Raw genomic sequence first — 144,179 nt, 5'->3', positions numbered from 1 at the left:
CGGGGTCGTATTAGGCCAATGTGTGCCTTGGATCCAGTATATATAGAGCAGAGTTGTGTGTCTTGCTCGGTGTTAGTGCATGACTGATCAGCGACCTAACCTTGGTTTTTAAAATTAAAAATGAATATCCAATTCTAATAATTGCTTAACAAGAAACTTGATTCTTCTGAATCATTTTATTTGATCATTGCTTATCCTCAGTTATTGTTATATAACTTGCCGAGTTAGTTAGCTCACTTTAGCGATCCTTTTTATGTTCTTTTCCAGTTAAGAAGGAAACTGTTGGTAGCGAGGATCCCCAGGCCAGTGTTCGAGCTAGGATTCCAAGTTGAGCGATGGAACGAGCTATCAGGAGCTTTATGCTTTAGTTTTGAATTTTGCAAGTTTGTAAGAATGTTTTATTATCAGTTGTAAGGTAAACTAGTTGGGATTTAGTATGATATAATCCGTAGTTGAGTAGTGTAGGGTCATTGCATATATTATTTCATATACATGTTGTATTGTTTGTGTGTGTTGTGAACCACAAATCTCTGACCCGGATTTGGAGGTTGTCACATGTTCGATTGGGTTTTGTTTATTCTTCATCTTAATATAGTTCTAAAGTATTATTGGGTTTGGTTTTTTAATCTCATTTTTTTTCTTTTTTCAACAGGTTTGGAGGTTCATTAAGCTTTATTGAGCTTCAAAATTTTAGCATTCACATGATCTTTCTCAAATTTTCAATTAACATTAAACAAAGCATAGTAATTTCCTTGCTCTTGTTGGACAAAACACCATAACAGTATTAGGACTACAACTCTTTTTTAATTTTTTGAGCAAGTTATGTTTTTGCTTTGTCCATATCCTATAATCAGTTAAATTATGTATGTCATATATTTTTTTTATGGCTATTCCTATTTTTGTATTAGTTCTTTCAAATTTTAACTTTCATAAAAAAATCCAGAGCATGATTTGGTTTTTGTCCTCTAGTTGACTTGCTTCACCAATTGCTGTGTTTAGTGCCTAATGTAATGTATTCTGAAAATGGAAAGAATTTGTCATCCATATGGAAATTGAGACCCTTTTCTTTAAAAATTATCAATTATATATAATGGTCTCAATAAGTTTTGTCTTTCAACCTTAAGTCATCGTTTTGACAAATTGAGCAAATACCAGGTCCGGATGCTACATCATCACTTACTCTGCCAAGCTCTCAACATGATCCTTTTGAGAAAATATTTCATCTCGAAGGACAATTATTAAAGGATATTACAGCAGAAATGGTGTCTATTAAGTGTGACTTATGGATTTTATGTTACATATTTTTCTCAACGGTGCATCAAAATATGGTGGGACATATGGGTCAGGATTTGCTGTATCGTCAGGATATGACCGATGTCATGATATGATGTCTGATCAAGATATGAAATCCAATCAGTATCTACTGATTGATACAATCCAATCTATTGAGGAGAGTTTAATTTATCGGTTCTTGATTTATAGGATCTTAGATGTTGATTTATATTTGAATGGAAACTAGATAAATATCTTTATAACATATCTTGTAATTGATAGAGAAAATGTGTGATTTAAAAGTAAAGAATATGTTATTATATTGGATTATATTTCAAACATGTATCATTGTAACCTAGCAACTCTCAAATATATCAGAATTTCTTCAGAGAGTTTGTAACCGTTTTATATTAGATCATTACAACTGTTTCATATTTATATTCTAATTTCGATTTGCTTATAAAATTGTATTCAACCCTCTAATACTTGTCTGAAAAGATCACACATGTCAGGAAATAGGTATGAAAGCATAACGACCCCATTATTGTAGAAGGTAGACTATCCAACATGGAAGGTTAAGATGCAAATGTATCTTGAAGCCATTGATGCTGATTATCTAAATATAATAAATGATAGACCACCTCTTCCAATAAAGCTAATTTCTATGACTACTACAACTCCTGAGCACTCACTACTAGAAATAGTGCATGCAACATCGGTACGTAATGCACCCGATGTCAAATGAGTTTTTAACATCGATTTTTCTTTAAGCGACGTTGAAGTATAATATTGACACTGGTTTTGTATAACAACTGTTGTCTATGTTTAATTTAGAAAAATGTCAAATTATCATTTTTCATTTTAACATCAGTTTTTTATACTAACCGTTGTCTAAGACTAATTTTAAAAAAATTCCAAATAACTTGTCATTTTTCATGTTTAGTTCCCTCGTTTAAGTAGACAAATATATTCCCCATATAAAATTTCATTTCCCCTCATTATTATATTTCAAAATTCCCTCTTTTTCCCTAATTTCTCCTTTCCCTCACAGATCTAACCCGCGACACCATCTCTCTCCTATGTTCTCTTTACTTTCTCTATTTTCTCCATATCCTCTTGTTCTTTATTCTCTCTCCCCTCTCTCAATGTCATCATGTCCATCTCCTTTATTTTTCATAATATCCCTATCCCTTGTCTCTCAGTCTATTTCAAACCCGAGTTTACACCCTTTAATCAACTTACTCTCCATCTTACACCTTTAAATAAGAAAACCTAATCGAGCATTAATCGAGATTTAAAATGCACAAATCGAGCTTGAAATTGCACAAATCGATCCTGAAATCCTTTAAAGTAGCTCATTTGGTTCAATTAGTGTGAAGCATGTAAATTTTGAATTTATTTTCAAATTATTATTTTAATTTTATATTTAGATTTTTAAATTAGATTTTGTTCGATTTCGTTCCTGTGAGCTATATCCGCTTTTAATTTGTACTCCCTCCGTCTCTCCCATTTATTTACATTTGGGTTATGCACGGAGGTTAAAAAAAATAATAAAGTAGTGGAGGAAAGTTAAAAAAGTGAGTAAAGTAGTGGGACCAATTAATATCATATGTATAAGTGGGTATTATAGTAAGTCTCAATTGTAACATGCTTCTTTTTAAAATTGATGTCGCCTTGTACTTCATCTTGAATCTTTCTTAATGCTTTATGGGGCTCTGACGTATTATGTGGCTCCAACTGTGTACTTAGTTAAATAAGGTCCCTTTTATTGTTGTGGTAAATAGGACCAAGGCTGGTCTAGAAAAGATAGATCTCTAGCTTGAACCATTTTGAGAACTTAAGGATATTACGTAATCTAATTAAATAAGTGAATATTTTCAATTTAATTAAATTTATAAATATTTCTTAATGTTATTTTAAGTATTCAATAGATAAAAATTAATTATTATTCTGAGAATTGTATATGTTATAAAATTTTAAATAATATATCTCGATAAATTAATAAATTATTAATATATCGATAAATTAATAAATTATTAATTTATCGATATATTAATATTTTGATTAATTAATAATATTTCATGGTCCAAAGGTCTTAATTTATCGAGGTTTTACTGTATATTATAAAAACTTTACTATTTTTGGAAAATTTTGAAATGTAAAAAAGGAAAGTGTAAACAAATGAGAGGGACAAATGGAGTATTATTTCTGCTAATTTTGATGATTATAATTGATTTCAATCGAACTCTTCATCTGGGTTTATGTAATATGTTGTGTATATACGAACACTTGCTCCGGTTTTTGTCAGTTGTGTTTGATTTATATTTGTGTTTTATGGATGTGTTTGTGGTAAGTTTTTGATTTTTAATTGATTTAAATTCTAGTAGTACATGTTTGAATGGGAATTCTGTAGTTCACGATATTTTCGGCTCGGCTTTATAGAGCCAGGTCAAATGTTTGTCGTGCGGGAAGGAATCAAATAAGGTAGATGAGATTATGGATATTAGCCTTGATGTTATGATTTCTGCTTCTCTTAAACAAGCATTGCATAAGTTTCTTCAAGCTGAGGTTTTGTATAGTAACAATAAATACAAATGCCATAAGTCTCATCCCCCAGTTTAATTAATTTTATGATGATTGTAAGAAATTAGTTTCAACAAAGAAGCAAATGTCTATTTTACAACCTCTTAATGTCCTTGTGATTCAACTTAAGTTAGCGTGCATCATTACCTACATGTGTTTATATATATTACTCACTACAACAAAATAGGCCAATTACGACGGCCAACTTACAACGGAAAAAAATGCGCGCCTAACTTATGACGAAAAAAAGAAAAACGTCGTAATTATTTATGACGAAACACAAAATCGTCGTAAGTTTAGTATTTTATTAATAAAATTACGCACGGCGCGATTAAACAAAAATGAAAATTATTTAAAGGTTGCGACGATTTAAATATTTCATCGTAAGTTAATTATTTTTATTAAAATTTTAACTTGAAATTGAAAAAAAAAATATTTAATCAAAATTTACAACTAAATATGTGCGATGGAAAAATCGGATCGTCAAATTTACGACGGAAATTAAAATTCGTCGTAAGTTATCAAAGAGGGAAATTTCATTTTTTCCTCAAATTTTTGGCGGGAAAAATATTGAACATCCAATTTACGATGGAAATTAAAATTCGTCGTAAGTTATTAAAGTGGGAAATTTAACTTTTTCCCCAAAATTTTGGAGGTAAGTTTAACTTTTCTCAAATTTTTTGTAGATAATAATTTATGACAAGTTCAGTCATAAATTAGCACATAATTTTTTATAATTTCAATTTTTAAGAAATATTATTTAATGATCTAACCATATTAATATCAACATTTATTTGTGTGGGTGACATTTCAAGAATTTCAGTAAAAAATTAAATATTTTGATAAAATAATTTAATATGAAACATTGATTATATCACTAATATATATATAATAATCCATACGGTTGGATCGTTCAAAAATATTTTTAAAATAATCGTAACACCAATTTAGGAATAAACACTAATTAACAATATTAGTCCAACTGCTGCTTCATTGGTTGGCAAATCTGATAAAATGATTTTGACATTTAATTTTTGTAATATCACTAATATATATCAATTGAAATCCATATAGTTGTATCGTTCAAAAATATTTTTAAAATAATTGAAACACCAATTTAGAATTAAACACTAGTTAGCTATACTAGTCAAACTGATGATTGACTGTTAAAATGACAAACCAAATAAAATTATTTTGATATGAAAATTTGGTTATATCACTAATATATATATGTTTTGACATCCGTATGGTTGGATCGTTCAAAAATATTTTTAAAATAATCGAAACATCAATTCAGGACTAAACACTACTTACATGCATGTAGTAGTCAAACTAATCTTTGACTGTTAAAATGTCAAACCAGGTAAAATTATTTTGATATGAAATTTTGGTTATATCACTAATTTATATATCTATTTACATCCATACGGTTGGATCATTGAAAAATATTTTTAAAATAATCGGAACACTAATTTAGGATTAAACATCAGTTAGCTGTACATGTCAAACTGATGCTTGATTGTTAAAAAGGCCAACCAACTAAAATTATTTTGATATGAAATTTTTATTATGTCACTATTATATATATCTATTGACATCCATATGGTTTGATCGTTCAAAAATATTTTTAAAATAATCGAAACTTCAACTCAGGAGTAAACACTAGTTAACAGTACTAGTCAAACTGATGTTTGACTATTAAAATGGCAAACCAGATAAAAATATTTTGATATTAAATTTTGGTTATATCACTAATATATATCTATTTACATCCATATGGTTGGATCGTTGAAAAATATTTTTAAAATAATGGAAACACCAATTCAGGATTAAACATTAGTTAGTTGTACTAGTCAACCTGATACTTGTGTGTTAAAATGGCAAACCAAATAAATTTATATTGATATGAAATTTTGAATATATCACTGATATATATATATATATCTACTGACATCCTTACGGTTGGATTGTTGAAAAATATTTTTAAAATAATTGAAACACCAATTCCGGATTAACCACTAGTTAGTTGTACTAGTCAAACTGATGCTTGACTGTTAAAATAACAAATCAAATAAAATTATTTTAATATCAAAATTTGGTTATATCACTAATATATATATCTATTGACATCCGTACGGCTGGATCGTTGAAAAATATTTTTAAAATAATTAAAATATCAATTCAGGATTAAACACTAGTTAGATGTACCAGTTAAACTGATACTTGACTGTTAAAATGGCAAACCAAATTAAATTATTTTGATTTTAAATTTTGGTTGTATCACTAATATATATCTATTCAAGACCATACGGTTGGATCGTTGATATATATTTTTAAAATAATCAAAACACCAATTCAGGATTAAACACTAGTTAGCTGTACTAGTCAAAGTTATGCTTGACTGTTAAAATTTCAAACCTACTAAAATTATTTTGATATGAAATTATGGTCATATCACTAATATATATATATATCTATTGATATCCATATGGTTGGATCATTGAAAAATATTTTTAAAATAATCAAAACACCAATTCAGGATTAAACATTAGTTAACTGTACTAGTTAAACTCATGCTTGATTGTTAAAATGGTAAATCGAATAAAATTATTTTGATATAAAATTTTGGTTATATCACTAATATATATATCTATTGAAATCCATACGGTTGGATCGGTATTTTTACGTTAATCGAAACACCAATTGAGGATTAAACACTAGTTAGTTGTACATGTCAAACTCATGTTTGACTGTTAAAATGACAAACCAAATAAAATCATTTTAATATGAAATTTTTGTTATATCACTAATAGATATATCTATTTACATCCATATAATTGGATCGTTAACAAATATTTTTAAAATATTCGAAACACCAATTCAGGATTAAACACTATTTAATTGTACTAGTCAAACCCAGTATACAATGGTGCCAGAAATTAAAAGATCCTCATCAAGATCAGCTCTTAGAGGTCCAGGCCAACGATAGCTTTGACAATTCTTTCCCTTGCCAAAAAAATGAGGATGTTTCAGTAGACTGCTGATGCAAATCTCAGTGTTCGAGACATGCATTAGGTTAGTTCTAGTATAAAATGTAAATTGTATATCATAGTAGCTTTTCAGTTTTACTCCCTACAAAGGTCAGGATGATGGGTTCAATGATTTCGAGTTGAGCCTTCCTAAGCTATTCTTTTTCCCGTGAACGTCGCACATGCACATATGCTTCTGTTATTTTTTCATTGGAAATCCATATGAGCTAGAGTTAGATATTAAATTTAGAAATTTCTGTTTGTTATATTATTAATGTGCGGCGACAAGTGCCCATAAAAAAACACAAAATCATTTGGATTATATATGTATACAGTTTGTTTTTTGGACAGTTATGCACTATTACCATATAAATACTTTGCCCATATAATATTCAGACTAAACTTCCATTTTTGTATGTTTAATGGTGTGAATTTTAAGGCTCAAGAGCCTAGTTAAAGTTTATTTGAGTATTATATCTGCAGCATAATGTTATTCCCTTATCAGATTTTTACTCCAATCAAAGCTTCAAGCCTGTTAAACCACAATAGTTACGTGCAATTATCTATAAATTAAATTGAGAATGGTGCTAGCTTTTATAATGGCAGCCTTAGCCTCTTGGTGATTAACAAGAACAGAGGGTATAGTCAATGCTACGTCGACCATGCAACTACTTTTTAAATTATCATGTTTTAATTTCTGGTTCTCATTGGAAGCATTTATTTTGGCAGATGGTGATGTATAGATGCATTATGGTGATGTACAGATGCTAGATGAAGCGGTTATTTTATTACAGTCAGTGATTGAAGATAAAAAGAATATTTCAGTACACTTTGTGGTATATATTCAATATGCATATCCATTCTTATATTGGTTAATTGGTTATCTTTTGTTTTTAATATCGTGGATGTATCTATATAATATGGCTTGTTACTTTTGATGTCATTTATAATAGTTGATTTTTACCTATTATTGAAGGAAATAATGGAAACTAATTAACTAAACATAGTCTTCAGTCGTTAGTCCATCTTTTGAAGAAATCTATCTATTTATAAAATTAGATGCTGAAGAAATCTATCTATTTATAAAATTAGATGTTGAAGAAATCTATCAAATAATTGAATTGGGGTTGCCGGAAAGTGCCCGGAATGCGGCTAGATATTTTTTTTAAAACCGGGAAATTCAAACTTACGACGGTTGTTCATCACATATTTCGTCGTAAATAGGTCCTAATTCCTAAAATACGACGTTTTTTCTGTCGTAAATTTATAAATTACGACGCATTTTTTGTCGTAAAATTACGTTTTATTTACATCTCCTCTAAATCTCATCTACATCTCCACTCTTGCAAACCCAGTAGACTAGAATTACAAATCAAGTTATAATCAGCAAATGAAGTACTTACTTCTTGAATTTCTTTCCTCCATACCTTTCAACTCACTCCTACATTCAAGTACATTTAACTTGTTTTTGAACATTTTTTAAGATGTTAACTCTTTGCAAGATGTTAACTCTTTGCAGCAAACCTCTTTGATAATCCTTGCATGCTACACAAAAGACCATCCAATCACCGAAAATAGCGATATTCACATAACAAAAAATGGATAACAACATTTGTAGTTTTTCATGCCGTTTTACCTAGTATTTAAGCTCCATATACACACTTCTGAGCCATTAATTTATTTTGGGAAGAAAATATATTTAACAAGCATGTCATATACATATATAATGTACATATGAATTTATATAGATGGGAGGGAAAAAGAGAGCAAGGGTCAACAAATTTTAAGACCATTTAACCCTCTCAATTTTTAAGACTAACAACACACTATAAGAAAAAAAGTTAATAGACATCACACATTTTATATCTATTGTTAATCCGGATGATGTTAAAAAATACAATAACATTATCTCGTGAAAATATGATATCTACCTATTTTTAAGATATCGCTTAATTTCTAATCGATGTATAAAATACTCTTTTAAAAAGATTGAACTAGCGTCTGTCCAAATATTTCCCCTTGCATAAATTGTTTACCCTATCATTGCCAAACTGTATTCCCCCTTTACCAAATTTTGTTCCCACCTTGAAACTCCTAACACATATAAAAATTAAATAAAACTAAAAACTAACGCCTCTCAATTCTCTCATTCACCGACTCTGTCAACTCTCCCTCTCTCAAGAACCCTAGATCTCCCCAACACACACACAACCACTCTGAATCTCTCGTTGATAAACACAAGTTTCACACTTCATAATTTTCACCATTCGTAATACACGAGTCTTAAGACTTGAAATCTTACAAGTCGATTTCTTGAAAACCAAAATGATTTGTTCGATTAATTGTTCAAATTAGTATGTTCAAAGCTCAAAACATCAAATTGGTAAGTGGGTATGTTTGCGTAAGATCAAATTGGTTTTATTGTTGTATTTTGGGGTTTTTTTTTAACTTAAAGCCCTAATTTTTTAATTCATTTTTTCTTACTTTTAGAATGTCACACAGAGAATCTATTTGGGTGACTGAGAGAAGTCTTCAATTATTTCAATTTTATATGTAATGACTAATTTTTTAATTTGTGTATCTTTATATACAGGACAAATTTTTTTTTTTTAGTTTTTCTTGTAATTAGAAATTTTTTAATTTGTTTCTTCTTTCTCTTTTCGAATTTTATATACAGGGAATTTACGCTGGTTTTAAGGTTTAGTAATCTTGAGTTTGGGTAAATTTTGATTTTAATTTTGGGATTTGTTTAAATTGTTTCTGAGGTTTTTGAATTTTTAGTTTTGTTATTAGATTTTTCTTAGTGATTTGTTAATTTTGTAGTCCACAGGTTGAACTAAACACAACACTGGAGTGTAATTCGTGAAAGAATTGTCAACCTGCTTGTGACAAAGGTTGGTTTAGAAGTTTTTAATTTGTTTGAGAGCTAAGACTTATTTCCTATAAGTTTAGTTGACAAATAACACTAAAATAACTTATACAATTTTATTTTGTGAAATATTTAGCATAACTGTGATATTCATCTAGTTATGTAGCTGAGTTTTATCGGATCCTATGCTGGTACCCAAAAAGATTTAGCTAAGTTTGCCATTAGAGACTTGAAATAAAGGAAACAAATGTGTTTACATGCCTAACTAGAGGATGTATTGTTGATTAAGCTATCTTTTATGAGGAAATTAGAAGTGTTTCAGATATGGAGCAATTTTGGAAAAATTTCACCTAAGAGAATGATGTATTAATAGAGAGAATTAGAGGATGTATTGTTGATTAAGCTCTTGTAGCAACCCCTAATCCAAAGGTAGATGACGCTTGCTCACAAATGTCATACTTGTTTAAGGGCAAAAAGAGTTTTATAGCAATATAACACATATTCACTCTCTGAAACCCTCAAAGAGGTATAGTTATTAATCTAAATAGTACAGGAACAGAAATAGGATAACCAGTGGACTTAACTCACTACAAAAAAATGCCTAAATACAACTGCCCAAAAACGGTTGTATTTAGTAAAACGGTTGTATTACGCCGGTTCAATACGTCCTGCTAAATACAACTGCATAAATACAATTGCATTCAGTCAAATTTAAATTTAAAAATCCCGCAATAATTTTGACTTTAATTTTTAATTTTTCGTTAAAATTTGAAAAACCCGCCAAAAATGCCAAATTCGACTATATATGCTTGTTTGTCAAATTCGACCACTTTTAGTGAAAAATTAAATTCTACTGTTTTCAGTAGATATTCAATTTTAACCATTTTTGGTGGATTATTATTTTCAACTGGTTTCGGTCGAATTTACATAACACAATCCCCAAAAAGAAATTCCTGTTTTGAACTACCTCTAAAGAGAAAGCCATTTCTTTTCGTTGACGCAACAGACATCATAAAATAATAGAGGAAAATATATAAAACCGACACTAGCTTCAAAATCATTAAACTGGTTAGTTATAGTTATGCCCAGCTAGTTTGGTCATCGATGTTTAGTACTAGAAAGTTTGATGACCATTGGTTACATACCCCATATAATTTAAAACAAGAGCTACACATAGCTTTACAAAAGAGGAGCAGAATTCTAAAACCCAAAAAGTCTTTCAGTTCATAAAAAGCTAAGTAGATATTACCAGGCTAATATGACAAAGCCTACTTCTTTAGCGGATAGTTTTGTGTATCGAGGTCTTCATCTTCATCTTCATTTCTGCCTGGTACCTCATCTCCATTATTTCCTCTATTGTTCACAACTCGCTTAACCATCACAATTTCCTCCATATATCAACTTATTAATAACTAAAATTTCACCATATTATCGACAATCGTGTCCATTGAACCTTTCGCTCGAGCTTTGTTTCCTACTTTCAATTTCAAGTTGTGCAAGTATTTTTCAATAAAATACATCCAACACCTATTAGCTGGCCCACCCAACTTATAATCAGTTGCTAAATGTAGTGGCAAATGCTCCATTAGATCAAATAAACCAGGAGTAAAGACGGTTTCAAGTTTGGACATTATCCTCACTATTTCTTTCTCCATTTTTTCTAAATCTGAGCTTGAGAGTTGGAGAGCATATATCTTGAAAGAAGTTGCAGAATTCAATGATAGGATCAGCTACATGCTTCAGAAGAAGGCCATGACTAACAATAAGCAACAATTTTTGCATGAAGACGTGACCATCATGTGATTTCATACCACGAATGCAATTTTTTCCCAATTGACACAACTAGATATGTTTGAGTCAAAACCATCTGGAAGTTTAAATGAGACACTCCACTTGAATAATTTATGAACTTGTTTCTTTGTAAGTTTATATGATGCATGTGGTTCGGTACCATCACTTCAAATCCATAACTCATGGTGTACACCTAATTCTTGATAATCTTTTCTTGACTTTGTGTTGTCTTTGGTCTTCTTAGCATCGCCAAAAATTATGTGAAAATATTATCAAAGACATTCTTTTCTGTGTGCATAATATAAATATTATGACGAAGGCTGAGTGTCTCCCAATATGGAAGCTCAAAAAATGGAGAAAAATGAGTCCAATTATGTTTCACCCCATAATATCTTGGTTTTTCCTCATGTGACTTTCCCGGAGGGGGAAACTGTGTTCGCTCAAACATCACCTTTGCACGACCCCCTGAATGTCGAGCACAAACTGATCGTCTCTCTACACTTCCAAATTTAGTATTCCTTCATAGGGGATCATCTATCTCTAAAAAATATCGAGTAGTGCCATAAAACTTATTTTCCCACCATATTTGAGTTGTTTACCTTTTACTTCTCCCATACAAACTGGACACGGTAACTTACCTTTGGTGGACCATCTGCTAAGCATGACATGTCCAGGAAAGTCACTAATAGTCCACAAAAGTGCCGCCTTCATGATAAAACTTGTACGTGAGAACATGTCATATGTTTCAACCCCGATATTCCACAACACTTTCAATTCATCAATTTATGGCCTAAGATAAACATGCCAGTCTTTTGTTGGATCTGTCGGTGTTGTGTATATGTTGTGTACTTGATGATTTCATGAACAAAATACCTTAGTAGATTTTACTTAGTGAAATAATGTAGCTCTCGACGGATAAGATTTATAGTCCCGATGAATGACTCATTATAGTCCCGACGGATGATGACTTATTATCCATCGAGTGAGTAGCTTATGTAACAATAAGTCTGTTGCACATTTCTGCATTCACCATTGTTTAGATTCCGTAAGTAGTATTCAAGTCATGTTGGCTTTAACTTGATATGTAGAATAGGTTGATTAATTGTACATAGATGATGTCTTGTTATTCTGCATAAATGAAATGAAGTTAAGTGCCAGTTTTCTACCCGACGGATAACCTACAATGTAGTCGACGGATGATCAAATAGACAACCTGACTGATGATCAATAACTCGACGGATGATCATGAACCCGACGGATAAAGAATTCAAATATCCGTTGACAGTGACAAAATAATCAGATGCGTCGAGTGGATACAAATGGAATGTGGTAGCCTATTCAACTGGGTTTTCGAGAACAAAGAAGCATTGCCATTTCCATGCTATTATGAAGATATTCAAAGATGCTGGAATAGAGTAATGAAGTAGCATTGTAAAAGACTAAATAGTTTTTGTTTTATTATCTTGTCTTATTACTTTGTAATCTTGGTGATATATAAACCAAGAAGTAGCAACTAAGACACTATCGATCTAAGCAAGAAAATAGAAAAACATTTGTAAGTAGGATTCTTAGTATTTCTCTGTAGTCTTAGAAGTTCAATTGTTGTAAGCAGCTGTGAGCATTTCTGCACACAGGGTTCTCTCGATATATAATATATATCTCTAGTGGAATCATTCAAATCCACAAGAAAATTTTTAAAGACTCTTGTTTTTAATTACTTGTGTTTTTATTCACTTAAGTTTTTATTTCGCATTGTGCTAATCAATACACTTATATTTATATTTGAGTTAGAACATTTTATTTTAAGAAAAAGCTTCAAGAATTCCAGTCAACCCCCCTTTTGTAATTCTTGTCATATTGTTAAGGGACTAACAATTGGTATTAGAGCAAGCTCTTAACTTACAAAGAGTTTAAAGATCAAAACAATACAGCAAGATGAACAAGAAGAATGTTGGAGTCAAGATCCCTTTTCTGGATAAAGATAATTACCATCATTGGAAGGTAAAGATGCATCTTCATTTGCTTTCTCAAGATGAGGCCTATGTTGACTGCATAGAAAGAGGCCCTTATGTTTCAATGAGAGCAGCAACAGGAAACAAGCCATCAGTCCCCAAGCCAAGGCATGAATGGTCTGATCTTTACATTGAACAAGTCAGGAGGGATAAAAAGGCCATGAACATCCTGTTTAATGGAGTTGATGGAGATATGTTTAACAACATTATCAACTGCAAAACTGCCAAGGATGTTTGGGATACAATACATATAATCTGTGATGGCACTGAGCAAGTTAGAGAAAATAAGATGCAGCTCTTGATTCAGCAATATGAGCATTTTCACAATGAAGAAAGTGAGTCTCTCACTGACATTTTTAGTAGGTTTCAAAAACTACTAAATGCTCTAAAGTTGCATGGAAGGGTCTATCAGACAAAAGACTCCAATATGAAATTCCTTAGATCTCTTCCAAAGGAATGGAAACTAATGACAGTCTCATTAAGAAACTCACAGGATTATAAGGAGTTTACTTTGGAGAGACTGTATGGCATCCTGAAAACCTATGAGCTTGAAATAGAGCAGGATGAAAGGATGGAGAGAGGAAAGAAGAAATAAGGATCTATTGCACTAGTTGCTGATTTGGAAAAGGAGAAGAAAATGAAGATGGAAGCTGTTGAATCAACTTCAAGGGTCTGTGAGAATAAGGGCAAGGGGCTTGCAGTAGAAAGTGAAGATTCTCTGAGCCAAGATGACATGGAAGACATTGATGAACACCTAACATTTCTTTCCGGGAGATTTTCCAAGCTCAATTTCAAGAAGAACTTTGGAGCAACCAAACCAAATAGAAACATGGTGGATAAATAAAAATTCAAATGTTTCAAATGTGGCCTGGCAGGGCACTTTGCCAGTGAGTGTAGGAAGTCAGATTCAATTAGGAAAAAGTTTGAGTCAGTGGATTATAAGCAAAAATACTTTGAGCTGCTTAACCAAAAGGAAAGGGTTTTCATAACACAAGAAAATGACTGGCCAATAGATGGTCTGGATGAAGATGAAGATGTCAGCTATGTCAATCTAGCCCTAATTGCCAAGTCCGATGAGACAGAAACAAGCTCTTCAAGTAATCAGGTAATTACAACAAACCTTGCACATTTATCTAAAGCTGAGTGTAATGATGCCATAAATGACATGTCTACAGAGTTATATTATTTGCGTATTACACTTAAGTCTCTTACTAAAGAAAATGCTAAAATCAAAGAAAACAATTTGTTTTCGAGTGAGAGAAATAATGTGCTTGAGTCTCAGTTTATTGATTTTGAAAAATTAAGAATTGAGTGTAAAATTGCCAAGGAGGAATTAACCGAGTCCTTGAAAATAGAGGAAATTTTAAAGAAGCAGCTCGAGCGTGAACAAGAGGTGATTAAAGCATGGAAAACATCCAGGGATGTCTATGCTCAAATCACCAAAGTTCAAGTAATTCAGTCCTTCTGTGATGCTGCTTGGAAAAAGAACAAAGAGAAACTAGAACCAAATTTGGTAGATGGAGTGCTTACAGATGTAGACTCGACGGATGATGAGGATCATCCGTCGGATAACAAAAATGGTTATCCGTCGAATGATGAAAATCCTCATCCGTCGGCTCTGAGCAAGCCTATCAGTAAATCCAAACTTGTTAAGCTGAATGAGAAGTATGAGTCTGGTTCCAAGAACTTTGTTTCAGGAGAATCGAGTTAGGTTAAGAAAGGGAAAAAGGCTAATGTTGGTCACATGACTGTCAAACAATTAAGTGACAGACTTGATAAGATTGAGGTAAAAACAGAGACTAAAAAGAAAAACAATAGGAATGGTAAAGTAGGGATTAACAAACACAATAACTACACACCTGATAAATATGCTCCTAGAAAAAGCTGTGTCAAGTGTGGTAGTGTAAATCATTTGTCTGTTAACTGTAAATCTGCCATGCCTACTTCCATGTCTGTGCAACCTTAATTTCCTAACATGAATGCCATGCCTCCCATGCCTATTAGTACTATGTCTACACAGAACATGAATGCACAGTTTGCTAATATGCCATTTGCACCTAATCCGTATTATGCTGCATATAGTATGCCACAAATGCCATTTAGGATGCCTTACTGGAATAACATGTTTATACATAACATGCCATTTCCTGTTAGTCATAATATGCATGATAATTCTGTTGCAATGAATTGTTTCAAAGACCCAACTCAAATGACTAAGGATGAATCTGAGATTTCTAAGTCAAATGAGATAAAGCCTAAGAAACAGAAAAAGAAAGCTAACAAGGTAGGACCCAAGGAAACTTGGGTACCAAAATTAACTTGATTTGATTTTGATGTGTGTAGGGAAATAGAAAGAATCTTTGGTACTTGGATAGTGGTTGTTCAAGACACATGACTGGTGATTCTACCCTGCTCACGGAGTTTAAGGAAAGAGCTGGCCCAAGTATTACCTTTGGAGATGACAGGAAGGGTTATACTGTGGGATATGGCTTGATTTTAAAGGACAATGTCATTATTGAGGAGGTTGCCTTAGTGGATGGTCTCAAATACAACTTGTTGAGTATCATCCAGCTTTGTGATAAAGGCAACTCAGTAACCTTCAACTCAGAAGCCTGTATTTTGACTAATAAAAGAAGCAACAAAGTGGTTCTCACCGGTGTGAGAAAAGGAAATGTGTACCTAGCTGATTTCAACTCATCTAATACAGAATCTGTAACTTCTCTTCTCAGTAAAGCAAGTCAAGATGAAAGTTGGTTATGGCACAAGAAGCTATCCCATTTAAACTTCAAGACCATGAATGAGCTAGTGAAGAAAGAACTAGTTAGAGGCATTCCTCTAGTGGAGTTTTCTAAGGATGGACTGTGTGATGCCTGCCAAAAAGGGAAGCAGATTAAAGCATCATTCAGAAAGAAACTTGATTCAACAATTGAAGAGCCTTTGCAACTACTTCACATGGATTTGTTTGGACCAGTCAATGTATTTTCCATCTCAAGGAAAAGATTTTGCCTATTAATTGTAGATGATTTCTCAAAGTTCTCTTGGACATATTTCCTAAAGTCTAAAGATGAGACTAGTGAAATCATCATCAATCACATAAGGCAAGTCAATAATCATCCTGATTTCAAGCTTAGAAGAATCAGGAGTGACAATGGAACTGAATTCAAGAATTCTGTCATGAGAGCATTTTGTGAGGAAAATGGGATTCTGCATGAGTTTTCAGCAGCAAGGACTCCACAAAAGAATGGAGTAGTAGAAAGGAAGAACAAATCACTTATTGAAGCTGCAAGGACAATGCTTGAAGAATCAAAACTGGCAACATATTTCTGGGCTGAAGCTGTAAATACTGCATGCTACACTCAAAATATTTCTCTGGTTAATCAAGCAAGATGCATGACTCCCTATCAATTGTTCAAGAACAAGAAGCCAACTCTAAATTTTCTTTATGTCTTTCGCTGCAAGTGCTATATTCTGAGAAATCAAACTGATCAAAATGGAAAGTTTGATGCTAAAACAGATGAAGGAATTTTTGTTGGATATGATGTTGGTAAAGCATATAGAGTCTACAATCTAAGAACCAACATTGTTGTGGAATCAATACATGTTATATTTGATGATAAAAAGATTGAAGGACTGAAAGATGGAGATTACCATGAGAGCCTCAAATTCGACAATATGGAGATGGTTAGTGATGACAGTGATGATGAAAGTGATCAAGAAACAGTGTCTAAGGATAATGCAGATAAATCTACTACCAATGAAGCACAAAACTCAACATCTGTCGAGTTGCACAATACTTCATCCCTCGGAAGGCAATCTACGTTATCCGTCGGGAGACAACCAGCTTCATCCGTTGATACTCAAAATTCACCATCCGTCGGGGTATCAAAAGGAGCAGAAAGTCAAGATAGATCACCTATAGAAAGTTCCCCTTTCTCAAATCAAAGATCCATAAACTCAGGGGGAGTTTCTAACAATCAAAACTCAATCACACATCAAGACAACAATGAAGTTTCTTCATCTAGAGCTAATCTATCTCAACAAAGGAAATGGACAAAGGATCACCCTTTTGAGCTTATCATTGGTGATGTTTCTTCTAGAGTTCAAACAAGAAGAGCAACTCCGGAAGAATGTCTATACAGCAGCTTTCTTTCCAAGGAAGAACCAAAGAAGGTAGAAGAAGCTTTGTTGGATCCTGATTGGATTTTAGCTATGCAGGAGGAGCTAAACCAATTTGAAAGGAATAATGTATGGAAGCTGGTGCCCAAGCCTAAAGGAAAGAATCCAATAGATACTAAATGGGTATTCAGAAACAAGATGGATGAAAATGGCATAGTAGTCAGGAACACAGCTAGATTGGTTGCTAAGGCCTATTGTCAACAAGAAGGAATAGATTTTGATGAAACATTTGCTCATGTTGCAAGACTTGAAGTAATCAGAATCTTCTTAGCCTATGCAGCCCATGCTAATTTCAAGGTCTATCAAATGGATGTCAAAAGTGCTTTCCTAAATGGAAATTTGGAGGAAGAAGTCTATGTTAGTCAACCTCCTGGCTTTGAAGATCCAAATTTTCCAGAACATGTCTATTATCTTTTGAAAGCTCTTTATGGACTAAAGCAAACACCTAGAGCTTGGTATGACACTTTATCAAAGTTCCTTTTGGAAAATCACTTCACAAGAGGTACTGTAGATAAAACTTTATTTTTCAGAAATGTTAATGGCTCTAGTATACTTGTTCAAATTTATGTAGATGATATTAGTTTTGGTTCTACAGATGAGAAACTTTGCAAAAAGTTTTCCAAATTGATGCAAAGTAAGTATGAAATGAGTATGATAAAAGAACTAACTTACTTTCTTGGCTTACAAGTTAAGCAAGTTAGTGATGGAATATTCATTAGTCAAACTAAATATATTTTTGATCTTTTAAAGAAGTTTGATCTAATGGATTGCACATCTGCAAAAACTCCTATGGCCACTACAACTAAGCTTGAATTAAACACTAATGAAAAGTCTGTGGATATTTCAAGTTATACAGGCATGGTTGGCTCACTTCTGTACTTAACAGCTAGTAGGCCATATATAATGTTTGCTACATGTTTATGTGCTAGATTTCAGGCTGATCCTAGAGAATCTCACTTAATAGCTATTAAGATAATTTTCAGATATCTCAAGGGAACACCAAATCTTGGCATTTGGTACCCTAGAGATTCTGGTTTTGATCTAACTGGTTATTCAGATGCAGATTATGTAGGTTGTAGAATTGATAGAAAAAGTACAACAGGAACCTGTCAATTTCTAGGAAACAAGCTTGTGTCCTGGTTCAGTAAAAAGCAAAATTCAGTTTCTACTTCTACAGCTGAAGCTGAATATATTGCTGCCGGTAGTTGCTGTGCACAGATCTTATGGATGAAAAATCAATTGCTAGACTATGGTTGGCAAGTTGAAAGGATTCCTATTTTCTGTGATAACACAAGTGCAATTGCCATCACTGAAAATCCAGTACAATATTCAAGGACAAAGCACATAGATATCAAGTACCACTTCATAAGGGAACATGTAATGAATGGTACTGTGGAACTACATTTTGTTTCAAGTGAGAAGCAACTTGCAGATATATTTACCAAGCCACTGGATGAATCCACCTTTTCAAGGTTGGTAAGTGAGTTAGGTATGCTTAATTACTCTTAAATCTATCTGAGTTAATTTGCAAGTTGAAATGCAACCAGAAACTTAATTGATTTTTCAGACTTGAATGAAATTTTGGCTAAGTCAAAATTTAAATCTCGACGGATGATCTTTATCCATCGAGTTTGATCATCCGTTGATATACTATTTGCTAATAAAAATTAATTATGTTTATGGATTATTTTATGTCTCGACGGGTAACAGTTTATCCTCATCTGTCGAATTGTCTTAATCTCAGCCGTTAATTCCCTGTACATTATCCATCGAGTATACTTACAGTTTGTAAGCATAACACGACGGATAATGGGTGGAATTTTTACAGTTTATTTTTTTAACGGCTATTTTAGGCAATTTTTATTGGTTACTTTATTTTACTTTATTATTTTTATCAGTTATTTTTGAGATAGTATAAAAGCTTATTTCATTGCAATTGCTTTTTTTATCATTCTCAACTCAACTGCTCTAATTTCATTCTCTCTCAAAGCACTTACTCTCCTTCTCTTCAAGCTCTTATTCTCTAACAATGGCACCTGTTGTAAAGATTATGTCTCAAACTGGGTTCATTTATGAGAAGAACAATTTCACCGCACTAGTGAATAAGGGTATTCAGCAATCTGGAGACTATCACAAGATGATGGACTTTGTGAAGAGTTGCAAGCTCAATTATGCCATGCTGGAATCACCCACAATCTTCTGTGAAGTTGTTGAAGAGATGTGGACCACTGCTACCTACAACTCTACAGATAAGACCATCACTCTAACCATTAAAGGTAAAGAATTCTGTATTAATAGTGATGTGATAATAGCATGTTTCAAAATTCCTGATAACAATGTGACTTTACCACACACTGACACTGATAATCAATATGCTTAATTCCATGTACTATGCACTTTCTACTTCTAAACTGGGTGATATTAGGAGAATGGGTCTTAGGAAAGAGTGGAGTTTCTTGTGTGATGTAGTTACAAAATTTTCTTAGGAAAGGTTAGTAATTTTGATTCAGTGAATATTTCCATGCTTAACATGCTCTACATGCTAGTTACAGATAAATTCTAAAATTTCAGTGACCTTGTCTTGTTTGAGTTAGGTTTTAAATTAGGAGAGTTAAATGAAAGAGGTAAGAATGTGTATTATGCTATATTTCTTATGTTATTAGCAAACCACCTCTGTGAAGAGATTGTGCTTGAAAACCCTAACAACAAACTAGATTGTTGAGTTCACAAGAGAAGGCTCATTGCAGATTTGAACATGGCCAATCATCACAAGGATGTGCCAATGTTCTACTTTCCTGTAATGCAAGCACCTCAGGTAAGTGAGGTAAATTCACCAATCCCTACAACTATTCCAACCTCCACAATTTCTTTGAGTTCAAGTGTAGCTATGGCAACTATGTCAATGACCAAACAGTTGCCTACCAAAGCTGCAAAACCTTCATTTATTTCAAAATCCAAATCAAAGAAAGCCCCCTCTGGTATCTCCCAAAAGATGCCAGTTGAAAAATCCACTAAAGTCAAAGAGGGGAGTGTGAAAGAGGGTAAGTTAGGTGAGGGAAGGGGTGAACATAAAAGAAACCCCAAGAATAAGGTTGGATAGTTGAGTGAATCCCAGCCTAGCCACACTGCAGTTTCCCAACAAACTGCAGTGCTTAAAAAGGACAAAAGCTCATTTCTAGCTCCATCCTCCCAAAAGGATGTAGCTATTGAATAAAGCTCTCAACCAAGAGCATAGGCCAAGAGGGTTTGGGACACAAGCTCACCCCAAACTTATACTAGAAAGAAGAAATCAAGAACCTTGGGGATGCACAGGGTACACACACTGTGCAAACTAGTGCTAAAGACACAGTCACTACACCTTCACAAATTCAGTTTGATGTGGCTCCAATAAATGTGGAGTCACAGCCAAAATCTCTAGTTATAGAAGCACCTCAAACACTAAACTCACCAACAAATTCTCTGGAAGTGGATATGATAAACACATCAATTCCTGATTCCCCTTCTTTAACTCTGTTGGGGAAGCCAAAATCTAGTGCAAGTGAGCATCATCTTTTAGATGATTTGTTGGATCACTTGCCAATTCTTTCAAGAACTGTTGTGTCATATGTGCCTAAAATATCTTCAATCAGCACAGAGTCAACAATAGTTTCTATTCCCAGCTCATTCATTTCTACTCTCTCGACGGATATTTCTCATCCGTCGAGTAGTTATTGTATCCCGACGGATAAGCCTAACAGCAGTTATCCGTCGGATAGTAAAACCGCTCACTCAATGGATATCACTCAATCGTCGAGTATCTCTGCACAACTTCAAACATCAATTATTTCAGTGCAGAAGATTTAGTGGTTGTACAATCACTCTAAGGATTGAGAGAGAAGAATATTTTGAGTGAGAGTCTGGGTTGCTCCCAGGAAAAAGGAGAGGAAATGAGTAAAAATCTGCAATCCATTTCTTCAGGATTGGCAAAAGAGAGTGAGAGGAGTCCCACCTTAGTAGGTGAAGGTGAGGGTGTGAGGGTGGGGAGCCAGGGTGAGACCCTGATGCAACAAAAGAGAGAAAATGAGAGAAATGCAGGTACTGGAGCAATAAGGATGGATGTCATTGCTAGTGAGTTAATGAATGTCCAGGATGCAGACAGGGAAGGACTATCTCAGCATCCTAAAGCTGTTATAGATTCCACTTCCCTTGATGCTGAGGCATTTACTCACCCTGTTCCAGCTTATCAACTTCTAGCTGAACAGGGCAATGACAATGCAGAAAGGATGCTGAATTTGGTACATACCACTCAGTCTATAATGAGAGCTAAGGATGCCATCACAACTTCGCCTTCTACAGCTGGTGATGTGGACTATGAGACTGGTGGTTCAACTGATTTCTTTGGAGATGAGAGTGTGGATAGTGAATATGAAGCAATGGATATAGGGGGAGAATTAGGCTCAAGTTCAAGGTCAGGTATGCCATCATGGGCATTCTCAAAGCACTGTGATGAGCATTACTTCATGACAACCCTGATCCAATTAATCAATCAGACAAATACTGCTCTTCAAACCACTACCAAAGCCAGCACCAAGAAGCTCCTTCAGGCACATCTAGCCTCCCTGCAACTTCAACAAATCCAGGGCTTCCAGCATGCTAGAGATGTGAATACTATGAAGAATGATATTGAGGAGATGAAAAGGGCTATTTCAGACATGATATACTCTAAACTTCCAGAAGCTACAATGCTTGACATCAAGAGGCAATTAAGGAAAAATTCTGATCTGTCAACCAAGATAGATGCCTTGGACACAAGAATGCCAGCCGTAGAAGCATCTTTAACTGCCATTCATCTCCATCAAGCCCAACAGACTGATCTACTTCAAAAACTGGTGGATGCTTAAACCCCCTCCTCTACTCAAATTGATGATAACAAAAAGGGGGAGAAAGGATCAAGTGAGGGGGAGAGGCTTCAGATTCAAATTAGTAAAGTAACTGTACCTTCAATTGCTATCTCAAAGCCATCAGTTACAGACTGTATAGATCTGATCAATGCAGCAGCAGCCAACTTAAGAGCAGCTGATAAGGAAAAGTTGACTCATTATAGTCCCGACGGATGATGACTTATTATCCATCGAGTGAGTAGCTTATGTAACAATAAGTCTGTAGCACATTTCTGCATTCACCATTGTTTAGATTCTGTAAGTAGTATTCAAGTCATGTTGACTTTAACTATATATGCAGAATAGGTTGATTAATTGTACATAGATGATGTCTTGTAATTCTATATAAATGAAATGAAGTCAAGTGCCAGTTTGCTACCCGACGGATAACCTACAATGTAGTCGACGGATGATCAAATAGACAACCCGACTGATGATCAATAACTCGACGGATGATCATAAAACCGACGGATAAAGAATTCAAATATCTGTTGACAGTGACAACACAGTCACATGCGTCGAGTGGATGCAAATGGAATGTGGTAGCCTATTCAAGTGGGTTTTCGAGAACAAAGAAGCATTGCCATTTCCATGCTATTATGAAGATATTCAAAGATGCTGGAATAGAGTAATGAAATAGCATTGTAATAGACTAGATAGTTTTTGTTTTATTATCTTGTCTTATTACTTTGTAATCTTGGTGATATATAAACCAAGAAGTAATAACTAAGACACTATCGATCTAAACAAAAAAACAGAGAAACATTTATAAGCAGGATTCTTAGCATTTCTATGTAGTCTTAGAAGTTCAATTGTTGTAAGCAGCTGTGAGCATTTTTGCACACAGGGTTCTCTCGATATATAATATATATCTCTGGTGGAATCATTCAAATCCACCAGAAAGTTTTTAAAGACTCTTGTTTTTAATTACTTGTGTTTTGATTCACTTAAGTTTTTATTCCGCATTGTGCTAATCAATACACTTATATTTATATTTGAGTTAGAACATTTTATTTCAAGAAAAAGCTTCAAGAATTCCATTCAACCCCCCTTCTGTAATTCTTGTCATATTGTTAAGGGACTAACAATCGGCCCGGGAATAAGAAGAGGCATGAACATATATGGAGCCTTTGTACACATAGAGGGAGAAAGGTTGTACACAAGAACTACCACATGCCATACCGTATACTTCTTCGTATGCTTGTCTAGAAAAGGGTCAAATCCATCTGTAGAGAGCCCGAGTATTACATTTCGAATCTCTTTTGAAAATCTTTAAAATCTCCGATCAAATTATTTCCATTTATCTTCATCCGATGGGTGACGTAATTCTTCCTCAATTGTAATTCTATCATGGTGCCATCTGATACATTTTACAGTAGTCTCGGCCCTGAATAGACGTCGTAATCTCATGGTAGTAGGAAAGTAACGCAATATTTTTTGTGGAATCTTCTATTTTTAGGATCTTTATGCTTCCAGTATCTGTCTCTATTGCATATATCACACTTTTTCTTGTCACTATGTTCCTTGTAAAATAACATACAATCATTCCCGCAAGCCTCAATTTTCTCATACTGCATAAGTAATCCTTTAATAAACTTTCGCATGGTGTAGTACTTTTGGGGAAATTTATGAATATCGGGCAAGACTAATCCAATAAGGTGAAGCAAGTCATGAAAGCCATTATAACTGCAATTATGCTTATTTTTCCACTCAAGTAACTTCATTGAGAACTTCAATATTGTAAAATTGACATTGCTTGGATAAATTGGTTTAGAAGCAGTATTTGATTAAAGGGAGAAGATATCTGGATGGTTGATTTAAAGGAAAGAAGTAGAACAATCTCACAACACCTCTCTTTATCTTTCCGCCATCCAATAATTTCACTACGCCATAGATTGCTTTAAGCAACCCCCAACTGTGTTGCTATAGAACCAAAAAAATGTTATTAAAGGTCCGAAAAGGACTAAGGCGATGTTGGCTCGTAGCTGGTTAGTATAGATATCTATAACAACTACTCTATTGCAATATACCATATTTTGTTACTATAGATCTCAATAGAAACCTGTTTTGGACTCTATAGTAACATACTTATTATGTTGCAAATGATCTTATAATTTATAAAATTGATTTTAAGAATATGGGGCCCACATGTGAATCAAATGAAAATATTATATTTGAAGATTTGAATTTTCCAACAAAATAAAAATTAAAAATCATCTTAAAAGTGCTATGCAAGTTGAAATATAAATGATCTTAAAAGTGCTATGCAAGTTGAAATATAAATGCTATGCAAGCTCAAATTTGTAGTAGTGATAGTTCTGAATGTCAATAATAGTACTAATCCTTCTACTCTACTAGTTTGCCCAGGGATATCATTTTTTGCTTAACTGCTACTTTGCCCAAGGTCTCCAGTGCGTATTAATTGTCAATCAAGGAAGTGAAGAATCAGAAAGATTTAAACTCATAACATGCAGTGAGCCATCTTTAGGGTCTCTTCCGTAAGAAATCCCTCTCCATGTACAAAAATTTGGATTTCTTACAGACCAGTCTTGGAGTACATTTTGGGGGTCATCTACAACTGATTGTCTCATTTCAAGAAGAACATATAAAGTACTAGTGTTTGATGATGAATTCTTGCAGACAACAGAGCTACAAACAATGAAAAGATACAGAACAAGAAACAATGGTTGAAGAAATAAGTGTTTTGACAATAATGTTGCTATGTTTGTTTGACAAAGTTTCAGCAAACTAAAGATGAAAGTGATGAAGGAAAATGAAGAAAACAGAAGGCCAGTGTTTGACTCATTAGACTGGTTATATTTTGCATGCAGAGGATTATGGAAAATATTTAGTTGTGTTGAGGAATGAAGACTGTGCATGTAACTATGTATTTTTGGGTACTTGATCTCAAGTATTAATGGTTTTTCTTGAAAAGGGTGATAATTTATGAGATGAGGGAGTAGAGAAAAAACCCTTGTCAGCAAATCTCCATTGCTATTTTTAATGAGCACCTAACTACTGTTTTATTGAAAAAATTGGAGAATATTAAAAAACTCAGAATGTAGAGTAAGTGTATGTTTATTTAAGTTTATATGGAGCAGGATAAAGATGTTGCTGTTTGATGACAGACAAAGGTCAACAAGAACATCAAAGAAAATAAAACAATGTTTCCCAAGTCAGAAGCTATAAACAAAGGTCCGAGTTCCTGAATGATGATTGTTGCAACATATTAAGCTATAAACAAAGTTCGGAGTCCTTGAACGATAATTATTGCAACATAACTTATCTCGTATTAGGAATTCAACTTACTCTTTTAAATTTCAAGTAAGTGTGCTTTGTTTTCAGCTAATGCACCAAGAGAAGCAAGCTTTTGTAATTGAAGCAGTTATGCAGAAGTCAACTCTGTCCCCAGTTCCCACGTACGCAATATACCAGAAAAGCTATAAACTAACTTGTCTACCCCCCCTACTATTTTTTACTTTAGATATCGCCATCTGTGATCATGCACAAGAATTGTTGATCATAGATTAATCTCAAAACATGCAATATGTATTCATTTCTTATCAACTGGATGATTAATATCTTGTAGTAGTACAAGTTTAGCTACCAAATCATCCTGTCCTCTTGCAAGTACTATATTTTAAGTAGTTGATTTTTGAAGCATTTTGTATTCCATTAAATTCCCTAATTGGTTTGCTTGCTTTTTGGCTTTGATACTCCAATTATAATCAAGTGTGCAATTAACCTCTTGTACTTGCCCTTATTTGTACATTGTTCGCAAAATGGATTTATTCAAACTTATATATATGTAAACTCAACTGAACAGAAATTTATAAATTTATACTAGTTGTCTAGCATAAATACGATGAGTCGATAACATATATGTTAAGCTACAGTGTATAGCGAATTTAAGGAGGCGCTCGGATGTAATGAGAATGGGAATGAGAATCCAGAATGAAAATGATGATTAATGGGAATGAGAATGATATGGAATGTCAAACGTTTTGATGTATTTAATTTATCCACCAGAAGGAAATGAAGTTCTTACTCAACACAATTAAATTGATAATCTAAACACTAAAACATGAGTTTAAGGTTTTGATTTTCATTAACCGTGAAACAAATTTCCACCAAGTTAAACTTCAGGTCTGACTGATTTTCAAATTTGAATAGAAAAAGCTGTAAATTCCTACTTATGACTTATATATTTCTATTAGTAAAAAATTTCTTAGACTCATATGAATAAGTAACACATGCCAGGCTAATAAGAAAGAAGTGAATATGTGTGGAGCAAAAATATTATGTTTCTACCTAAACCAAGCAAACAAATGGTTAAGCCATTTGTATAATTATTTCATCCTCCAACTCCATATGCCATCACAATACAACGTTAGCAGTTTGGAAACTCATTGCTCCCTGTTATCTCCTCAGCTAAGACATAAAAATGTAAAAATAAATTAATAAATGTAAAAATAAATTAATTGGCTATGTTAGAATTGAGTAATTCTTACTTTAGAAGTAAAGTGTCAAGGACTTGTTATTTTAGTGCAACATTCAATGATTAAGCACATCAATATCAGGTACCATTTCATAAGGGAACATGTAGAAACAGATACAGTGGGATGGGTCTTTGTTCCAACAGATCAGCAAGTAGTAGATATATTCACCAAGCCTCTCTGTGAAGCTACTTTCACAAGACTGGTGAATGAATTGGGAATGATATCAGGATAATTCTTAAACTCTGATAATTAAGATTGCTGATATTATTGAAACATGGTATCTTATTATTTGCCAGTACTTGTTAGATCTTGATTCTTGTGCTAAATGTTGATGCCATGATAACATGCAAATTATGCTAAATGATTTTGTGTGAAAACTGCATGTTGAACTACTGATCATGCTTACATGCTCTATTATTAGTTAAACTTGTTTTGATTAATAGGTACTATCAGTAGTTGATAAATTCTGATATGGGTCAACCTAGTTTTGACTGATAAGTCCTGATAGTCGTAATTAAAATACTGATAATGACCAAAACATGATTGATTGTTATACTTCATTGATTATTTTGAATTTATTCAGAATAAATGGTTAAGCAATATTTTTAATTATTCAGTGAGATAGTGGAATATCTTTTAATTGCTTAAATGGGTTAGCTATTGATGCGAGTATCTTGTAATACTTGAGTATTTACATTGGGAATAGGAATCTGAAGAGAGAGATTACTTTTTGTTTACCTAGATACGCGTAACCGTGTATTTGCATTATGGTTAATTATTACATGGTTAATCAAAATGTCTCTTCAGTTTCTAACTTTTCTTCTATAAATAAAACCCACCACTCTCAAAACTTCTCACTGACCTTTCACTTCAAACACTCATATTTCAAGTCTTCTTGAACACAACTTTTCAACTTCTCAAATGTTCATGGCTCAACATTTGTTTTATACTCGTACTATTGCTGGAAATTACTATACAGCTTTCAAGTTCGAAGAGGGTAATATCTATTATGACCCCTGGGGACATAGAGTTAAGATTAACAATCAAATCTTTAGTCCTCATGATATTCCATCATCAGTTTACGAGGAGTTGTCTAGTGATCAAAGAGTGGATCTCCAATTGTTTCAGTTGGAAATTACTCTTGAGGATGAACGCTTAGCCAATGAGGCTGAGCAGCAGAGACTTGAAGCTCTTGAGTTGCAAGAGAAAATTATCTCTCTTGCAAAGACTATCTCGGGGATTTATCACCGACGAGCCATGAAGAAGCAAGAAGCTTTGAAAAAGTTGAAGATGGGATAGTTTCTAGGAATAGTTTCTAACTTGTGTTAGGACTATTTTATGATTCTGCTTTGTATTCATCTTCTTTATATTTAATGAAATATTTTTATCTTCTTTGCTATCTATTTGACTAATTTCTTAATATCTTGTGTGTGCTTGAATGCTTTTTAACTGTTGATATCTAAATCAGTACTGCATGCTTAACTTCAGATGTTTTAATAGTGCATGTGAATAAACTAATCTCTGTTTAAGTTCATGTGATCACTTCAGTACAGATTAAGCACACTACAGGAGGTAACTGTTGTTAAAGAAAGAATTTATGAAAGATTTAATTCCGAGTTTACAAGAATTATAATCTTTGAGTGTTGTATTCTATCCAAATTCTTTGAAACTTTTTTTTTCTCATCAAGAAAGTTGTTCACCCTCATTTCTTAAGATTACACATCTTAAATCTTAAATTTTTTCTCACAATTGAAACACTTGAATTCTTTTCTCAAATGTTTCCAAAAAACAAGTGACATAATTCTTGAATTGTGCTCACCACTCAGAAATAACATTTAGTTGGTTAGAGACTACTTGATTAGCTAGATCTTAATGATACTAACGGAGACATAGAGGTTACATCAATTTTTACTGAAGACTCTGTGATAGCTTTCAATAAACACATTTAAGTGTTAGTTCTTTGCAAGAAGAACAAGGTTTGAGATCATAGTACATGACAGTAACCTGATAAAATCCTCTCCAATTTAAATGGAGGTTCTCAATATTGATGAACAACAACTGTCATAACCACAATATCAACTGTGAGCTTAATTGTGTATTCAAAAGGTATAAATACTGATATTACTTTATCAGCATTTATTCTAAATACTGATTCAGTCTTTTCAACATTTATTTTTCATAATATAAATCCTGTTGGTATGATTACTTCTAGACCTCATTTAAGGACTACCTCTAGTTGTATGACCACATATCATCCTTCTTTAGCCACCTCTTAATTCTGTAGGACAATCTTTCTGAGCCTTTTTCTGTGAGATGTGTGAAAAGATTGAGAGAAAAACAAAATTTAAGAGAGGCAAGATCCTTCATGAAAAAAAGGAGAGGTAGATGAGAAATATGATTTATTAATCCTTGTGAGGAAGCTCTGACTCTTAAAAGTTATGAGATGTGTGGTGTGAGGAGTAGTGAGACTACTTTAAAAGAATAAAGAGATTAAGTTTTAATTGCTATATGTTTACAGCTGCTCAGAGTACTAAAGAAACAGATGTTGAACAACAATCTGTTGAATCTCAAGAAAACTCTGATGTACCAAGGGCAATTAATCTCCATAAAAGTCTAAGTACTGATACTTTCTTGCAGTCCATACATTCTACTATTCCACCGCATGCGACAATCCCTGTTTTTATTGAAAAACAGTCCATTTACTCTACTTTACCATCACCTGAGATAATCCCTGTTGTTGCTGAAGATGTATTAGCACAACAGTCCATTCATAAAGTTTCATCCATTTTAGAATCACCACAGCATGTTACAGGAACTGAGGTTCTGGAAGTTAATCTTGAAGCATTAATTCATTTATCTACAATACTTGAAGATGTGGAGTTAACTGCTGAAGGTGTGGAAGCTTTTGAAACTACTGGATCACATACCGAACCAATTTCTAATTCTATTCTACATGCTGAAGCTGGTGATGAAGTTCAGCAATTAGTGCAAAATCCGGTTGCTATTGAAGAATCTAATGATGGTGAAGAAGCTAATGTTTCGAATGCTATTATAGATCCTGAGGATGATCTTTTCTTCTCTGAAGATATGCCTATGCATGTGAGACAACAGAAAATGAAAGAGTTAGATGCTACGAAAGAAACAGATTATTTTGATAATCTCTGGAATGCTCATTGGAAAGATAATACATATCCTATTTCCAGAACAAAAAGTTGCTGCACATCTGGAAATAACAGAACATAAGATTACAAATCCTGATATACTCAATCATTTGAAAGCATCAACTTTAGTTGTTAGATCCTTACACACAGCTCATGAAGCAACTACTACTCAAATCAATCAGATTAAAGAATCATTGATTGCTTCAAAGCACATCCTCTATTTCTCGGACTGCCAGTCGATATCATATCGACACAACCAACAACAATCAACACAATAATTTATATTTACGCGTATAAACACTCAAGAAATGAATAACACGGTCAAAAGTGACTTCTAAAACCACTTCTAAAAATTATGAAACAAATATATAAACACTAACATGCTATAATATACACAAGTACGCAGACGGAATTTCGAAATCGTTACCCAAAATAAATTCTGATCACCCCGAAGAGAATATATGATGTCCGGAAAATATCTCCAGAAAAATCCAAAATTAATAGCGATAGATATATACACGCTGAGATGCCATGTGGAGTAATCAACAACGTCAAACTCCTTTTCTATGCCCCGAAAATAAATTAAAACGGAAATATAACAGAAATATACCCCGCAAATTATCTCCTCAAAATCTTGCAAAATAAATACCTTGGTATAGGTATCGAAGCGCTGATCGTTTATATATATAATAATTGAAATTTGGACGAACGGTTTGTAAAATATGAATTTTTGAAAATTAAAAATATATCAATATACGAGAAAGAGGAGAGACAGAAAGAGGGAGAAGGAAGCTGGGGAGAAAGAAAAGGGAAAAGGGGGACGGGAGGATTTGACTGGGTAAAAAAAATATGGGGGGGGGTGGATGGCGGAGGCGGGTGGAGGGGGGGGGGGCAACAGGAGAGAGAGGCAGAGGAAATAGTGACATTTGAGGCGATGATATGGTTTTCTTTTCTTTTTTCTTTTCTTTTTTTTTTCTTTTCTCATGCATTGCCAGTTGCCACGCATCAATAAATTTTTAAGAATTAAACACATGTCCAATGACTTGACACATAAACCTGTGTGCCTTGATTCCGTCCCGCATCCGTAATTTAACAATATACTTTACGGATAAAAATAAATCAAAATAATTCAAAATTAATTTTAAAATTCCCAAAATAATCAAAAACTAATAAAATAAAAATTTCATAATTTTTAAAGCATTTTTGAATTGTGCAACATACCCGCATTTTACAATTAACGAATCGAGCTGCACTTGAAACAAATTCAGAAAATCACGAAAAGAGCCTTAAAATGTTACAAATATCCCGAAGTTTATAAAAACATAAATTTCGTAATTTTAAAATAAATTTTGAAACGCAATTTATACCCTCTTTTAACAATTAAACGATTTATCGCGCGGGTAAAATTAATCCCAAAAATTCCCAAAATAATTTTAAAATTCTCAGAATATTTCAAATTTCAATAAATAATATTACATACAACACATAACAGACAGAATATCCATCTAATCCCTAATATTATTAAACGAACTCAATTTACCGATATCAATAAAATGATCGGTTTTCAAATAAACTTTTGAAAATAATATATTTAAGCAAATATTTTTAGAAATTAACAAGGATCGGTATAACACTTAACAATTAGCACACATTACCATTTAATACACGAATTCGTCAAACAGGATTAAAATATCCACCATTTTATTTCTTCTAAATCATAAAAGCACACATATATATGCAAATAATAATTATAATAATTCTAAAAATACGGAATATTACAAGAACCGATAGATGAGTGCAATTGAAGTTAGAAATTAGTTGAGATAATGCAAGTATTTCTGAACCTTCTATGAAATGTTGCTAGTACCCTTAATATTTTTTGTTTTATATTGCAAGTGCTTTGAATTGCTTAGCGCTAAACCCTAACCATATCATTTGATACTTGAACTGTAAGCCTTATTTATTGTGAACCATTGATTGTTGAATTCCCAGATACAGAATCATACATTCACACCCTACACCAAACATTGAAACATAATTGTGGCGCCCTCTAAACCCGGGTCAGAAGTTTGGGGTCCACACACACACCTTAATTATAACCTGCTTATAACAATAATAAAGATAATAATAATATATGCAGTGACCCTACTTATCAACCACCACGGACCGCGACAGGTTAAAGTATGCACACAAGCCAACACACTAATATATTACAAACTGTTCAAATCCCAACTATTTCAAACTCACACTGAGTATCAAACATTATTACAACTTTTACAAACTTAAATTATCCCAAAAGAAGTCTACTAGTTCAGCTTCCTCAACCTGAACACCTAGCTCTCGCGCTGGACTGGGGATCCTCGCTACCAACTGGTTCCTTTTTAACTGGAAAGAATATAAACAACATCGCACAAATGAGCTAACTAGCTCAGCAAGTCAAAATAACAAAACTGAGAATAATGATCATCAGGCGACTATGATTATGATATCAAGTGAACATTGGATTATGATTTAGAATTGGATAATATACTTTTAATTTAAAAATCAAGGTTAGGCTGCTGATCAGTCACGCACTAACCCCGAGCAAGGCACACAACATTGCTCTAACTACTGGATCCAAGGCACACATTGGCCTAACTTGACCATTATATGGTCTGACCACGAATCTGGTCCACAATTTTATAAAAACAATCCAATTCTAACATAATAACAAAATATGCAATAATAAACAATAACCAGAATCATTAACCACAATGAGTGTTTAACAATGAAAGGGTTTCAATCTTTGTAAGGATCAATAAAGTAGTTTAAAAGCTTAAATGTTGGGTAATGAAAGAATTGGATAACAAAAGAATCAATATTTCAGGGTTTCAAAGATTTGGGCTCTCAAAGCATAGGATACAATGGTTGAATGTACAAGTAATTCAGTTCAATGTTTGGGATTTTGTTTGCATGTATTTATGGAATAGTACCGTATAATTGAGGTTCGAGTTTTGGTTTACAATGATCAATGGTTTAAAAAGAATATGGTTCATGGCTCAAGAACAATAACTGAAATCAGGGTTTCGGTTTCCGTGCTTCAAAGCACTTGCAATGTCAACAAGACTATCAAGAATTACAATATCTCGAGAAAGTTCAGAACACTTGCCTGGTATTAACTCACTACTCTGTACTCGCTTCCAATCACAATCGTCTTATTCCTCAACTATCTGTTTCCCTTTTCTACGCCTTGCCTCTTCTGCTCACATATTATAAGCATCTATCAATCATCAACTCATAAGATTCTATTCAACGCACACTTTTATCTACCCTTCGTTTTACCCAAATCAGATTAACGGATTGAAATCTACGCAATAACGAAGTAAACACCGCATATATAGACCGATAGTCAAACCACATGTCACGTATAACACATAATACATCACGTAATCAATGACATATCATTTATAAAGAAGTCTTAGGTCATAAATGTGCTTTCGGGTATTTAAAATAATTTTTAAAACATTTTTCGGAATTAAAACGGGGCGTTGGATCAATTTCAAGTTAATAAACAGGGTTCAGCTGGCCAATTCTGGCTCCGAAACAATTTTAGAATAATTATCGAGCCTTGAAAATAATTTAGAATAATATTTTAAAGCTCTAAACTATTTTTCAGAATTTTTTAAATCATTTTTAATAATTAAATCTAATTAAATAATTAATTAAAAATCAATTAATAATTAATTAAATCAATTAATCAATTAATTTTCGAATTAATTGACTAATTAATCAATTAAAAATTAACTGAAATTAATTAAATAATTAATTCAGATTTATTTGTGAATTAAAAATAATTTTCGGAATTAAAATAATAATTTTTAGAATTTTCAGAAATTAAAAACGAATTTTTATAATAAAAATAAATGGGAAATATGATTTTTAAACATTTTTAAAACAGGAATCCTATTTTTGCAAAGTCTGGAAACTACAGGGACCAAACTGCATCGTCCCCAAAACTTCAGGGACCAAACTGCAATTTTTACAGTCCAGTCGCCGGAAAACACAGGGGTGGCCGGAGAACACGATTCCGGCCTCCTCACCTTGCCACAAGCTCCAGATCACTTCTACACAACACCAGGAACACAACCATGCAATCAAAACAACCTAACAATCCCTGAGTTGGCCGGAATTTGGCCGTGAAATTTTCCAGTTTCCGGCGAACATCGGAAAAATTCAAAACACAACTCCCTTCTCTACAGACTTCGTTGGTTCATGAAACTTATACGACTGGATTGATAATTTCACAGAGAACACAATCCACTATATCACAACATCAATCTATCACAGAATAAGAAACCCCCAAATTTCAATTAAGAACATTCATACGGGTTATAAATCCTAATTTTAAAATTCGAAAATCAAACTCAAATTTGAACATGTTATTGAACTCCAAATCAGACGTATGACATATGAAAATCATCAGGAAAATAAGCTCTACAACATGCAATCATCAAATCATACAAACAATCATCCGAACAAAAATTCATATTTTTAATAAAATAAATTCGAAAATAATTAAATTTTTAGAAATTCAACCTTTGATTCTGCAGTGAAACCAAGCTTAGAATCTGATAGTACTCCTTGAGACCTTCAAATCGGTTACTCCAACTTTTCAAACGGATTTCACTAACGCCTTGAATTTGTGGTTTGATTCTCAGAAAGGTTTATGAATATATGATTTTTCTCTGTAAAATTATATATTTATCTGTCTGCAAACGATTTTGATACAAAATAAAATACGGTAAAAGGCTATTTATAATTACGGAAAATTAGTATCCCGTTGGATCATTCCGGATATAAAATGGTACGTTTATTTATAAAAACTGATCCAAACGGTATCGGTTTTCGGGATAATTATCCAAATCAGTACAACTTGTACTGCGGTCTTGGTCTCAGCACCCAGTTACACGTACTACGAAGTGATAATTGGGATAGTTTAATAAAAAGCTCCCGTTTATCGAAAATACGGGTTTTATTAATTTACTGAAACGAATATTGTATCGAAAATATTGTGCCGGGACCCGCGCAGGACAAACCGTAAGCCGGATCGAAAAAGTCGAAACATGGAAAATGCTCGGAATATTACAATTAGGTTAGGAAGGAGTTCTCGGTAGAGTTTCGGGTTCCAAAAACGTAAAAACGATTGACGTCGGTTGGTTCCCGTTTTTATAAAATTGATTTTAATTACCCGGAAAAAGATTTTAAAAATTTCATATGATTCTTATAAATCTATAAATCAACATAAAAATAATTAGGAAGATATAACAATTATCTATTTTTTTATTTTGGACATATAAAAATTAAAATACTCAATTAATATTATTTTTGAATATTTAAGTACATATATCACTTAACAATTAACTCACAGAATAGATACTGAACACACATATTAATTATTTAATAGTAGAAATAATTACACGTTATATCCCGGATATTACATCCTTCCCCCCTTAAAAGGATTCTGTCCTCAGAATCTCCTAAAAAACAAATGAGGGTACTTTTCTCTCATATCACTTTCTAACTCCCAGGTTGACTCTTCAACCTTTGGGTTTCTCCACAATACTCTTACTAACTTTATCACTTTATTTCTCAATATTTTCTCTCTTTCCTCTAAAATCTCTATTGGATTCTCTACATATGATAAATCTGCCTGAAGCTCTATTGGCTCATATTCTATTACATGCCTGGAGTCTGGATTATATTTCTTGAGCATCGATACATGAAAAACATTGTGAATGTGCTCCATGTGCGGAGGTAATGCCAATTCGTAAGCGACTTTGCCAACGCTCTTTAGGATCTCAAAAGGTCCGACATATCTTGGGCTTAGCTTCACTTTCTTCCCAAACCTCGTTAGTCCTTTCCACGGTGATACTTTCAATAATACCAAGCTCCCTTCTTCAAATTCCATGTCTTTCCTTGACTGGTCTGCATACCTCCTCTGACGATTTTGTGCGGCTATTAATCTTTTCTGGATAAGTTCAACAACTTCCTTTGTCTGCTGTACCAATTCAGGTCCGAGTATTTTGCATTCTCCTACTTCGTCCCAATATAATGGAGATCTACATTTGCGTCCATAAAGGGCTTCATAAGGTGGCATCCCAATGCTGGCGTGATAACTGTTGTTATAAGCAAATTCTACCAGGGGTAAATGCTCATCCCAACTTCCTTTGAAATCAATAGCACAAACACGTAGCATGTCCTCGATTGTCTGGATTGTTCTTTCACTTTGGCCGTCCGTCTGCGGGTGATAGACCGTACTCATATTCAATTTTGTTCCCAAACATTCTTGAAAACTCTTCCAAAATCTTGAATTAAACCTTGGATCTCGATCAGATACGATAGACACTGGAACTCCATGACGAACTACAATTTCTTTTAGGTACATATGGACTAACTTGTCGAGCGAAAATCTTTCATTTATAGGCAGAAAATGAGCTGACTTGGTAAGTCTATCCACTATAACCCAAATGGCATCATGATTAGCCCTTGTCCTTGGTAATCCAACTATGAAATCCATGGTAATATGTTCCCACTTCCATTCTGGAATCTCCAATGGCTGTAGCAATCCGCTTGGTCTCTGATGCTCCGCTTTAACTCTCTGACAGGTATAACATTTGCTAACCCATTCCGCAATTTCCCTCTTCATATTTGGCCACCAATAATTCTTCTTTAAATCTCTGTACATTTTGGTACTCCCTGGATGGATGGAATATCTTGAATTATGTGCCTCTTGTAAAATTTCATTCTTTAACTCCATCACTGGTGGAATACAAACTCTTGAAGAAAACCTAAGAATACCTTGATGATCTTGTTGCGTGCATAATTCCTCACCTACCAAACTATTTATATCTTGATCCATTACCTCTTTCTGGCATTTCTTTATTTTCTCCAATAACTCCGGTTGGAAAACCATACTGTATACTTTTGCTTCCTCAGGTTTGCAAATTCTAACCTCCAATTCTAATTTCTGAAATTCTTTATATATTTCTTCAGGTACAGATAACACATTTAACCTTTCCTTCCGACTTAACGCATCTGCTACAATGTTCGCCTTACCGGGATGATAATTAATCGAGCAATCATAATCCTTGATCAATTCTAACCATCTTCTTTGCCTCATATTAAGTTCCTTCTGGGTAAATATATATTTCAAACTTTTGTGATCCGTGAAAATCTCACACTTTTCTCCATACAAATAATGTCTCCAAATTTTCAAAGCAAAAACTATAGCTGCTAGCTCCAAGTCATGAGTAGGGTATTTCTGTTCGTGTGGTTTCAATTGTCTTGACGCATAAGCAATCACCTTGTCGTGCTGCATAAGAACACATCCTAGTCCCTTATGAGAAGCATCGCTATAAATTACGAAATTCCCTTGATCGTCTGGAAGTGACAAAACAGGTGCCGTGATTAATCTCTGCTTCAATTCTTGAAAAATTTCTTCGCACTTGTCGTTCCATATAAACTTTTCATTCTTTCTTGTAAGCTTTGTTAATGATGTGGCAATCCTTGAGAAATTCTGAACAAATCGACGATAATATCCCGCCAATCCTAGGAAACTTCTTACCTCAGTGGGTGTTCTCGGTCTCTCCCAATTCGTAATTGCTTCGATCTTTGCCGGGTCCACTTTGATCCCTTCATTACTGACTATGTGTCCTAAGAACTGAACTTCCTGTAGCCAAAACTCACACTTCGACAATTTAGCATATAACTTCTTCTTCCTTAAAATCTCCAAAGCCGTTCTCACATGTTCCGCATGATCCTCTTTTGTCTTGGAATAGATTAAAATATTGTCTATAAACACAATAACAAACTTATCCAAATACTCTTTGAAAATTCTATTCATCAGGTCCATAAACGCTGCTGGGGCGTTGGTCAATCCAAAAGACATCACTAGAAATTCATAATGTCCATACCTTGTTCTGAAAGCTGTCTTTGGTATATCTTCTGGCTTGATCTTTAATTGATGATATCCCGATCTTAAATCAATTTTGGAGAAATACTTGGCTCCTTTCAATTGGTCAAACAAATCAACGATTCTGGGTAACGGATATTTGTTCTTGATTGTCAGCTTATTGAGTTCCCTATAATCAATGCACAGTCTCATGCTTCCATCTTTCTTCTTGACAAATAATACCGGGGCTCCCCACGGGGATACGCTGGGTCTAATTACTCCTTTCTCTAACAATTCTTGCAATTGCCTTGCTAGCTCTTTCATCTCAACAGGCGCCATTCTGTACGGGGCTTTGGACACCGGTTCTGTTCCAGGTTCTAAGTCGATCGCAAATTCAATTTCTCTATCTGGAGGAAGTCCTGGTAATTCGTCGGGAAATACGTCTGGAAATTCATTCACTACTGGAATATCTTCAAGTTTTGCTGGCTCCTGACTCCTGTCGATTACATATGCTACGAAATGCTCACATCCTTGCCGTAATAACTTCTTGGCTTGAATCATTGTTAAGAACTTCTTTACTTGTTTCTGACCTTTGAACGTTACTATTCTTTCGTCTGGCGTTTTCACCATTACTTTCTTATTTCGACAATCTATCTGAGCATCATGCTTAGATAACCAATCCATCCCTAATATTACATCAAATTCTCCTAACTTAAATGGTATCAAATCTACACAAAACTTACTACCAGAAATCTCAACCTCACAATTTCCACAAACTTGGTTCACAGTTACACGTTCTTGATTTGCTAATTCCACAGTCATTATTTCATTTAAGCATTCAACTGGACAATTTAATTTACTAACGAAGTCTTGTGAAACAAATGATCGAGTTGCTCCCGAATCTATTAACACTTTGGCACATAAAGAATTCACATTAAGCGTACCTGCCACGACATCCGTATCCTGGATCGCATCCTTCACCGACATGTCAAAAACTCTAGCCCTTGGAGTCCCATTCACTGTTGGGGTAGATCCCATAATCCTCAATGCATTACTGACTGGGGCTGATGTTTTGCAATCCCTGGCCATATGTCCTGGCTTCCCACATTTAAAACATGTAAATCCAATGGCTGGAACCTTCACTGCTGGATTCTGGATAGGCTGATCCTTATTTGCTGGCTGATTTCGGCACTCCCTTGAATAGTGCCCTTTCTGGTTGCATTTGAAACATACCACATTCAACTTGTTACAAACTCCTCCATGCTTCTTTCCACAAACTTGACAATCTGGAAAAGTTAATCTCAACTGATTCGGCTGATTTACATTAGCTGGACGATTGCCCTATCCTCCGTCTCCTGCATTTTGTCTTCTGAAATTAAAATTTCTCCCTGGCTGGAACTTGCCCTTCTTGAAGTTTGGAAACTTCCCTGTTTGTGACTGACCCTCACTTCCCTCAACTTTCCTTTTCTTGCTTTCCTTATCTTTCTGGAACATCTCACTCTCTGTCTCTGCGATCATAGCCTTCTGTACTACTCCTGCATAAGTCTCCAATTCAAAAATAGCTACCTTCCCTCTGATCCATGGCTTCAAACCTTGCTGGAATCTCTTAGCTTTCTTTCTATCAGTATCAATATACGACGGTACATACCTTGACAATTCCTCAAACTTCCCCTCATAATCTGTTACCGACATATTCCCTTGCTTTAGCTCTAAAAACTTCAGCTCCATTTGATCCTGAACAAACTGAGGAAAATACTTTTCTAGAAACAATTCCTTGAACCTTTCCCAAGTAATAACATCCGTACCTTCCAATGTCTTCACCATCTCCCACCAATAGGTGGCTTCATTCTTCAGATAATAACTTGCAAACTCAACCTTCTGTTCCTCCTTCACTTTCACTAAGGCAAATGCCTTCTCTATTTCCTTTAACCAAACATTTGCTTCAATTGGCTCTAAGGAACCCTTGAATTCTGGTGGGTTTATTGCCTGAAAAGTTTTGAAGGTTACCTGGGGATTAGTCTGTCTTTGTTGTTGTTGTGCTAGGTGAACTGTTTGTTGAGCCAAGATTTGAAGAATCTGGGCTACTGCTGGGTCCATAGGTCATGGGTTCACATTCGGGTTTGTATCATCTTGATGGTTGTTGTTGTTGGTTTCTTCATTTCTGGTGTTGGTGCGGGTATTTCTTTTAGGAGGCATTTTCTGTAAAGAATCAATCAATTTATTTAGCTTTTGAATCAAATATTTGCATAAAAGAAAAGTTTTGTAAAACAGGAATATCTCTTTTTAAAAACAGTTGTAACTAAGTAAATTGCATGCTTCTTTACAGAATATAAACAGTTATGGAAAACAGGGTACATGGTATCACAGGGTATGACTGGTGCAATATAATAAATGATAGTGCTGGAAAGGAAAAAGGTACTGATATATATATAGATCAAAAGTTTTAGGGTAGTACAAGCGTAAAGACGCTTCAAAAGTAAAAGCAAAAAGGGTACAACAACCTACTCACTAGTCATCATAGCTAGTCTATAAATACAACTCAAAAGTCTACTGATACACACTACACACTACTGTACATACTCCATAACCATAACAACACTTCTTAGCATCTCCATCTCTTAATCTCTGACTCAGCTCCAAGGAAACTCTGGTCCTGCCAGCCTCTCAAAGTCCTCCATCACCTCAGTCGCCCAGCCCATCAGTGCATCAGGGCCTCTGCCAGGTAGTGTAGCTCCATGTAGCTTAGCCTCAAGAACCCTCCGCGTCACATGAATCTCCTCTCGAAGCTCCCTCACACCACGATCAACATCTGTAGTCCTGATGATATGCTGTAACTCTCTGATCTGGGCCAACAAGGAATCACGCTCCAACAGAAGAGCCTCATATCGATAATAAGGAACTGGGGGCAATGTGGACTGGAATGGGGCACTCGCTACTGAATGCCCAGTGGAATCTGAATCAGCTGGTGGGGGTCCTCTAACAGGTGGCCTCATGCCTGGAGGTGGAATAGCCTGCAGTGGTACGGGCTGCAACACCGGTGGAGGTAGAATAGCCAATGCTAGTGGAACAACAGGACGTGGATCCGAAAACGGCACTCCCACTGAAGGCTCTGAATGATCAGCTGATACAGGAATAAAAGAGTCGGCCATCTCTGCTATCTGAAATCATATCGTAATATAAGAATCTCGTTCCATAACGCAAACTATACTAATACCTGATATACCGAAGCACTCACTCTCTCAACGTTCTCTCATCCTATGCCTTACTTCTAATCTTAACCCTCTACCCATTCCCATTAACCTAGGCTTGTGTCAGTGACTTATAACCTGTAGCTCTGACACCAACCTGTGGCGCCCTCCAAACCCGGGTCAGAAGTTTGGGGTCCACACACACACCTTAATTATAACCTGCTTATAACAATAATAAAGATAATAATAATATATGCAGTGACCCTACTTATCAACCACCACGGACCACGACAGGTTAAAGTATGCACACAAGCCAACACACTAATATATTACAAACCGTTCAAATCCCAACTATTTCAAACTCACACTGAGTATCAAACATTATTACAACTTTTACAAACTTAAATTATCACAAAAGAAGTCTACTAGTTCAGCTTCCTCAACCTGAACCCCTAGCTCTCGCGCTGGACTGGGGATCCTCGCTACCAACTGGTTCCTTTTTAACTGGAAAGAATATAAACAACATCGCACAAATGAGCTAACTAGCTCAGCAAGTCAAAATAACAAAACTGAGAATAATGATCATCAGGCGACTATGATTATGATATCAAGTGAACATTGGATTATGATTTAGAATTGGATAATATACTTTTAATTTAAAAATCAAGGTTAGGCTGCTGATCAGTCACGCACTAACCCCGAGCAAGGCACACAGCATTGCTCTAACTACTGGATTCAAGGCACACATTGTCCTAACTTGACCATTATATGGTCTGACCACGAATCTGGTCCACAATTTTATAAAAACAATCCAATTCTAACATAATAACAAAATATGCAATAATAAACAATAACCAGAATCATTAACCACAATGAGTGTTTAACAATGAAAGGGTTTCAATCTTTGTAAGGATCAATAAAGTAGTTTAAAAGCTTAAATGCTGGGTAATGAAAGAATTGGATAACAAAAGAATCAATATTTCAGGGTTTCAAAGATTTGGGCTCTCAAAGCATAGGATACAATGGTTGAATGTACAAGTAATTCAGTTCAGTGTTTGGGATTTTGTTTGCATGTATTTATGGAATAGTACCGTATAATTGAGGTTCGAGTTTGGGTTTACAATGATCAATGGTTTAAAAAGAATATGGTTCATGGCTCAAGAACAATAACTGAAATCAGGGTTTCGGTTTCCGTGCTTCAAAGCACTTGCAATGTCAACAAGACTATAAAGAATTACAATATCTCGAGAAAGTTCAGAACACTAGCCTGGTATTAACTCACTACTCTGTACTCGCTTCCAATCACAATCGTCTTATTCCTCAACTATCTGTTTCCCTTTTCTACGCCTTGCCTCTTCTGCTCACATAACATAAGCATCTATCAATCATCAACTCACAAGATTCTATTCAACGCACACTTTTATCTACCCTTCGTTTTACCCAAATCCGATTAACGGATTGAAATCTACGCAATAACGAAGTAAACACCGCATATATATAGACCGATAGTCAAACCACATGTCATGTATAACACATAATACATCACGTAATCAATGACATATCATTTATAAAGAAGTCTTAGGTCATAAATGTGCTTTCGGGTTTTTAAAATAATTTTTAAAACATTTTTCGGAATTAAAATGGGTCGTTGGATCAATTTCAATTTAATAAACAGGGTTCGGCTGGCCAATTCTGGCTCCGAAACAATTTTAGAATAATTATCGAGCCTTGAAAATAATTTAGAATAATATTTTAAAGCTCTAAACTATTTTTCAGAATTTTTTTAAATCATTTTTAATAATTAAATCTAATTAAATAATTAATTAAAAATCAATTAATAATTAATTAAATAAATTAATCAATTAATTTTTGAATTAATTGACTAATTAATCAATTAAAAATTAACTGAAATTAATTAAATAATTAATTCAGATTTATTTGTGAATTAAAAATAATTTTCGGAATTAAAATAATAATTTTTAGAATTTTCAGAAATTAAAAACGAATTTTTATAATAAAAATAAATGGGAAATATGATTTTTAAACATTTTTAAAACAGGAATCCTATTTTTGCAAAGTCTGGAAACTACAGGGACCAAACTGCATCGTCCCCAAAACTTCAGGGACCAAACTGCAATTTTTACAGTCCAGTCGCCGGAAAACACAGGGGTGGCCGGAGAACACGATTCCGGCCTCCTCACCTTGCCACAAGCTCCAGATCACTTCTGCACAACACCAGGAACACAACCATGCAATCAAAACAACCTAACAATCCCTGAGTTGGCCGGAATTTGGCCGTGAAATTTTCCAGTTTCCGGCGAACATCGGAAAACTTCAAAACACAACTCCCTTCTCTACAGACTTCGTTGGTTCATGAAACTTATACGACTGGATTGATAATTTCACAGAGAACACAATCCACTATATCACAACATCAATCTATCACAGAATAAGAAACCCCCAAATTTCAATTAAGAACATTCATACGGGTTATAAACCCTAATTTTAAAATTCGAAAATCAAACTCAAATTTGAACATGTTATTGAACTCCAAATCAGACGTATGACATATGAAAATCATCAGGAAAATAAGCTCTACAACATGCAATCATCAAATCATACAAACAATCATCCGAACAAAAATTCATATTTTTAATAAAATAAATTCGAAAATAATTAAATTTTTAGAAATTCAACCTTTGATTCTGCAGTGAAACCAAGCTTAGAATCTGATAGTACTCCTTGAGACCTTCAAATCGGTTACTCCAACTTTTCAAACGGATTTCACTAACGCCTTGAATTTGTGGTTTGATTCTCAGAAAGGTTTATGAATATATGATTTTTCTCTGTAAAATTATATATTTATCTGTCTGCAAACGATTTTGATACAAAATAAAATACGGTAAAAGGCTATTTATAATTACGGAAAATTAGTATCCCGTTGGATCATTCCGGATATAAAATGGTACGTTTATTTATAAAAACTGATCCAAACGGTATCGGTTTTCGGGATAATTATCCAAATCAGTACAACTTGTACTGCGGTCTTGGTCTCAGCACCCAGTTACACGTACTACGAAGTGATAATTGGGATAGTTTAATAAAAAGCTCCCGTTTATCGAAAATACGGGTTTTATTAATTTACCGAAACGAATATTGTATCGAAAATATTGTGCCGGGACCCGCGCAGGACAAACCGTACGCCGGATCGAAAAAGTCGAAACATGGAAAATGCTCGGAATATTACAATTAGGTTAGGAAGGAGTTCTCGGTAGAGTTTCGGGTTCCAAAAACATAAAAACGATTGACGTCGGTTGGTTCCCGTTTTTATAAAATTGATTTTAATTACCCGGAAAAAGATTTTAAAAATTTCATATGATTCTTATAAATCTATAAATCAACATAAAAATAATTAGGAAGATATAACAATTATCTATTTTTTTTATTTTGGACATATAAAAATTAAAATACTCAATTAATATTATTTTTGAATATTTAAGTACATATATCACTTAACAATTAACTCACAGAATAGATACTGAACACACATATTAATTATTTAATAGTAGAAATAATTACACGTTATATCCCGGATATTACAATAATTGCTTGAACATACATAAACTTATACATTCTACCATACCTAGAAACATCAAAGAACTAAACCTTGTATAAACATTAAATTATTGTTCATCTATTACCCATTTCTTTTAAAGGATTGAAGCCAATCCTCATACATAACTTGATATACCTCTACGATATTCATAAATTGCATTATGCGTTGAGATAAATGTCTTATCAATGTTAATTATGATCTTGTTTTATTGCATTACATTGTTTATCATATTGAATTGTTATATAATTGGATGGTTTTCTAAATGTGGACCAGATTCATGGTCAGACCATATTCGTGGTCGTATTAAGCCAATATGTGCCTTGGATCCAGTATATATAGAGCAGAATTATGTGCCTTGCTCGGGGTTAGTGCGTGACTGATCAATAGCCTAACCTTCATTTTTAAAATTACAAATGAATATCCAATTCTAATAATTGCTTAACAAGAAACTTGATTCTTCTGAATCATTTTATTTGATCATTGCTTATCCTCAGTTATTGTTATATAATTTGCTGAGCTAGTTAGCTTACTCTTGCGATCATTTTTATGTTCTTTTTCCAGTTAAGAAGGATACTATTGGTAGGGAGGATCCCCAGACCAGTGTTCGAGCTAGGATTCCAGATTGAGTGATGGAACGAGCTAGCAGGAGCTTTATGCTTTAGTTTTGAGTTTTACAAGTTTGTAAGAATATTTTATTATCAGTTGTAAGGTAAACTAGTTGGGATTTGGTATGATGTAATATAAGTTAAGGTTGTGGCTTGTTTTATACTTTAACCTGTTGCGATTCGTGATTGAGTAGTGTAGGGTCATTGCATATATTATTTCATATACAGGTTGTATTATATGTGTGTGTGTGTTGTAAACCCCAAATCTCTGACCCAGATTTGGAGGGCGTCACAAGTTTGGTATGAGATCTACAAGTTATAAGTCAATAATAAAAGCCTAGATTGTCGGGTTTGGGTAGAGGGTTATGATTAGAGATAAGCGATACAAAGATAGGACATCGAGAGGTTGAGTGCGACTTTATAGTAGGTTTTGGTATGATTCTAATTGCGATTTGAAATTCTTATCTTGCACTGTTGATTTTCAGATAATAGCTATGGTATATCCTATTATCCAGGTACCATATGATCATTCAGAGCTTTCTATTCGTGGACAACCATCCCCACCCAGATCTGATCCATACCCTGTTCTTCCATCAGTGCTAGCTATATTACCCCCTGTAGTGACGGATGCACCTCTTCGAGCTATTTCACCACCCCTTGATGTGTGACCACCTATTCGAGGACCCCCACCTGCTAATTCTCGTTCTACCGAACATTCAGCTGTGAGTGCAGCTTTTCAGTTTACCCCACACCCTGTTCCATACCATCAGTTTGAGGCCAATCTTATGGAGCAACAGACCCTCTTGGGAAAGATTTGAGAGCTACAACATATTTTGAGTACCAGAGATATCGAGAAAGGTGGGAGGGAGCTCAGAGAGAGGATTCATGTCTTCTGGAGGGTAGCTTCTGCCAGGTTATATGGGGCTACTTGTGAGTATACCACCCCTGATTATCTTGTGGAGTGGGCCAGAGGGGTTTTGGAGGAGCTTGAGGAGCTTGAAGGACTAGGGTTTCCTTGGAGTTAGATGTCAGTGTTATTATGATAAATGTTATATGTATATTATTGGTGTAGTATGATATCAACAGACTTTTGCTTTGTATATATAGACTAGACTTGTTGACTAGTGGGTATGTCTGTTGTACTTTAGCTTTTATTGAATTATTTCACGCTTGTACTACCAACTTTGACATATATATATATTTATATATATATATATATCAGTATCTTTTCTCTTCCAACATTGTCATTTACAATACTGCACCTGTTTTATTTACAACACAACTTATAATCTCTTGTGATAACATATACCCTTTCCCTTGATTGTTTACACTCTATGAAGAAGAATGCAATTTACTTAGTTGAATAATTGAAAATGTTTTCAAAAATATATACTTCTATTTTATAAAAACATTTTGTAAAAAGGATTTGATTTAAAGACTAAATAAGTTGTTTGATTCTTTACAGAAGATGCCTCCTAGAAGAAACACCAGTTCTACCACCCAAAATGAAGAAACCAACAATAACAACAAAGACAACAATAACTAAAATGCAAATCAAAATCCCATAGACCCTATTGTGGCCCAAATTCTTTAGATCTTGACCCAAAAAATAGTTAACCTGACTCAACAACAACAGAGACAAGCCAATCCCCAGGTAAATTTTAAGACTTTCCAGGCGGTGAATCCACCAGAGTTCAAAGGTTCTTTAGATCCAAGTGAAGCAAGAGTTTTGTTGAAGGAGATGGATAAGTCATTTGCTTTAGTTAAGGTGAGAGAGGAATATAAAATGGAGTTTGCAAGTTACTACCTGAAGAATGAAGGCACCTATTGGTGGGAGACTGTTAAGACATTGAAAGGTACATATGTTATTACTTGGGATAGATTCAAAGAGTTGTAATAAACACAATATAATATGTTAAAGACGTGATCAGAAGGGACACTATTCAAGGAAGTGCCAGAATCAACCATCCAGAGAGAAAATAAATAGGGATCAACCTACCAGGAATGAAGCAGGCAAGGTTCCAGCAATTGGGTTTACATATTTTACGTATGGGAAACCAGGGCATATAGAGAAGGATTGTAAAACACCAGCCCTAGTTAGTAATGCGCTGAGAATCATTGGATCTACTCTGATAGTGAATGAGCCTCCAAGAGCTAGAGTCTATGATATGTCTGTGAAAGATGTTATTCAGGATACTTATGTGGTTGCAGGTACGCTTACTGTGAATCCCTTATGTGCTAAAGTATTAGTAGATTCAGAAGCAACTCGATAATTTATTTCTCAAGATTTTATTGATAAGTTGAATTTCTAAGGTGAATGGTTAAATGTGATTATGACTGTAGAACTAGTGAATCAAGAACGTGTTTCTCTTAACCAAGTTTGTACCAATTGCGAGATTGAGATTTCTGGCAATAAGTTTTATGCTGATTTGATACCATTTAAGTTAAGAGAATTTGACGTTATTCTAGGAATGGACTGGCTATCTAAGCGTGATTCTCAGATAGACTGTCATAATAAGAAGGTAATTCTGAAGATGTCGGATGAGAAAATTGTGACGTTTAGAGGTCAAAGGCAGGAAAAGAAGTTTTTGACGACGATTCAAGCTAAAAGGTTACTGAGACAAGGATGCGAACATTATATTGCTTATGTGGTAGATAGAAGTCAGGAGTCAACAAAACTCCAAGATATTCCAGTGGTCAATGAGTTTCTAGACGTGTTTCCAGACGAGTTACCAGAACTTCTTCCAGATAAAAAAATTGAGTTTGTAATCGACTTAGCACCTGGAAAGGAACCCGTACCTAAGGCCCCATACAGAATGGCGCCATTTGAAATGAAGGAACTAGTGAAGCAATTGCAAGAATTATTGGAAAAAGTAGTTATTAGATCTAATGTATCCCTATGGGGTGCACCTGTGTTATTTATTAAGAAAAAAAATTGGGAGCATGAGATTATGTATCAACTATCGGGAGCTCAACAAGCTTACTATCAAGAACAAGTATCCGTTACCTCTAATTGACGATTTGTTTGATCAGTTAAAAGGAGAAAAGTACTTTTCTAAGATTGATTTGAGATCCGGGTATCATCAATTGAAGATTAAACCTGAGGATGTACCATAAATAGCTTCCAAAACTAGGCATGGTCATTATAAATTCCTAGTAATGGCTTTTGGATTGACCAATGCACCAACAACATTTATGGATCTAATGAACAGAATTCTTAAGAAGTATTTGAATAAGTTTGTAATTGTGTTTATAGATGATATCTTGATTTACTCGAAGTCAACTGAAAACCATGGAGAACATTTAAGGATAGCTTTGGGAATTTTGCGAAGGGAGAAGTTGTATGCTAAGTTTTCAAAGTTTGAGTTTTGGTTACTGGAAGTTCAATTCATAGGACATATAGTCAGTAATGAAGGAATCAAAGTGGACCCAACAAAGATTGAAGCTGTTAAGAACTGGAGAGGAAAAAAACACCAACAAAAGTGAGAAGTTTCTTAGGATTTGCAGGATATTATCGAAGATTTGTTCAAGATTTCTTGAAGATTATAAAACCTCTGACGAAGCTTACCAGGAAGAACGAGAAGTTTATATGGAATGAGAAGTTTGAAGAAAGTTTGCAGGAGTTAAAGAAGAGATTGATCATAGCACCTATTTTGTCACTTTCAGACGATCAAGGAGAGTTTATAATTTATAGTAATGCTTCTCATAAGGGATAAAGTTGTGTTATGATGAAGCATGATAAAGTTATTGCATATGCGTCTAAAAAATTGAAACCTCATTAACAATAGTATCCTACTCATCACTTGGAATTGGCAACAATAGTATTCGCCTTGAAGATTTGGAGACATTATCTATATGGAGAAAAGTGTGAGATTTTTATGGACCATAAGAGTTTGAAATATATATTCACACAGAAGGAAATTAAAATGACACAACGAAGATGGATATAGTTGATTAAGGATTATGATTGCACAATTAACTATCACCCAAGAAAAGCAAATGTAGTGGCAGACGCGTTGAGTAGGAATGAGAGATAAGATTTGTTGACTGTATCAGATGAGATATATAAGGAATTTCAGAAGCTGGAATTATAAGTCAGAGTTTATAAACTATCAGAAGTGAAGATGTATATTATGACCTTTTAGTCAGAGTTGTTAAAGAAGATAAGGAAATGGCAAGAGGAGATAATGGATCAGGATGTCAACAATTTGGCAGGAGAATAGTTATGCACTCATAAAGATGATCAAGATATTCTACGATTTTCTTCCAGAATTTGGATTCCACCAGTGACAGAGTTAAAGAATGAAATTCTACAGGATGGCCGTAATTCTAAGTATTCGATTCACACAGGGAGTACCAAGATGTACATAGGTTTAAAGGAGGACTATTGATGGCCATATATGAAGAGAGAGATTGCAGAATGGGTTAGTAGATGTTATACATGTCATTGCAGAATGGGTTAGTGGATGTTATACATGTCAAAGAATTAAAGTAGAGCATCAAAGACCAAGTGGGTTATTACAACCATTAGAGATTTCATAGCGGAAATGAGAGCATATTGCTATGAATTTTATAGTCGGATTACCAAGAACTATTTAACATATATGTTAATATTTAGCTTTTTCTTTGTAAACATGCTAACGACTTTCTATAGATTAAATTTAATCGTTTTATTTTAAACATACACCGACTACTGTGTTTATATTGATTCATTAAATATAAATTATACAACACAAATAAGAGTATATATATTTTGCATAATGAGCTATATTGAAAACGTTGTGTAATTTGGTAATGACTTGTACGAAAATAATACACGTTCATAAACAATCAACTTGTATTTGATATACATTAGATATTGTATAACATTTACAAATAAGAAAACAACTAAGAACAGTATAATTGCATGATGTATAAAAAAATTCTAGAAAATGATTCGTGCCTAGCACGGGTTATTATGCTAGTTTTTATTTTATATCTCTTCTGCTTTGTCATAGAATATGATTTGAAACATTTTCCTTTCACTCTTGTATTTCACTATCAATATGTCTTTTTTTGTGTAATAATAATGAGATTTCTCAACTATGTTTTTAACTTCGGATTGGGAAAACAAAGGTGTTTTTCTCGGTAGATGGTTATAGATGCACGAAAAGCTAAAGTTCTAACTTATGTTGCAAGTTAATATAGACAAATCGAAACATTTCTCACCAGAAATCAGCTCAATTCTTCTTCTCTAACAGCCCCTCAAAGACATTCTAGAGATTGTAGCAGTGAGGGAGATGACCCAAGTAGGAAAATAGATTGTTTGTTGAAACTATATACAGATTGTTTACAAGTTTGGATGTTGTAATATTAAATGATTGAAATTTAAGTAATAGCTTATTTAGCATAGATTTTTGGGTCATGATTTAATTTATTGGTTGGATTTTTTTACATAGTTTCATATTTGGGTTGTATATACAAATTTGTAAATATTAATTAAATGAGTGAATTTAACATCACTTTGTTATTGTGAACTCATGTTTATAGATCATATATTTTAAGGGAACCGATGTCTATATGAATATGTAACAATGGTAACTATAAAAGAACCGATGTCGATAAAAGTCTATAACATCGATTACTATATTAGACAATGTTAAACAACAGTATTAGACATGTTCAGTTTAATAAAATCGATGTATTTAACATTATTTCACTTCTTCTTTTTTAAGCTAACCGATGTTATACGGGACATTCAACAACGGCTAATTAAAGGTAACCGATGTAAAAATATGCAATAAATATCGGCTAAAAATTGATGTTAAATATTAATGATATTTAACATCACACGCGAAGATATCAGTTCAATATTTTTTAACATGGGCTAAAAACCAATGTCTTATGCCATATTTCTATTAGTGACTATATAGTCAAGCCAAAATCAGAATGGTCCGATGAAGAGAAAGTTGCAGTTCCTATAGATGAAAATGTTGAGAATATTCTTCATAAAAGTTTTGAGAATTTTATGAGAAACAGAGTGATAGCCAAGAAAATTGCAAAGCAGATATGAGATTCCTTAGAAACTCAGTGCCAAGCAATCGATGCAATCAAGAAAAAACATAATAGCTATTCTTGTTCAAGAGTCTGAACACTTTGAGAAAAATCCTTATGGCCGCCTCACTGAGACATATGCCAAATTCCTAACATTGCTGAATAATCTATCACTTGTTGGAAAAAATATGACAAGGATGATTCCAATACTAAATTTCTCAGATAACTTCCTAAAGTATGTGGTGCACACACAACTATCATTAATAATTATTATAATCTTAATGATATTATTCTGAATGAAATGTATGGATTGCTAAAAACTCATGACATAGAAATTCAACAAAGAAAGAACATAAAAGGCAACAAGATGCAGTTAGTTGCATTGAGGACAAAGGCTAATAATTCAAAATCAAGAATGACTGAGAGTTCTAGGAAAAAGGGCACTGTTGGTGAGCCAGATACTGATAACTCATCAAATAATGATAATGAAAACTGATGACAATTCTGACATTGATGTTACTGATCAGGATGTCATATAGATAGCAGCTATGCTTGTTAAAGGTTTTAAAAGAACGAGATTCGGGAAATCACAAAAAAGATTATTTTAACAAGAAATTTTGTAAACGTGACAAAAGGAACTTCTAGAAGAAGGAAGACAAGTCAAAGGTGAGATATTACAACTACAATGAGATGGGTCACTTTTCTACTGAGTGTATAAACGGAAATGGCAAGGCACTCATCACTTCTAGCAAGAACTAGATGGACTCATTAGGATATGACAGTGAGGGAGAATGCTATGCACTTATGGATGACATTGAATATACTACCTGCATCTGAAATATCCGGCATGTACGTACAATTGCATACATCAAACTGCCAACTGCATTATTATAAAAGTACCCTCCATATTTTTTTTTTCAAGGGTCGTACTGAGAGATTGTTTATTTGAGAGCCTACTGTATGGAGCCAATGGATTCACCACTAGTTTAACACTTTACATCCCAAACCATTCAATAACTTGTTCAATATAACATTTCTGATGACTTAAGAGCACTCTCTGTTTTAATATCTCTCTTCTAATCTCCATACCAAAAACAATTCTTGGCACCTATTACTTTCATCAGGAACTCCACACTACCGTGAGATTTCAATATATCTTTATGCACCTTGCTTTTTGAAGCAATAAGCATTTCACTTGCATAAAAAAATATATAGATATAATCACATTCATGAAGTTTGATTATGAAATATTAGATGTTGGGCAACCCCGACTTTCGGCTTATGAATCAAAACATGCTAATAAGCATGTTCAGCTTTTTTTACCAAACTATCTGAGAACTTTGATAATGTGCGTAATGCCCATATAGGTGAAATGAAGAGCACCCGAACATCCACATAGATGAATAAGTCACCTAAGTTGGTTTGTAATTTTTAAGTTAAAAGTTGACTTATTAATTTTTATCCAAACATTTATATAGATAAAGAATCATTAGAGGGTTGATATAGATTTAAATTTAAAACTGAATTAAATTAATTTGTGGTTCAAATATTATTTCTTATTATGTATTTGTGACATGTATGGACCATACCAAACATATCAACCCTTCACAAACAACTAAGAACCACAACAAAGCCGACGAAAGAAAGCCTCCCAAGATAGAATAATGACATAAGGAAATCATGGTATGCCATAACAACTGATCAACTCTTATAACAATATACTTTTTCTATTTATTAATTTGAATAGTCAAATCTAGTTTTCTTTAAAGAATACTTGTATTATATATTATTTAAAGGAAGTCATTCTAATTGAGCAGGTTTGCCAGCCTTTTTTTATAACTTACTTAAAAAAGCCATTCTAATTAAAATATATCTATTTATGTTAATTAAAGGTTCATCTGAGCTTCTTATATTTCAAATTTTTTGGTATGCTTCCAAATAGTATTTAAATGGGACAAATTAGTAATATTGTTTCTAACGAGTCTAGTTATAGTAAAAATTTACCAACTCTCTGAATGCAAGTAAGATGAACCTAAGTTTACCTTCACTTAATGTAATGAAATAGCTATTTAGGACCAGAGTGATTAGTGACAATATATAACAAGTAACAAAAAAATTTAATCAAATAATTTATAAGGTCTTCAAGATAGTAAGCGAGTGATAGGTTTAACTTTTGTCATTTTGGATGCTTACACGATAAAAATGAAATTGTTACGAAGTAAAATACACAATCAATAGGTGAATATGTTGAGTTTAAAAGAGAAACCAATAAAAGAAGCCTTCGATTACCATGACCAAAGAAATCTTATAGATGTAGGTTTGGATTATTAAGCTCAAAGAAATAATTACTTGATGGAGCGATATATGTTTAAAAAGATCTGATGTATGACAAGGTATGACCAAGCCCAAAGAAATATAGATCAAACTTTATTATAAGCTTTATAGACACAACTCTAGAAGATTCTCAATTTATAATCGTTCAATATATAAGTTATTACAATAAATTATCTTATGAGATGAATAATAATCACTTCAAGAGTTACATATATCTTTTTCCTTTTTTAAACATTATTTTATTAAGATTTAATAGTAAGGTTAGTTGATCTAGCATCCACTAATTCAATTGAGAGTGTTTGTCTTTGTGTGTTTAGTTATATGTGTGCATGATTATTTGTACCCCAAATTTGTTATATAATTCAATTTTTATCTTAATATGATTATGATATATGTGACATATTGTGTTTATTAATATGTATATGATGATTCAGATCCCTAAATTTGTTTTGTAATTCAATTTTTATTTTGATGTGATGACAATATATGTAATAACTTGTAATTAAGATCCATATAGATCGATGTCCGATCGGACCATAATTGATTAATTTAATTATTTTGTGTTCAAATATGTTTCATTTTATATATATGTATTATGATTAATGGTTGTTTCGATAATTTCAGGTTTAAAGTAGGATGGCTTGCACCCTAAAGCTGGTATGTAGTAATTTGGGTTGTAGTAAGTTTTTGAAAGCTAATTTAGTTTGATGTGGTTCGACAATACTCTAATCCATGCTATAAGAAATAGAGTTTTTACCAACCATCAAATCGGTCATTATAAGACAAAGATCGATCGGTATTAACGAATAATAATGGAAGCATAATGGCCTTATTATTCCTGGCCGCTATTTACTTTTTGGTCAAATTTTACGTTAACTGACCCAGACTAGTGTCACGTGCGCATGCCACATGTCAGCGCCCATCTTACATGGCTTGGCCCACGACGTGACATGTCAGTATCACGTTGGGCAGATGTACTTGCACCTCAATTTAGCACGCGAACTCCGACATGGTATTTTGACCGCATTTCGGTCATTTTAAATTTGTTAGGACCGTCTGCCAATCGATATAGTTTGTCGGTATCAGGAGCGGCCGAATTGGTCATTATTAGTCCATAGTCATTATTGGGTTTGACCTAATAAACACCAATATATACCGGCTAGTAGGTAAGAATACAATTATTTTTTCTTATGAATGTGGTCGATATTTTATGTTTATAGTTTGCCTAGAAATTGTTACTTTTAGTCGTTATTAATGTGATTTTAATGTCTAATGTTTTTAAACTTAATGTATCTATTTTGACTTAGTTTTTTGCCCCATACTTACCGTTTAAGCAATATTTATAATATTGATATGTGAAATCTCACTAACTAGTCAATATTGATTGTTTAATGCAAATTGCATACATTGAAGATGATATATATTGACACTACAAGAAAAATGCAATCAGACAACGGTTGAAAGACAATGATTAAAAAAAATACTGTTGTCCTAAAAAATACAACAACGGTGAAATGATTTTGAAAAAAAACAGTTGTGTGAGCTTAAGGACAGACAATAGTTATCTATCAGTTCAAAACCTGTTGTGTTTGTTATGCCCTCCCATGGAATCAGACAACAGTGTGCAAACTAAAATGTTGTCTTAAGAAGTATATGAATAAGTTTGTAATTGTGTTTAAAGATGATATCTTGATTTACTCGAAGTCAACTGAAGACCATGGAGAACATTTAAGGATAGCTTTGGGAATTTTGCGAAGGGAGAAGTTGTATGCTAAGTTTTCAAAGTGTGAGTTTTGGTTACTGGAAGTTCAATTCCTAGGACATATAGTCAGTAATGAAGGAATCAAAGTGGACCCAACAAAGATTGAAGCTGTTAAGAACTGGAGAGGAAAAAAACACCAACAGAAGTGAGAGGTTTCTTAGGATTTGCAGGATATTATCGAAGATTTGTTCAAGATTTCTTGAATATTGTAACACCTCTGACGAAGCTTACCAGGAAGAACGAGAAGTTTATATGGAATGAGAAGTGTGAAGAAAGTTTTCAGGAGTTAAAGAAGAGATTAATCATAGCACCTGTTTTGTCACTTTCAGACGATCAAGGAGAGTTTTTAATTTATAGTAATGCTTCTCATAAGGGATAAAGTTGTGTTATGATGAAGCATGATAAAGTTATTGCATATGCGTCTAAAAAATTGAAACCTCATTAACAATAGTATCCTACTCATCACTTGGAATTGGCAGCAATAATATTCGCCTTGAAGATTTGGAGACATTATCTATATGGAGAAAAGTGTGAGATTTTTATGGACCATAAGAGTTTGAAATATATATTCACACAGAAGGAAATTAAAATGACACAACGAAGATGGATAGAGTTGATTAAGGATTATGATTTCACAATTAACTATCACCCAAGAAAAGCAAATGTAGTGGCAGACGCGTTGAGCAGGAATGAGAGATAAGATTTGTTGACTGTATCAGAGGAGATATATAAGGAATTTCAGAAGCTGAAATTAGAAGTCAGAGTTTATAAACTATCAGAAGTGAAGATGTATATTATGACCTTTTAGTCAGAGTTGTTAGAGAAGATAAGGAAATGCCAAGAGGAGATAATGGATCAGGATGTCAACAATTTGGCTGGAGAATAGTTATGCACTCATAAAGATGATCAAGGTATTCTACGATTTTCTTCCATAATTTGGATTCCACCAGTGACAGAGTTAAAGAATGAAATTCTACAGGATGCCCGCAATTCTAAGTATTCGATTCACACAGGGAGTACCAAGATGTACATAGGTTTAAAGGAGGACTATTGATGGCCAGATATGAAGAGAGAGATTGCAGAATGGGTTAGTAGATGTTATACATGTCATTGCAGAATGGGTTAGTGGATGTTATACATGTCAAAGAATTAAAGTAGAGCATCAAAGACAAAGTGGGTTATTATAACCATTAGAGATTCTATAGCGGAAATGAGAGCATATTGCTATGAATTTTATAGTCGGATTACCAAGAACAAAAGCAAACCACGACTTTTTTTGGGTTATAGTGGAAAGACTAACCAAGTCAGCTCATTTTCTGTCTATTAATGAAAGATTTTCATTGGACAAGTTAGTTCACATGTACTTGAAGAAAATAATAGTTCGTCAGGACTCCCTGTGTCTATTGTATCTGACCGAGATCCACGATTCAATTCAAGTTTCTGGAGAAGTTTTCAGGAATGTTTGGGAACCAAGTTGAACATGAGAACAACTTATCATCCCAGACTGATGGCCATAGTGAAAGAAAGATTCAAACTATTGAATATATATTACGTTTTTGTGCCATCGATTTTAAAGGAAATTCGGATGAGCATTTTCTTTTAGTAGAATTTGCTTACAATAACAGTTACTACACCAGTATCAGAAGGCCTCCCTATGAAGCTCTATATGGATGCAAATGTTGATCACCAGTATATTGGGATGAAGTTGGAGAATGTAAGATACTTGGACCGGACTTGGTACATTAAATGAAGGAAGTTATCAAAGTTATTTAGAAAAGGTTAATTACAGCACAAAATTGTCAAAGGAAATACGCGGATCAAGCTAGAAAAAACATGAAGTTTGCAGATGAAGAACTAGTATTGCTAAAGGTATCGCCATGGAAGGGATTGTCTAGATTTGGAAAGAAGGGAAAGTTGAGTCCTAGATAAGTTAGACCTTTTGAAATTTTGAAACGTATCAGAAAATTAGCATACGAACTGGCGTTACCCCCGTATATGGAGCATATTCATATCGTCTTTCGTGTGTCAATGCTTAAGAAGTATAATCCAGATTCTACGCATGTGATAGAGTATGAGCCGATAGAACTTCAGGTAGATTTGTCCTATGTTGAGAGTCCAATAGAGATTCAAGAAAGAAGAGAGAAAGTATTGAGAAATAAATTTATAAATTTAGTAAGAGTATTACGGAGAAATCCAAAGATTGAAGAATCAACTTGGGAGTTAGAAAGTGATATGTGTGAAAAGTACCCTCATTTGTTTACTTAGGAGATTCTAAGGATATAATCCTTTTAAGGGGGAATGATGTAAAATCCGGGATATATCGTGTAATTATTTTTGCCAATAAATAAATATTATATGATTATTATATGAATTTTGGTGAATTATGTGTTAATTGGTATTTGTGTTTGGTAGTTTATATGTGATAAAATTTGTGAATTTTATTTTTATATTCCCAGAATGAGGTAGAGATTATTTTGATATTTTTCTAGTAATTTACATATCATTTTATGATTTTATAATTTATTTATAGATTATTAATTATTTTAATTATTCGGTAACCGTCCAACTTCAACGGTTTTTACATTTTTGCTATCCGAAAGTTACGGGAAAACTCATTTCTAGCCTAATTTGATTATTCCGAGCATTTTCTGTGTTTTGACTTTTTCAATCCAGGGTAAAGATTTATCTGTACGATTTCCGGTATAAATTTTACGATATTATTTTCATTCTGGTAAACCGGTAAAATAGATATTTTCAATATACGGGATATTTTGATTAAAATACTATATTATCTTCTTGTGGTACGTGTAACCAAAAGCTCGAAACTCCAAAAATTTATTTAAAAGCCCGGTTTTGATGTTTATCCTAAAACCGATACAAATTTGGATCAGTTTTATAAATAGCCCTTACAATACTTTATTTTGTACATATAAACACAAATATACAATAAATTATACAATTATCCAGAGAAAATATTAATATTCATTGTGTTCTTCATAATTAATTGAGGATTCGAAGGCGTTATCGAAGTCCGTTCTTGGTGTATGAGTAACCAAAATGAAACTCTCGACGAGTAGATTCAAGTTTTATCAACCATATTACTGCATAATCATATGGTGATTTTCTATATTTTTAATTAAATTCGAATTTAATTGGATGAAATTAAGAATTCTTGATTTTTGATGTTGGTTATGTGTTTTGATGATTTCATGTTGAAGATATTTGAATTCTGGTCAATTTGATATATTTAATGACTGATTTTGAGCTTCATATCATAGAGAAATATGTGTTTGATTCTCAAATTAAGAAAATTAGGGTTTATGTTCTTTGAATGTTCTTAATTGAAAATTGGGGGTTTCTGTTCTAAGGGTTATTAGTAAAATTGATTTGTACTAGTGTGTAGATCGTATAAAAATGAATTGTTGATGTTGGTTTGAAGGCCAATGGGTTCTGGGATTGAGTCGCCGGAAAACCTCGAGTTCGCCGGTTTTTATGGTGATTTTCGCCGGATTTTGTATTGAGATTGTTGTTTGTGTTGATTGGTGCTGGGTTTGAGTTCCTAGGGTCAGGGGGAGTGTAATTTCAGGTCAAAAGTACAAATAAATGTAGAGGTTTTCAATCGCCGAAGTCTGGCAAGACCCACCGGAAATTGGGTAGTTCACTGGTTTTTTTGAGGACCTGGTTCTGCTCATGTTGACCAGTTGGGTTTATTTCCGACCCGAGTTTGATCTACTCAGCTTCTATTTCATTTTTATAAAACTGTTTTTGTGGTTTTCTTATTTAAAGGTAATTCAAAAATCTATTTTTAATTCCTAAAATTTATTTTTAATTCCAAAATTCATTTTAATTAATTATAAAGTTAGAAATAAATCTGAATTATTTAATTAATTAATTTTGATTAATATTTAATTATGTGATTGGTCAATTAATTTAAATATTATTTGATTAAATAATTTAATTATTTAATAATAATTTTTAATTGATTATTTATTTGAATTTAATTAATTTTTTAATTTAAAAATTCCAAAAAATAGTTTCGAGCTTTAAAATATTTTTCTAAAATATGTTCAATGCTCGACAATTATTTATAAATGATTTTAAAGCCATTTTCGGGTATTTGAACCTTGTTATTCATTTATAAAATGATTCTTTTACATATTTTAATCACGAAGAATGTTCAAAAATTCTTATTAGATGTTAGAAAAATCCTTTTTAACCCCGAACCTTCTTTGGAAAATTATTTTTATCAAATACCTTACGTGGTATGTGCTATGTGCTACCTGATTGGTATGTTATATGCTTATATGATCATTGTTTGACTATTTTAGTCATAACTTTCAATCCGTAAATCAGATTTGGGTGAAACAAAGGGTAGATAGAAGCTTGTGATATTTGTATGACGATTAGAATGGTATTAGATTGAGTATTGATAGATACTTGTGATGTCTGGAAGAGGAAACCAGGCATAGAAAAGGAAAGCAAGTGGTCAGTGAATGGAACCAATAGACGAGTGCAAGTGAAGTTGGAACTCAGTTGAGTTAAGGCAAGTATTCCTGAACCTTCTTATGATATGTTGCAAGTACCCTAAATTGTTCTTGTTTTATATTGCAAGTGCTTTGAATTGCTTAGCCCTAAACCCTAACCACATCATTTGATACTTGAACTGTAAGCCTTTTTAATGTGAACCATTGATTGTTGAATTCCCAAATACTGAACCACATCAATATGATACTACTTTACAAATACATTCACACCATACACCAGACACTGAAATAAAATTTGTTGAACATACATAAACTTATACATTCTACAATACCTAGTAACATCAGAGAACCAAACATTGTATAACCATTAAATGATTGTCCATCTATTACCTGATTCTTTTATAGGCTTGAAGCCATTCCTCATACATACCTTGATATACCTTTATGATACTCATAAATTGCATTATGGTTTGAGATAAATGTCCTATCATTGTTGATTATGATCTTGTTTTATTGAATTATATTGTTTATCATATTGAATTGTTATATAATTGGTTGGTTTTGTAAATATGAACCAGATTTATGGTCAGACCAGATTCGGGGTCGTATTAGGCCAATGTGTGCCTTGGATCCAGTATATATAGAGCAGAGTTGTGTCTCTTGCTCGGTGTTAGTGCATGACTGATCAGCGACCTAACCTTAGTTTTTAAAACTAAAAATGAATATCCAATTCTAATAATTGCTTAACAAGAAACTTGATTCTTCTGAATCATTTTATTTGATCATTGCTTATCCTCAGTTATTGTTATATAACTGTTCTTTTCCAGTTAAGAAGGAAACTGTTGGTAGCGAGGATCCCCAGGCCAGTGTTCGAGCTAGGATTCCAGGTTGAGCGATGGAACGAGCTATCAGGAGCTTTATGCTTTAGTTTTGAATTTTGCAAGTTTGTAAGAATGTTTTATTATCAGTTGTAAGGTAAACTAGTTGGGATTTAGTATGATATAATCCGTAGTTGAGTAGTGTAGGGTCATTGCATATATTATTTCATATACATGTTGTATTGTTTGTGTGTGTTGTGAACCACAAATCTCTGACCCGGATTTGGAGGTTGTCACATGTTCGATTGGGTTTTATTTATTCTTCATCTTAATATAGTTCTAAAGTATTATTGGGTTTGGTTTTTTAATCTCATTTTTTTTCTTTTTTCAACAGGTTTGGAGGTTCATTAAGCTTTATTGAGCTTCAACATTTTAGCATTCACTTGATCTATCTCAAATTTTCAATTAACATTAAACAAAGCATAGTAATTTCCTTGCTCTTGTTGGACAAAACACCATAACAATATTAGGACTACAACTCTTTTTTATTTTTTTGAGCAAGTTATGTTTTTGCTTTGTCCATATCCTATAATTAGTTAAATTATGTATGTCATATATTTTTTTATGGCTATTCCTATTTTTATATTAGTGCTTTCAAATTTTAACTTTCATAAAAAAATCCAGAGCATGATTTGGTTTTTGTCCTCTAGTTGACTTGCTTCACCAATTGCTGTGTTTAGTGCCTAATGTAATGTATTCTGAAAATGGAAAGAATTTGTCATCCATATGGAAATTGAGACCCTTTTCTTTAAAAATTATCAATTATATATAATGGTCTCAATAAGTTTTGTCTTTCAACCTTCAGTCATCGTTTTGACAAATTGAGCAAATACCAGGTCCGAATGCTACATCATCACTTACTCTGCCAAGCTCTCAACATGATCCTTTTGAGAAAATATTTCATCTCGAAGGACAATTATTAAAGGATATTACAGCAGAAATGGTGTCTATTAAGTGTGACTTATGGATTTTATGTTACATATTTTTCTCAACGGTGCATCAAAATATGGTGGGACATATGGGTCAGGATTTGCTGTATCGTCAGGATATGACCGATGTCATGATATGATGTCTGATCAAGATATGAAATCCAATCAGTATCTACTGATTGATACAATCCAATCTATTGAGGAGAGTTTAATTTATCGGTTCTTGATTTATAGGATCTTAGATGTTGATTTATATTTGAATGGAAACTAGATAAATATCTTTATAACATATCTTGTAATTGATAGAGAAAATGTGTGATTTAAAAATAAAGAATATGTTATTATATTGGATTATATTTCAAACATGTATCATTGTAACCTAGCAACTCTCAAATATATCAGAATTTCTTCAGAGAGTTTGTAACCGTTTTATATTAGATCATTACAACTGTTTCATATTTATATTCTAATTTCGATTTGCTTATAAAATTGTATTCAACCCTCTCATACTTGTCTGAAAAGATCACACATGTCAGGAAATAGGTATGAAAGCATAACGACCCCATTATTGTAGAAGGTAGACTATCCAACATGGAAGGTTAAGATGCAAATGTATCTTGAAGCCATTGATGCTGATTATCTAAATATAATCAATGATAGACCACCTCTTCCAATAAAGCTAATTTCTATGACTACTACAACTCCTGAGCACTCACTACTAGAAATAGTGCATGCAACATCGGTACATAATGCACCCGATGTCAAATGAGTTTTTAACATCGATTTTTCTTTAAGCGACGTTGAAGTATAATATTGACACTGGTTTTGTATAACAACTGTTGTCTATGTTTAATTTAGAAAAATGTCAAATTATCATTTTTCATTTTAACATCAGTTTTTTATACTAACCGTTGTCTAAGACTAATTTTAAAAAATTCCAAATAACTTGTCATTTTTCATGTTTAGTTCCCTCGTTTAAGTAGACAAATATATTCCCCCCATAAAATTTCATTTCCCCTCATTATTATATTTCAAAATTCCCTCTTTTTCCCTAATTTCTCCTTTCCCTCACAGATCTAACTCGCGACACCATCTCTCTCCTATGTTCTCTTTACTTTCTCTATTTTCTCCATATCCTCTTGTTCTTTGTTCTCTCTCCCCTCTCTCAATGTCATCATGTCCATCTCCTTTATTTTTCATAATATCCCTATCCCTTCTCTCTCAGCCTATTTCAAACCCGAGTTTACACCCTTTAATCAACTTACTCTCCATCTTACACCTTTAAATAAGAAAACCTAATCGAGCATTAATCGAGATTTAAAATGCACAAATCGAGCTTGAAATTGCACAAATCGATCCTGAAATCCTTTAAAGTAGCTCATTTGGTTCAATTAGTGTGAAGCATGTAAATTTTGAATTTATTTTCAAATTATTATTTTAATTTTATATTTAGATTTTTAAATTAGATTTTGTTCGATTTCGTTCCTGTGAGCTATATCCGCTTTTAATTTGTACTCCCTCCGTCTCTCCCATTTATTTACATTTGGGTTATGCACGGAGGTTAAAAAAAATAATAAAGTAGTGGAGGAAAGTTAAAAAAGTGAGTAAAGTAGTGGGACCAATTAATATTATATGTATAAGTGGGTATTATAGTAAGTCTCAATTGTAACATGCTTCTTTTTAAAATTGATGTCGCCTTGTACTTCATCTTGAATCTTTCTTAATGCTTTATGGGGCTCTGACGTATTATGTGGCTCCAACTGTGTACTTAGTTAAATAAGGTCCCTTTTATTGTTGTGGTAAATAGGACCAAGGCTGGTCTAGAAAAGATAGATCTCTAGCTTGAACCATTTTGAGAACTTAAGGATATTACTTAATCTAATTAAATAAGTGAATATTTTCAATTTACTTAAATTTATAAATATTTCTTAATGTTATTTTAAGTATTCAATAGATAAAAATTAATTATTATTCTGAGAATTGTATATGTTATAAAATTTTAAATAATATATCTCGATAAATTAATAAATTATTAATATATCGATAAATTAATAAATTATTAATTTATCGATATATTAATATTTTGATTAATTAATAATTTTTCATGGTCCAAAGGTCTTAATTTATCGAGGTTTTACTGTATATTATAAAAACTTTACTATTTTTGGAAAATTTTGAAATGTAAAAAAGGAAAGTGTAAACAAATGAGAGGGACAAATGGAGTATTATTTCTGCTAATTTTGATGATTATAATTGATTTCAATCGAACTCTTCATCTGGGTTTATGTAATATGTTGTGTATATGCGAACACTTGCTCTGGTTTTTGTCAGTTGTGTTTGATTTATATTTGTGTTTTATGGATGTGTTTGTGGTAAGTTTTTGATTTTTAATTGAATTATAACGTACATAGCAGGGTTTGGAAGAAAATTTGAATTCTAGTAGTACAGGTTTGAATGGGAATTCTGTAGTTCAGGATATTTTCGGCTGGGTTTTATAGAGCCAGGTCAAATGTTTGTCGTGCGGGAAGGAATCAAATAAGGTAGATGAGATTATGGATATTAGCCTTGATGTTATGATTTCTGCTTCTCTTAAACAAGCATTGCATAAGTTTCTTCAAGCTGAGGTTTTGTATAGTAACAATAAATACAAATGCCATAAGTCTCATCCCCCAGTTTAATTAATTTTATGATGATTGTACGAAATTAGTTTCAACAAAGAAGCAAATGTCTATTTTACAACCTCTTAATGTCCTTGTGATTCAACTTAAGTTAGCGTGCATCATTACCTACATGTGTTTATATATATTACTCACTACAACAAAATAGGCCAATTACGACGGCCAACTTACAACGGAAAAAAAATGCGCGCCCAACTTATGACGGAAAAAAGAAAAACGTCGTAATTATTTATGACGAAACACAAAACCGTCATAAGTTTAGTATTTTATTAATAAAATTACGCACGGCGCGATTAAACAAAAATGAAAATTATTTGAAGTTGCGACGATTTAAATATTTCGTCGTAAGTTAATTATTTTTATTAAAATTTTAACTTGAAATTGAAAAAAAAAATATTTAATCAAAATTTACAACAAAATATGTGCGATGGAAAAATCGGATCGTCAAATTTCCGACGGAAATTAAAATTCGTCGTAAGTTATCAAAGAGGGAAATTTCATTTTTTCCCTAAATTTTTGGCGGGAAAAATATTGAACATCCAATTTACGATGGAAATTAAAATTCGTCGTAAGTTATTAAAGTGGGAAATTTAACTTTTTCCCCAAAATTTTGGTGGTAAGTTTAACTTTTCTCAAATTTTTTGTAGATAATAATTTATGACAAGTTCAGTCATAAATTAGCACATGATTTTTTATAATTTCAATTTTTGAGAAATATTATTTCATGATCTAACCATATTAATATCAACATTTATTTGTGTGGGTGACATTTCAAGAATTTCAGTAAAAAATTAAATATTTTGATAAAATAATTTAATATGAAACATTAATTATATCACTAATATATATATAATAATCCATACAGTTGGATCGTTCAAAAATATTTTTAAAATAATCGTAACACCAATTTAGGAATAAACACTAATTAACAATATTAATCCAACTGCTGCTTCATTGGTCGGCAAATCTGATAAAATGATTTTGACATTTAATTTTTGTAATATCACTAATATATATCAATTGAAATCCATATAGTTGTATCGTTCAAAAATATTTTTAAAATAATTGAAACACCAATTTAGAATTAAACACTAGTTAGCTATACTAGTCAAACTGATGATTGACTGTTAAAATGACAAACCAAATAAAATTATTTTGATATGAAAATTTGGTTATATCACTAATATATATATGTTTTGACATCCGTATGGTTGGATCGTTCAAAAATATTTTTAAAATAATCGAAACATCAATTCAGGACTAAACACTACTTACATGTAGTAGTCAAACTAATCTTTGACTGTTAAAATGTCAAACCAAATAAAATTATTTTGATATGAAATTTTGGTTATATCACTAATTTATATATCTATTTACATCCATATGGTTGGATCATTGAAAAATATTTTTAAAATAATCGGAACACTAATTTAGGATTAAACATCAGTTAGCTGTACATGTCAAACTGATGCTTGATTGTTAAAAAGGCCAACCAAATAAAATTATTTTGATATGAAATTTTTATTATGTCACTACTATATATATCTATTGACATCCATATGGTTTGATCGTTCAAAAATATTTTTAAAATAATCAAAACTTCAACTCAGGAGTAAACACTAGTTAACAGTACTAGTCAAACTGATGTTTGACTATTAAAATGGCAAACCAGATAAAAATATTTTGATATTAAATTTTGGTTATATCACTAATATATATCTATTTACATCCATACGGTTGGATCGTTGAAAAATATTTTTAAAATAATGAAAACACCAATTCAGGATTAAACATTAGTTAGTTGTACTAGTCAACCTGATACTTGTGTGTTAAAATGGCAAACCAAATAAATTAATATTGATATGAAATTTTGAATATATCACTGATATATATATATCTAGTGACATCCTTACGGTTGGATCGTTGAAAAATATTTTTAAAATAATTGAAACACCAATTCAGGATTAACCACTAGTTAGTTGTACTAGTCAAACTGATGCTTGACTGTTAAAATAACAAATCAAATAAAATTATTTTAATATCAAAATTTGGTTATATCACTAATATATATATCTATTGACATCCGTACGGCTGGATCGTTGAAAAATATTTTTAAAATAATTAAAATATCAATTCAGGATTAAACACTAGTTAGATGTACTGGTTAAACTGATACTTGACTGTTAAAATGGCAAATCAAATTAAATTATTTTGATTTTAAATTTTGGTTGTATCACTAATATATATCTATTCAAGTCCATACGGTTGGATCGTTGATATATATTTTTAAAATAATCAAAACACCAATTCAGGATTAAACACTAGTTAGCTGTACTAGTCAAAGTTATGCTTGACTGTTAAAATTTCAAACCTACTAAAATTATATTGATATGAAATTATGGTCATATCACTGATATATATATATATATATATATATATATATATCTGTTGATATCCATATGGTTGGATCATTGAAAAATATTTTTAAAATAATCAAAACACCAATTCAGGATTAAACATTAGTTAACTGTACTAGTTAAACTCATGCTTGATTGTTAAAATGGTAAATCGAATAAAATTATTTTGATATAAAATTTTGGTTATATCACTAATATATATATCTATTGAAATCCATACGGTTGGATCGGTATTTTTAAGTTAATCAAAACACCAATTGAGGATTAAACACTAGTTAGTTGTACATGTCAAACTCATGCTTGACTGTTAAAATGACAAACCAAATAAAATCATTTTAATATGAAATTTTTGTTATATCACTAATAGATATATCTATTTACATCCATATAATTGGATCGTTAACAAATATTTTTAAAATATTCGAAACACCAATTCAGGATTAAACACTATTTAATTGTACTAGTCAAACTCATGCTTGACTGTTAAAATGGCAAACCGAGTAAAATTATTTTGATATAAAATTTTTGTTATATCACTAATATATATATATATCTATTGACACGAATCGGTGAATGTTTTTTTTAAAAATAATCGTAACATTAATTCAGGGTTAAACACTAGTTAATTGTACAAGTCAAACTCATGCTTGAGTTAAAATGACAAACCAAATAAAATTATTTTGATATGAAATTTTGGTTATATCACTAGTATATATATACATATGCAGTAGCTAATCGCATTTTGTCATCTTTCAAGATACCCAGTATACAATGGTGCCAGAAATTAAAAGATCCTCATCAAGATCAGCTCTTAGAGGTCTAGGCCAACGATAGCTTTGACAATTCTTTCCCTTGCCAAAAAAATGAGGATGTTTCAGTAGACTGCTGATGCAAATCTCAGTGTTCGAGACATGCATTAGGTTAGTTCTAGTATAAAATGTAAATTGTATATCATAGTAGCTTTTCAGTTTTACTCCCTACAAAGGTCAGGATGATGGGTTCAATGATTTCGAGTTGAGCCTTCCTAAGCTATTCTTTTTCCCGTGAACGTCGCACATGCACATATGCTTCTGTTATTTTTTCATTGGAAATCCATATGAGCTAGAGTTAGATATTAAATTTAGAAATTTCTGTTTGTTATAATATTAATGTGCGGCGACAAGTGCCCACAAAAAAACACAAAATCATTTGGATTATATATGTATACAGTTTGTTTTTTGGACAGTTATGCACTATTACCATATAAAAACTTTGCCCATATAATATTCAGACTAAACTTCCATTTTTGTATGTTTAATGGTGTAAATTTTAAGGCACAAGAGCCTAGTTAAAGTTTATTTGAGTATTATATCTGCATTATAATGTTATTCCCTTGTCAGATTTTTACTCCAATCAAAGCTTCAAGCCTGTTAAACCACAATAGTTATGTGCAATTATCTATAAATTAAATTGAGAATGGTGCTAGCTTTTACAATGGCAGCCTTAGCCTCTTGGTGATTAACAAGAACAGAGGGTATAGTCAATGCTACGTCGACCATGCAACTACTTTTTAAATTATCTTGTTTTAATTTCTGGTTCTCATTGGAAGCATTTATTTTGGCAGATTGTCGGTCTTTATCAGGCACTGAACGGTGTTCTGGATATCATGGCTAAGAAAGGCTTACCTATCCCTGTTTAAAGTCTAGCATCCGATTCAACTGTTTTTTTGAACTAGCAAACATACATACGATCAAATGGCTTCTTCAGTATTAATTTTGGTTGCTATTGTAGATATTAGTACTAGTATCCCATTACATCTTTTAGAATATAACGGCACTTTGGAATTTGCTTGCTTTTGTCTAATATGAATATGCTTATTGTCTTCTAACGTCTCAAATCCATCCATGCACAATAGATGCCACTAGAATACAAATTGTGTATATTCATTGTCAGCTGCTATGTTTGTATATTTTACCTGTTTTGGATTTTCCTCTTTACAGCCTGCTCTGCTTCCAGAAAGGACAGCAGAAGTAACATCATCCGTATATTCTGTTATGGGCCTTCTTTGCTTGGCTGAGTCTCAGGTGAAAGTCTGTTTTTTCATGTTTATTAGTTTGAAGGCTTAAACCTTTTTGATAGTTTTATTTACGGAGATAACAATAAACCAAAATTTTCTTTCAGGGTGTAATCATAAGGAAATCTGAGGAGAAAGGAAACACACAAAGTCTATTAACAAAGTTACATTATGGTGATGTACAGATGCTAGATGAAGGGATTATTTTATTACAGTCAGTGATTGAAGATAAAAAGAATATTTCAGTACACTTTGTGGTATATATTCAATATGCATATCCATTCTTATATTGGTTAATTGGTTATCTTTTGTTTTTAATATCGTGGCTGTATCTATATAATATGGCTTGTTACTTTTGATGTCATTTATAATAGTTGATTTTTACCTACTGTTGAAGGAAATAATGGAAACTAATTAACTAAACATAGTCTTCAGTCGTTAGTCCATCTTTTGAAGAAATCTATCTATTTATAAAATTAGATGCCGAAGAAATCTATCTATTTATAAAATTAGATGTTGAAGAAATCTATCAAATAATTGAATTGGGGTTGCCGGAAAGTGCCCGGAATGCGGCTAGATATTTTTTTTTAAAACCGGGAAATTCAAACTTACGACGGTTGTTCATCACATATTTCGTCGTAAATAGGTCCTAATTCCTAAAATACGACGTTTTTTCTGTCGTAAATTTATAAATTACGACGAATTTTTTGTCGTAAAATTACGTTTTATTTACATCTCCTCTAAATCTCATCTACATCTCCACTCTTGCAAACCGAGTAGACTAGAATTACAAATCAAGTTATAATCAGCAAATGAAGTACTGGCTTCTTGAATTTCTTTCCTCCATACCTTTCAACTCACTCCTACATTCAAGTACATTTAACTTGTTTTTGAACATTTTTAAAGATGTTAACTCTTTGCAGCAAACCTCTTTGATAATCCTTGCATGCTACACAAAAGACCATCCAATCACCGAAAATAGCGATATTCACATAACAAAAAATGGATAACAACATTTGTAGTTTTTCATGCCGTTTTACCTAGTATTTAAGCTCCATATACACACTTCTGTGCCATTAATTTATTTTGGGATGAAAATATATTTAACAAGCATGTCATAGACATATATAATGTACATATAAATTTATATAGATGGGAGGGAAGAAGAGAGCAAGGGTCAACAAATTTTAAGACCATTTAACCCTCTCAATTTTTAAGACTAACAACACACTATAAGAAAAAAAGTTAATAGACATCACACATTTTATATCTATTGTTAATGCCGCTGATGTTAAAAAATACAATAACATTATCTCGTGAAAATACAATAACTACCTATTTTTAAGATATCGCTTAATTTCTAATCGATGTATAAAATACTCTTTTAAAAAGATTGAACTAGCGTCTGTCCAAATATTTCCCCTTGCATAAATTGTTTACCCTATTATTGCCAAACTGTATTCCCCCTTTACCAAATTTTGTTCCCACCTTGAAACTCCTAACACATATAAAAATTAAATAAAACTAAAAACTAACGCCTCTCAATTCTCTCATTCACCGACTCTGTCAACTCTCCCTCTCTCAAGAACCCTAGATCTCCCCAACACACACACAACCACTCTGAATCTCTCGTTGATAAACACAAGTTTCACACTTCATAATTTTCACCGTTTGTAATACACGAGTCTTAATACTTGAAATCTTACAAGTCGATTTCTTGAAAACCAAAATGATTTGTTCGATTAATTGTTCAAATTAGTATGTTCAAAGCTCAAAACATCAAATTGGTAAGTGGGTATGTTTGCGTAAGATCAAATTGGTTTTATTGTTGTATTTTGGGGTTTTTTTTAACTTAAAGCCCTAATTTTTTAATTCATTTTTTCTTACTTTTAGAATGTCACACAGAGAATCTATTTGGGTGACTGAGAGAAGTCTTCAATTATTTCAATTTTATATGTAATGACTAATTTTTTAATTTGTGTATCTTTATATACAGGACAAAATTTTTTTTTTAGTTTTTCTTGTAATTAGAAATTTTTTAATTTGTTTCTTCTTTCTCTTTTCGAATTTTATATACAGGGAATTTACGCTGGTTTTAAGGTTTAGTAATCTTGAGTTTGGGTAAATTTTGATTTTAATTTTGGGATTTGTTTAAATTGTTGCTGAGGTTTTTGAATTTTTAGTTTTGTTATTAGATTTTTCTTAGTGATTTGTTAATTTTGTAGTCCACAGGTTGAACTAAACACAACACTGGAGTGTAATTCGTGAAAGAATTGTCAACCTGCTTGTGACAAAGGTTGGTTTAGAAGTTTCTAATTTGATTGAGAGCTAAGACTTATTTCCTATAAGTTTAGTTGACAGATAACACTAAAATAACTTATACAATTTTATTTTGTGAAATATTTAACATAACTGTGATATTCATCTAGTTATGTAGCTGAGTTTTGTCGGATCCTATGCTGGTACCCAGAAAGATTTAGCTAAGTTTGCCATTAGAGACTTGAAATAAAGGAAACAAACGTGTTTACATGCCTAACTAGAGGATGTATTGTTGATTAAGCTATCTTTTATGAGGAAATTAGAAGTGTTTCAGATATGGAGCAATTTTGGAAAAATTTCACCTAAGAGAATGATGTATTAATAGAGAGAATTAGAGGATGTATTGTTGATTAAGCTCTTGTAGCAACCCCTAATCCATAGGTAGATGACGCTTGCTCACAAATGTCATACTTGTTTAAGGGCAAAAAGAGTTTTATAGCAATATAACACATATTCACTCTGTGAAACCCTCAAAGAGGTATAGCTATTAATCTAAATAGTACAGGAACAGAAATAGGATAACCAGTGGACTTAACTCACTACAAAAAAAAGCCTAAATACAACTGCCCAAAAACGGTTGTATTTAGTAAAACGGTTGTATTAGGCCGGTTCAATACGTCCTGCTAAATACAACTGCATAAATACAACTGCATTCAGTCAAATTTAAATTTAAAAATCCCGCAATAATTTTGACTTTAATTTTTAATTTTTCTTTAAAATTTGAAAAACCCGCCAAAAATGCCAAATTCGACTATATATGCTTGTTTGTCAAATTCGACCACTTTTAGTCAAAAATTAAATTCTACTGTTTTCAGTAGATATTCAATTTTAACCATTTTTGGTGGATTATTATTTTCAACTGGTTTCGGTCGAATTTACATAACACAATCCCCAAAAAGAAATTCCTGTTTTGAACTACCTCTAAAGAGAAAGCCATTTCTTTTCGTTGACGCAACAGACATCATAAAATAATAGAGGAAAATATATAAAACCGACACTAGCTTCAAAATCATTAAACTGGTTAGTTATAGTTATGCCCAGCTAGTTTGGTCATCGATGTTTAGTACTAGAAAGTTTGATGACCATTGGTTACATACCCCATATAATTTAAAACAAGAGCTACACATAGCTTTACAAAAGAGGAGCAGAATTCTAAAACCCAAAAAGTCTTTCAGTTCATAAAAAGCTAAGTAGATATTACCAGGCTAATATGACAAAGCCTACTTCTTTAGCGGATAGTTTTGTATATCGAGGTCTTCATCTTCATCTTCATTTCTGCCTGGTACCTCATCTCCATTATTTCCTCTATTGTTCACAACTCGCTTAACCATCACAATTTCCTCCATATATCAACTTATTAATAACTAAAATTTCACCATATTATCGACAATCGTGTCCATTGAACCTTTCGCTCGAGCTTTGTTTCCTACTTTCAATTTCAAGTTGTGCAAGTATTTTTCAATAAAATACATCCAACGCCTATTAGCTGGCCCACCCAACTTATAATCAGTTGTTAAATGTAGTGGCAAATGCTCCATTAGATCAAATAAACCAGGAGTAAAGACGGTTTCAAGTTTGGACATTATCCTCACTATTTCTTTCTCCATTTTTTCTAAATCTGAGCTTGAGAGTTGGAGAGCATATATCTTGAAAGAAGTTGCAGAATTCAATGATAGGATCAGCTACATGCTTCAGATGAAGGTCATGACTAACAATAAGCAACAATTTTTGCATGAAGACGTGACCATCATGTGATTTCATACCACGAATGCAATTTTTTCCCAATTGACACAACTAGATATGTTTGAGTCATAACCATCTGGAAGTTTAAATGAGACACTCCACTTGAATAATTTATGAACTTGTTTCTTTGTAAGTTTATATGATGCATGTGGTTCGGTACCATCACTTCAAATCCACAACTCATGGTGTACACCTAATTCTTGACAATCTTTTCTTGACTTTGTGTTATCTTTGGTCTTCTTAGCATCGCCAAAAATTATGTGAAAATATTATCAAAGACATTCTTTTCTGTGTGCATAACATAAAATATTATGACGAAGGCTGAGTGTCTCCCAATATGGAATCTCAAAAAATGGAGAAAAATGAGTCCAATTATGTTTCACCCCATAATATCTTGGTTTTTCCTCATGTGACTTTCCCGGAGGGGGAAACTGTGTTCGCTCAAACATCACCTTTGCACGACCCCCTGAATGTCGAGCACAAACTGATCGTCTCTCTACACTTCCAAATTTAGTATTCCTTCATAGGGGATCATCTATCTCTAAAAAATATCGAGTAGTGCCATAAAACTTATTTTCCCACCATATTTGAGTTGTTTACCTTTTACTTCTCCCATACAAACTGGACACGGTAACTTACCTTTGGTGAACCATCTGCAAAGCATGACATGTCCAGGAAAGTCACTAATAGTCCACAAAAGTGCCGCCTTCATGATAAAACTTGTACGTGAGAACATGTCATATGTTTCAACCCCGATATTCCACAACACTTTTAATTCATCAATTTATGGCCTAAGATAAACATGCCAGTCTTTTGTTGGATCTGTCGGTGTTGTGTATATGTTGTGTACTTGATGATTTCATGAACAAAATACCTTAGTAGATTTTACTTAGTGAAATAATGTAGCTCTCGACGGATAAGATTTATAGTCCCGATGAATGACTCATTATAGTCCCGACGGATGATGACTTATTATCCATCGAGTGAGTAGCTTATGTAACAATAAGTCTGTTGCACATTTCTGCATTCACCATTGTTTAGATTCCGTAAGTAGTATTCAAGTCATGTTGGCTTTAACTTGATATGTAGAATAGGTTGATTAATTGTACATAGATGATGTCTTGTTATTCTGCATAAATGAAATGAAGTTAAGTGCCAGTTTTCTACCCGACGGATAACCTACAATGTAGTCGACGGATGATCAAATAGACAACCTGACTGATGATCAATAACTCGACGGATGATCATGAACCCGACGGATAAAGAATTCAAATATCCGTTGACAGTGACAAAACAATCAGATGCGTCGAGTGGATGCAAATGGAATGTGGTAGCCTATTCAACTGGGTTTTCGAGAACAAAGAAGCATTGCCATTTCCATGCTATTATGAAGATATTCAAAGATGCTGGAATAGAGTAATGAAGTAGCATTGTAAAAGACTAAATAGTTTTTGTTTTATTATCTTGTCTTATTACTTTGTAATCTTGGTGATATATAAACCAAGAAGTAGCAACTAAGACACTATCGATCTAAGCAAGAAAACAGAGAAACATTTGTAAGCAGGATTGCTAGTATTTCTCTGTAGTCTTAGAAGTTCAATTGTTGTAAGCAGCTGTGAGCATTTCTGCACACAGGGTTCTCTCGATATATAATATATATCTCTAGTGGAATCATTCAAATCCACAAGAAAATTTTTAAAGACTCTTGTTTTTAATTACTTGTGTTTTTATTCACTTAAGTTTTTATTTCGCATTGTGCTAATCAATACACTTATATTTATATTTGAGTTAGAACATTTTATTTTAAGAAAGAGCTTCAAGAATTCCAGTCAACCCCCCTTTTGTAATTCTTGTCATATTGTTAAGGGACTAACAATTGGTATTAGAGCAAGCTCTTAACTTACAAAGAGTTTAAAGATCAAAACAATACAGCAAGATGAACAAGAAGAATGTTGGAGTCAAGATCCCTTTTCTGGATAAAGATAATTACCATCATTGGAAGGTAAAGATGCATCTTCATTTGCTTTCTCAAGATGAGGCCTATGTTGACTGCATAGAAAGAGGCCCTTATGTTTCAATGAGAGCAGCAACAGGAAACAAGCCATCAGTCCCCAAGCCAAGGCATGAATGGTCTGATCTTTACATTGAACAAGTCAGGAGGGATAAAAAGGCCATGAACATCCTGTTTAATGGAGTTGATGGAGATATGTTTGACAACATTATCAACTGCAAAACTGCCAAGGATGTTTGGGATACAATACATATAATCTGTGATGGCACTGAGCAAGTTAGAGAAAATAAGATGCAGCTCTTGATTCAGCAATATGAGCATTTTCACAATGAAGAAAGTGAGTCTCTCACTGACATTTTTAGTAGGTTTCAAAAACTACTAAATGCTCTAAAGTTGCATGGAAGGGTCTATCAGACAAAAGACTCCAATATGAAATTCCTTAGATCTCTTCCAAAGGAATGGAAACTAATGACAGTCTCATTAAGAAACTCACAGGATTATAAGGAGTTTACTTTGGAGAGACTGTATGGCATCCTGAAAACCTATGAGCTTGAAATAGAGCAGGATGAAAGGATGGAGAGAGGAAAGAAGAAATAAGGATCTATTGCACTAGTTGCTGAGTTGGAAAAGGAGAAGAAAATGAAGATGGAAGCTGTTGAATCAACTTCAAGGGTCTGTGAGAACAAGGGCAAGGGGCTTGTAGTAGAAAGTGAAGATTCTCTGAGCCAAGATGACATGGAAGACATTGATGAACACCTAACATTTCTTTCCGGGAGATTTTCCAAGCTCAATTTCAAGAAGAACTTTGGAGCAGCCAAACCAAATAGAAACATGGTGGATAAATAAAAATTCAAATGTTTCAAATGTGGCCTGGCAGGGCACTTTTCCAGTGAGTGTAGGAAGTCAGATTCAATTAGGAAAAAGTTTGAGCCAGTGGATTATAAGCAAAAATACTTTGAGCTGCTTAACCAAAAGGAAAGGGTTTTCATAACACAAGAAAATGACTGGCCAATAGATGGTCTGGATGAAGATGAAGATGTCAGCTATGTCAATCTAGCCCTAATGGCCAAGTCCGATGAGACAGAAACAAGCTCTTCAAGTAATCAGGTAATTACAACAAACCTTGCACATTTATCTAAAGCTGAGTGTAATGATGCCATAAATGACATGTCTACAGAGTTATATCATTTGCGTATTACACTTAAGTCTCTTACTAAAGAAAATGCTAAAATCAAAGAAAACAATTTGTTTTTGAGTGAGAGAAATAATGTGCTTGAGTCTCAGTTTATTGATTTTGAAAAATTAAGAATTGAGTGTAAAATTGCCAAGGAGGAATTAACCGAGTCCTTGAAAATAGAGGAAATTTTAAAGAAGCAGCTCGAGCGTGAACAAGAGGTGATTAAAGCATGGAAAACATCCAGGGATGTCTATGTTCAAATCACCAAAGTTCAAGGAATTCAGTCCTTCTGTGATACTGCTTGGAAAAAGAACAAAGAGAAACTAGAACCAAATTTGGTAGATGGAGTGCTTACAGATGTAGACTCGACGGATGATGAGGATCATCCGTCGGATAACAAAAATGGTTATCCGTCGAATGATGAAAATCCTCATCCGTCGGCTATGAGCAAGCCTATCAGTAAATCCAAACTTGTTAAGCTGAATGAGAAGTATGAGTCTGGTTCCAAGAACTTTGTTTCAGGAGAATCGAGTTAGGTTAAGAAAGGGAAAAAGGTTAATGTTGGTCACATGACTGTCAAACAATTAAGTGACAGACTTGATAAGATTGAGGTAAAAACAGAGACTAAAAAGAAAAACAATAGGAATGGTAAAGTAGGGATTAACAAACACAATAACTACACACCTGATAAATATGCTCCTAGAAAAAGCTGTGTCAAGTGTGGTAGTGTAAATCATTTGTCTGTTAACTGTAAATCTGCCATGCCTACTTCCATATCTGTGCAACCTCAATTTCCTAACATGAATGCCATGCCTCCCATGCCTATTAGTACTATGTCTACACAGAACATGAATGCACAGTTTGCGAATATGCCATTTGCACCTAATCCGTATTATGCTGCATATAGTATGCCACAAATGCCATTTAGCATGCCTTACTGGAATAATATGTTTATACATAACATGCCATTTCCTGTTAGTCATAATATGCATGATAATTCTCTTGCAATGAATGGTTTCAAAGACCCAACTCAAATGACTAAGGATGAATTTGAGATTCCTAAGTCAAATGAGATAAAGCCTAAGAAACAGAAAAAGAAAGCTAACAAGGTAGGACCCAAGGAAACTTGGGTACCAAAATTAACTTGATTTGATTTTGATGTGTGTAGGGAAATAGAAAAAATCTTTGGTACTTGGATAGTGGTTGTTCAAGACACATGACTGGTGATTCTACCCTGCTCACAGAGTTTAAGGAAAGAGCTGGCCCAAGTATTACCTTTGGAGATGACAGGAAGGGTTATACTGTGGGATATGGCTTGATTTTAAAGGACAATGTCATTATTGAGGAGGTTGCCTTAGTGGATGGTCTCAAATACAACTTGTTGAGTATCATCCAGCTTTGTGATAAAGGCAACTCAGTAACCTTGAACTCAGAAGCCTGTATTTTGACTAATAAAAGAAGCAACAAAGTGGTTCTCACCGGTGTGAGAAAAGGAAATGTGTACCTAGCTGATTTCAACTCATCTAATACAGAATCTGTAACTTCTCTTCTCAGTAAAGCAAGTCAAGATGAAAGTTGGTTATGGAACAAGAAGCTATCCCATTTAAACTTCAAGACCATGAATGAGCTAGTGAAGAAAGAACTAGTTAGAGGCATTCCTCTAGTGGAGTTTTCTAAGGATGGACTGTGTGATGCCTGCCAAAAAGGTAAGCAGATTAAAGCATCATTCAGAAAGAAACTTGATTCAATAATTGAAGAGCCTTTGCAACTACTTCACATGGATTTGTTTGGACCAGTCAATGTATTTTCCATCTCAAGGAAAAGATTTTGCCTATTAATTGTAGATGATTTCTCAAAGTTCTCTTGGACATATTTCCTAAAGTCTAAAGATGAGACTAGTGAAATCATCATCAATCACATAAGGCAAGTCAATAATCATCCTGATTCCAAGCTTAGAAGAATCAGGAGTGACAATGGAACTGAATTCAAGAATTCTGTCATGAGAGCATTTTGTGAGGAAAATGGGATTCTACATGAGTTTTCAGCAGCAAGGACTCCACAACAGAATGGAGTAGTAGAAAGGAAGAACAAATCACTTATTGAAGCTGCAAGGACAATGCTTGAAGAATCAAAACTGGCAACATATTTCTGGGCTGAAGCTGTAAATACTGCATGCTACACTCATAATATTTCTCTGGTTAATCAAGCAAGATGTATGACTCCCTATCAATTGTTCAAGAACAAGAAGCCAACTCTAAATTTTCTTTATGTCTTTCGCTGCAAGTGCTATATTCTGAGAAATCAAACTGATCAAAATGGAAAGTTTGATGCTAAAACAGATGAAGGAATTTTTGTTGGATATGATGTTGGTAAAGCATATAGAGTCTACAATCTAAGAACCAACATTGTTGTGGAATCAATACATGTTGTGTTTGATGATAAAAAGATTGAAGGACTGAAAGATGGAGATTACCATGAGAGCCTCAAATTCGACAATATGGAGATGGTTAGTGATGACAGTGATGATGAAAGTGATCAAGAAACAGTGTCTAAGGATAATGCAGATAAATCTACTACCAATGAAGCACAAAACTCAACATCTGTCGAGTTGCACAATACTTCATCCGTCGGAAGGCAATCTACGTTATCCGTCGGGAGACAACCAGCTTCATCCGTCGATACTCAAAATTCACCATCCTTCGGGATATCAAAAGGAGCAGAAAGTCAAGATAGATCACCTATAGAAAGTTCCCCTTTCTCAAATCAAAGATCCATAAACTCAGGGGGAGTTTCTAACAATCAAAACTCAATCACACATCAAGACAACAATGAGGTTTCTTCATCTAGAGCTAATCTATCTCAACAAAGGAAATGGACAAAGGATCACCCTTTTGAGCTTATCATTGGTGATGTTTCTTCTAGAGTTCAAACAAGAAGAGCAACTCCGGAAGAATGTCTATATAGCAGCTTTCTTTCCAAGGAAGAACCAAAGAAGGTAGAAGAAGCTTTGTTGGATCCTGATTGGATTTTAGCTATGCAGGAGGAGCTAAACCAATTTGAAAGGAATAATGTATGGAAGCTGGTGCCCAAGCCTAAAGGAAAGAATCCAATAGATACTAAATGGGTATTCAGAAACAAGATGGATGAAAATGGCATAGTAGTCAGGAACACAGCTAGATTGGTTGCTAAGGCCTATTGTCAACAAGAAGGAATAGATTTTGATGAAACATTTGCTCATGTTGCAAGACTTGAAGTAATCAGAATCTTCTTAGCCTATGCAGCCCATGCTAATTTCAAGGTCTATCAAATGGATGTCAAAAGTGCTTTCCTAAATGGAAATTTGGAGGAAGAAGTCTATGTTAGTCAACCTCCTGGCTTTGAAGATCCAAATTTTCCAGAACATGTCTATTATCTTTTGAAAGCTCTTTATGGACTAAAGCAAGCACCTAGAGCTTGGTATGACACTTTATCAAAGTTCCTTTTGGAAAATCACTTCACAAGAGGTACTGTCGATAAAACTTTATTTTTCAGAAATGTTAATGGCTCTAGTATACTTGTTCAAATTTATGTAGATGATATTAGTTTTCGTTCTACAGATGAGAAACTTTGCAAAAAGTTTTCCAAATTGATGCAAAGTAAGTATGAAATGAGTATGATAAAAGAACTAACTTACTTTCTTGGCTTACAAGTTAAGCAAGTTAGTGATGGAATATTCATTTGTCAAACTAAATATATTTTTGATCTTTTAAAGAAGTTTGATCTAATCGATTACACATCTGCAAAAACTCCCATGGCCACTGCAACTAAGCTTGAATTAAACACTAATGAAAAGTCTGTGGAAATTTCAAGTTATACAGGCATGGTTGGCTCACTTCTGTACTTAACAGCTAGTAGGCCATATATAATGTTTCCTACATGTTTGTGTGCTAGATTTCAGGCTGATCCTAGAGAATCTCACTTAGTAGCTATTAAGATAATTTTCAGATATCTCAAGGGAACACCAAATCTTGGCATTTGGTACCCTAGAGATTCTGGTTTTGATCTAACTGGTTATTCAGATGCAGATTATGTAGGTTGTAGAATTGATAGAAAAAGTACAACAGGAACCTGTCAATTTCTAGAAAACAAGCTTGTGTCCTGGTTCAGTAAAAAGCAAAATTCAGTTTCTACTTCTACAGCTGACGCTGAATATATTGTTGCTGGTAGTTGCTGTGCACAGATCTTATGGATGAAAAATCAATTGCTAGACTATGGTTGGCAAGTTGAAAGGATTCTTATTTTCTGTGATAACACAAGTGCAATTGCCATCACTGAAAATCCAGTACAATATTCAAGGACAAAGCACATAGATATCAAGTACCACTTCATAAGGGAACATGTAATGAATGGTACTGTGGAACTATATTTTGTTTCAAGTGAGAAGCAACTTGCAGATATATTTACCAAGCCACTGGATGAATCCACCTTTTCAAGGTTGGTAAGTGAGTTAGGTATGCTTAATTACTCTTAAATCTATCTGAGTTAATTTGCAAGTTGAAATGCAGCCAAAAACTTAATTGATTTTTCAGTCTTGAATGAAATTTTGGCTAAGTCAAAATTTAAATCTCGACGGATGATCTTTATCCATCGAGTTTGATCATCCGTTGATATACTATTTGCTAATAAAAATTAATTATGTTTATGGATTATTTTATGTCTCGACGGGTAACAGTTTATCCTCATCTGTCGAATTGTCTTAATCTCAGCCGTTAATTCCCTGTACATTATCCATCGAGTATACTTACAGTTTGTAAGCATAACACGACGGATAATGGGGGAATTTTTACAGTTTATTTTTTTAACGGCTATTTTAGGCAATTTCTATTGGTTACTTTATTTTACTTTATTATTTTTATCAGTTATTTTTGAGATAGTATAAAAGCTTATTTTATTGCAATTGCTTTTTTTATCATTCTCAACTCAACTGCTCTAATTTCATTCTCTCTCAAAGCACTTACTCTCCTTCTCTTCAAGCTCTTATTCTCTAACAATGGCACCTGTTGTAAAGATTATGTCTCAAACTGGGTTCATTTATGAGAAGAACAATTTCACCGCACTAGTGAATAAGGGTATTCAGCAATCTGGAGACTATCACAAGATGATGGACTTTGTGAAGAGTTGCAAGCTCAACTATGCCATGCTGGAATCACCCACAATCTTCTGTGAAGTTGTTGAAGAGATGTGCACCACTGCTACCTACAACTCTACAGATAAGACCATCACTCTAACCATTAAAGGTAAAGAATTCTGTATTAATAGTGATGTGATAATAGCATGTTTCAAAATTCCTGATAAGAATGTGACTTTACCACACACTGACACTGATAATCAATATGCTTAATTCCATGTACTATGCACTTTCTACTTCTAAACTGGGTGATATTAGGAGAATGGGTCTTAGGAAAGAGTGGAGTTTCTTGTGTGATGTAGTTACAAAATTTTCTTAGGAAAGGTTAGTAATTTTGATTCAGTGAATATTTCCATGCTTAACATGCTCTACATGCTAGTTACAAATAAATTCTAAAATTTCAGTGACCTTGTCTTGTTTGAGTTAGGTTTTAAATTAGGAGAGTTAAATGAAAGAGGTAAGAATGTGTATTATGCTATATTTCTTATGTTATTAGCAAACCACCTCTGTGAAGAGATTGTGCTTGAAAACCCTAACAACAAACTAGATTGTTGAGTTCACAAGAGAAGGCTCATTGCAGATTTGAACATGGCCAATCATCACAAGGATGTGCCAATGTTCTACTTTCCTGTAATGCAAGCACCTCAGGTAAGTGAGGTAAATTCACCAATCCCTACAACTATTCCAACCTCCACAATTTCTTTGAGTTCAAGTGTAGCTATGGCAACTGTGTCAATGACCAAACAGTTGCCTACCAAAGCTGCAAAACCTTCATTTATTTCAAAATCCAAATCAAAGAAAGCCCCCTCTGGTATCTCCCAAAAGATGCCAGTTGAAAAATCCACTAAAGTCAAAGAGGGGAGTGTGAAAGAGGGTAAGTTAGGTGAGGGAAGGGGTGAACATAAAAGAAACCCCAAGAATAAGGTTGGATAGTTGAGTGAATCCCAGCCTAGCCACACTGCAGTTTCCCAACAAACTGCAGTGCTTAAAAAGGACAAAAGTTCATTTCTAGCTCCATCCTCCCAAAAGGATGTAGCTATTGAATAAAGCTCTCAACCAAGAGCATAGGCCAAGAGGGTTTGGGACACAAGCTCACCCCAAACTTATACTAGAAAGAAGAAATCAAGAACCTTTGGGGATGCACAGGGTACACACACTGTGTAAACTGGTGCTAAAGACACAGTCACTGCACCTTCACAAATTCAGTTTGATGTGGCTCCAATAAATGTGGAGTCACAGCCAAAATCTCTAGTTATAGAAGCACCTCAAACACTAAACTCACCAACAAATTCTCTGGAAGTGGATATGATAAACACATCAATTCCTGATTCCCCTTCTTTAACTCTGTTGGGGAAGCCAAAATCTAGTGCAAGTGAGCATCATCTTTTAGATGATTTGTTGGCTCACTTGCTAATTCTTTCAGGAACTGTTGTGTCATATGTGCCTAAAATATCTTCAATCAGCACAGAGTCAACAATAGTTTCTATTCCCAGCTCATTCATTTCTACTCTCTCGACGGATATTGCTCATCCGTCGAGTAGTGATTGTATCCCGACGGATAAGCCTAACAGCAGTTATCCGTCGGATAGTAAAACCACTCACTCAATGGATATCACTCAATCGTCGAGTATCTCTGCACAACTTCAAACTTCAATTATTTCAGTGCAGAAGATTTAGTGGTTGTACAATCACTCTTAGGATTGAGAGAGAAGAATATTTTGAGTGAGAGTCTGGGTTGCTCCCAGGAAAAAGGAGAGGAAATGAGTAAAAATCTGCAATCCATTTCTTCAGGATTGGCAAAAGAGAGTGAGAGGAGTCCCACCTTAGTAGGTGAAGGTGAGGGTGTGAGGGTGGGGAGCCAGGGTGAGACCCTGATGCAACAAAAGAGAGAAAATGAGAGAAATACAGGTACTGGAGCAATAAGGATGGATGTCATTGCTAGTGAGTTAATGAATGTCCAGGATGCAGACAGGGAAGGACTATCTCAGCATCCTAAAGCTGTTATAGATTCCACTTCCCTTGATGCTGAGGCATTTACTCACCCTGTTCCAGCTTATCAACTTCTAGCTGAACAGGGCAATGACAATGCAGAAAGGATGCTGAATTTGGTACATACCACTCAGTCTATAATGAGAGCTAAGGATGCCATCACAGCTTCGCCTTCTACAGCTGGTGATGTGGACTATGAGACTGGTGGTTCAGCTGATTTCTTTGGAGATGAGAGTCTGGATAGTGAATATGAAGCAATGGATATAGGGGAGAATTAGGCTCAAGTTCAAGGTCAGGTATGCCATCATGGGCATTCTCAAAGCACTGTGATGAGCATTACTTCATGACAACCCTGATCCAATTAATCAATCAGACAAATACTGCTCTTCAAACCACTACCAATGCCAGCACCAAGAAGCTCCTTCAGGCACATCTAGCCTCCCTGCAACTTCAACAAATCTAGGGCTTCCAGCATGCTAGAGATGTGAATACTATGAAGAATGATATTGAGGAGATGAAAAGGGCTATTTCAGACAGGATATACTCTAAACTTCCAGAAGCTACAATGCTTGACATCAAGAGGCAATTAAGGAAAAATTCTGATCTGTCAACCAAGATAGATGCCTTGGACACAAGAATGTCAGCCGTAGAAGCATCTTTAACTGCCATTCATCTCCATCAAGCCCAACAGACTGATCTACTTCAAAAACTGGTGGATGCTCAAACCCCCTCCTCTACTCAAATTGATGATAACAAAAAGGTGGATAAAGGATCAAGTGAGGGGGAGAGGCTTCAGATTCAAATCAGTAAAGTAACTGTACCTTCAATTGCTATCTCAAAGCCATCAGTTACAGACTGTATAGATCTGATCAATGCAGCAGCAGCCAACTTAAGAGCAGCTGATAAGGAAAAGTTGACTCATTATAGTCCCGACGGATGATGACTTATTATCCATCGAGTGAGTAGCTTATGTAACAATAAGTCTGTAGCACATTTCTGCATTCACCATTGTTTAGATTCTGTAAGTAGTATTCAAGTCATGTTGACTTTAACTATATATGCAGAATAGGTTGATTAATTGTACATAGATGATGTCTTGTAATTCTATATAAATGAAATGAAGTCAAGTGCCAGTTTGCTACCCGACGGATAACCTACAATGTAGTCGACGGATGATCAAATAGACAACCCGACTGATGATCAATAACTCGACGGATGATCATAAAACCGACGGATAAAGAATTCAAATATCTGTTGACAGTGACAACACAGTCACATGCGTCGGGTGGATGCAAATGGAATGTGGTAGCCTATTCAAGTGGGTTTTCGAGAACAAAGAAGCATTGCCATTTCCATGCTATTATGAAGATATTCAAAGATGCTGGAATAGAGTAATGAAGTAGCATTGTAATAGACTAGATAGTTTTTATTTTATTATCTTGTCTTATTACTTTGTAATCTTGGTGATATATAAACCAAGAAGTAATAACTAAGACACTATCGATCTAAACAAAAAAACAGAGAAACATTTGTAAGCAGGATTCTTAGCATTTCTATGTAGTCTTAGAAGTTCAATTGTTGTAAGCAGCTGTGAGCATTTCTGCACACAGGGTTCTCTCGATATATAATATATATCTCTGGTGAAATCATTCAAATCCACCAGAAAGTTTTTAAAGACTCTTGTTTTTAATTACTTGTGTTTTGATTCACTTAAGTTTTTATTCCGCATTGTGCTAATCAATACACTTATATTTATATTTGAGTTAGAACATTTTATTTCAAGAAAAAGCTTCAAGAATTCCATTCAACCCCCCTTCTGTAATTCTTGTCATATTGTTAAGGGACTAACAATCGGCCCGGGAATAAGAAGAGGAATGAACATATATGGAGCCTTTGTACACATAGAGGGAGAAAGGTTGTACACAAGAACTACCACATGCCATACCGTACACTTCTTCGTATGCTTGTCTAGAAAAGGGTCAAATCCATCTGTAGAGAGCCCGAGTATTACATTTCGAATCTCTTTTGAAAATCTTTAAAATCTCCGATCAAATTATTTCCATTTATCTTCATCCGCTGGGTGACGTAATTCTTCCTCAATTGTAATTCTATCATGGTGCCATCTGATACATTTTACAATAGTCTCGGCCCTGAATAGACGTCGTAATCTCATGGTAGTAGGAAAGTAACGCAATATTTTTTGTGGAATCTTCTGTTTTTAGGATCTTTATGCTTCCAGTATCTGTCTCTATTGCATATATCACACTTTTTCTTGTCACTATGTTCCTTGTAAAATAACATACAATCATTCCCGCAAGCCTCAATTTTCTCATACTGCATAAGCAATCCTTTAATCAACTTTCGCATGGTGTAGTACTTTTAGGGAAATTTATGAATATCGAGCAAGACTAATCCAATAAGGTGAAGCAAGTCATGAGAGCCATTATAACTGCAATTATGCTTATTTTTCCACTCAAGTAACTTCATTGAGAACTTCAATATTGTAAAATTGACATTGCTTGGATTTCTTACAGACCAGTCTTGGAGTACATTTTGGGGGTCATCTACAACTGATTGTCTCAGTTCAAGAAGAACATATAAAGTACTAGTGTTTGATGATGAATTCTTGCAGACAACAGAGCTACAAACAATGAAAAGATACAGAACAAGAAACAATGGTTGAAGAAATAAGTGTTTTGACAATAATGTTACTATGTTTGTTTGACAAAGTTTCAGCAAACTAAAGATGTAAGTGATGAAGGAAAATGAAGAAAACAGAAGGCCAGTGTTTGACTCATTAGACTGGTTATATTTTGCATGCAGAGGATTATGGAAAATGTTTAGTTGTGTTGAGGAATGAAGACTGTGCATGTAACTATGTATTTTTGGGTACTTGATCTCAAGTATTAATGGTTTTTCTTGAAAAGGGTGATAATTTATGAGATGAGGGAGTAGAGAAAAAACCCTTGTCAGCAAATCTCCATTGCTATTTTTAATGAGCACCTAACTACTGTTTTATTGAAAAAATTGGAGAATATTAAAAAACTCAGAATGTAGAGTAAGTGTATGTTTATTTAAGTTTATATGGAGCAGGATAAAGATGTTGCTGTTTGATGACAGACAAAGGTCAACAAGAACATCAAAGAAAATAAAATAATGTTTCCCAAGTCAGAAGCTATAAACAAAGGTCCGAGTTCCTGAATGATGATTGTTGCAACATATTAAGCTATCAACAAAGTTCGGAGTCCTTGAACGACAATTATTGCTACATAACTTATCTCGTATTAGGAATTCAACTTACTCTTTTAAATTTCAAGTATGTGTGCTTTGTTTTCAGCTAATGCACCAAGAGAAGCAAGCTTTTGTAATTGAAGCAGTTATGCAGAAGTCAACTCTGTCCCCAGTTCCCACGTACGCAATATACCAGAAAAGCTATAAACTAACTTGTCTACCCCCCTACTGTTTTTTACTTTAGATATCGCCATCTGTGATCATGCACAAGAATTGTTGATCAAAGATTAATCTCAAAACATGCAATATGTATTCATTTCTTATCAACTGGATGATTAATATCTTGTAGTAGTACAAATTTAGCTACCAAATCATCCTGTCCTCTTGCAAGTACTATATTTTAAGTAGTTGATTTTTGAAGCATTTTGTATTCCATTAAATTCCCTAATTGGTTTGCTTGCTTTTTGGCTTTGATACTCCAATTGTAATCAAGTGTGCAATTAACCTCTTGTACTTGCCCTTATTTGTACATTGTTCGCAAAATGGATTTATTCAAACTTATATATATGTAAACTCAACTGAACAGAAATTTATAAATTTATACTAGTTGTTTAGCATAATTACGATGAGTCGATAACATATATGTTAAGCTACAGTGTATAGCGAATTTAAGGAGGCGCTCGGATGTAATGAGAATGGGAATGAGAATCCAGAATGAAAATGATGATTAATGGGAATGAGAATGATATGGAATGTCAAACGTTTTGATGTATTTGATTTATCCACCAGAAGGAAATGAAGTTCTTACTCAACACAATTAAATTGATAATCTAAACACTAAAACATGAGTTTAAGGTTTTGATTTTCATTAACCGTGAAACAAATTTCCACCAAGTTAAACTTCAGGTCCGACTGATTTTCAAATTTGAATAGAAAAAGCTGTAAATTCCTACTTATGACTTATATATTTCTATTAGTAAAAAATTTCTTAGACTCATATGAATAAGTAACACATGCCAGGCTAATAAGAAAGAAGTGAATATGTGTGGAGCAAAAATATTATGTTTCTACCTAAACCAAGCAAACAAATGGTTAAGCCATTTGTATAATTATTTCATCCTCCAACTCCATATGCCATCACAATACAACGTTAGCAGTTTGGAAACTCATTGCTCCCTATTATCTCCTCAGCTAAGACATAAAAATGTAAAAATAAATTAATAAATGTAAAAATAAATTAATTGGCTATGTTAGAATTGAGTAATTCTTACTTTAGAAGTAAATTGTCAAGGACTTGTTATTTTAGTGCAACATTCAATGATTAAGCACATCAATATCAGGTACCATTTCATAAGGGAACATGTGGAAACAGATACAGTGGGATGGGTCTTTGTTCCAACAGATCAGCAAGTAGTAGATATATTCACCAAGCCTCTCTGTGAAGCTACTTTCACAAGACTGGTGAATGAATTGGGAATGATATCAGGATAATTCTTAAAATCTGATAATTAAGATTGCTGATATTATTGAAACATGGTATCTTATTATTTGCCAGTGCTTGTTAGATCTTGATTCTTGTGCTAAATGTTGATGCCATGATAACATGCAAATTATGCTAAATGATTTTGTGTGAAAACTGCATGTTGAACTACTGATCATGCTTACATGCTCTATTATTAGTTAAACTTGTTTTGATTAATAGGTACTATCAGTAGTTGATAAATTCTGATATGGGTCAACCCAGTTTTGACTGATAAGTCCTGATAGTCGTAATTAAAATACTGATAATGACCAAAACATGATTGATTGTTATACTTCATTGATTATTTTGAATTTATTCAGAATAAATGGTTAAGCAATATTTTTAATTATTCAGTGAGATAGTGGAATATCTTTTAATTGCTTAAATGGGTTAGCTATTGATGCGAGTATCTTGTAATACTTGAGTATTTACATTGGGAATAGGAATCTGAAGAGAGAGATTACTTTTTGTTTACCTAGATACGCGTAACCGTGTATTTGCATTATGGTTAATTATTACATGGTTAATCAAAATGTCTCTTCAGTTTCTAACTTTTCTTCTATAAATAAAACCCTCCACTCTCAAAACTTCTCACTGACCTTTCACTTCAAACACTCATATTTCAAGTCTTCTTGAACACAACTTTTCAACTTCTCAAATGTTCATGGCTCAACATTTGTTTTATACTCGTACTATTGCTGGAACTTACTATACAACTTTCAAGTTCGAAGAGGGTAATGTCTATTATGACCCCTGGGGACATAGAGTTAAGATTAACAATCAAATCTTTAGTCCTCATGATATTCCATCATCAGTTTACGAGGAGTTGTCTAGTGATCAAAGAGTGGATCTCCAATTGTTTCAGTTGGAAATTACTCTTGAGGATGAACGCTTAGCCAATGAGGCTGAGCAGCAGAGACTTGAAGCTCTTGAGTTGCAAGAGAAAATTATCTCTCTTGCAAAGACTATCTCGGGGATTTATCACCGACGAGCCATGAAGAAGCAAGAAGCTTTGAAAAAGTTGAAGATGGGATAGTCTCTAGGAATAGTTTCTAACTTGTGTTAGGACTATTTTATGATTCTGCTTTGTATTCATCTTCTTTATATTTAATGAAATATTTTTATCTTCTTTGCTATCTATTTGACTAATTTCTTAATATCTTGTGTGTGCTTGAATGCTTTTTAACTGTTGATATCTAAATCAGTACTGCATGCTTAACTTCAGATGTTTTAATAGTGCATGTGAATAAACTAATCTCTGTTTAAGTTCATGTGATCACTTCAGTACAGATTAAGCACACTACAGGAGGTAACTGTTGTTAAAGAAATAATTTATGAAAGATTTAATTCCGAGTTTACAAGAATTATAATCTTTGAGTGTTGTATTCTATCCAAATTCTTTGAAACTTTTTTTTTCTCATCAAGAAAGTTGTTCACCCTCATTTCTTAAGATTACACATCTTAAATCTTAAATTTTTTCTCACAATTGAAACACTTGAATTCTTTTCTCAAATGTTTCCAAAAAATAAGTGACATAATTCTTGAATTGTGCTCACCACTCAGAAACAACATTTAGTTGGTTAGAGACTACTTGCTTAGCTAGATCTTAATGATACTAACGGAGACATAGAGGTTTCATCAATTTTTACTGAAGACTCTGTGATAGCTTTCAATAAACACATTTAAGTGTTAGTTCTTTGCAAGAAGAACAAGGTTTGAGATTATAGTACATGACAGTAACCTGATAAAATCCTCTCCAATTCAAATGTAGGTTCTCAATATTGATGAACAACAACTGTCATAACCACAATATCAACTGTGAGCTTAATTGTGTATTCAAAAGGTATAAATACTGATATTACTTTATCAGCATTTATTCTAAATACTAATTCAGTCTTTTCAACATTTATTTTTCATAATATAAATCCTGTTGGTATGATTACTTCTAGACCTCATTTAAGGACTACCTCTAGTTGTATGACCACATATCATCCTTCTTTAGCCACCTCTTAATTCTGTAGGACAATCTTTCTGAGCCTTTTTCTGTGAGATGTGTGAAAAGATTGAGAGAAAAACAAAATTTAAGAGAGGCAAGATCCTTCATGAAAAAAAGGAGAGGTAGATGAGAAATATGATTTAGTAATCCTTGTGAGGAAGCTCTGACTCTTAAAAGTTATGAGATGTGTGGTGTGAGGAGTAGTGAGACTACTTTAAAAGAATAAAGAGATTAAGTTTTAATTGCTATATGTTTACAGGTGCTCAGAGTACTAAAGAAACAGATGCTGAACAACAATCTGTTGAATCTCAAGAAAACTCTAATGTACCAAGGGCTATTAATCTCCATAAAAGTCTAAGTACTGATACTTTCTTGCAGTCCATACATTCTACTATTCCACCGCATGCGACAATCCCTATTTTTATTGAAAAACAGTCCATTTACTCTACTTTACCATCACCTGAGATAATCCCTGTTGTTGCTGAAGATGTATTAGCACAACAGTCCATTCATAAAGTTTCATCCATTTTAGAATCACCACAGCATGTTACAGGAACTGAGGTTCTGGAAGTTAATCTCGAAGCATTAATTCATTTATCTACAATACTTGAAGATGTGGAGTTAACTGCTGAAGGTGTGGAAGCTTTTGAAACTACTGGATCACATATCGCACCAATTTCTAATTCTATTCTACATGCTGAAGCTGGTGATGAAGTTCAGCAATTAGTGCAAAATCCGGTTGCTATTGAAGAATCTAATGATGGTGAAGAAGCTAATGTTTCGAATGCTATTATAGATCCTGAGGATGATCTTTTCTTCTCTGAAGATATGCCTATGCATGTGAGACAACAGAAAATGAAAGAGTTAGATGCTACGAAAGAAAAAGATTATTTTGATAATCTCTGGAATGCTCATTGGAAAGATAATACATATCCTATTTCCAGAACAAAAAGTTGTTGCACATCTGGAAATAACAGAACATAAGATTACAAATCCTGATATACTCAATCATTTGAAAGCATCAACTTTAGTTGTTAGATCCTTACACACAGCTCATGAAGCAACTACTACTCAAATCAATCAGATTAAAGAATCATTGATTGCTTCAAAGCACATCCTCTATTTCTCGGACTGCCAGTCGATATCATATCGACACAACCAACAACAATCAACACAATAATTTATATTTACGCGTATAAACACTCAAGAAATGAATAACACGGTCAAAAGTGACTTCTAAAACCACTTCTAAAAATTACGAAATAAATATATAAACACTAACATGCTATAATATACACAAGTACGCATACGGAATTTCGAAATCGTTACCCAAAATAAATTCTGATCACCCCGAAGAGAATATATGATGTCCGGAAAATATATCTAGAAAAATCCAAAATTAATAGCGATAGATATATACACGCTGAGATGCCATGTGGAGTAATCAACAACGTCAAACTCCTTTTCTATGCCCCGAAAATAAATTAAAACGGAAATATAACAGAAATATACCCCGCAAATTATCTCCTCAAAATCTTGCAAAATAAATACCCTGGTGTAGGTATCGAAGCGCTGATCGTTTATATATATAATAATTGAAATTTGGACGAACGGTTTGTAAAATATGAATTTTTGAAAATTAAAAATATATCAATATACGAGAAAGAGGAGAGACAGAAAGAGGGAGAAGGAAGCTGGGGAGAAAGAAAAGGGAAAAGGGGGACGGGAGGATTTGACTGGGTAAAAAAAATATGGGGGGGGTGGAGGGGGGGCAACAGGAGAGAGAGGCAGAGGAAATAGTGACATTTGAGGCGATGATCTGGTTTTCTTTTCTTTTCTTTTTTCTTTTTTTTTTCTTTTCTCATGCATTGCCAGTTGCCACGCATCAATAAATTTTTAAGAATTAAAGACATGTCCAATGACTTGACACATAAACCTGTGTGCCTTGATTCCGTCCCGCATCCGTAATTTAACAATATACTTTATGGATAAAAATAAATCAAAATAATTCAAAATTAATTTTAAAATTCCCAAAATAATCAAAAACTAATAAAATAAAAATTTCATAATTTTTAAAGCATTTTTGAATTGTGCAACATACCCGCATTTTACAATTAACGAATCGAGCTGCACTTGAAACAAATTCAGAAAATCACGAAAAGAGCCTTAAAATGTTACAAATATCCATCTAATCCCTAATATTATTAAACGAACTCAATTTACCGATATCAATAAAATGATCGGTTTTCAAATAAACTTTTGAAAATAATACATTTAAGTAAATATTTTTAGAAATTAACAAGGATCGATATAACACATAACAATTAGCACACATTACCATTTAATACACGAATTCGTCAAACATGATTAAAATATCCACCATTTTATTCCTTCTAAATCATAAAAGCACACATATATATGCAAATAATAATTATAATAATTCTAAAAATACGGAATATTACAAGAACCGATAGATGAGTGCAATTGAAGTTAGAAATTAGTTGAGATAATGCAAGTATTTCTGAACCTTCTGTGAAATGTTACAAGTACCCTTAATAGTTTTTGTTTTATATTGCAAGTGCTTTGAATTGCTTAGCGCTAAACCCTAACCATATCATTTGATACTTGAACTGTAAGCCTTATTTATTGTGAACCATTGATTGTTGAATTCCCAGATACAGAATCATACATTCACACCCTACACCAAACATTGAAACATAATTGCTTGAACATACATAAACTTATACATTCTACAATACCTAGTAACATCAGAGAACTAAACCTTGTATAACCATTAAAATATTGTTCATCTATTACCCGTTTCTTTTAAAGGATTGAAGCCAATCCTCATACATACCTTGATATACCTCTACGATATTCATAAATTGCATTATGCGTTGAGATAAATGTCTTATCAATGTTAATTATGATCTTGTTTTATTGCATTACATTGTTTATCATATTGAATTGTTATATAATTGGATGGTTTTCTAAATGTGGACCAGATTCATGGTCAGACCATATTCGTGGTCGTATTAAGCCAATATGTGCCTTGGATCCAGTATATATAGAGCAGAGTTATGTGCCTTGCTCGGGGTTAGTGTGTGACTGATCAATAGCCTAACCTTCATTTTTAAAATTACAAATGAATATCCAATTCTAATAATTTCTTAACAAGAAACTTGATTCTTCTGAATCATTTTATTTGATCATTGCTTATCCTCAGTTATTGTTATATAATTTGCTGAGCTAGTTAGCTTACTCTTGCGATCATTTTTATGTTCTTTTTCCAGTTAAGAAGGATACTGTTGGTAGGGAGGATCCCCAGACCAGTGTTCGAGCTAGGATTCCAGATTGAGTGATGGAACGAGCTAGCAGGAGCTTTATGCTTTAGTTTTGAGTTTTACAAGTTTGTAAGAATATTTTATTATCAGTTGTAAGGTAAACTAGTTGGGATTTGGTATGATGTAATATAAGTTAAGGTTGTGGCTTGTTTTATACTTTAACCTGTTGTGATTCGTGATTGAGTAGTGTAGGGTCATTGCATATATTATTTCATATACAGGTTGTATTGTATGTGTGTGTGTGTTGTAAACCCCAAATCTGGGCCCAAATCTCTGACCCAGATTTGGAGGGCGTCACAGGTTTGGTATGAGATCTACAAGTTATAAGTCAATAATAAAAGCCTAGATTGTCGGGTTTGGGTAGAGGGTTATGATTAGAGATAAGCGATACAAAGATAGGACATCGAGAGGTTGAGTGCGACTTTATAGTAGGTTTTGGTATGATTCTAATTGCGATTTGAAATTCTTATCTTGCATTGTTGATTTTCAGATAATAGCTATGGCATATCCTATTATCCAGGTACCATATGATCATTCAGAGCTTTCTATTCATGGACAACCATCCCCACCCAGATCTGATCCATACCCTGTTCTTCCATCAGTGCTAGCTATATTACCCCCTGTAGTGACGGATGCACCTCTTCGAGCTATTTCACCACCCCTTGATGTGTGACCACCTATTCGAGGACCCCCACCTGCTAATTCTCGTTCTACCGAACATTCAGCTGTGAGTGCAACTTTTCAGTTTACCCCACACCCTGTTCCATACCATCAGTTTGAGGCCAATCTTATGGAGCAACAGACCCTCTTGGGAAAGATTTGAGAGCTACAACATATTTTGAGTACCAGAGATATCGAGAAAGGTGGGAGAGAGCTCAGAGAGAGGATTCATGTCTTCTGGAGGGTAGCTTCTGCCAGGTTATATGGGGCTACTTGTGAGTATACCACCCCTGATTATCTTGTGGAGTGGGCCAGAGGGGTTTTGGAGGAGCTTGAGGAGCTTGAAGGACTAGGGTTTCCTTGGAGTTAGATGTCAGTGTTATTATGATAAATGTTATATGTATATTATTGGTGTAGTATGATATCAACAGACTTTTGCTTTGTATATATAGACTAGACTTGTTGACTAGTGGGTATGTCTATTGTACTTTAGCTTTTATTGAATCATTTCACGCTTGTACTACCAACTTTGACATATATATATATATATATATATTTATATATATATATATATCAGTATCTTTTCTCTTCCAACATTGTCATTTACAATACTGCACCTGTTTTATTTACAACACAACTTATAATCTCTTGTGATAACATATACCCTTTCCCTTGATTGTTTACACTCTATGAAGAAGAATGCAATTTACTTAGTTGAATAATTGAAAATGTTTTCAAAAATATATACTTCTATTTTATAAAAACATTTTGTAAAAAGGATTTGATTTAAAGACTAAATAAGTTGTTTGATTCTTTACAGAAGATGCCTCCTAGAAGAAACACCAGTTCTACCACCCAAAATGAAGAAACCAACAATAACAACAAAGACAACAATAACTAAAATGCAAATCAAAATCCCATAGACCCTATTGTGGCCCAAATTCTTCAGATCTTGACCCAAAAAATAGTTAACCTAACTCAACAACAACAGAGACAAGCCAATCCCCAGGTAAATTTTAAGACTTTCCAGGCGGTGAATCCACCAGAGTTCAAAGGTTCTTTAGATCCAAGTGAAGCAAGAGTTTGGTTGAAGGAAATGGAGAAGTCATTTGCTTTAGTTAAGGTGAGAGAGGAATATAAAATGGAGTTTGCAAGTTACTACCTGAAGAATGAAGGCACCTATTGGTGGGAGACTGTTAAGACATTGAAAGGTACATATGTTATTACTTGGGATAGATTCAAAGAGTTGTAATAAACACAATATAGTATGTTAAAGACGTGATCAGAAGGGACACTATTCAAGGAAGTGCCAGAATCAACCATCCAGAGAGAAAATAAATAGGGATCAACCTACCAGGAATGAAGCAGGCAAGGTTCCAGCAATTGGGTTTACATATTTTACGTATGGGAAACCAGGGCATATAGAGAAGGATTGTAAAACACCAGCCCTAGTTAGTAATGCGCTGAGAATCATTGGATCTACTCTGATAGTGAATGAGCCTCCAAGAGCTAGAGTCTATGATATGTCTGTGAAAGATGTTATTCAGGATACATATGTGGTTGTAGGTACGCTTACTGTGAATCCCTTATGTGCTAAAGTATTAGTAGATTCAAAAGCAACTCGATAATTTATTTCTCAAGATTTTATTGATAAGTTGAATTTCTAAGTTGAATGGTTAAATGTGATTATGACTGTAGAACTAGTGAATCAAGAACGTGTTTCTCTTAACCAAGTTTGTACCAATTGCGAGATTGAGATTTCTGGCAATAAGTTTTATGCTGATTTGATACCATTTAAGTTAAGAGAATTTGACGTTAATCTAGGAATGGACTGGCTATCTAAGCGTGATTCTCAGATAGACTGTCATAATAAGAAGGTAATTCTGAAGATGTCGGATGAGAAAATGGTGACGTTTAGAGGTCAAAGGCAGGCAAAGAAGTTTTTGACGACGATTCAAGCTAAAAGGTTACTGAGACAAGGATACAAGCATTATATTGCTTATGTGGTAGATAGAAGTCAGGAGCCAACAAAACTCCAAGATATTCCAGTGGTCAATGAGTTTCTAGACGTGTTTCCAGACGAGTTACCAGGACTTCTTCCAGATAGAGAAATTGAGTTTGTAATCGACTTAGCACCTGGAAAGGAACCCGTACCTAAGGCCCCATACAGAATGGCGCCATTTGAAATGAAGGAACTAGTGAAGCAATTGCAAGAATTATTGGAAAAAGGAGTTATTAGATCTAATGTATCCCCATGGGGTGCACCTGTGTTATTTATTAAGAAAAAAAATTGGGAGCATGAGATTATGTATCAACTATCGGGAGCTCAACAAGCTTACTATCAAGAACAAGTATCCGTTACCTCTAATTGACGATTTGTTTGATCAGTTAAAAGGAGAAAAGTACTTTTCTAAGATTGATTTGAGATCCGGGTATCATCAATTGAAGATTAAACCTGAGGATGTACCATAAATAGCTTCCAAAACTAGGCATGGTCATTATAAATTCCTAGTAATGGCTTTTGGATTGACCAATGCACCAACAACATTTATAAATCTAATGAACAGAATTCTTAAGAAGTATTTGAATAAGTTTGTAATTGTGTTTATAGATGATATCTTGATTTACTCGAAGTCAAATGAAGACCATGGAGAACATTTAAGGATAGCTTTGGGAATTTTGTGAAGGGAGAAGTTGTATGCTAAGTTTTCAAAGTGTGAGTTTTGGTTACTGGAAGTTCAATTCCTAGGACATATAGTCAGTAATGAAGGAATCAAAGTGGACCCAACAAAGATTGAAGCTATTAAGAACTGGAGAGGAAAAAAACACCAACAAAAGTGAGAAGTTTCTTAAGATTTGCAGGATATTATCGAAGATTTGTTCAAGATTTCTTGAAGATTATAACACCTCTGACGAAGCTTACCAGGAAGAACGAGAAGTTTATATGGAATGAGAAGTTTGAAGAAAGTTTGCAGGAGTTAAAGAAGAGATTGATCATAGCACCTATTTTGTCACTTTCAGACGATCAAGGAGAGTTTGTAATTTATAGTAATGCTTCTCATAAGGGATAAAGTTGTGTTATGATGAAGCATGATAAAGTTATTGCATATGCGTCTAAAAAATAGAAACCTCATTAACAATAGTATCCTACTCATCACTTGGAATTGGCAACAATAGTATTCGCCTTGAAGATTTGGAGACATTATCTATATGGAGAAAAGTGTGAGATTTTTATGGACCATAAGAGTTTGAAATATATATTCACACAGAAGGAAATTAAAATGACACAACGAAGATGGATAGAGTTGATTAAGGATTATGATTGCACAATTAACTATCACCCAAGAAAAGCAAATGTAGTGGCAGACGCGTTGAGCAGGAATGAGAGATAAGATTTTTGACTGTATCAGATGAGATATATAAGGAATTTCAGAAGCTGGAATTATAAGTCAGAGTTTATAAACTATCAGAAGTGAAGATGTATATTATGACCTTTTAGTCAGAGTTGTTAGAGAAGATAAGGAAATGCCAAGAGGAGATAATGGATCAGGATATCAACAATTTGGCAGGAGAATAGTTATGCACTCATAAAGATGATCAAGATATTCTACGATTTTCTTCCAGAATTTGGATTCCACCAGTGACAGAGTTAAAGAATGAAATTCTACAAGATGCCCGTAATTCTAAGTATTCGATTCACACAGGGAGTACCAAGATGTACATAGGTTTAAAGGAGGACTATTGATGGCCAGATATGAAGAGAGAGATTGCAGAATGGGTTAGTAGATGTTATACATGTCATTGCAGAATGGGTTAGTGGATGTTATACATGTCAAAGAATTAAAGTAGAGCATCAAAGACCAAGTGGGTTATTATAACCATTAGAGATTCCATAGCGGAAATGAGAGCATATTGCTATGAATTTTATAGTCGGATTACCAAGAACAAAAGCAAACCACGACGTTTTTTGGGTTATAGTGGAAAGACTAACCAAGTCAGCTAATTTTCTGTCTATTAATGAAAGCTTTTCATTGGGCAAGTTAGTTCACATGTACTTAAAGAAAATAATAGTTCGTCAGGACTCCCTATGTCTATTGTATCTGACCGAGATCCACGATTCAATTCAAGTTTCTGGAGAAGTTTTCAGGAATGTTTGGGAACCAAGTTGAACATGAGTACAACTTATCATCCCAGACTGACGACCATAGTGAAAGAAAGATTCAGACTATTGAAGATATATTACGTTTTTGTGCCATCGATTTTAAAGGAAATTCGGATGAGCATTTTCTTTTAGTAGAATTTGCTTACAATAACAGTTACTACACCAGTATCAGAAGGCCTCCCTATGAAGCTCTATATGGATGCAAATGTTGATCACCAGTATATTGGGATGAAGTTGGAGAATGTAAGATACTTGGACCGGACTTGGTACAACAAACGAAGGAAGTTATCAAAGTTATTCAGAAAAGGTTAATTGCAACACAAAATTGTCAAAGGAAATACGCGGATCAAGCTAGAAAAAACCTGAAGTTTGCAGATGAAGAACTAGTATTGCTAAAGGTATTGCCATGGAAAGGATTGTCTAGATTTGGGAAGAAGGGAAAGTTGAGTCCTAGATAAGTTAGACCTTTTGAAATTTTGAAACGTATCAGAAAATTAGCATATGAACTGGCGTTACCCCCGCATATGGAGCATATTCATATCGTATTTCGTGTGTCAATGCTTAAGAAGTATAATCCAGATTCTACGCATGTGATAGAGTATGAGCCGATAGAACTTCAGGTAGATTTGTCCTATGTTTAGAGTCCAATAGAGATTCAAGAAAGAAGAGAGAAAGTATTGAGAAATAAATTTATAAATTTAGTAAGAGTATTACGGAGAAATCCAAAGATTGAAGAATCAACTTGGGAGTTAGAAAGAGATATGCGTGAAAAGTACCCTCATTTGTTTACTTAAGAGATTCTAAGGATATAATCCTTTTAAGGGGGCAAAGATGTAAAATCCGGGATATATCCTGTAATTATTTTTTCCAATAAATGAATATTATATGATTATTATATAAATTTTGGTGAATTATGTGTTAATTGGTATCTGTGTTTGGTAGTTTATATGTGATAAAATTTGTGAATTTTATTTTTATATTCCCAGAATGAGGTAGAGATTATTTTGATATTTTTCTAGTAATTTACATGTCATTATATGATTTTATAATTTATTTATAGATTATTAATTATTTTAATTATTCGGTAACCGTCCAACTTCAACGGTTTTTACGTTTTTGCTATCAGGAAGTTACGGGAAAACTCATTTCTAGCCTAACTTGATTATTCCGAGCATTTTCTGTGTTTTGACTTTTTCAATCCGGGGTAAAGATTTATCTGTACGATTTCCGGTATAAATTTTACGATATTATTTTCATTCCGGTAAACCGGTAAAATAGATATTTTCAATATACGAGATATTTTGATTAAAATACTATATTATCTTCTTGTGGTATGTGTAACCAAAAGCTCGAAACTCCAAAACTTTATTTAAAAGCCCGGTTTTGATGTTTATCCTAAAACCGATACAAATTTGGATCAGTTTTATTAGTACTTAGCTATTAAGTATTCTATTTTTATATCCGATATGATTCAACGGGGTACCAGTATTCCGTAAATATAAATAGCCCTTACAATACTTTATTTTGTACATATAAACACAAATATACAATAAATTATATAATTATCCAGAGAAAATATTAATATTCATCGTGTTCTTCATAATTAATTGAGGATTCGAAGGCGTTATCGAAGTCCGTTCTTGGTGTATGAGTAACCAAAATGAAACTCTCGACGAGTAGATTCAAGTTTTATCAACTATATTACTGCATAATCATATGGTGGTTTTCTATATTTTTAATTAAATTCGAATTTAATTGGATGAAATTAGGAATTTTTGATTTTTGATGTTGGTTATGTGTTTTGATGATTTCATGTTGTAGATATTTGAATTCTGGTCAATTTGATATATTAAATGATTGATTTTGAGCTTCATATCATAGAGAAATATGTGTTTGATTCTCGAATTAAGAAAATTAGGGTTTATGTTCTTTGAATGTTCTTAATTGAAAATTGGGGGTTTCTGTTCTAAGGGTTATTAATAAAATTGATTTGTACTAGTGTGTAGATCGTATAAAAATGAATTGTTAATGTTGGTTTGAAGGCCAATGGGTTCTGGGATTGAGTCACCGGAAAACCTCGAGTTCGCTGGTTTTTATGGTGATTTTCGCCGGATTTTGTATTGAGATTGTTGTTTGTGTTGATTGGTGCTGGGTTTGAGTTCCTAGGGTCAGGGGGAGTGTAATTTCAGGTCAAAAATACAAATAAATTTAGAGGTTTTCAATCGCCGGAGTTTGGCAAGACCTACCGGAAATTGGGCAGTTCACTGGTTTTTTTGACCAGTTGGGTTTATTTCTGACCCGAGTTTGATCTACTCAGCTTCTATTTCATTTTATAAAACTGTTTTTGTGGTTTTCTTATTTAAAGGTAATTCAAAAATCTATTTTTAATTCCTAAAATTTATTTTTAATTCCAAAATTCATTTTAATTAATTATAAAGTGAGAAATAAATCTAAATTATTTAATTAATTAATTTTAATTAATATTTAATTATGTAATTGGTCAATTAATTTAAATATTATTTGATTAAATAATTTAATTATTTAATAATAATTTTTAATTGATTATTTATTTGAATTTAATTAATTTTTTAATTTAAAAATTCCAAAAAATAGTTTCGAGTTTTAAAATATTTTTTTAAATTATGTTCAATGCTCGAAAATTATTTATAAATGATTTTAAAGCCATTTTCGGGTATTTGAACCTTGTTATTCATTCATAAAATGATTCTTTTACATATTTTAATCCCGAAGAATGTTCAAAAATTCCTATTAGATGTTAGAAAAATCCTTTTTAACCCCGAACCTTTTTTGGAAAATTATTTTTATCAAATACCTTACGTGGTATGTGCTATGTGCTGCCTGATTGGTGTGTTATATGCTTATATGATCATTGTTTGACTATTTTAGTCATAACTTTCACTCCGTAAATCAGATTTGGGTGAAACAAAGGGTAGATAGAAGCTTGTGACATTTATATGACGATTAGAATGGTATTAGATTGAGTATTAATAGAAACTTGTGATGTATGGAAGAGGAAACCAGGCATAGAAAAGGAAAGCAAGTGGTCAGTGAATGGAACCAATAGACGAGTGCAAGTGAAGTTGGAACTCAGGTGAGATAAGGCAAGTATTCCTGAACCTTCTTATGATATGTTGCAAGTACCCTAAATAGTTCTTGTTTTATATTGCAAGTGCTTTGAATTGCTTAGCCCTAAACCCTAACCATATCATTTGATACTTGAACTGTAAGCCTTTTTAATGTGAACCATTGATTGTTGAATTCCCAAATACTGAACCACATCAATACGATACTACTTTACAAATACATTCACACCATACACCAGACACTGAAATAAAATTGGTTGAACATACATAAACTTATACATTCTACAATACCTAGTAACATCAGAGAACCAAACATTGTATAACCATTAAATGATTGTTCATCTATTACCTGATTCTTTTTTAGGCTTGAAGCCATTCCTCATACATACCTTGATATACCTTTATGATACTCATAAATTGTATTATGATTTGAGATAAATGTCTTATCATTGTTGATTATGATCTTGTTTTATTGAATTACATTGTTTATCATATTGAATTGTTATATAATTGGTTGGTTTTATAAATATGAACCAGATTTATGGTCAGACCAGATTCGGGGTCATATTAGGCCAATGTGTGCCTTGGATCCAGTATATATAGAGCAGAGCTGTGTGTCTTGCTCGGTGTTAGTGCATGACTGATCAGCGTCCTAACCTTGGTTTTTAAAATTAAAAATGAATATCCAATTCTAATAATTGCTTAACAAGAAACTTGATTCTTCTGAATCATTTTATTTGATCATTGCTTATCCTCAGTTATTGTTATATAACTTGCCGAGCTAGTTAGCTCACTTTAGCGATCCTTTTTATGTTCTTTTCCAGTTAAGAAGGAAACTACTGGTAGCGAGGATCCCCAGGCCAGTGTTCGAGCTAGAATTCCAGGTTGAGCGATGGAACGAGCTATCAGGAGCTTTATGCTTTAGTTTTGAATTTTGCAAGTTTGTAAGAATGTTTTATTATCAGTTGTAAGGTAAACTAGTTGGGATTTAGTATGATATAATCCATAGTTGAGTAGTTTAGGGTCATTGCATATATTATTTCATATACATGTTGTATTGTTTGTGTGTGTTGTGAACCCCAAATCTCTGACCCGGATTTGGAGGTTGTCACATGTTCGATTGAGTTTTGTTTATTCTTCATCTTAATATAGTTCTAAAGTATTATTGGGTTTGGTTTTTTAATCTCATTTTTTTCTTTTTTCAACAGGTTTGGAGGTTCATTAAGCTTTATTGAGCTTCAACATTTTAGCATTCACTTGATCTTTCTCAAATTTTCAATTAACATTAAACAAAGCATAGTAATTTCCTTGCTCTTGTTGGACAAAGTACCATAACAGTATTAGGACTACAACTCTTTTTTAATTTTTTGAGCAAGTTACGTTTTTGCTTTGTCCATATCCTATAATCAGTTAAATTATGTATGTCATATATTTTTTATGGCTATTCCTATTTTTGTATTAGTGCTTTAAAATTTTAACTTTCATAAAAAAATCCAGAGCATGATTTGGTTTTTGTCCTCTAGTTGACTTGCTTCACCAATTACTGTGTTTAGTGCCTAATGTAATGTATTTTGAAAATGGAAAGAATTTGTCATCCATATGGAAATTGAGACCCTTTTCTTTAAAAATTATCAATTATATATAATGGTCTCAATAAGTTTTGTCTTTCAACCTTAAGTCATCGTTTCGACAAATTGAGCAAATATCAGGTCCGGATGCTACATCATCACTTACTCTGCCAAGCTCTCAACATGATCCTTTTGAGAAAATATTTCATCTCGAAGTTCAATTATTAAAGGATATTACAGCAGAAATGGTGTCTATTAAGTGTGACTTATGGATTTTATGTTACATATTCTTCTCAACGGTGCATCAAAATATGGTGGGACATATGGGTCAGGATTTGCTGTATCGTCAGGATATGACCGATGTCATGATATGATGTCTGATCAAGATGCGAAATCCAATCAGTATCTACTGATTGATACAATCCCATCTATTGAGGAGAGTTTAATTTATCGGTTCTTGATTTATAGGATCTTAGCTGTTGATTTATATTTGAATGGAAACTAGATAAATATCTTTATAACATATCTTGTAATTGATAGAGAAAATGTGTGATTTAAAAATAAAGAATATGTTATTATATTGGATTATATTTCGAACATGTATCATTGTAACCTAGCAGCTCTCAAATATATCAGAATTTCTTCAGAGAATTTGTAACCGTTTTATATTAGATCATTACAACTGTTTCATATTTATATTCTAATTTCGATTTGCTTATAAAATTGTATTCAACCCTCTCATACTTGTCTGAAAAGATCACACATGTCAGGAAATAGGTATGAAGGCATAAAGACCCCATTATTGAAGAAGGTAGACTATCCAACATGGAAGGTTAAGATGCAAATGTATCTTGAAGCCATTGATGCTGATTATATAAATATAATCAATGACGGACCACCTCTTCCAATAAAGCTAATTTCTATGACTGCTACAACTCCTGAGCACTCACTACTAGAAATAGTGCATGTAAAATCGGTACGTAATGCACCCGATGTCAAATGAGTTTTTAACATCGATTTTTCTTTAAGCGACGTTGAAGTATAATATTGACACTGGTTTTGTATAACAACTGTTGTCTATGTTTAATTTAGAAAAATGTCAAATTATCATTTTTCATTTTAACATTAGTTTTTTATACTAACCGTTGTCTAAGACTAATTTTAAAAAAATTCCAAATAACTTATCATTTTTCATGTTCAATTCCCTCGTTTAAGTAGACAAATATATTCCCCCCATAAAATTTCATTTCCCCTCATTATTATATTTCAAAATTCCCTCTTTTTCCCCAATTTCTCCTTTCCCTCACAGATCTAACCGGCGACACCATCTCTCTCCTATGTTCTCTTTACTTTCTCTAGTTTCTACATATCCTCTTGTTCTTTGTTCTCTCTCCCCTCTCTCACTGTCATCATGTCCATCTCCTTTATTTTTCATAATATCCCTATCCCTTCTCTCTCAGCCTATTTCGAACCCGAGTTTACACCCTTTAATCAACTTACTCTCCATCTTACACCTTTAAATAAGAAAACCTAATCGAGCATTAATCGAGATTTAAAATGCACAAATCGAGCTTGAAATTGCACAAATCGATCCTGAAATCATTTAAAGCAGCTCATTTGGTTCAATTAGTGTGAAGCATGTAAATTTTAAATTTATTTTCAAATTATTATTTTAATTTTATATTTAGATTTTGTTCGATTTCGTTCCTGTGAGCTATATCCGCTTTTAATTTGTACTCCCTCCGTCTCTCCCATTTGTTTACATTTGGGTTATGCACAGAGGTTAAAAAAAACAATAAAGTAGTGGAGGAAAGTTAAAAAAGTGAGTAAAGTAGTGGGACCAATTAATATTATATGTATAAGTGGGTATTATAGTAAGCCTCAAGTGTAACATGCTTCTTTTTAAAATTGATGTCGCCTTGTACTTCATCTTGAATCTTTCTTAATGCTTTATGGGGCTCTGACGTATTATTTGGCTCCAACTGTGTACTTAGTTAAATAAGGTCCCTTTTATTGTTGTGGTAAATAGGACCAAGGCTGGTCTAGAAAAGATAGATCTCTAGCTTGAACCATTTTGAGAACTTAAGGACATTACGTAATCTAATTAAATAAGTGAATCTTTTCAATTTACTTAAATTTATAAATATTTCTTAATGTTATTTTAAGTATTCAATAGATGAAAATTAATTATTATTCTGAGAATTGTATATGTTATAAAATTTTAAATAATATATCTCGATAAATTAATAAATTATTAATATATCGATAAATTAATAAATTATTAATTTATCGATATATTAATATTTTGATTAATTAATAATTTTTCATGGTCCAAAGGTCTTAATTTATCGAGGTTTTACTGTATATTATATAAACTTTACTATTTTTGGAAAATTTTGAAATGTAAAAAAGGAAAGTGTAAACAAATGAGAGGGACAAAGGGAGTATTATTTCTGCTAATTTTGATGATTATAATTGATTTCAATCGAACTCTTCATCTGGGTTTGTGTAATATGTTGTGTATATGCGAACACTTGCTCTGGTTTTTGTCAGTTGTGTTTGATTTATATTTGTGTTTTATGGATGTGTTTGTGGTAAGTTTTTGATTTTTAATTGAATTATAATGTACATAGCAGGGTTTAGAAGAAAATTTGAATTCTGGTAGTACAGGTTTGAATGGGAATTTTGTAGTTCAGGATATTTTCGGCTGGGCTTTATAGAGCCAGGTCAAATGTTTGTCGTGCGGGAAGGAATCAAATAAGGTAGATGAAATTATGGATATTAGCCTTAATGTTATGATTTCTGCTTCTCTTAAACAAGCGTTGCATAAGTTTCTTCAAGCTGAGGTTTTGTATAGTAACAATAAATACAAATGCAATAAGTCTCATCCCCTAGTTTCATTAATTTTATGACGATTGTAAGAAATTAGTTTCAGCAAAGAAGCAAATGTCTATTTTACAACCTCTTAATGTCCTTGTGATTCAACTTAAGTTAGCGTGCATCATTACCTACATGTGTTTATATATATTACTCACTATAATAAAATAGGCCAATTACGATGGCCAACTTATGACGGAAAAAAATGCGCGCCCAACTTACGATAGAAAAAGTAAAACGTCGTAATTATTTATGACGAAACACAAAATCGTCGTAAGTTTAGTATTTTATTAATAAAATTATGCACGGCGCGATTAAACAAAAATGAAAATTATTTGAAGTTGCGACGATTTAAACATTTCGTCGTAAGTTAATTATTTTTATTAAAATTTTAACTTGAAATTGAAAAAAAAAAATATTTAATCAAAATTTACAACAAAATATGTGTGATGGAAAAATCGGATCGTCAAATTTACGACGAAAATTAAAATTCGTCGTAAGTTATCAAAGAGGGAAATTTAATTTTTTCCCCAAATTTTTGGCGGGAAAAATATTGAACATCCAATTTACGATAGAAATTAAAATTCGTCGTAAGTTATTAAAGTGGGAAATTTAACTTTTTCCCCAAAATTTTGGCAATAAGTTTGACTTTTCTCAAATTTTTTGTAGATAATAATTTATGACGGGTTCAGTCGTAAATTAGCACATGATTTTTTATAATTTCAATTTTTAAGAAAAATTATTTCATGATTTAACCATATTAATATCAGCATTTATTTGTGTGGGTGACATTTCAAGAATTTCAGTAAAAAATTAAATATTTTGATAAAATAATTTAATATGAAACATTGATTATATCACTAATGTATATATATATAATAATCCATACGGTTGGATCGTTCAAAAATATTTTTAAAATAATCGTAACACTAATTTAGGAATAAACACTAATTAACAGTATTAGTCCAACTGATGCTTCATTGGTAAATTGGCAAATCTGATAAAATTATTTTGACATTTAATTTTTGTAATATCATTAATATATATCAATTGAAATCCATATGGGTGTATCGTTCAAAAATATTTTTAAAATAATCCAAACACCAATTTAGAATTAAATACTAGTTAGCTGTACTTGTCAAACTGATGATTGACTGTTAAAATGACAAACCAAATAAAATTATTTTGATATGAAAATTTGGTTATATCACTAATATATATATGTTTTGACATCCGTACGGTTGGATCATTCAAAAATATTTTATGGATCATTCAAAAATATTTTTAAATTAATCGAAACATCAATTCATGACTAAACACTACTTACATGTAGTAGTCAAACTGATCTTTGACTGTTGAAATGTCAAACCAAATAAAATTATTTTGATATGAAATTTTGGTTATATCACTAATTTATATATCTATTTACATCCATACGGTTGGATCGTTAAAAAATATTTTTAAAATAATCGGAACACTAATTTAAGATTAAACATCAGTTAGTTGTACTTGTCAAACTGATGCTTGATTGTTAAAAAGGCCAACCAAATAAAATTATTTTGATATGAAATTTTTATTATGTCACTATTATATATATCTATTGACATCCATATGATTTGATCGTTCAAAAATATTTTTAAAATAATCGAAACTTTAACTCAGGAGTAAACACTAGTTAACAATACTAGTCAAACTGATGTTTGACTATTAAAATGGCAAACCAGATAAAAATATTTTGACATTAAATTTTGGTTATATCACTAATATATATCTATTTACATCCATACGGTTGGATCGTTGAAAAATATTTTTAAAATAATGGAAACACCAATTCAGGATTAAACATTAGTTAGCTGTACTAGTCAACCTGATGCTTGTGTGTTAAAATGGCAAACCAAATAAATTTATTTTGATATGAAATTTTGAATATATGACTGATATATATATATCTAGTGACATCCATATGGTTGGATCATTCAAAAATATTTTTAAAATAATCGAAACACCAATTCAGGATTAACCACTAGTTAGTTGTACTAGTCAAACTGATGCTCGACTGTTAAAATAACAAATCAAATAAAATTATTTTAATATCGAAATTTGGTTATATCACTAATATATATATCTATTGACATCCGTACGGTTGGATCGTTGAAAAATATTTTTAAAATAATTAAAATATCAATTCAGGATTAAACACTAGTTAGATGTACTAGTTAAACTGATACTTGACTGTTAAAATGGAAAACCAAATTAAATTATTTTGATTTGAAATTTTGGTTATATCACTAATATATATATCTATTCAAGTCCATACGGTTGGATCGTTGAGATATATTTTTAAAATAATCAAAACACCAATTCAGGATTAAACACTAGTTAGCTGTACTACTCAAAGTGATGCTTGACTGTTAAAATTTCAAACCTACTAAAATTATTTTGATTTGAAATTATGGTCATATCACTAATATATATATCTGTTGACATCCATATGGTTGGATCATTGAAAAATATTTTTAAAATAATCAAAACACCAATTCAGGATTAAACATTAGTTAACTATACTAGTTAAACTCATGTTTGATTGTTAAAATGGTAAATCGAATAAAATTATTTTGATATAAAATTTTGGTTATATCACTAATATATATATCTATTGAAATCCATACGGTTGGATCGGTATTTTTAAGTTAATCGAAACACCAATTCAGGATTAAACACTAGTTAGTTGTACAAGTCAAACTCATGCTTGACTGTTAAAATGACAAACCAAATAAAATTATTTTAATATGAAATTTTTGTTATATCACTAATAGATATATCTATTTACATCCATATAATTGGATCGTTAACAACTATTTTTAAAATATTCGAAACACCAATTCAGGATTAAACACTATTTAATTGTACTAGTCCAACTCATGCTTGACTGTTAAAATGGCAAACCGAGTAAAATTATTTTGATATAAAATTTTGGTTATATCACTAATATATATATCTATTGACACGAATCGGTGAATGTTTTTTTTAAAATAATAGTAACAACAATTCACGGTTAAACACTAGTTAATTGTACAAGTCAAACTCATGCTTCACTGTTAAAATGACAAACCAAATAAAATTATTTTGATATCAAATTTTGGTTATATCACTAATATATATATACATATGCAGTAGCTAATCCTATTTTGTCATCTTTCAAGATACCCAGTATACAATGGTGCCAGAAATTAAAAGACCCTCGTCAAGATCAGCTCTTAGAGGTCCAGGCCAACGATAGCTTTGACAATTCTTTCCCTTGCCAAAAAATGAGGATGTTTCAGTAGACTGCTGATGCAAATCTCAGTGTTGGAGACATGCATTAGGTTAGTTCTAGTATAAAATGTAAATTGTATATCATAGTAGCTTTTCAGTTTTACTCCCTACAAAGGTCAGGATGATGGGTTCAATGATTTGGAGTTGAGCCTTCCTAAGCTATCTTTTTCCCGTGAACATCGCACATGCTCATATGCTTCTGTTATTTTTTCATTGGAAATCCATATGAGCTAGAGTTAGATATTAAATTTAGAAATTTCTGTTTGTTATATTATTAATGTGCGGCGATAAGTGCCCACAAAAAAAAACAAAATTATTTGGATTATATATGTATACAGTTTGCTTTTTGGACAGTTATGCACTATTACCATATACAGTTATGCACTATTACCATATAAATACTTTGCCCATATAACATTCAGACTAAACTTCCATTTTTGTATGTTTAATGGTGTGAATTTTAAGGCTCAAGAGCCTAGTTGAAGTTTATTTGAGTATTATATCTGCAGCATAATGTTATTCCCTTGTCAGATATTTACTCCAATCAAAGCTTCAAGCCTCTTAAACCACAATAGTTACGTGCAATTATCTATAAATTAAATTGAGAATGGTGCTAGCTTTTACAATGGCAGCCTTAACCTCTTGGTGATTAACAAGAACAGAGGGGATAGTCAATGCAACGTCGACCATGCAACTACTTTTTAAATTATCTTGTTTTAATTTCTGGTTCTCATTGGAAGCATTTGTTTTGGCAGATTGTCGGTCTTTATCAGGCACTGAACGGTGTTCTGGATAGCATGGCTAAGAAAGGCTTACCTATCCCTGTTTAAAGTCTAGCATCCGATTCAACTGTTTTTTTGAACTAGCAAACATACAATACGATCAAATGGCTTCTTCAGTATTAATTTTGGTTGCTGTTGTAGATATTAGTACTAGTATCCCATTACATCTTTTAGAATATAGCTTATTGTCTAATATGTATATGCTTATTGTCTTCTAACGTCTCAAATCCATCCATGCACAACAGATGCAACTAGAATACAAATTATGTATTTTCATTGTCAGCAGCTATGTTTATTATATTTTACCTGTTTTGGATTTCCCTCTTTACAGCCTGCTCTGCTTCCAGAAAGGACAGCAGAAGTAACATCATCCGTATATTCTGTTATGGGCCTTCTTTGCTTGGCTGAGTCTCAGGTGAAAGTCTGTTTTTTCATGTTTATTAGTTTGAAGGCTTAAACTTTTTTGATAGTTTTATTTACGGAGATAACAATGAACCAAAATTTTCTTTCAGGGTGTAATCATAAGGAAATCTGAGGAGAAAGGAAACACACAAAGTCTATTAACAAAGTTGCATTATGGTGATGTACATATGCTAGATGAAGCGATTATTTTATTATAGTCAGTGACTGAAGATAAAAAGAATATTTCAGTACACTTTGTGGTATATATTCAATATGCATATCCATTCTTACATTGGTTAATTGGTTATCTTTTATTTTTAATATCGTGGCCGTATCTATATAATATGGCTTGTTACTTTTCATGTCATTTATAATAGTTGATTTTTACCTACTGTTCAAGGAAATAATGGAAACTAATTAACTAAACATAGTCTTCAGTCGTTAGTCCATCTTTTGAAGAAATCTATCTATTTATAAAATTAGATGTTGAAGAAATCTGTCTATTTATAAAATTAGATGTTGAAGAAATCTATCAAATAATTGAATTGGGGTTGCCGGAAAGTGCCCGGAATGCGGCTAGATATTTTTTTTAAAACCGGGAAATTCAAACTTACGACGGTTGTTCATCACATATTTCGTCGTAAATAGGCCCTAATTCCTAAAATATGACATTTTTTCTGTCGTAAATTTATAACTTACGACACATTTTTTGTCGTAAAATTATGTTTTATTTTATTAAAAGTGGGTCCCGTAAAGTAATATCCGACGTTTTTTCGTTGTAAGTACATAACTTACGACGTTATTTTTCGTCATATTTTGGTATCTTACGACGATATATTCCGTCGTAAGTAGATTTAATATTTTCTTGAGTATGTCGGCCCTACTTCCTAACTTGCGACGCAATTTTATCTTGTGACGAAAAAACGAACTTACTACTCGACCAAAAACGACGATTTTTTTCCGTCGTAAATGGCTCAATTACGACGATTTCAGTTAAAAAAACCGTCGTAAATGGCCAGATTTGTTGTAGTGACTCTACATGGATGATAATAATTTAATTCTAGGCCTAATCTATCTAGGCCTTATTTTATAAATCTAAATTTTGAAGTATAACTTCCTTCTAATTTTCTTCTCCTTTCACAACTCTGGAAATTATTACCACTTTTGACCTGGTGAGTATACATTTTTGTGACTCAATTATGTAAGATGATGTTTGTACATGTATTTTTATATCTCGACCAGAAGTCTTTCATGATGTAGTCAATATTTGGTACTCAATTCTAGACAAGTGAAGGTCAAACATTACAAGGGAAGTGTACATTATCAACGCACTAGTTTTTTCCTCTTATTTCCATTAATTATCATTAATATATGACAAACGTGACAAATTAATTACTTATGACCGCACCTTCTAGAAAAAGGCTTTTGACAAATTTATATAAATAATGAAGTTAAGTACCTCTTCATTTTTTCATTCAAAAAACTAAATCTCTTCTTTTCTTATTACTTATGACCAAGACTGTTTCACATATTTATTGCAACAATATAGTTTAAGATGCAAAATGACTAAAAATGTTTTACCCTGGTCGACTGATGCAGAGAAGTACAGCTGGGTTTGTGCCACCAAAGTTCTGAACTTTCATTGTCTCTTTGTTTTTATCAGATGGTCCATTCCGTTTTTATATTGTGTAGCATTAATCAGATATTTAGCATATAAATAATTGAAAGCATCCTAATTATTAGAAAATATATTATACAATAATTTACATGTTTACACACACATAACACTTACTTTGTTAACAATAGTATAAATAAAAAATTAACATTTTTCCATACATACATAAGTTAAATTTCAAAAACTAATATTCATCATAAAATCAACTTTTATATTTTTAGTAGTGTAAATTTTAGGTTATTGTATATTATAATTACAAGTCATTCTAACTTGAGTTCTCAATTTTTTATTTTTATAAATTGAGTAAGGTAATTGTAAGTTAGTATTGGACTTAAAATATATGTTAATATCTAGCTTTTTTCTTTGTAAACATGCTAACGACTTTCTATAGATTAAATTTAATCGTTTTATTTTAAACATACACTGACTACTGTGTTTATATTGATTCATTAAATACAAATTATACAACACAAATAAGAGTATATATATTTTGCATAATGAGCTATATTGAAAACGTTGTGTAATTTGGTAATGACTTGTATGAAAATAATACACGTTCATAAACAATCAACTTGTATTTGATATACATTAGATATTGTAAAACATTTACAAATAAGAAAACAACTAAGAACAGTATAATTGCATGATGTATAAAAAAATTCTAGAAAATGATTCGTGCCTAGCACGGGTTATTATGCTAATTTTTATTTTATATCACTTCTGCTTTGTCATAGAATATGATTTGAAACATTTTCCTTTCACTCTTGTATTTCACTATCAATATGACTTTTTTTGTATAATAATAATGAGATTTCTCAACTATGTTTTTAACTTCGGATTGGGAAAACAAAGGTGCTTTGCTCGGTAGATGGTTATAGATGCACGAAAAGCTAAAGTTCTAACTTATGTTGCAAGTCAATATAGACAAATCGAAACATATCTCACCAGAAATCAGCTCAATTCTTCTTCTCTAATAGCCCCTCAAAGACATTCTAGAGATTGTAGCAGTGAGGGAGATGACCCAAGTAGGAAAATAGATTGTTTGTTGAAACTATATACAGATTGTTTACAAGTTTGGATGTTGTAATATTAAATGATTGAAATTTAAGTAATAGCTTATTTAGCATAGATTTTTCGGTCATGATTTAATTTATTGGTTGGATTTTTTTACATAGTTTCATATTTGGGTTGTATATACAAATTTGTAAATATTAATTAAATGAGTGAATTTAACATCACTTTGTTATTGTGAACTCATGTTTATAGATCATATATTTTAAGGGAACTGATGTCTATATGAATATGTAACAATGGTAACTATAAAAGAACCGATGTGGATAAAAGTCTATAACAACTATTACTATATTAGACAATGTTAAACAACAGTATTAGACATGGTCAGTTTAATAAAATCGATGTATTTAACATTATATCACTTCTTCTTTTTTAAGCTAACCCATGTTATACGGGACATTCAACAACGGCTAATTAAAGGTAACCGATGTAAAAATATGCAATAAATATCGGCTGAAAATTGATGTTAAATATTAATGATATTTAACATCACACGCGAAGATATCAGTTCAATATTTTTTAACATGGGCTAAAAACCAATGTCTTATGCCATATTTCTATTAGTGACTATATAGTCAAGCCAAAATCAGAATGGTCCGATGAAGAGAAAGTTGCAGTTCCTATAGATCAAAATGTTGAGAATATTCTTCATAAAAGTTTTGACAATTTTATGACAAACAGAGTGATAGCCAAGAAAACTGCAAAGCAGATATGGGATTCCTTAGAAACTCAGTGCCAAGCAATCGATGCAATCAAGAAAAAACATAATAGCTATTCTTGTTCAAGAGTCTGAACACTTTGAGAAAAATCCTTATGGCGGCCTCACTGAGACATATATAGTCTATATATATATATAGCTGTTTGTATGAAGCAAGTAAAGCAAACTCACATGCCTGTAAAAGACTTATCTTCTTATTCTGCTAAGAAAATACAAACAATATAAAGGAATAACAAGAAAACAACTGATCCTAAAACTACTCGTGCATGACTCCACTACTCCAACTATTTCCTGAATAAACTCTGCACTAGCTGACTTATTCAAACTCCTACAAACTAGATGTTTACTAGATAAAACAACTGACCAAAAACAAAACTAACCGTTACTGAACTAAATGAATGCATTTTTGAGATTACAATTTCAACAATTTCCCCCTTAAGCTCAAACATCACTTCAAGTTCTTCACCCCCAGAAGTTTTCTCATATTTTCGAACTTGGTCTTTGCCAGTGCTTTTGTCATGATATCTGCTCTCTGCTCGTTGCTGCTCACATGCCTCAAGATTACTTCACCACGCTCCACGCACTCCCTAATGAAATGATAACGCACATCTATGTGCTTACTTCTTCCATGGAACATAGGATTTTTCGCTAAATCTATTGCTGATCGGTTATCAATGTATAGAACCACTGGACCCATGAACTCAGATGTGATTTGGTTTAAGACATTTCGCAGCCATATAGCTTGACAAGTTGCTGCTGTGGCCGCCATAAACTCGGCCTCACATGAGGACAGTGCCACACAACGTTGCTTCTGTGACACCCATGTTATCACACTTTCATTCAGGTAGAACACCATGCCACCAGTGCTATGCCTGTCATCGAGCTGTCCTCCCTGATCACTATCAGAAAAACCATTCAGCACATTATTGTTACTATCTGCAGAGTAGACCAGACCAAAATGTATGGTTCCTTTCACATATCTCATGATACGTTTTGCTGCAGATAAGTGAATTTTCGTTGGCCTTTCCATGTAACGGCTAACTATTCCCACACAATATGCGATGTCGGGTCTCGTATGAACTAAATATCGAAGTCCCCCGACCATGCTTCTAAACATCGTTGCATCTATTGCTTCCCCTTGCTCATCTCGAGTTATTTGTTCCTTCGGATCCATAGGATAAGTAGTAGGATTGCAATCTGACATGCCTGCCTTCTCAAGAATCTTGTGCGCATACCCGGATTGCTTCAGAATAATTTTTCCATCAGTTTGTTCCACTTCGATGCCCAAGTAGTAGCTCAGTTTTCCTAAATTGCTCACCTGAAACTTCTCATTCATCTCCTGCTTAAATCTTCCAATCATGGCACCACTTGACCCTGTGATTAATAAGTCGTCTACATACACTGCTACAATCAGTATCCCTTCTTGCTCCTTTCTAATGTATACTGCAGGTTCATGAGGACATCTAACAAAACCAAGTGTTTCCAGGCATGTATTTAGTTTAGCATACCATGCCCGTGGGGCTTGTCGAAGACCATAAAGAGCCCTTTTTAATTTATACACCATGTGTTCTTGTCCAGCTATCTTGAACCCCTCCGGTTGATGTACATACACATCTTCCTTTATGTCCCCATTCAAAAAAGCCGTTTTCACATCAAGGTGATGAACTTCCCAGGTTTTCTTAGCCGCCAATGCCAACAATAATCTCACAGTTTCCATACGAGTTACTGGTGCATAAACTTCATCAAAATCTACACCATATTCTTGAGTGTACCCCTTGGCAACGAGTCGTGCCTTGTGCTTGATAATCCTTCCGTTAGCATCTTTCTTCAATTTGTAAATCCATTTCAATCCGATTACTTTCTGACCCTGTGGTGGAGTCACCAGTTCCCATGTTTCATTCTCTTTAATTGAATCAATTTCCTGTTTCATTGCTTGCTTCCAGTTCGGATCTCCAGCTGCCTGTCTAAAATTAGCTGGTTCATCCATTCCCATGAGATGAAGTTCCTCACTTAGTTCTATCTCCTCTGTTTGATCATATATTTCAGTGATGGGCCTGGACTTTCTTGGCTCTAAGCTGTCATCATAATTCTCCTGACTCAATCTTGTACCAGTTGGTTGTCGCATGGGCGTGTGCACCTGCAACTCGTCTTTTGCTCCTGAAACTTCGTCACCAGGCTGATCATTACCCTCCAATTCCTCTATGCTAGACACTGTGAAATGACCTGAGTTTCCCTCTTCATCTCCAGAAGTGAAACCAGACCAAGGTACTGTTTCCTCAAAAACTACGTCACGACTTACATAGATACGATTTTCCCTAGGATCATATAGGCGGTAACCTTTAGTCCCTGGTTCCTTTCCCAAGTTGATAACTTTCTTGCTTCGATCTTCAAGTTTCTTAATATGATTTCCAGGAACTTTCATGTACGCAGAGCAACCAAAAACTCGAACGTGACTCACATCAGGCTTTCTCTTGTACCATACCTCGTATGGAGTTTGTCCCGTGAGTGCACGAGTGGCAACTCTGTTGAGCAGATACACTGCATTTCTAACAGCCTCTCCCCACATTCTCGAAGGTAATTTCATCTCCTTAATACAACTCCTGGCCATTTCTACCACCGTTCTATTGCGCCGTTCTACTACACCGTTTTGTTGCGGTGTATACGGTGTTGTATATTGGCGTTTTATCCCAGCACCCTTACAATACTCCTTGAATTCATTTGATGTGAATTCTCCTCCTCTGTCACTTCTAAACACCATGATGTCTTTCCTGGAATCTTTCTCTACTTGTGCACGAAAAATCTTAAATGCTTTCAAGGCTTCATCTTTGTTCTTAAGGAAATAAACCCACATGTAACGACTATAGTCATCTACCAATAAAAAGAAGTACTTGTACCCTGATGCTGTTTCTGGTGTGATTGGACCACATAGATCTCCATGAATAAGTTTAAGAACCTCACCCGCTTCATAACTTGTTTTGGAGGGAAACTTCTTCCTAGCTTGTTTAGCCATAAGGCATCCCTCACACACCTTCTCTGGCTGACTTATCTTTGGCATCCCTTTCACCATTCTCCCTTTGGACATCATCTGCAGCGCTTGATAGTTTACGTGTCCAAGACGCTTATGCCATAAACGAGATAATTCTTCAGTTTTGGTCATCAAACATTCTTGTCCACGGTTTTCTAATATCACTTTATACAGTCGATTTGGTGAACGTTTTACCTTCAGCAGCAAGCGTTCCTTCTCATCATAAATCCACAGAAATTCTCCCCTTATCACCACCTCATTTCCACTTTCAGTCATCTGTCCCAAGCTAACGATGTTGTTACGCAAACTGGGAATGTAGTAAACATCATGTAAAGGTTTTTCCTCTCCGTTTTTACAGAGCAGCATGACAGTACCTTTGCCTTCGATCGTCACTGCAGATCCATCCCCAAAATGCACTTGTCCTGTAATCTTTTCGTCCAATTCTAAAAATTTTCCTCTGAAGCCTGTCATGTGGTTACTCGCACCATTGTCGAGGTACCACAAATTTGATTCATTGGTCTTCTTAGCATCTCTAGACAGCAATGCTTGAACGATCCCACTTCTATCCTCAGTGATCAACTTTGGCTCCTCTTTAGTGCTCATCGCAAGAAGTAGTGTAGGTTCATCATCTTCCACATGAGTCAGATTTGCCTCCTGCCTTTGTTCTCTAAATCTCTTGGGCCTCCGACATTCTGCAGCAAAATGACCATAAATTCCACAGTTGTAACACCTTCCATTAGCTTTGTCTCGTCCACCTCGATTCCTGGACACCGAGGATCCTTCCTTGTTTCTTTTTAACCACTCCTCCCGTGTCATCAACAATTTTCCTTCTTTCTTTTCATGTTTAGCCCATTCTTCCTCCGACAGTAGAAGAACGTTCTCCTTTTCTTTTGTCTCTGCTTTTCCTTTTACACGTTCCTCGTGTGCCTTCAGCGAAGCCACAGCCTCCTCCATAGTCATATTCTCAAGATCTCCAAACTGCTCCAATGCAGATGTTATCTGCAGGAATTTTGCAGGTACAGCCCTCAAGAACTTCTTTACTGTGTAGTCTTCACTCAACTCTTCTCCAAGGGCTCTGATGTTTGTCACGAGTCCATTAATCTTCATATGAAATTCATCAATCTGTTCATCATCTCTCATACTCAAAGCCTCGAATTCAGATTTCAACGTTTGTATCTTTGCCTTCTTAACTTTCTCAGCTCCTTGACACAACCTTTTAATAGCTTCCCACGCATCTTCTGTCGTCTCCTTATCTGCAAGAGAGAGGAGAATCTCTTCCGGAATGGCCTGATAAATCATGGCCAGAGCCACCTTGTCAGTTTTATCATCAAGAGCAGCCTTTCCTTTCTCCTTTGAGTCCTTCGATTCGATGGCATGCCATACCCCTTGTGCCTTCAAATACACCTTCATCTTGAGTGCCCATGCTGTATAGTTGCCCCTGGCCAGCATTGGGTAGCTCAAGCCTAACGACCCATTCTTACTCTTGTTAACCTCCATGCTCTAATGTCTTTTACGTCCACACAGAACCTCCTGCTCTGATACCAAGTATAGTCTATATATATATATAGCTGTTTGTATGAAGCAAGTAAAGCAAACTCACATGCCTGTAAAAGACTTCTCTTCTTATTCTGCTAAGCAAATACAAACAATATAAAGGAATAACAAGAAAACAACTGATCCTAAAACTACTCGTGCATGACTCCACTACTCCAACTATTTCCTGAATAAACTCTGCACTAGCTGACTTATTCAAACTCCTACAAACTAGATGTTTACTAGATAAAACAACTGACCAAAAACAAAACTAACCGTTACTGAACTAAATGAATGCATTTTTGAGATTACAATTTCAACAACATATGCCAAATTCCTAACATTGCTGAATAATCTGTCACTTGTTGGAAAAAATATGACAAGGATGATTCCAATACTACTCAGATAACTTCCTGAAGTATGTGGTGCACACACAACTATCATTAATAATTATTATAATCTTAATGATATTATTCTGAATGAAATGTATGGAATGCTAAAAACTCATGACATAGAAATTCAACAAAGAAAGAACATAAAAGGCAACAAGATGAAGTTAGTTGCATTGAGGACAAAGGCTAATAATTCAAAATCAAGAATGACTGAGAGTTCTAGGAAAAAGGGCACTGTTGGTGAGCCAGATACTGATAACTCATCAAATAATGATAATGAAAACTGATGACAATTCTGACATTGATGTTACTGATCAGGATGTCATATAGATAGCAGCTATGCTTGTTAAAGGTTTTAAAAGAACGAGATTCGGGAAATCACAAAAAAGATTATTTTAACAAGAAATTTTGTAAACGTGAGAAAAGGAACTTCTAGAAGAAGGAAGACAAGTCAAAGGTGAGATATTATAACTATAATGAGATGGGTCACTTTTATACCGAGTGCATAAACGGAAATGGCAAGGCACTCATCACTTCTAGCAAGAACTAGATGGACTCATTAGGATATGACAGTGAGGGAGAATTCTATGCACTTATGGATGACATTGAAGATACTACCTGCATCTGAAATATCGGGCATGTACGTACAATTGCATACATCAAACTGCCAACTGCATTATTATAAAAGTACGCTCCATATTTTTTTTTCAAGGGTCGTACTGAGAGATTGTTTATTTGAGAGCCTACTGTATGGAGCCAATGGATTCACCACTAGTTTAACACTTTACATCCCAAACCATTCAATAACTTGTTCAATGTAACATTTCTGATGACTTAAGAGCACTCTCTGTTTTAATATCTCTCTTCTAATCTCCATACGAAAAACAATTCTTGGCACCTATTACTTTCATCAGGAACTCTACACTAATGTGAGATTTCAATCTATCTTTATGCACCTTGCTTTTTGAAGCAATAAGCATTTCACCTACATAAACAAATATATAGATATAATCACATTCATGAAGTTTGATTATGAAATATTAGATGTTGGCCAACCCCGACTTTCGGCTTATGAATCAAAACATGCTAATAAGCATGTTCAGCTTTTTTTGCCAAACTATCTGAGAACTTTGATAATGTGCGTAATGCCCATATAGGTGAAATGAAGAGCACCCGAACATCCACATAGATGAACAAGTCACCTAAGTTGGTTTGTAATTTTTAAGTTAAAAGTTGACTTATTAATTTTTATCCAAATATTTATATAGATAAAGAGTCATTAGAGGGTTGATATAGATTTAAATTTAAAACTAAATTAAATTAATTTGTGGTTCAAATATTATTTCTTATTATGTATTTGTGACATGTATGGACCATACCAAACATATCAACCCTTCACAAACAACTAAGAACCACAACAAAGCCGACGAAAGAAAGCCTCCCAAGATAGAATAATGACATAAGGAAATCATGGTATGCCATAACAACTGATCAACTCTTATAACAATATACTTTTTCTATTTATTAATTTGAATAGTCAAATCTAGTTTTCTTTAAAGAATACTTGTATTATATATTATTTAAAGGAAGTCATTCTAATTGAGCAGGTTTGCCAGCCTTTTTTTATAACTTACTTAAAAAAGCCATTCTAATTAAAATATATTTATTTATGTTAATTAAAGGTTCATCTGAGCTTCTTATATTTCAAATTTTTTGGTATGCTTCCAAATAGTATTTAAATGGGACAAATTAGTAATAGTGTTTTTAACGAGTCTAGTTATAGTAAAAATTTACCAACTCTCTGAATGCAAGTAAGATGGACCTAAGTTTACCTTCACTTAATGTAATGAAATAGCTATTTAGGACCAGAGTGATTAGTGACAATATATAACAAGTAACATAAAAATTTAATCAAATAATTTATAAGGTCTTCAAGATAGTAAGCGAGTGATATGTTTACCTTTTGTCATTTTGGATGCTTACACGATAAAAATGAAATTGTTACGAAGTAAAATACACAATCAATAAGTGAATATGTTGAGTTTAAAAGAGAAACCAATAAAAGAAGCCTTCGATTACCATGACCAAAGAAATCTTATAGATGTAGGTTTGGATTATTAAGCTCAAAGAAATAATTACTTGATGGAGCGAGATATGTTTAAAAAGATCTGATGTATGACAAGGTATGACCAAGTCCAAAGAAATATAGATCAAACTTTATTATAAGCTTTATAGACACAACTCTAGAAGATTCTCAATTTATAATCGTTCAATATATAAGTTATTACAATAAATTATCTTATGAGATGAATAATAATCACTTCAAGAGTTGCATATATCTTTTTCTTTTTTTAAACATTATTTTATTAAGATTTAATAGTAAGGTTAGTTGATCTAGCATCCGCTAATTCAATTGAGAGTGTGTGTCTTTGTGTGTTTAATTATACGTGTGCATGATTATTTGTACCCCAAATTTGTTATATAATTCAATTTTTATCTTAATATGATTATGATATATGTGACATATTGGGTTTATTAATATGTATATGATGATTCAGATTCCTAAATTTGTTTTGTAATTCAATTTTTATTTTGATGTGATGACAATATATGTAATAACTTGTAATTAAGATCCATATAGATCGATGTCCGATCGGACCATAATTGATTAATTTAATTATTGTGTGTTCAAATATGTTTCATTTTATATATATGTATTATGATTAATGGTTGTTTCGATAATTTCAGGTTTAAAGTAGGATGGCTTGCACCCTAAAGCTGGTATGTAGTAATTTGGGTTGTAGTAAGTTTTTGAAAGCTAATTTAGTTCGATGTGGTTCAACAATACTCTAATCCATGCTATAAGAAATAGAGTTTTTACCAACCATCAAATCGGTCATTTTAAGACAAAGATCGATCGGTATTAACGAATAATAATGGAAGCATAATGGCCTTATTATTCCTGGCAGCTATTTACTTTTTGGTCAAATTTTACGTTAACTGACCCGGACTAGTGTCACGTGTGCATGCCACATGTCAGCGCCCATCTTACATGGCTGGCCCACGACGTGACATGTCAGTATGACGTTGGGCAGATGTACTTGCACCTCAATTTAGTACGCGAACTCTGATAGGGTATTTTGACCGCATTTCGGTCATTTTAAATTTGTTAGGACCGTCTGCCAATCGATATAGTTTGTCGGTATCAGGTGCGGCCGAATTGGTCATTATTAGTCCATAGACGTTATTGGGTTTGACCTAATAAACACCAATATATACCGGCTAGTAGGTAAGAATACAATTTTTTTTCTTATGAATGTGGTCGATATTTTATGTTTATAGTTTGCCTAGAAATTGTTACTTTTAGTCGTTATTAATGTGATTTTAATGTCTAATGTTTTTGAACTTAATACATGACATTTCTATCAAAAACAACATATAATTTTGGATACTTTTAAAGTCATCTATAATTTTAGGGTTTACTAAGTTCTGACCATCAAGTTTTTTATTTAGGTTGATACGAAAATCTTATTGTAAACTATAAAGACTTTGCTCCAAAAAGAATTAAGATCATATGATTGTCGAGGTAACATTCTTTCATATATATTAACTCAATATTTTTTATATATTAATTTTTTCATTAGTATCTATTTTGACTTAGTTTTTTGCCCCATACTTACCGTTTAAGCAATATTTATAATATTGATATGTGAAATCTTACTAACTAGTCAATATTGATTGTTTAATGCAAATTGCATACATTGAAGATGATATATATTGACACTACAAGAAAAATGCAATCAGACAACGGTTAAAAAAAATACCGTTGTCCTAAAAAATACAACAACGGTGAAATGATTTTGAAAAAAAAACAGTTGTGTGAGCTTAAGGATAGACAATAGTTATCTATCAGTTCAAAACCTGTTGTCTTTGTTATGCCCTCCCATGGAATCAGACGACAGTGTGCAAACTAAAATGTTGTCTTAAGAAGTATTTGAATAAGTTTGTAATTGTGTTTATAGATGATATCTTGATTTACTCGAAGTCAACTGAAGACCATGGAGAACATTTAAGGATAGCTTTGGGAATTTTGCGAAGGGAGAAGTTGTATGCTAAGTTTTCAAAGTGTGAGTTTTGGTTACTGGAAGTTCAATTCCTAGGACATATAGTCAGTAATGAAGGAATCAAAGTGGCCCAACAAAGATTGAAGCTGTTAAGAACTGGAGAGGAAAAAAACACCAACAGAAGTGAGAGGTTTCTTAGGATTTGCAGGATATTATCGAAGATTTTTTCAAGATTTCTTGAAGATTGTAACACCTCTGACGAAGCTTACCAGGAAGAACGAGAAGTTTATATTGAATGAGAAGTGTGAAGAAAGTTTTCAGGAGTTAAAGAAGAGATTAATCATAGCACCTGTTTTGTCACTTTCAGATGATCAAGGAGAGTTTTTAATTTATAGTAATGCTTCTCATAAGGGATAAAGTTGTGTTATGATGAAGCATGATAAATTTATTGCATATGCGTCTAAAAAATTGAAACCTCATTAACAATAGTATCCTACTCATCACTTGGAATTGGCAGCAATAGTATTCGCCTTGAAGATATGGAGACATTATCTATATGGAGAAAAGTGTGAGATTTTTATGGACCATAAGAGTTTGAAATATATATTCACACAGAAGGAAATTAAAATGACACAACGAAGATGGATAGAGTTGATTAAGGATTATGATTGCACAATTAACTATCACCCAAGAAAAGCAATGTAGTGGCAGACGCGTTGAGCAGGAATGAGAGATAAGATTTGTTGACTATATCAGAGGAGATATATAAGGAATTTCAGAAGCTGGAATTAGAAGTCAGAGTTTATAAACTATCAGAAGTGAAGATGTATATTATGACCTTTTAGTCAGAGTTGTTAGAGAAGATAAGAAAATGCCAAGAGGAGATAATGGATCAGGATGTCAACAATTTGGCTGGAAAATAGTTATGCACTCATAAAGATGATCAAGGTATTCTACGATTTTCTTCCAGAATTTGGATTCCACCGGTGACAGAGTTAAAGAATGAAATTCTACAGGATGCCTGCAATTCTAAGTATTCGATTCACACAGGAAGTACCAAGATGTACATAGGTTTAAAGGAGGACTATTGATGGCCAGATATGAAGAGAGAGATTGCAGAATGGGTTAGTAGATGTTATACATGTCATTGCAGAATGGGTTAGTGGATGTTATATATGTCAAAGAATTAAAGTAGAGCATCAGAGACCAAGTAGGTTATTATAACCATTAGAGATTCCATAGCGGAAATGAGAGCATATTGCTATGAATTTTATAGTCGGATTACCAAGAACAAAAGAAAACCATGACGTTTTTTGGGTTATAGTGGAAAGACTAACCAAGTCAGCTCATTTTCTGTCTATTAATGAAAGATTTTCATTGGACAAGTTAGTTCACATGTACTTGAAGAAAATAATAGTTCGTCAGGACTCCCTGTGTCTATTGTATCTGACCGAGATCCACGATTCAATTCAAGTTTCTGGGGAAGTTTTCAGGAATGTTTGGGAACCAAGTTGAACATGAGTACAACTTATCATCCCAGACTAACGGCCATAGTGAAAGAAAGATTCAGACTATTGAAGATATATTACGTTTTTGTGCCATCGATTTTAAAGAAAATTCGGATGAGCATTTTCTTTTAGTATAATTTGCTTACAATAACAGTTACTACACCAGTATCAGAAGGCCTCCCTATGAAGCTCTATATGGATGCAAATGTTGACCATCAGTATATTAGGATGAAGTTGGAGAATGTAAGATACTTGGACCGGACTTGGTATAACAAACGAAAGAAGTTATCAAAGTTATTCAGAAAAGGTTAATTGCAGCACAAAATTGTCAAAGGAAATACGCGGATCAAGCTAGAAAAAACATGAAGTTTGCAGATGAAGAACTAGTATTGCTAAAGGTATCGCCATGGAAGGGATTGTCTAGATTTGGAAAGAAGGGAAAGTTGAGTCCTAGATAAGTTAGACCTTTTGAAATTTTGAAACATATCAGAAAATTAGCATACGAACTGGCGTTACCCCCGCATATGGAGCATATTCATATCGTCTTTCGTGTGTCAATGCTTAAGAAGTATAATCCAGACTCTACGCATGTGATAGAGTATGAGCCGATAGAACTTCATGTAGATTTGTCCTATATTGAGAGTCCAATAGAGATTCAAGAAAGAAGAGAGAAAGTATTGAGAAATAAATTTATAAATTTAGTAAGAGTATTACGGAGAAATCCAAAGATTGAAGAATCAACTTGGGAGTTAGAAAGAGATATGTGTGAAAAGTACCCTCATTTGTTTACTTAGGAAATTCTAAGGATATAATCCTTTTAAGGGGGAATGATGTAAAATCCGGGATATATCGTGTAATTATTTTTTCCAATAAATGAATATTATATGATTATTATATGAATTTTGGTGAATTATGTGTTTATTGGTACCTGTGTTTGGTAGTTTATATGTGATAAAATTTGTGAATTTTATTTTTATATTCCCAGAATGAGGTAGAGATTATTTTGATATTTTTCTAGTAATTTACATGTCATTTTATGATTTTATAATTTATTTATAGATTATTAATTATTTTAATTATTCCGTAACCGTCCTACTTCAACGGTTTTTACATTTTTGCTATCCGGAAGTTACGGGAAAACTCATTTCTAGCCTAATTTGATTATTCCGAGCATTTTCTGTGTTTTGACTTTTTCAATCCGGGGTAAAGATTTATCTGTACGATTTCCGGTATAAATTTTACGATATTATTTTCATTCTGGTAAACCGGTAAAATAGATATTTTCAATATACGAGATATTTTGATTAAAATACTATATTATCTTCTTGTGGTACATGTAACCAAAAGCTCGAAACTCCAAAAATTTATTTAAAAGCCAGGTTTTGATGTTTATCCTAAAACCGATACAAATTTGGATCAGTTTTATTAGTACTTAGCTATTAGGTATTCTATTTTTATATCTGATATGATTCAACGGGGTACCAGTATTCCGTAAATATAATAGCCCTTATAATACTTTATTTTGTACATATAAACACAAATATACAATAAATTATATAATTATCCAGAGAAAATATTAATATTCATCGTGTTCTTCATAATTAATCGAGGATTCGAAGGCTTTATCGAAGTCCGTTCTTGGTGTATGAGTAACCAAAATGAAACTCTCGACGAGTAGATTCAAGTTTTATCAACCATATTACTGCATAATCATATGGTGATTTTCTATATTTTTAATTAAATTCGAATTTAATTGGATGAAATTAGGAATTTTTTATTTTTGATGTTGGTTATGTGTTTTGATGATTTCATGTTGTAGATATTTGAATTCTGGTCAATTTGATATATTAAATGACTGATTTTGAGCTTCATATCATAGAGAAATATGTGTTTGATTCTCGAATTAAGAAAATTAGGGTTTATGTTCTTTGAATGTTCTTAATTGAAAATTGGGGGTTTCTGTTCTAAGGGTTATTAGTAAAATTGATTTGTACTAGTGTGTAGATCGTATAAAAATGAATTGTTGATGTTGGTTTGAAGGCCAATGGGTTCTGGGATTGAGTCGCCGGAAAACCTCGAGTTCGCCGTTTTTTATGGTGATTTTCGCCGGATTTTGTATTGAGATTGTTGTTTGTGTTGATTGGTGCTGGGTTTGAGTTCCTAGGGTTAGGGGGAGTGTAATTTCAGGTCAAAAATACAAATAAATATAGAGGTTTTCAATCGCCGGAGTCTGGCAAGACCCACCGGAAATTGGGCAGTTCACTGGTTTTTTTGAGGACCCGGTTCTGCTCATGTTAACCAGTTGGGTTTATTTCCGACCCGAGTTTGATCTACTCAGCTTCTATTTCATTTTTATAAAACTGTTTTTGTGGTTTTCTTATTTAAAGGTAATTCAAAAATCTATTTTTAATTCCTAAAATTTATTTTTAATTCCAAAATTCATTTTAATTAATTATAAAGTCAGAAATAAATCTGAATTATTTAATTAATTAATTTTAATTAATATTTAATTATGTAATTGGTCAATTAATTTAAATATTATTTGATTAAATAATTTAATTATTTAATAATAATTTTTAATTGATTATTTAATTGAATTTAATTAATTTTTTAATTTAAAAATTCCAAAAAATAGTTTCGAGCTTTAAAATATTTTTCTAAATTATGTTCAATGCTCGACAATTATTTATAAATGATTTTAAAGCCATTTTCGGGTATTTGAACCTTGTTATTCATTTATAAAATGATTCTTTTACATATTTTAATCCCGAAGAATGTTCAAAAATTTCTATTAGATGTTAGAAAAATCCTTTTTAACCCCGAACCTTCTTTGGAAAATTATTTTTATCAAATACCTTACGTGGTATGTGCTATGTGCTACCTGATTGGTGTGTTATATGCTTATATGTTCATTTTTTGACTGTTTTAGTCATAACTTTCAATCCGTAAATCAGATTTGGGTGAAACAAAGGGTAGATAGAAACTTGTGACATTTGTATGGCGATTAGAATGGTATTAGATTAAGTATTGATAGATACTTGTGATGTCTGGAAGAGGAAACCAGGCATAGAAAAGGAAAGCAAGTGGTCAGTGAATGGAACCAATAGACGAGTGCAAGTGAAGTTGGAACTCAGTTGAGATAAGGCAAGTATTCCTGAACCTTCTTATGATATGTTGCAAGTACCCTAAATAGTTCTTGTTTCATATTGTAAGTGCTTTGAATTGCTTAGCCCTAAACCCTAACCATATCATTTGATACTTGAACTGTAAGCCTTTTTAATGTGAACCATTGATTGTTGAATTCCGAAATACTAAACCACATCAATACGATACTACTTTACAAATACATTCACACCATACATCAGACACTGAAATAAAATTGGTTGAACATACATAAACTTATACATTCTACAATACCTAGTAACATCAGAGAACCAAACATTGTATAACCATTAAATGATTGTTCATCTATTACCTGATTCTTTTATAGGCTCGAAGCCATTCCTCATACATACCTTGATATACCTTTATGATACTCATAAATTGCATTATGATTTGAGATAAATGTCTTATCATTGTTGATTATGATCTTGTTTTATTGAATTACATTGTTTATCATATTGAAATGTTATATAATTGGTTGGTTTGTAAATTTGAACCAGATTTATGGTTAGACCAGATTCGGGGTCGTATTAGGCCAATGTGTGCCTTGGATCCAGTATATATAGAGCAGAGCTGTGTGTCTTGCTCGGTGTTAGTGCATGATTGATCAGCGACCTAACCTTGATTTTTAAATTTAAAATGAATATCCAATTCTAATAATTGCTTAACAAGAAACTTGATTCTTCTGAATCATTTTATTTGATCATTGTTTATCCTCAGTTATTGTTATATAACTTGCCGAGCTAGTTAGCTCACTTTAGCGATCCTTTTTATGTTTTTTTCCAGGTAAGAAGGAAACTGTTGGTAGCGAGGATCCCCAGGCCAGTGTTCGAGCTAGGATTCCAGGTTGAGCGATGGAATGAGCTATCAGGAGCTTTATGCTTTAGTTTTGAATTTTGCAAGTTTGTAAGAATATTTTATTATCAGTTGTAAGGTAAACTAGTAGGGATTTAGTATGATATAATCCGTAGTTGAGTAATGTAGGGTCATTGCATATATTATTTCATATACATGTTGTATTGTTTGTGTGTGTTGTGAACCCCAAATCTCTGACCCAGATTTGGAGGTTGTCACATGTTCGATTGGGTTTTGTTTATTCTTCATCTTAATATAGTTCTAAAGTATTATTGGGTTTTGTTTTTTAATCTCATTTTTTTTCTTTTTTCAACAGGTTTGGAGGTTCATTAAGCTTTATTGAGCTTCAATATTTTAGCATTCACTTGATCTATCTCAAATTTTCAATTAACATTAAACAAAGCATAGTAATTTCCTTGCTCTTGTTAGACAAAGCACCATAACAGTATTAGGACTACAACTCTTTTTTAATTTTTTGAGCAAGTTACGTTTTTGCTTTGTCCATATCCTATAATCAGTTAAATTATGTATGTCATATATTTTTTTTATGGTTATTCCTATTTTTGTATTAGTGCTTTAAAATTTTAACTTTCATAAAAAAATCCAGAGCATGATTTAGTTTTTGTCCTCTAGTTGACTTGCTTCACCAATTGCTGTGTTTAGTGCCTAATGTAATGTATTCTGAAAATGGAAAGAATTTGTCATCCATATGGAAATTGAGACCCTTTTCTTTAAAAATTATCAATTATATATAATGGTCTCAATAAGTTTTGTCTTTCAACCTTAAGTCATCGTTTCGACAAATTGAGCAAATATCAGGTCCGGATGCTACATCATCACTTACTCTTCCAAGCTCTCAGCATGATCCTTTTGAGAAAATATTTCATCTCGAAGGACAATTATTAAAGGATATTATAGCAGAAATGGTGTCTATTAAGTGTGACTTATGGATTTTATGTTACATATTTTTCTCAACGGTGCATCAAAATATGGTGGGACATATGGGTCAGGATTTGCTGTATCGTCAGGATATGACCGATGTCATGATATGATGTCTGATCAAGATGTGAAATCCAATCAGTATCTACTGATTTATACAATCCCATCTATTGAGGAGAGTTTAATTTATCGGTTCTTGATTTATAGGATCTTAGCTGTTGATTTATATTTGAATGGAAACTAGATAAATATCTTTATAACATATCTTGTAATTGATAGAGAAAATGTGTTATGTAAAAATAAAAAATATGTTATTATATTGGATTTTATTTCAAACATGTATCATTGTAACCTAGAAGCTCTCAAATATATCAGAATTTCTTCAGAGAGTTTGTAACCGTTTTATATTAGATCATTACAACTGTTTCATATTTATATTCTAATTTCGATTTGCTTATAAAATTATATTCAACCCTCTCATACTTGTCTGAAAAGATCACACATATCAGGAAATAGGTATGAAAGCATAACGACCCCATTACTGAAGAAGGTAGACTATCCAACATGGAAGGTTAAGATGCAAATGTATCTTGAAGCCATTGATGCTGATTATCTAAATATAATCAATGATGGACCACCTCTTCCAATAAACCTAATTTCTATCACTGCTACAACTCCTCAGCACTCACTACTAGAAATAGTGCATGCAACATCAGTACGTAACACACTCGATGTCAAATGAGTTTTTAACATCGATTTTTCTTTAAGCGACGTTGAAGTATAATATTGACACTGGTTTTGTATAACAACTGTTGTTTATGTTTAATTTAGAAAAATGTCAAATTATCATTTTTCATTTTAACATCAGTTTTTTATACTAACCGTTGTCCAAGACTATTTTTAAAAAAATTCCAAATAACTTGTCATTTTTCATGTTCAGTTCCCTCGTTTAAGTAGACAAATATATTCCCCCCATAAAATTTCATTTCCCCTCATTATTATATTTCAAAATTCCCTCTTTTTCCCCAATTTCTCCTTTCCCTCACAGATCTAACCCGCGACACCATCTCTCTCCTATGTTCTCTTCACTTTCTCTATTTTCTCCGTATCCTCTTGTTCTTTGTTCTCTCTTCCCTCTCTCACTGTCATCATGTCCATCTCCTTTATTTTTAATAATATCCCTGTCCCTTCTCTCTCAGCCTATTTCAAACCCGAGTTTACACCCTTTAATCAACTTACTCTCCATCTTACACCTTTAAATAAGAAAACCTAATCGAGCACTAATCGAGATTTAAAATGCACAAATCGAGCTTGAAATTGCACAAATCGATCCTGAAATCCTTTAAAGCAGCTCATTTGGTTCAATTAGTGTGAAGCATGTAAATTTTGAATTTATTTTCAAATTATTATTTTAATTTTATATTTAGATTTTTAAATTAGATTTTGTTCGATTTCGTTCCTGTGAGCTATATCCGCTTTTAATTTGTACTCCATCCGTCTCTCCCATTTGTTTACATTTGGGTTATGCACGGAGGTTAAAAAAATAATAAAGTAGTGGAGGAAAGTTAAAAAAGTGAGTAAAGTAGTGGGACCAATTAATATTATATGTATAAGTGGGTATTATAGTAAATCTCAATTGTAACATGCTTCTTTTTAAAATTGATGTCGCCTTGTACTTCATCTTGAATCTTTCTTAATGCTTTATGGGGCTCTAACGTATTATGTGGCTCCAACTGTGTACTTAGTTAAATTAGGTCCCTTTTATTGTTGTGGTAAATAGGACCAAGGCTGGTCTAGAAAAGATAGATCTCTAGCTTGAACCATTTTGAGAACTTAAGGATATTACGTAATCTAATTAAATAAGTGAATCTTTTCAATTTACTTAAATTTATAAATATTTCTTAATGTTATTTTAAGTATTCAATAGATGAAAATTAATTATTATTCTGAGAATTGTATATGTTATAAAATTTTAAATAATATATCTCGATAAATTAATAAATTATTAATATATCGATAAATTAATAAATTATTAATTTATCGATATATTAATATTTTGATTAATTAATAATTTTTCATGGTCCAAAGGTCTTAATTTATCGAGGTTTTACTGTATATTATAAAAACTTTACTATTTTTGGAAAATTTTGAAATGTAAAAAAGGAAAGTGTAAACAAATGAGAGGGACAAAGGGAGTATTATTTCTGCTAATTTTGATGATTATAATTGATTTCAATCGAACTCTTCATCTGGGTTTGTGTAATATGTTGTGTATATGCGAACACTTGCTCTGGTTTTTGTCAATTGTGTTTGATTTATATTTGTGTTTTATGGATGTGTTTGTGGTAAGTTTTTGATTTTTAATTGAATTATAATGTACATAGCAGGGTTTGGAAGAAAATTTGAATTCTGGTAGTACACGTTTGAATGGGAATTCTGTAGTTCAGGATATTTTCGGCTGGGCTTTATAGAGCCAGGTCAAATGTTTGTCGTGCGGGAAGGAATCAAATAAGGTAGATGAGATTATGGATATTAGCCTTGATGTTATGATTTCTGCTTCTCTTAAACAAGCGCTGCATAAGTTTCTTCAAGCTCAGGTTTTGTATAGTAACAATAAATACAAATGCCATAAGTCTCATCCCCCAGTTTAATTAATTTTATGATGATTGTAAGAAATTAGTTTTAGCAAAGAAGCAAATGTCTATTTTACAACCTCTTAATGTCCTTGTGATTCAACTTAAGTTAGCGTGCATCATTACCTACATGTGTTTATATATATTACTCACTACAACAAAATAGGCCAATTACGATGGCCAACTTATGACGGAAAAAAATGCGCGCCCAACTTATGACGGAAAAAAGTAAAACGTCGTAATTATTTATGACGAAACACAAAACCGTCGTAAGTTTAGTATTTTATTAATAAAATTACGCACGACGCGATTAAACGAAAATGAAAATTATTTGAAGTTGCGACGATTTAAACATTTCATCGTAAGTTAATTATTTTTATTAAAATTTTAACTTGAAATTGAAAAAAAAAATATTTAATCAAAATTTACAACAAAATATGTGCGATGGAAAAATCGGATCGTCAAATTTACGACGGAAATTAAAATTCGTCGTAAGTTATCAAAGAGGGAAATTTCATTTTTTTCCCAAATTTTTGGCGGAAAAAATATTGAACATCCAATTTACAATGGAAATTAAAATTCGTCGTAAGTTATTAAAGTGGGAAATTTACCTTTTTCCCCAAAATTTTGACGGTAAGTTTAACTTTTCTCACATTTTTTGTAAATAATAATTTATGACGGGTTCAGTCGTAAATTAGCACATGTTTTTTTATAATTTCAATTTTTAAGAAATACTATTTCATGATCTAACCATATTAATATCAACATTTATTTGTGTGGGTGACATTTCAAGAATTTCAGTAAAAAATTAAATATTTTGATAAAATAATTTAATATGAAACATTGATTATATCGCTAATATATATATATATATATAATAATCCATATGGTTGGATCGTTCAAAAATATTTTTAAAATAATCGTAACACCAATTTAGGAATAAAGACTAATTAACAGTATTAGTCCAACTGCTGCTTCATTGGTAAATTGGCAAATCTGATAAAATTATTTTGACTTTTAATTTTTGTAATATCACTAATATATATCAATTGAAATCCATATAGTTGTATCTTTCAAAAATATTTTTAAAATAATTGAAACACCAATTTAGAATTAAACACTAGTTAGCTATACTAGTCAAACTGATTATTGATTGTTAAAATGACAAACCAAATAAAATTATTTTGATATGAAAATTTGGTTATATCACTAATATATATATGTTTTGACATCCGTACGGTTGGAACGTTCAAAAATATTTTTAAATAATCGAAACATCAATTCAGGACTAAACACTACTTACATGTAGTAGTCAAACTAATCTTTGACTGTTAAAATGTAAAACCAAATAAAATTATTTTGATATGAAATTTTGGTTATATCACTAATTTATATATCTATTTACATCCATACGGTTGGATCATTGAAAAATATTTTTAAAATAATCGGAACACTAATTTAGGATTAAACATCAATTAGCTGTACTTGTCAAACTGATGCTTGATTGTTAAAAAGGCCAACCAAATAAAATTATTTTGATATGAAATTTTTATTATGTCACTATTATATATATCTATTGACATCCATATGGTTTGATCGTTCAAAAATATTTTTAAAATAATCGAAACTTCAACTCAGGAGTAAACACTATTTAACAGTACTAGTCAAACTGATGTTTGACTATTAAAATGGCAAACCAGATAAAAATATTTTGACATTAAATTTTGGTTATATCACTAATATATATCTATTTACATCCATATGGTTGGATCGTTGAAAAATATTTTTAAAATAATGGAGACACCAATTCAGGATTAAACATTAGTTAGTTGTACTAGTCAACCTGATGCGTGTGTTCAAAAATGGCAAACCAAATAAATTTATTTTGATATGAAATTTTGAATATATCACTGATATATATATCTAGTGACATCCATACGGTTGGATCGTTGAAAAATATTTTTAAAATAATCGAAAGACCAATTCAGGATTAACCACTAGTTAGTTGTACTAGTCAAACTGATGCTTGACTGTTAAAATAACAAATCAAATAAAATTATTTTAATATCAAAATTTGGTTATATCACTAATATATATATCTATTGACATCCGTACGGTTGGATCGTTGAAAAATATTTTTAAATTAATTAAAATATCAATTCAGGATTAAACACTAGTTGGATGTACTAGTTAAACTGATACTTGACTGTTAAAATGGCAAACCAAATTAAATTATTTTGATTTTAAATTTTGGTTGTATCACTAATATATATATATCTATTCAAGTCCATACGGTTGGATCGTTGAGATATATTTTTAAAATAATCAAAACACGAATTCAGGATTAAACACTAGTTAGTTGTACTAGTCAAACTGATGCTTGACTGTTAAAATTTCAAACCTACTAAAATTATTTTGATATGAAATTATGGTCATATCACTAATATATATATCTGTTGACATCCATATGGTTGGATCATTGAAAAATATTTTTAAAATAATCAAAACACCAATTCAGGATTAAATATAAGTTAACTGTACTAGTTAAACTCATGCTTGATTGTTAAAATGGTAAATCGAATAAAATTATTTCGATATAAAATTTTGGTTATATCACTAATATATATATGTATTGAAATTCATACGGTTCGATCGGTAGTTTTAAGTTAATCGAAACACCAACTGAGGATTAAACACTAGTTAGTTGTACAAGTCAAACTCATGCTTGACTGTTAAAATCACAAACCAAATAAAATCATTTTAATATGAAATTTTTGTTATATCACTAATTCTTGACTGTTAAAATGACAAACCAAATAAAATTATTTTGATATCAAATTTTGGTTATATCACTAGTATATATATACATATGCAGTAGCTAATCGCATTTTGTCATCTTTCAAGATACCCAGTATACAATGGTGCAAGAAATTAAAAGACCCTCATCAAGATCAGCTCTTAGAGGTCCAGGCCAACGATAGCTTTGACAATTCTTTCCCTTGCCAAAAAATGAGGATGTTTCAGTAGACTGCTGATGCAAATCTCAGTGTTCGAGACATGCATTAGGTTAGTTCTAGTATAAAATGTAAATTGTATATCATAGTAGCTTTTCAGTTATACTCCCTACAAAGGTCAGGATGATGGGTTCAATGATTTCGAGTTGAGCCTTCCTAAGCTATTCTTTTTCCCGTGAACGTCACACATGCTCATATGCTTCTGTTATTTTTTCATTGGAAATCCATATGAGCTAGAGTTAGATATTAAATTTAGAAATTTCTGTTTGTTATATTATTAATGTGCGGCGACAAGTGTCCACAAAAAAAACAAAATCATTTGGATTATATATGTATACAGTTTGTTTTTTGGACAGTTATGCACTATTACCATATAAATACTTTTCCCATATAACATTCAGACTAAATTTCCATTTTTGTATGTTTAATGGTGTGAATTTTAAGGCTCAAGAGCCTAGTTAAAGTTTATTTGAGTATTATATGTGCAGCATAATGTTATTCCCTTGTCAGATTTTTATTCCAATCAAAGCTTCAAGCCTGTTAAACCACAATAGTTACGTGCAATTATCTATAAATTAAATTGAGAATGGTGCTAGCTTTTACAATGGCAGCCTTAGCCTCTTGGTGATTAACAAGAACAGAGGGTATAGTCAATGCTACGTCCACCATGCAACTACTTTTTAAATTATCTTGTTTTAATTTCTGGTTCTCATTGGAACATTTGTTTTGGCAGATTGTCGGTCTTTATCAGGCACTGAACGGTGTTCTGGATATCATGGCTAAGAAAGGCTTACCTATCCCTATTTAAAGTCTAGCATTCGATTCAACTGTTTTTTTAAACTAGCAAACATACAATACGATCAAATGGCTTCTTCAGTATTAATTTTGGTTGCTATTGTAGATATTAGTACTAGTATCCCATTACATCTTTTAGAATATAGCGGCACTTTGGAATTTGCTTGCTTTTGTCTAATATGAATATGCTTATTGTCTTCTAACGTCTCAAATCCATCCATGCACAATAGATGCAACTAGAATACATATTGTGTATATTCATTGTCAGCTGCTATGTTTATTATATTTTACTTGTTTTGGATTTTCCTCTTTACAGCCTGCTCTGCTTCCAGAAAGGACAGCACAAGTAACACCATCCGTATATTCTGTTATGGGCCTTCTTTGCTTGGCTGAGTCTCAGGTGAAAGTCTGTTTTTTCATGTTTATTAGTTTGAAGGCTTAAACTTTTTTGATAGTTTTATTTACGGAGATAACAATGAACCAAAATTTTCTTTCAGGGTGTAATCAAAAGGAAACACACAAAGTCTATTAACAAAGTTGCATTATGGTGATGTACAGATACTAGATGAAGCGATTATTTTATTACAGTCAGTGACTGAAGATAAAAAGAATATTTTAGTACACTTTGTGGTATATATTCAATATGCATATCCATTCTTATATTGGTTAATTGGTTATCTTTTGTTTTTAATATTGTGGCTGTATCTATATAATATGGGTTGTTACTTTTCATGTCATTTATAATAGTTGATTTTTACCTACTGTTGAAGGAAATAATGGAAACTAATTAATTAAACATAGTCTTCAGTCGTTAGTCCATCTTTTGAAGAAATCTATCTATTTATAAAATTAGATGTTGAAGAAATCTATTTATTTATAAAATTAGATGTTGAAGAAATCTATCAAATAATTGAATTGGGGTTGCCGGAAAGTGCCCGGAATGCGGCTAGATATTTTTTTTAAAAACCGGGAAATTCAAACTTACGACGGTTGTTTATCACATATTTCGTCGTAAATAGGCCCTAATTCCTAAAATACGACATTTTTTCAATCGTAAATTTATAAATTACGACGCATTTTTTGTCATAAAATTATGTTTTATTTTATTAAAAGTTGGTTCCGTAAAGTAATATCCGACGTTTTTTTCATCGTAAGTACATAACTTATGACGTTATTTTTCGTCGTATTTTGGTATCTTACGACGATATATTCCGTCGTAAGTAGATTTAATATTTTATCTTGTGACGAAAAAATGAACTTACTACTCGACCAAAAACGACGATTTTTTTCCGTCGTAAATGACTCAATTACGACGATTTCAGTTCAAAAAAACCGTCGTAAATGGCCAGATTTGTTGTAGTGACTATACATGGATGATAATAATTTAATTCTAGGCCTAATCTATCTGGGCCTTATTTTATAAATCTAAATTTTGAAGTATAACTTCCTTCTAATTTTCTTCTCTTTTCACAACTCTGGAAATTATTACCACTTTTGACCAGGTGAGTATACATTTTTGTGACTCAATTATGTAAGATGATGTTTGTACATGTATTTTTATATCTGGACCAGAAGTCTTTCATGATGTAGTCAATATTTGGTACTCAATTCTAGACAAGTGAAGGTCAAACATTACAGGGGAAGGGTACATTATCAACGCACTAGTTTTTACCTCCTATTTCCATTAATTATCATTAATATATGACAAACGTGAAATAAGTTACGTAAATATTCTATATTTTGAGGATCCTATCTCAGAAATTTCCTTCCACTGCACCTTCTAGAAAAAGGCTTTTGACAAATTTATATAAATAACGAAGTTAAGTACCTCTTCATTTTTTCATTCAAAAAACTAAATCTCTTCTTTTCTTATTACTTATGACCGAGACTGTTTCACATATTTATTGCAACAATATAGTTTAAGATGCCAAATGACTAAAAATGTTTTACCCTGGTCGACTGATGCAGAGAAGTACAGCTGGGTTTGTGCCACCAAAGTTCTGAACTTTCATTCGAGGTCTCTTTGTTTTTATCAGATGGTCCGTTTTTATATTGTGTAGCATTAATCAGATATTTAGCATATAAATAATTGAAAGCATCCTAATTATTAGAAAATATATTATACAATAATTTACATGTTTACACACACATAACACTTACTTTGTTAACAATAGTATAAATAAAAAATTAACATTTTTCCATACATACATACGTTAAATTTCAAAAACTAATATTCATCATAAAATCAACTTTTATATTTTTAGTAGTGTAAATTTTAGGTTATTGTATATTATAATTGCAAGTCATTCTAACTTCAGTTCTCAATTTTTTATCTTTTTAAATTGAGTAAGGTAATTGTAAGTTAGCATTGGACTTAATAATAATTAGACCAGTACATATAGTTTATTTAAATAAAATTTAAAATTTTTGGTCAACTATTTTAAAATATATGTTAATATCTAGCTTTTTTCTTTGTAAACATGCTAACGACTTTCTATAGATTAAATTTAATCATTTTATTTTAAACATACACTGACTACTCTGTTTATATTGATTCATTAAATACAAATTATAGAACACAAATAAGAGTATATATATTATGCATAATGAGCTATATTGGAAACGTTGTGTAATTTGGTAATGACTTGTATGAAAATAATACACGTTCATAAACAAGCAACTTGTATTTGATATACATTAGATATTGTAAAACATTTACAAATAAGAAAACAACTAAGAACAGTATAATTGCATGATGTATAAAAAAATTCTAGAAAATGATTAGTGCCTAGCACAGGTTATTATGCTAGTTTTTATTTTATATCTCTTCTGCTTTGTCATAGAATATGATTTGAAACATTTTCCTTTCACTCTTGTATTTCACTATCAATATGACTTTTTTTGTATAATAATAATGAGATTTCTCAACTATGTTTTTAACTTCGGATTGGGAAAACAAAGGTGTTTTGCTCGGCAGATGGTTATAGATGCACGAAAAGCTAAAGTTCTAACTTATGTTGCAAGTCAATATAGACAAATCCAAACATATTTCACCAGAAATCAGCTCAATTCTTCTTCTCTAAAAGCCCCTCAAAGACGTTCTAGAGATTGTAGCAGTGAGGGAGATGACCCAAGTAGGAAAATAGATTGTTTGTTGAAACTATATACAGATTGTTTACAAGATTGGATGTTGTTATATTAAATGATTGAAATTTAAGTAATAGCTTATTTAGCATAGATTTTTCGGTCATGATTTAATTTATTGGTTGGATTTTTTTACATAGTTTTATATTTGGGTTGTATATACAAATTTTTAAATATTAATTAAATGAGTGAATTTAACATCACTTTGTTATTGTGAACTGATGTTTATAGATCATATATTTTAAGGGAACCAATGTCTATATGAATATGTAACAATGGTAACTATAGAAGAACTGATGTCGATAAAAGTCTATAACATCGATTACTATATTAGACAATGTTAAACAACAGTATTAGACATGGTCAGTTTAATAAAATCGATGTATTTAACATTATTTCACTTCTTCTTTTTTAAGCTAACCGATGTTATACGGGACATTCAACAACGGCTAATTAAAGGTAACCGATGTAAAAATATGCAATAAATATCGGCTGAAAATCGATGTTAAATACTAATGATATTTAACATCACACGCGAAGATATCAGTTCAATATTTTTTAACATGGGCTAAAAACCAATGTCTTATGCCATATTTCTATTAGTGACTATATAGTCAAGCCAATATCAGAATGGTCCGATGAAGAGAAAGTTGCAGTTCCTATAGATCAAAATGTTGAGAATATTCTTCATAAAAGTTTTGACAATTTTATGACAAACAGAGTGATAGCCAACAAAACTGCAAAGCAGATATGGGATTCCTTAGAAACTCAGTGCCAAGCAATCGATGCAATCAAGAAAAAACATAATAGCTATTCTTGTTCAAGAGTCTGAACACTTTGAGGAAAATCCTTATGGCGGCCTCACTGAGACATATGCCAAATTCCTAACATTGCTGAATAATCTGTCACTTGTTGGAAAAAATATGACAAGGATGATTCCAATACTAAATTTCTCAGATAACTTCCTGAAGTATGTGGTGCACACACAACTATCATTAATAATTATTATAATCTTAATGATATTATTCTGAATGAAATGTATGGAATGCTAAAAACTCATGACATAGAAATTCAACAAAGAAAGAACATAAAAGGCAACAAGATGAAGTTAGTTGCATCGAGGACAAAGGCTAATAATTCAAAATCAAGAATGACTGAGAGTTCTTGGAAAAAGGGCACTGTTGGTGAGCCAGATACTGATAACTCATCAAATAATGATAATGAAAACTGATGACAATTCTGACATTGATGTTACTGATCAGGATGTCATATAGATAGCAGCTATGCTTGTTAAAGGTTTTAAAAGAACGAGATTCGGGAAATCACAAAAAAGATTATTTTAACAAGAAATTTTGTAAACGTGAGAAAAGGAACTTCTAGAAGAAGGAAGACAAGTCAAAGGTGAGATATTATAACTACAATGAGATGGGTCACTTTTATACCGAGTGCATAAACGGAAATGGCAAGGCACTCATCACTTCTAGCAAGAACTAGATGGACTCATTAGGATATGACAGTGAGGGAGAATGCTATGCACTTATGGATGGCATTGAAGATACTACCTGCATCTGAAATATCCGGCATGTACGTATAATTGCATACATCAAACTGCCAACTCCATTATTATAAAAGTACGCTCCATATTTTTTTTTCAAGGGTCGTACTGAGAGATTGTTTATTTGAGAGCCTACTGTATGGAGCCAATGGATTCACCACTAGTTTAACACTTTACATCCCAAACCATTCAATAACTTGTTCAATGTAACATTTCTGATGACTTAAGAGCACTCTCTGTTTTAATATCTCTCTTCTAATCTCCATACGAAAAACAATTCTTGGCACCTATTACTTTCATCAGGAACTCTACACTAATGTGAGATTTCAATCTATCTTTATGCACCTTGCTTTTTGAAGCAATAAGCATTTCACCTACATAAAAAAATATATAGATATAATCACATTCATGAAGTTTGATTATGAAATATTAGATGTTGGGCAACCCCGACTTTCGGCTTATGAATCAAAACATGCTAATAAGCATGTTCAGCTTTTTTTGCCAAACTATCTGAGAACTTTGATAATGTGCGTAATGCCCATATAGGTGAAATGAAGAGCACCCAAACATCCACATAGATGAACAAGTCACCTAAGTTGGTTTGTAATTTTTAAGTTAAAAGTTGACTTATTAATTTTTATCCAAACATTTATATAGATAAAGAGTCATTAGAGGGTTGATATAGATTTAAATTTAAAACTGAATTAAATTAATTTGTGGTTCAAATATTATTTCTTATTATGTATTTGTGACATGTATGGACCATACCAAACATATCAACCCTTCACAAAAAACTAAGAACCACAACAAAGCCGACGAAAGAAAGCCTCCCAAGATAGAATAATGACATAAGGAAATCATGGTATGCCATAACAACTCGTCAACTCTTATAACAATATACTTTTTCTATTTATTAATTTCAATAGTCAAATCTAGTTTTCTTTAAAGAATACTTGTATTATATATTATTTAAAGGAAGTCATTCTAATTGAGCAGGTTTGCCAGCCTTTTTTTACAACTTACTTAAAAAAGCCATTCTAATTAAAATATATCTATTTATGTTAATTAAAGGTTCATCTGAGCTTCTTATATTTCAAATTTTTTGGTATGCTTCCAAATAGTATTTATATGGGACAAATTAGTAATAGTGTTTTTAACGAGTCTAGTTATAGTAAAAATTTACCAACTCTCTGAATGCAAGTAAGATGAACCTAAGTTTACCTTCACTTAATGTAATGAAATAGCTATTTAGGACCAGAGTGATTAGTGACAATATATAACAAGTAACAAAAAAATTTAATCAAATAATTTATAAGGTCTTCAAGATAGTAAGCGAGTGATAGGTTTACCTTTTGTCATTTTGGATGCTTACACGATAAAAATGAAATTGTTACGAAGTAAAATACACAATCAATAGCTGAATATGTTGAGTTTAAAAGAGAAACCAATAAAAGAAGCCTTCGATTACCATGACAAAAGAAATCTTATAGATGTAGGTCTGGATTATTAAGCTCAAAGAAATAATTACTGGATCGAGCGAGATATGTTTAAAAAGATCTGATGTATGACAAGGTATGACCAAACCCAAAAAAATATAGATCAAACTTTATTATAAGCTTTATAGACACAACTCTAGAAGATTCTCAATTTATAATCATTCAATATATAAGTTATTACAATAAAGTATCTTATGAGATGAATAATAATCACTTCAAGAGTTGCATATATCTTTTTCTTTTTTTAAACATTATTTTATTAAGATTTAATAGTAAGGTTAGTTGATCTAGCATCCACAAATTCAATTGAGAGTGTGTGTCTTTGTGTGTTTAGTTATATGTGTGCATGATTATTTGTACCCCAAATTTGTTATATAATTCAATTTTTATCTTAATATGATTATGATATATGTGACATATTGTGTTTATTAATATGTATATGATGATTCGGATCCCTAAATTTGTTTTGTAATTCAATTTTTATTTTGATGTGATGACAATATATGTAATAACTTGTAATTAAGATCCATATAGATCGATGTCCGATCGGACCATAATTGATTAATTTAATTATTTTGTGTTCAAATATGTTTCATTTTATATATATGTATTATGATTAATGGTTGTTTCGATAATTTCAGGTTTAAAGTAGGATGGCTTGCACCCTAAAGCTGGTATGTAGTAATTTGGGTTGTAGTAAGTTTTTGAAAGCTAATTTAGTTCGATGTGGTTCGACAATACTCTAATCCATGCTATAAGAAATAGAGTTTTTACCAACCATCAAATCGGTCATTATAAGACAAAGATAGATCGGTATTAACGAATAATAATGGAAGCATAATGGCCTTATTATTCCTGGCCGCTATTTAGTTTTTGGTCAAATTTTACGTTAACTGACCCGGACTAGTGTCACGTGTGCATGCCACATGTCAGCGCCCATCTTACATCGCTTGGCCCACGACGTGACATGTCAGTATCACGTTGGGAAGATGTACTTGCACCTCAATTTAGCACGCGAACTCCGATAGGGTATTTTGACCGCATTTCGGTCATTTTAAATTTGTTAGGACCGTCTGCCAATCGATATAGTTTGTCGGTATCAGGAGCGGCCGAATTGGTCATTATTAGTCCATAGTCGTTATTGGGTTTGACCTAATAAACACCAATATATACCGGCTAGTAGGTAAGAATACAATTATTTTTTCTTATGAATGTGGTCGATATTTTATGTTTATAGTTTGCCTAGAAATTGTTACTTTTAGTCGTTATTAATGTGATTTTAATGTCTAATGTTTTTGAACTTAATACATGACATTTCTATCAAAAACAACATATGATTTTGGATACTTTTAAAGTCATCTATAATTTTAGGGTTTACTAAGTTTTGACCATCAAGTTTTTTATTTAGGTTGATACGAAAATCTTATTGTAAACTATGAAGACTTTGCTCCAAAAGGAATTAAGATCATATGATTGTCGAGGTAACATTCTTTCATATATATTAACTCAATATTTTTTATATATTAAATTTTTCATTAGTATCTATTTTGACTTAGTTTTTTGCCCCATACTTACCGTTTAAGCAATATTTATAATATTGATATGTGAAATCTCACTAACTAGTCAATATTGATTGTTTAATGCAAATTGCATACATTGAAGATGATATATATTGACACTACAAGAAAAATGCAAGCAGACAACGGTTGAAAGACAACGGTTAAAAAAAATACCGTTGTCCTAAAAAATACAACAACGGTGAAATGATTTTGAAAAAAAAACAGTTGTGTCAGCTTAAGGACAGACAATAGTTATCTATCAGTTCAAAACCTGTTGTCTTTGTTATGCCCTCCCATGGAATCAGACAACAGTGTGCAAACTAAAATGTTGTCTTAGAATACTAAGACAACACGCTAGAACTGTTATTAAATAACAACCATTTATCAGATTAAGATGATGGTTTTGCTGCTTATGTTGTGTAATTTGGACAAGTGCTTATTCTTACCCTTG

This window comes from Apium graveolens, chromosome 9 (assembly GCF_009905375.1).
Source record: "Apium graveolens cultivar Ventura chromosome 9, ASM990537v1, whole genome shotgun sequence".
Taxonomy (NCBI): Eukaryota; Viridiplantae; Streptophyta; class Magnoliopsida; order Apiales; family Apiaceae; genus Apium; species Apium graveolens.
Note: the sequence above shows the minus strand (reverse complement) of the source record.